This window comes from Hippopotamus amphibius, chromosome 11 (genome assembly GCF_030028045.1).
Source record: "Hippopotamus amphibius kiboko isolate mHipAmp2 chromosome 11, mHipAmp2.hap2, whole genome shotgun sequence".
Lineage (NCBI taxonomy): Eukaryota > Metazoa > Chordata > Mammalia > Artiodactyla > Hippopotamidae > Hippopotamus > Hippopotamus amphibius.
Window position 1 is genome coordinate 21,504,707 of NC_080196.1, and position 117,093 is coordinate 21,621,799.

General features: G+C 36.8%; 6 protein-coding genes and 1 pseudogene across 6 annotated transcripts; 5 read left to right on the forward strand and 2 right to left on the reverse strand.

Moving 5' to 3' along the window:
• Window positions 1-1,699: 1,699 nt before the first annotated feature.
• Window positions 1,700-2,644, forward strand: LOC130831682 (putative olfactory receptor 2B8). Its single transcript, XM_057700032.1, has one exon. The coding sequence runs from the start codon at window positions 1,700-1,702 to the stop codon at window positions 2,642-2,644; it is 945 nt and encodes a 314-aa protein (XP_057556015.1).
• A 15,118-nt stretch (window positions 2,645-17,762) lies between these two features.
• On the forward strand, window positions 17,763-18,707 carry LOC130831681 (putative olfactory receptor 2B8). The gene has a single exon (XM_057700031.1). The coding sequence runs from the start codon at window positions 17,763-17,765 to the stop codon at window positions 18,705-18,707; it is 945 nt and encodes a 314-aa protein (XP_057556014.1).
• A 19,485-nt stretch (window positions 18,708-38,192) lies between these two features.
• On the reverse strand, window positions 38,193-39,146 carry LOC130831678 (putative olfactory receptor 2B8). Its single transcript, XM_057700027.1, has one exon. It carries the CDS (start codon window positions 39,144-39,146, stop codon window positions 38,193-38,195), a length of 954 nt encoding a protein of 317 aa, XP_057556010.1.
• A 27,784-nt stretch (window positions 39,147-66,930) lies between these two features.
• Window positions 66,931-73,526, forward strand: LOC130831683 (putative olfactory receptor 2B8). Its single transcript, XM_057700033.1, has 2 exons — window positions 66,931-67,842; window positions 73,512-73,526. The coding sequence occupies exons 1-2, from the start codon at window positions 66,931-66,933 to the stop codon at window positions 73,524-73,526; spliced, it is 927 nt and encodes a 308-aa protein (XP_057556016.1).
• Window positions 68,607-69,001, forward strand: LOC130831503 (chromobox protein homolog 3-like; annotated as a pseudogene).
• Window positions 73,527-86,471: 12,945 nt separating the features above from the next.
• LOC130830820 (putative olfactory receptor 2B8) lies at window positions 86,472-87,446 on the reverse strand. The gene has a single exon (XM_057698144.1). The coding sequence runs from the start codon at window positions 87,444-87,446 to the stop codon at window positions 86,472-86,474; it is 975 nt and encodes a 324-aa protein (XP_057554127.1).
• A 24,514-nt stretch (window positions 87,447-111,960) lies between these two features.
• LOC130831688 (putative olfactory receptor 1F12P) lies at window positions 111,961-112,902 on the forward strand. Its single transcript, XM_057700038.1, has one exon. The coding sequence runs from the start codon at window positions 111,961-111,963 to the stop codon at window positions 112,900-112,902; it is 942 nt and encodes a 313-aa protein (XP_057556021.1).
• The last annotated feature ends 4,191 nt before the right edge of the window (window positions 112,903-117,093 follow it).

The following is a 117,093-nucleotide window of genomic DNA, read 5'->3' on the forward strand; positions in this document are numbered from 1 at the left end:
GAACACATTATCTCTTTTATTTCTTATTAAAAACTAATAACATTAGTTCTATTATTGGGAAGCAGAAAAGACCAGGAGGTATGGGTTGAGGGGGCAGCCTTTAAAATCTCAAAGTTTGTTAGTGGCAGATTGATACTTGGATTCCAAGTATCCTGACCCCACTTTATTGCATTTCAGAATTTTTATTCCAAAATAATTTAACGCTTTGGTACCACAGTAACAACAGCCACCAAGTCACAAAACAATTACTAAAAAATTAAGGATAAAAGGAATCAAGGTACCAAGAACCAAACAAAAAGGCATAATTGAGAGGTAGCAGAATATCCTCCTGCCTGGTCGTGGATTCAGCAAATAAAAAAGTGATGTTTACAACACATAGAGTACTACAAGTTCCCTTACAACCCAGCATAAAAAAAAATCTACAGTTAGAACAGTCAACACTGCTTCTTAACTGTTGTTCAAGATTTCATCTGTTTTCCTCTTGTACATTTACAAATTTCTGTAACTCCTAAATTCAATTTCTAAAGCCTCTTACATTTTTAGACTTCCTCCATAATTTCAATCATTCGACAAATTTCTGAATCTGCTCTATATAGCAGATTCTATCCCAGGCTATGATCCTATTATAAGATATGTGTCCTCTTTAGGGGGTGTGTGTGTGTGTGTGTGTCTGTCTGTCTGTATGTCTGTCTGTGTGTGTGTGTCTGTGTATGAGAGAGAGAGACTGATTTCTAAAATAAGACCAGATAATTTCAATACAAAACAGAATGATTAATGTGAGGTTTGTATTTATAAGAAATGCACACAAAGAAGTTGAAAAAGAATATTTGCTCTATCATAGTAAACAATTTTAAAGGACTTATAATTGTGAAAGAAAAAAAAAACTAATTGATGGTTTCCTAAGTATTTACTGAAAGTGGTAACAACAATGATTACTCAGGCTTAGTCCTTCTGCAACATGCAGCCTAGATACAGTGAATTCTTAAATCATTTCCAGTAAAAGTTTTCCAATCAACAGACATGATTACAGTCTCCATACCAAAGGTTCCATTGCTGTATGCATTAAAATGCATTGTTCCCATTTGAATAAAAATTTTAATACTAAATTTAATAATCTGTGCATCTTCAGAAAAAAAATTTTTTTTTTCTCTACACAAAGCAGAAGCAGGAGAGCCAGTCTGGAATATTTCAAACCTCGAGGGAATAAAAAGATAGAAGGACTGGGGCAGTACATATCTGCAACTTATTTAGGACATTTAGATTTAATTTTTGGAGAAACTTGAGTTATCTTTCTAGGTCATATAATCATAAAGACAGTACCCCTAGCAGTTAGGAACCCACATTAGAGTGTCTGTTTGAATCCTGCCTCTGAGGTTATTAGGTACACCACTCTGATAAAATTACCTCACCTTTTTAACTCTCAGTTCCCTCATGTATTTAACAGAAATCATGATAATGCCAAGCTCATAGAGTTGATGTGAAAAACTGCATACAAAGGGCTGAGGTCAGTGCCTGGAACACAGAAGATACTCATATACAGTAGCTATGCAGCACCCCCTTTCTTGCCAGCAGGAAAGTAACTCTGAAAATGCCTCACACTTCCAACCAAACTCTACTTACACACTCTAGGGGGAAAGAGGTGGATTAAACATGCAACATAACAGTATGGAGTGCTCTTAATTCCAAAAAGTGAAGTACAATGGAAAGAGCTAATGACAGCACCTTCTCTGGATTCATTCTCCTGGGCTTCTCCAACCGGCCTCAGCTGGAAACGGCTCTCTTCGGGGTCATCCTGATCATCTACTTTTTGAGCTTCTTAGGCAATGGCACCATTATACTTCTGTCAATTACGGATCCTCACCTCCACACCCCTATGTATTTCTTCCTCTCCAACCTCTCTTTTATGGATCTTTGTTTGACCACTTGCACCGTCCCTCAGACGCTGGCCAACTTTAAGGGGAAGGACAAGACCATCACCTATGGTGGCTGCGTGACCCAGCTCTTCACTGCCTTGGGACTTGGGGGAGTAGAGTGTGTCCTCCTGTCTGTCATGGCCTATGACCGCTATGTAGCTGTGTGCCGCCCACTGCACTACATGGTGATCATGCATCCCCAGCTTTGCTTGCAGCTGGTGGTAACTGCTTGGCTAACAGGGTTTGGCAATTCTGTAGTACACACAGCATTGACCATGACTCTTCCCCTCTGCGGTAAAAACCAAGTGGACCATTTCTTCTGTGAAGTTCCAGTGATGCTGAAACTGGCCTGCACCAACACCTCTGTCAACGAGGCTGAAGGTTTTGCTGTCAGTGTCTTCTTCTTGGTGGTGCCCCTGTCACTTGTCTTAGTATCCTACGGTCACATTACCCAAGCAGTCCTGAAGATTAAGTCAGCCCAGGGGAGGCAGAAGGGTTTTGGAACCTGCGGTTCTCACCTAATGGTTGTGATTATTTTCTTTGGGACACTCATCTCCATGTACCTTCAGCCTCCCTCCAGTTATTCACAAGATGTGAATAAAGGCATTGCTCTGTTCTATACTCTGGTGACTCCCCTGCTGAATCCCCTGATTTACACCTTGAGAAACAAGGAAGTCAAAGGGGCACTAAGGAGACTAGTCAGGAGAACCCTAGACTCAAGACAGAGTTAATGCAGGCTTGCCAGCGCAAGCACTTCTGCAATGGGAGACTTCTGAGTGACTAAAAGCTAGTTGTAACTTAATCCTTATAAAAGATTATAATCCTTATAAATCCTTATAACTACATCCTTATAAAGTACTGATTACATACAAGGCACTGTTCTAGGTACTTGAGATGTATCAGTGAAACAGAGACCCGAATCCCCACGGAGATAAACTTTCTATTTTGGGAGAATGTAAGTTAAATAAGCTAACCTAAAAACAAACTATGGTATATCATGTATATCATGTACTATGCAATAATGAGAATTATTCAAATAATAATACACACAACAACATAAATGATTCTTACAAACATGTTGTTGAGTGAAAAGGCTAGATACAAAATAATTCCTACTGTATGATTCCATTTATATAAATTTCAAAACCAGGCAAAATGAATCTCTGGCATTGCAAGTCAGAAGAGTGGTTCCCCTGGGGAGTAGTAGTTCTCCATTGGAACGATAAATGGGGGAGGGGCATTCTGGAGTTCTGGTCATGCTGTGATTCTTGATCTGGTTGCTGGTTATATAAGGTATTCAATTTGTCAAAATTCATCAAACCTGACCCTTAAGGTACTTGCACTTTCTGTATGTATGTTGTACTTCAAATCATTTACTTCTTGAAAGTTTGAAATAAACCAGAAAATGGCACAATACTTTGATACTAAATAATCACAATAAGTATTTTTGTTACTTTCACATAAAATTTGGGTTTATATTCTAAATGATCTAAGTTTCTTCCTTCCATTGACCTTAATTAATAGATATAAAGTGTTTTGCTATTAGTAATATTTAGCCAACTGGAATGAACCTTGTCTAACTTTCTTTGGAAGATCTCAATCAAAAATCATGTGAACAGTGACTCTCTGGTCTCTTCTTCATTCCATGTACATACTTAGTGGCCAGATCTTGAGGCAAAAATTATAGTGATAATTTTAAAATGAGAATTTTACTAGTGGGTGTTATATTGCCTTGAACTAACATTTTGACTAAAAAAGTTATTTATTGTGTGTTTGTGTATCTGTGTGTGTTTGTACAAGTATGGTACACAAAACTCCACAATTTAGTAAAAACCCAAAAATATTTTCATTCACCAGAGATTTTAAGACTTTCAATATCTGATAGCATATTGGTAAACAGGCAAATATTGAAGGGAATTTATAAAATAAAGTTAAAAAATAGAAATAATTGCCTGGTAAACTCAATGTGCAGTTTGTGTCAATATTTTCTTAAATATTTCTTGTTTAGTAATGGTAAGTTTGATGGTTCTTTCATGTATTATTTTGCTAATACAGGAGCAAAAATTCTTCCCTATTTAAGTGAAAATTGATTAGTGAATTGTTGAGTTCCATACTGTTCTTGTCTCTGCTTGTACTGAATAATTTTTGAGTGATTTCTGATTATGTCTTTGTATAATACAGAATATATGATTTTTTTCGTAACAACTCCTTGGATTCTTCTTTCAAACCATGACAGACAGCTTCGCTGATAACCACAGGATTTTTATGACACTAAAGTTCCGTACTTCATAATCATCTAGATTATAGATGATTATTTATTCTTTTCCTTCTCAGCAAATAAACGTTGCCTCCATTCCTAATTCAATTTATTGTTTCATTCAAGGTAGCCTTTGTGACTTTCACTTCCTAATAGGATGTGTTAGGTTACACCTGGCCAGAGTCCCCACTGCAAGTACAGTTGCCCCTCCTTAGTCACAGATTCAACCAAGCATGGATCCATTTGATCTGACATTTTCCATAAGGGATTTGAACATCCACGAATTTTGGTATGGGTGTGGCGGTTGGGGGGGATAGATCTGGAACTAATCCCTTGCTGAGACTGAGGGACCACTGTACTTGAAAAACTCAATTAATTTTAGCAATCATATTTTTAAGGCCATTAGAATATGGAAGAGATGACGGCAATGTAGGCAAGAATTACAGAGAGGACAGAATCCTTCTGCTGAAGAACAATTGCCTTTCTTTCCCATAGAGCATTCGACGAGCCTGAGTGTAAGCTGAGAATTGGGCCTGGCCCAGATAGAGACACTCCGTCAAGAAAAAAAGAAACAGCATAACAGTCATGTAAGGCTGGAGTGACAACGGAAAACTTAAAAGACTTTAAATACATGCCAAGATGTTTGTAGTGGAAATGTCCATTTACAGTGGACTCCCCGAAAAGCCAGAGAGCTAGACCAAAAGTTTCAAAAATATGGAATAAACTATCCTGCAAGTACATTGTGCTTAGGAAACAAAAACTCACTAGGGAAAGGGGTCCTGTCTCTACCACGTAGTTCTCTTCATTAAGGCAGTTGCCAAATTTTGAAACTGCACGGGAAACAGGACTAAACAGCTAAGCTAAACATCTTTGAGGAGCAGAACTTAAACTTAAACTCCCAGAGTCTTTTAGGGCTGAGAAAATAAGACTCCCCAGACTTTCTGTCACAATCCCAGGAGGAGATTGTATGTCTTGTATCTCTAGGAGAGAACAAGAAATAGGCTGAATGTAACAAGGACCTATGCTATATAGCACAGGGAACTATACTCAATATGTTGTAATAATCTATAAGGGAAAAGAATCTGGAAAAGAATGTGTGTGCATGTGTGTGTGTGTGTATCTGAATCACTGTGCTATATACCTGAAACTAACACAGGATTATAAATTATAAATCAACTGTACTTCAATTTAAAAAAAAGAGAGAGATCGGCTGAAAAGAAGTCTGCAAGGCAGTCTGATCACCTCATATGCAAGAACTCCCTCTGGAGGAACATAACGTCATCTGGATCCTCCATGGTTCTTTTATACACTATGTATAGCATATAACTAAAAATGAAAAGAAGCAAAATCATATGACTGTTAATTGAGAGGAGAAATGACAATAGATCAGAGGAACAAATCATCTGGATAATGGAATTCACAACCCAATACATTATAATACCTATGATTGTTGCCATAGAATCCGTCTAGGGAGTGGATTCATGATCTCCCAAGCAAAAGAATTTCTCCTCGGGATCAATAACAAACCACCACTCAGGATTAAGCCACAGAATAACAGTTTATTAAGAGGAGTGTACAGCAGCTTCTGGCACAGACACCCGAAGGAGGTGGAGAGACCCAAGAAGGGGTCTTACATGTGTAGGTTTTATAGCATCAACCTTTGCCTAAAGTTTACCGTTTCCTTAGGAATTTACAATCATTGATAATTATTAGAACAAAGACTTTCGTTACTCAGTGAACTGTGACGTCCCAGTTAACCACTACCCTAGTTTATAATCAAGATCACAAGGGAGAGTCATAATAATCAGTCTTAAAGAATGAGTGAAGTTAAGTCACGTTTTTCCAGTTCTTCCACCCCTCCCCCGGCCAAGTCAGCCCCTGGAACTCTCATGATTAAGACATTCAAGAAAAATAGAGGACAAGATAGGGGGAAAAAAAGATGAAAAGAAAGAGAACTTCAAACACTTTTGCAAACTGAGCTTAGTTTGTTCTTCCTTGTTTTAGTTCCTTGAGGTATAAGGTAACATTGTTTATTTGAGGTGACTTTTGTTAACGTAGCCTTTTATTGCAATAAACTTATCACTTAGAATGGCATTTAAGCAATGCATCTCATAGGTTTTGGTATGTTGTTTGCATTTTTGTTTACTTCACAATATTTTTTGATTTCTCTAGGATTTCTTCTTTGACCCATTGGATCTTTGGTGTGTGTTGCTTACTTTCTACATATTTCTGAATTTTCCAGCTTTCCGCCTGCTACTGATTTCTAGTTTCATATCATTGTGATCAAAAGAGGTACGTGGTATGATTTCAACCTTCTATGTTTTTCTAAGACTTGTTTTATAAATTATCATATGATCTTTCCTGAAGAATGTTCCTGGTGTGCTTGAGAAGAATGTGTACTTTGCTGCTGTTGGATAAAATGTTCAGTCTATGTCTGTTAGGTCTTTTAGTCTAAAGTATGGCTCAAATCCAATGTTATCCTATTGATTGTCTGTTTGAATGATTTATCCATTGTAGAAGTTATAGTACTGATGTCTCATACTACTAGTATATTGTTATCTAGTTCTCCCTTCAGATGTGTTAGTATTTGTTTAAAATGTATAGGTACTCTTATGTTGGGTCCAAAATATATACCATCATTATATCTTCTTGACAAATTGACCTGTTTATCATCATATAATGATGTTCTTTGTCTCCTGTTACTATTTTTGGCTTAAAGTATATTTTCTTTGATATAAGTATACCTACCCCTTCTCTTCCAAATATATAAAGAAATAGCAACTATCACAGAGAGGAGGGACATTCCCAAACAAATTTTTTAGACCAGTATTATCCTGATACCAAACTCAGATAAACAGTACAAAAAAGAAAACTATAGACCAATGACCCCGATGAATACAGATGCAAAATTTTTCAACAAAATGTTAGCAAACAAAATTCAACACCACATTAAATATTTATACACCATGATCAATTGGGATTTACACCAAGCATGCAGAATGGTTCAACATATACAAATCAATAAATGTGATACATCACGTTAATAGAATAAAAGTTAAAAATCATTTGATCATTTCAACAGATGCAGAAAATCATTTGACAAAACATGACAGCTTTTCATGGCAAATATAATCAACAAATTGGGTACAGAAGGAATGAACTTCAACATAATATGAACTCACATCATCCTTAATGACGAAAGCTTGAAAGCTTTTTCTCTATGATCAGGAATAAGCTGTGGCTGCCCTCTTTCATGACTATCTTTAATATCAAAAAGAATAAAATACTTAGGAATAAATGTAACTAAGGAGGTAAAAGAACATTACTTGCAAAACGATAAGACTAATAAAAAAACTGAGACAACACAAACATATGGAAAGTTATACCATAAAATAAACAAAAACTAAACTCATAGAAAGAGAGATCAGATTTGTGATTACCAGAGGTGGGAGGTGAGGGGAGCAGATTTGGATGAAGGAGGTCAAAACTTACAAACATACAGTTAAAGATAAATAAGTACTAGAGGTGTAAGTACAACATAATAAATACAATTAACACCCTTGCCACCAGGGAAAAAATTTATTTCTTTAATTTTCTATCTATACGAGAGGATAGATATTCACTAAACTTGTGATAATCATTTCATGATGGATGTAACACAAATCATTATTCTATACAACTTAAATGTATACAATACTGTATGGAAGACCTGTAATCATAAAACTTCTAGAAGAAAGCATTATATCTCAACAAAGCTGGAAGAAAATAAAAGAATGACTATCATCAAAAAGATAAAAGATAGCAAAAGTTGGTGAAGATGTGAAGTAAAGAGAACATCTCTGCACTGTTAATGGGAATGTAAGTTGGTAAACCACTACGGAAAATAATATGCAGATTCTCAAAATATTAAAAATACAAATTCCATATTATCCTCAATCCAAATTCTAGGTATATCAAAAAATAAAAAGTGAAAACACTATCTGCACTCCTATGTTCATGGCAGCATTTTTCACAATAGCCAAGATATGGAAACAACGTAAGTGTCCAAAGAGGTGAATGGATAAAGAAAAAGTGGTATACACATCCAAAGGAATATTATCCAACCATGAGAAAGAATGAAATACTGCCCTTTGTGATACCATGGATGGACCTGCAGAGCTTATGCTAAATGAAATAAGTCAGATGAGAAAGAAAAACACTGTATGATTTCATATATATGTGGAATCCAGAAAAGCTGAACTTGCAGAAACAGGGCGAAGAATGATGGTTACCAGGGTCAAAGAGATAGGAGAAATGGAGAGATATTGGGAAAAGGGTACAAACTTGCAGTTATTAAATGAACAAGTTCTGGGGATCTAACTTAGACTATTGTAATTATAGTTAAATATATTATATTACAAACTTTAAAGTTGCTAAGAGAGTAGATGTCTTAAATGTTCTCACCCCCCAAAAAAGTGGGGGGGGAGGTAAATATTTGACACAATAAAGGTCTTAACTATCACTATGTGGTAATCACTTTGCACTATATAGTATATTAAATCACACTTTGTGCTGTTTAAACTTGATCAATATTATATGTAATTTATATCTCAGTAAATATATCTCATATATTTATTACATATTACATAATTACATATAATATTGATCAATATTAATGAAAATAAATGAAACAAGAGTTATTATTCATTCCTTTCATCATATTATTCTTCCTCTACTAAAGCCAGATTTTCATTACTGTTAATACAAAAAATCTCTACATAGTTACTAAATAAAAGTACTCTAGCTTTATCCTAAGTACACACATGCCCACTCTTTGTGACCAAATTTCAATCCAGAGCCTGAAAGAATGGCGCATCTATATTTTAAAAATTATGTGCAGCCCTCAGGATGGGAGAAAATATTTGCCAACGAAGCAACTGACAAAAGATTAATCTCCAAAATATACAAGCAGCTCATGCAGCTTAATACCAAAAAAGCAAATAACCCAATCCACAAATAGGTGGAAGACGTAAATAGACGTCTCCAAAGAAGACATTCAGATTGCTAACAAACACATGAAAAGAGGTTCAACATCACTAATCACTAGAGAAATGCAAGTCAAAGCCACAATGAGGTATCATCTCACACCAGTCAAAATAGCCATCATCAAAAAATCTAAAGAGAAGGAAAAGACCTACAAAAACAAACCCAAAACAATTAAGAAACTAGTAATAAGAACACATATGTCAATAATCACCTTAAATGTAAATGGATTAAATGCTCCAACCAAAACACACAGACTGGCTGAATGCATACAAAAACAAGACCCTTCTACATGCTGCCTACAAGAAACCCACTTCAGACCAAGGGATACATACAGACTGAAAGTAAAGGGAAGGAAAAAAGATATTCCATGCAAGTGGAAGTCAAAAGAAAGCTGGAGTAGCAATACTCATATCAGACAAATTAGACTTTAAAATAAAAACTATTACAAGAGACAAGGAAGGACACTACATAATGATCAAGGGATCAATCCAAGAAGAACAGACAACAATTGTAAATATCTATTCACCCAACATAGGAGCACCTCAATACATAAGGTAAATGCTAACAGCCATAAAAGGGGAACTTGACAGCAACACAATAACAGGAGGAGACTGTAACACCCTACTTACATCAATGCACAGATGACTCCCAAACTCATTCTACGAGGCTACCATCATCAGACTGATACCAAAACCAGGCAAAGATGTCACAAAAAAAGGAAATTACAGGCCAATATCACTGATGAATATAGATGCAAAAATCCTCAACAAAATACTAGCTAACAGAATCCAACAGCACATTAAAAAAATCATATACCATGATCAAGTGGAGTTTATCCCTGGGATGCAAGGATTCTTCAATATATGCAAATCAATCAATGTGATACATCATATCAACAAATTGAAGGATAAAAACCATATGATCATCTCAATAGATGCAGAAAAAGCTTTTGACAAAGTTCAACATCCATTTATGATAAAAGCTCTCCAGAAAATGGGCATAGAAGGAAATTACCTCAACATAATAAAAGCCATATATGACAAACCAAAAGCCAACATCGTTCTCAATGGGGAAAAACTGGAAGAATTCCCTCTAAGAACAGGAACAAGACAAGGGTGTCCACTCTCACCATTATTATTCAACATAGTTTTGGAAGTTTTAGCCATAGCAATCAGAGAAGAAAATGAAACAAAAGGAATCCAAATTGGAAAAGAAGAAGTAAAATTGTCACTCTTTGCAGATGACATGATATTATATATAGAAAACCCTAAAGACTCTACCAGAAAACTGCTAGCACTAATTGATGAATTCAGTAAAGTAGCAGGATACAGAATTAATGCACAGAAATCTCTTGCATTCCTATACACTAACAATGAAAAAGCAGAAAGAGAAACTAAGCAAACTCTCCCATTTACCACTGCAATCAAAAGAATAAAATATCTAGGAATAAACTTGCCTAAGGAGGTAAAAGACCTCTATGCAGAAAACTTTAAGACATTGATGAAAGAAATCAAAGACGACACAAACAGATGGAGGGACATACCATGTTCCTGGATTGCAAGAATCAACATCGTGAAAATGGCCATACTACCCAAAGCAATTTACAGATTCAATGCAATCCTGATTAAATTACCAACAGCATTTTTCACAGAACTAGAACAAGAAATTTTATGATTTGTATGGAAACGCAAAAGACCCCAAATAGCCAAAGCAATCTTGAGGAGGAAAAATGGAGTAGGTGGAATTAGGCTTCCTGACTTAAAAGTATACTACAGGGCCACAGTGATCAAGACAGTATGGTACTGGCACAAAAACAGAAAGGAAGATCAATGGAACAGAATAGAGAACTCAGAGGTAAACCCAAGCACATATGGGCACCTTATCTTTGACAAAGGAGGCAAGAGTATACAAGGGAAAAAAGACTGCCTCTTCAATAAGCGGTGCTGGGAAAATTGGACAGCTACAGGTAAAAGAATGAAATTAGAACACTTCCTACCACCATACACAAAAATAAACTCAAAATGGATTAAAGACCTAAATGTAAGGCCAGACACTATAAAACTCCTAGAGGAAAACATAGGCAGAACACTCCATGACATACATCAAAGCAACATCCTTTTTGATCCACCTCCTAGAATCATGGAAATAAAATCAAGAATAAACAAATGGGACCTAAGGAAATTTAAAAGCTTTTGCACAGTGAAAGAAACCATAAACAAGACTAGAAGGCAACCCTCAGAATGGGAGAAAATACTTGCCAACGAAGCAATGGACAAAGGATTAATCTCCAAAATATACAAGCAGCTCATGCAGCTTAATACCAAAAAAGCAAATAACCCAATCCACAAATGGGCGGAAGACCTAAATAGACATTTCTCCAAAGAAGACATACAGATGGCCAACAAACACATGAAAAGATGCTCAACATCACTCATCATCAGAGAAATGCAAGTCAAAGCCACAATGAGGTATCACCTCACACCAGTCAGAATGGCCATCATCAAAAAATCTAGAAATAACAAATGTTGGAGAGGGTGTGGAGAAAAGGGAACCCTGCTGCACTGTTGGTGGGAATGTAAGTTGGTACAGCCACTATGGAAAACAATTTGGAGGTTCCTTACAAAACTAAAAATAGGACTACCACATGACCCAGTAATCCCACTACTGGGCATACACCCAGAGAAAACCATCATCCAAAAAGAAACATGTACCGTAATGTTTACTGCAGCACCACTTACAATAGCCAGGACATGGTAGCAACCGAAATGCCCATCAACAAACGAATGGATAAAGAAGATGTGGCATATATATACAATGGAATATTACTCAGCTATAAAAAGGAATGAGATGGAGCTATATGTAATAAGGTGGACAGACCTAGAGTCTGCCATACAGAGTGAAGTAAGCCAGAAAGAGAAAAACAAATATTGTATGCTAACTCACATATACGGAATCTAAAAAAAAAAAAAAAAAAAAAAAAAAGGTACTGATGAACCCAGTGACAGGACAAGAATAAGGATGCAGATGCAGAGAATAGACTGGAGGACACGGGGCTGAGGAGTCAGGGGCGAAGGGGAAGCTGGGATGAAGTGAGAGAGTAGCATTGACATATATACACTACCAAATGTAAAATAGATAGCTAGTGGGAAGTTGCTGCATAACACAGGGAGATAAACTCAATGATGGGTGATGACTTAGAGGGGTAGGATAGGGAGGGTGGGAGGGAGTCGCAGGAGGGAGTGGACATGGGGATATATGTATAAATACAGCTGATTCACTTTGGTGTACCTCAAAAGCTGGCACAGAGTGTAAAGCAATTATATTAAGTTAATAAAAGGGGAGACTTAGAAGAGTGTGGGACAGGAGGGAAGGGGGTTAATTTTCATTTTACTTTTCTGATAGGATAGACATGAGCAGTATTTTCAGCGGGAAGTGGAATATATAAAGCTAAATTTGTATGTATGTGTGGCGAAGAAAATTACTAGACTTATTGTAGTAATCATTTTGCAATATATACCAATATCAAATCATTATGTTGTACACCTGAAACTAACATATAATGTTAAATGTCAACTATATCTCAAATTTAAAAGGAATTTAAAGATTAGCAAAAAAATTTGTGATCAATATTACTAGATTTGGGATTTGGAAGTTAAGTAGAGATGATAGGTTCACTCCTAATCAATTTGGAACGAAAAGATGGACTATATTGATGTCACCTCTCCAGAGCCTCCCTCTTTGGTTGCTCCCTAGAGGCAGTCAAACTTTGGATACTTGAACTGAAGCTAATGAGTCACATGGGGCTGGATGCTCTTGGGGCCACTAAAAATAAACACACCTTCAAGTATCTAAGTCCCTAAAGCATGTACTTTGACTTTGGTGCTTACAAAAATATCCTTTGGATATAATATTAGCCCTTTTAGTCAGAGGCAGATTCCATAGATTTCGCAGATTCCTACATCTGTTTAGTTATAGAATTAATTGTCCACTCTAATTTCTGCTCCACCCGATGCACTGAAACATTCTATAAAATGATGCACGTTCTTCTTGGGAAAACTCTGGATTTGACACAAGTTATGCTAAAAGTAATTTTTAAAAGAACTGGTTCTGAGTGAGTAACAATTTTCACTTTCCTTACCTTAGAAAACTAACCACTTTCAAGGTTGGCATAGTTTAAAGCACATTTAAATGCATGGCTCTATATTTATACTAGGGATTCTGTTCTATGTACTTCACCCCAAACACCTTTCCCCGATTCCAAGATCACACCTCACTTGATAATCACTGAATTACCAGCTTTCTGGGTCACAAGCAGTCATGTGATTTCATCTGCCTGATACTGACATTCCCATCAATATGCCAAATTACTGGTTTCATACAACAATGGTGACCCTTCAATACCATCCTGTTTTTTCCAGAAGTAGTTGTAAATCTTTCATCTTGTTATTTCCTCTTTTTTTTAGCTCTTTTTTGCAATATAATTGCTTTACACTGTTGTGCCAGTTTTGCTGCACAACAAAGTGAATTAGCTATATTTATACATATATCCCCATATCCCCTCCCTCCTGCGACTCCCTTCCACCCTCCCTATCCCACCCCTCTAAGTCCTCACCCATCCTCGAGTTGATCTCCCTGTTTTATGCAGCAGCTTCCCACTAGCTATCTATTTTACATTTGATAGTGTATATATGTCAATGCTACTCTCTCACTTCATCCTAGCGTCCCCTTCACCCTCCTATTTTCTCTTGAAGAAGACAGCATATTCTTAGTCCAACAACCATTCAAGAGTCCCTGACATCAGAGTACATAGTCCCTTTGACCTAAAAAGGTGGTGGTGCTACCTGCAGATTTGGTGTCTATGCATGCATTTGCTATTTACTTATAGTAAGTTCAGGACTACAAATCTGAACTGCAGATTTGCAGCATACCACTTCACTAGAAAAATGAAAGGATGTAAGTATTTTCTCTACCAATTCAAACCAAATGCTAGGTCTTATTAGCATGCAATATCTATTGATATTTTAGATCTGTAAAGTGTAACAAAAGTGTGTATGGGAAAATAACCTTCACTGGACATTCATGCCAAGTAAGGGGAGTCAGTTTTTCCCTACTGCTGTAGACTTCTGCTATTGACACACCACTTGGAATAAGAGCAACACTATTGATTATAAACTCAGCAATTATCATGACCAAGATGTACCTCATTTATGAACTTGGAAAAAGATAGAACTAATACCTGCATCTTAGGCTTACCACTGCATACCGAGCAGTTATAGTAAAGAATTGTTATCATTTGACAGGCATGATTACATTATACTATTCCTATGGGTTGAATTGTGTCCCCTCCCCCCTCCAATGATAGGTTGAAATCCTAAACCCAGATTCCTGTTTATGTGAGTTTATTTGACAATAAGGTCTTTGCAGATGTAACGAAGTTAAGGTGAGATTCTACTCACTAGTGTGATCCCTAACCCAATACGACTGATTGGGATTGCCACATATACATTACTAACAAGAAAAAATATACCAAATTGTACACTTTAAATATATGCAGTTTATTGTATGTCAATTGTATCTCAATAAAAGTTCTTAAAGAAGAAAAAAGAAAGAAAGAAAATAAGGTCTTTGCAGACGTAATGAAGTTAAGATGAGGTTCTAGTCACTAGTGTCATCCCTAACCCAGTGTGACTGATATTCTTATAAGAAACACAGAATAGAGAGGCAGGGACGCTGCCATGTGACTGGCGAGGAAGTAACTGAAGGGCTGCTGCCGCCAGCCAAGGAACCCCTGAAATTGCCAGCAAACCACCAGAAGCTAGATGGTTGCGAAGTATTCTTCCCTACAGCTTTCAGAGGTCCTGGAGCACCTTAATTTTGCACTTCTAGCCTCCGGAATTATAAGATAATAAATTTCTGTTCTCTCAAATCTCTAGTTTGTGGTAATACAGACAACAGGTAGGAAAATAATACAACATATTGAAATTTGTATTAAATGCCCATGTCAATTTAATCCTGCTTTTGTAGCTACAAAGAGTTTTACATTTTCTTGTCAGAATGGATTCTTTCTTAGTTCAGATCACATTCTGTGCATCACTGAGAAAAACAAAAATCATTTAACATCGTGTTCCAGATGAAATTTTTAGAAATTTCAGTGATCTCTGAGAAACAGCCTATTCAAAAACACTGCCAGAGATATCACCTGGGCACCATGATGGACGGGAAATGTTCCCTCTCTGTAACTCCTACAGCACAAGGACAGAGGGAAGAACCAAAGGTAAGCACCAGCAACATTTGATAAAACAAATTATAGTGACTAATGCCAGGTTTATCATTCCGGGTATTTTGCAACAAAGGCCTGATAATCTGGACGATAAAGGAATTAAGAACCATGCAGTCACTAAAGAATGTACAAGGACTGAGAAGAGCTTACTCAAAATACCACAATAGATTTATTGGAACACAAACCTACAGGTTTCAGTAAAGAACTGAACACATTATCTCTTTTATTTCTTATTAAAAACTAATAACATTTTTTCTATTATTAGGAAGCAGAAAGGACCAGGAGTATGTGTTGGAGGGCAGCCTTTAAAATCTCAAAGCTTGTAAGTGGCAGATTGATACTTAAACTGCAGGTATCCTGATCCCATCTTATTGCATTTTACACCTTTGTATTCCAAATTAATTTAACACTTTGGTACCACAGTAACAACAGCCACCAAGCCACAAAACAATTACTAAAAAATTAAGGATAAAAGGAATTAGGTATCAAGAACCAACAGAAAAGGCATAATTGAGAGGTAGCAGAATATTCTCCTGCCTGGTCATGGATTTTGCTAATAAAAAAGTGCTGTTTAAAAACATAGAATCCTACAAGTTTCCATACAACCTAGTATTAAAAGAAATCTAAAGTCAGAACAGTCAAGACTGCTTCTTAACTGTTGTTCAAGAATTCATTTGTTTTCCTCTTGTACATTTACAAATTTCTATTACTCCTAACTTCACTTTCTAAAGTCTCTTACAATTTTTAAACTTCCTTCATATTTTCATTTATTTGACAAAATTATTTTGTGAATCTACCATATATACTAGACTCTTTTCCAGGCTATGGTCCTATTATGAGACATTTCTCTTCTTTGGTTATTATTTACTATTAAATTTGCCTCATGGTGTGTGTGTGTATATGCATATGTGTCTCTGTGTGTGTGTTATGTGTTTGTGTATGAGAGAGAGAGAGACAGAGACAGCGTGAGAGAGAGACTGATTTCTAAGACAAGACCAGATGATTTTAATAGAAAACAGAATGATTACTGTGAGGTTTGTATTTATAAGAAGTGAACAAAACGACATTGAAAAGAATATTTGCTCTATCATATTAAACAATTTTAAAAGACTTATAAAGTGAAAGAGAACAAAAAACTGATGGTTTCCTGAGTTTTCAATGACAGGGATTACTCAGTCTTAGTCCTTCTGGAATATGCAGTCTGGATACAGTGAATTCTCAAATCATTTCCATTAAAAGTTTTCCAACCAATAGATATGATTACAGACTCCATACTAAAGGTCCCATTGCTAGGACTTCCCTGGTGGCGCAGTGGTTAAGAATGAGCCTGCCAACGCAGGGGACACGGGTTCAAGCCGTGGTCCGGGAAGATCCTACAGGCCTTGGAGCAACTAAGCCCGTGCTCCACAACTATTGAGCCTGCTCTGTAGAGCCCTCCAGCCACCACTACTGAAGCCTGCATGCCTGCGTGCCTCGAGTTTGTGCTCTGCAACAAGAGAAGCCACTGCAATGAGAAGCCTGAGCACCACAACGAAGAGCAGTTCCCGCTCACCCGCAACTAGATAAGCCCATGCACAGCAATGAACAGCCAATAAATAAAGAAATAAACAAATAAATTTCTGAAAAAAAAAGGTTCCACTGCATGCATCAAAATGTATTGTTCCCATTTGAATAAAAATTTTAATACTAAATTTTATTATCTGTGCCTGTTCAGGAAAAATATTTTTTTTTTTCTCTACACAAAGCAGAAGCAGGAGAGCCAGTCTGGAATATTTCAATCCTCGAGGGAAAAGAAAAAGGCAGAAGGACTGGGGCAGTACATATCTGCAACTTATTTAGGACATTTAGATTTAATTTTTGGAGAAACTTGAGTTATCTTTCTAGGTCATACAATCATAAAGACGGTATCCCTAGCAGTTAGGAACCCATATTGGAGTGTCTGTTTGAATCCTGCCTCTGAGGTTTATTAGGTACACCACTCTGATAAAATTACCTCACCTTTTTAACTCTCAGTTCCCTCATGTATTTAACAGAAATCATGACAATACCAAGCTCATCAGTTGTTGTGACAAACTGCATACAAAGGGCTGAGGTCAGTGCCTGGAACACAGAAGATACTCATATACAGTAGCTATGCAGCACCCCCTTTCTTGCCAGCAGGAAAGTAACTCTGAAAATGCCTCACGCTTCCAACCAAACTCTACTTACACACTCTAGGGGGAAAGAGGTGGATTAAACATGCAACATAACAGTATGGAGTGCTCTTAATTCCAAAAAGTGAAGTACAATGGAAAGAGCTAATGACAGCACCTTCTCTGGATTCATTCTCTTGGGCTTCTCCAACCGGCCTCAGCTGGAAACGGCTCTCTTCGGGGTCATCCTGATCATCTACTTTTTGAGCTTCTTAGGCAATGGCACCATTATACTTCTGTCAATTATGGATCCTCACCTCCACACCCCTATGTATTTCTTCCTCTCCAACCTCTCTTTTATGGATCTTTGTTTGACCACTTGCACCGTCCCTCAGACGCTGGCCAACTTTAAGGGGAAGGACAAGACCATCACCTATGGTGGCTGCGTGACCCAGCTCTTCACTGTCTTGGGACTTGGGGGAGTAGAGTGTGTCCTCCTGTCTGTCATGGCCTATGACCGCTATGTAGCTGTGTGCCGCCCACTGCACTACATGGTGATCATGCATCCCCAGCTTTGCTTGCAGCTGGTGGTAACTGCTTGGCTAACAGGGTTTGGCAATTCTGTAGTACACACAGCATTGACCATGACTCTTCCCCTCTGCGGTAAAAACCAAGTGGACCATTTCTTCTGTGAAGTTCCAGTGATGCTGAAACTGGCCTGCACCAACACCTCTGTCAACGAGGCTGAAGGTTTTGCTGTCAGTGTCTTCTTCTTGGTGGTGCCCCTGTCACTTGTCTTAGTATCCTACGGTCACATTACCCAAGCAGTCCTGAAGATTAAGTCAGCCCAGGGGAGGCAGAAGGGTTTTGGAACCTGCGGTTCTCACCTAATGGTTGTGATTATTTTCTTTGGGACACTCATCTCCATGTACCTTCAGCCTCCCTCCAGTTATTCACAAGATGTGAATAAAGGCATTGCTCTGTTCTATACTCTGGTGACTCCCCTGCTGAATCCCCTGATTTACACCTTGAGAAACAAGGAAGTCAAAGGGGCACTAAGGAGACTAGTCAGGAGAACCCTAGACTCAAGACAGAGTTAATGCAGGCTTGCCAGCGCAAGCACTTCTGCAATGGGAGACTTCTGAGTGACTAAAAGCTAGTTGTAACTTAATCCAACACACCCTTATAAACTACTGACTACGTACAAGGCACTGTTCTAGGTACTTGAGATGTATCAGTGAAGACACTCGAGTCCCAACGGAGCTAAACCTTCAATTAGGGAGAGTATAAGTTAAGTAACATAATCTAAAAATAAACTATGGTATACCATGTATATCATGTTCTATGTAATAATGAGAATAAACAAATAATAATACATACAACAACATAAATGATTCTTACAAACATGTTATTGAGTGAAAAGGCTAGATACAAAACAATTCCTATGCTATGATTCTGTTTCTATAAAATTCAAAACCAGCCAATATGAATCTCTGGCATTGTAAGTCAGAAGAGTGGTTCCCCTGGGGAGTAGTAGTTCTCCATTGGAACGATAAATGGGGGAGCGGCATTCTGGAGTTCTGGTCATGCTGTGATTCTTGATCTGGTTGCTGGTTATATAAGGTATTCAATTTGTCAAAATTCATCAAACCTGACCCTTAAGGTACTTGCACTTTCTGTATGTATGTTGTACTTCAAATCACTTACTTCTTGAAAGTTTGAAATAAACCAGAAAATGGCACAATACTTTGATACTAAATAATCACAATAAGTATTTTTGTTACTTTCACATAAAATTTGGGTTTATATTCTAAATGATCTAAGTTTCTTCTTTCCATTGACCTTAATTAATAGATATAAAGTGTTTTGCTATTAGCAATATTTAGCCAACTGGAATGAAACTTGTCTAACTTTCTTTGGAAGATCTCAATCAAAGATCATGTGAACAGTGACTCTCTGGTCTCTTCTTCATTCCATGTACATACTTAGTGGCCAGATCTTGAGGCAAAAATTATAGTGATAATTTTAAAATGAGAATTTTACTAGTGGGTGTTATATTGCCTTGAACTAACTATATTTTGACTAAAAAAGATGTTTATTGTGTGTTTGTGTATCTGTGTGTGTTTGTACAAGTATGGTATACAAAACTCCACAATTTAGTAAAAACCCAAAAATATTTTCATTCACCAGAGATTTTAAGACTTTCAATATCTGATAGCATATTGGTAAACAGGCAAATATTGAAGGGAATTTATAAAATAAAGTAAAAAAAATAGAAATAATTGCCTGGTAAACTCAATGTGCAGTTTGTGTCAATATTTTCTTCTTAAATATTTCTTATTTAATAATGGTAAGTTTGATGGTTCTTTCATGTATTATTTTGTTAATACAAGAGCAAAAACTCTTCCCTATTTAAGTGAAAATTGATTAGTGAATTGTTGAGTTCCGTACTGTTCTTGTCTGCTTGTGTTGAATAATTTTTTCAGTGATTTCTGATTATATTCTTTGTGTAATACAGAACAGATTTTTTTTTCATAACAACTCCTTGGATTTTTCTTTCAAACCATTAGAGACAGCTTCACTGATAACCATATTTTTATGACACAAAAGTTCCATAGTCTATAATCATCTAGATTATAGATGATCATTTACTTTATTTCTTTTCACCAAATAAACATTGCTTCCATTCCTAATTCAATTTATTATTTCATTCAAGGTAGCCTTTTGTGACTTTCACTTCCTAATAGGATGTATTAGGTTAGAGCTGGCCAGAATCCCCACTGCAAGTAGAGTCGCCCCTCCTTAGCCACAGATTCAACCTAGCATGGATCCTCTTGGTCTGACATTTTCCAAAAGGGATTTGAACATCCACGAATTTTGGTATGGGGGTGGGGGTGAGAGGGAGTTCCTGGAACCAATCCCTTGCTGAGACTGAGGGACCACTGTACTTGAAAAAAATCAATTAATTTTAGCAATCATATTTTTAAAGCCATTAGAAAGTTGTGGAAGAGATGAAGTTAATGTAGACAAGAATTACAGAGAGGACAGAATCCTTCTGCTGAAGAGCAACTGCCTTTTTTTCCCCATAGATCATTCAAGGAGCCTAAGTGTGAGATGAGAATTAGGCCTGGCCCAGATAGAGGCATTTTGCCAAGAAAAAAAGAAACAGCATAAGAGTCATGTAAGGCTAGAGTGACAACTGAAAACTTAAAAGACTTTAAATACATGCCAAGATGTTTCTAGTGGAAATGTCCACTTTCAGTGGACTCCCCGAAAAGCCAGAGAGCTAGACCAAAAGTTTCAAAAATATGGAATAAACTATCCTGCAAGTACATTGTGCTTAGGAAACAAAAACTCACTAGGGAAAGGGGTCCTGTCTCTACCACGTAGTTCTCTTCATTAAGGCAGCTGCCAAATTTTGAAACTGCATGGAGCAGGGGGCTAAATAGCTATGCTGAACATCTCTGAGGAGCAGAACTTAAAAATCCCAGAGTCTTTTAGGGCTGAGAAAATAAGACTCCCCAGACTTTCTGTCAGAATCCCAGGAAAAGACTGTATCTCTTGTATCTCTAGGAGAGAACAAGAAATAGGCTGAATGTAACAAGGACCTATGCTACATAGCACAGGGAACTATACTCAATATGTTGTAATAACCTATAAGGGAAAAGAATCTGGAAAAGAATGTGTGTGTGTGTGTGTGTGTGTGTGTATCTGAATCACTGTGCTGTACACCTGAAACTAACACAAGATTGTAAATCAACTGTACTTCAATTATAAAAAAAAGAGAGAGAGAGATTGGCTGAATAGAAGTCCGCAAGGCAGCCTGACCACCTCATATGCAAGGAAATGTAGAACTCCCCCCGGAGGGAGATAAGGTCATTTGTATCTTCCATGGTTCTTTTAAACACTATGCATGGTATATAATTTAAAATGAAAAGAAGGAAGGTCATATGACTGTTGATTGAGGTCAGAAATGATAATAAATGAGAGGAACAGATCATCTGGATAATGGAATTCACAGCCCAAGATATTAAATTACCTATGATTAAGACATTCAAGAAAAATAGAGGACAAGATAGGGAGAAAAAAGATAAAATAAAGAGAACTTCAAAAACTTTTTGCAAACTTTGAGCTTACTTGGTTCTTTTTTTAGTTCCTTGAGGTGTAAAGTAACATTGTTTATTTGAGGTGACCTTTGTTAATGTAGCCTTTTATTACAATAAATTTACCACTTTGAATGGCTTTTGCATCATCCCATAGGTTTCAGGATGTTGTTTTCATTTTTGTTTATTTCACAATATTTTTTTTAATTTCTGTAGGATTTCTTTTGACCCACTGGATCTTTGGTGTGTGTTGCTTAATTTCCACATTTCTGAACTTCCCAGCTTTCCTCCTGTTCCTGATTTCTAATTTCATACCATTGTGATCAAAAGAGTTACCTGGTATGCTTTCAACCTTCTACAATTTTCTAAGACTTGTTTTATAAATTCTCACATGATCTCTCCTGAAGAATATTCCTGGTGTACTTGAGAAGAATGTGTACTTTCCTGCTGTTGCATAAAGTGTTCAGTCTATGTCCGTTAGGTCTTTTAGTCCTAAGTATGGCTCAAATCCAATGTTATCCTCTTGATTTTCTGTTCGAATGATTTATCCATTGTAGAGGTTAGAATACTGACGTATCGTGCTATACTATATTGTTATCTATTTCTCCCTTCAGATCTGTTAGTATTTGTTTAATATGTTTAGGTACTCCTATGTTGGGTCCAAAATATATACCATCGTTATAGCTTCTTGACAAATTGACCTGTTTATCATATAATGATGTTCTTTGTCTCCTGTTACTATTTTTGGCTTAAAGCATATTTTCTTTGTTATAAGTATACCTACACCTTCTCTTCCAAATATTTAAAGAGGAAATAACAACAATCCTATTTAAATTCTACAAAAAGTTGGAGAGGAGGGACACTCACAAACTCATTTTTTCAGGCCAGCATTACCCTGATACCAAACTCAGATAAACAGTACAAAAAAGATAACTATAAAACAACATCCCTGATGAATACAGATACAAAGTTTTTCAACAAAATATTCGCAAACCAAATTTAACACCACATAAAATTTTTATATACCACAATCAATTAGGATTTATACCAGGCATGCAAGATGGTCCAACATACACAAATCAATAAATGTGATACACCATGTTAATAGAATAAAAGATAAAAATCATATGATCATTTCGACAGATGCAGAAAATCATTTGACAAGACATGACAACTTTTCATGGCAAATACAATCAACAAATTGGGTATAGAAGGAATAAACTTCAACATAATATTAAAAGCCCAAGTAACATCAGCCTTAATGATGAAAGCTTGAAAGCTTTTCCTCTATGATCAGGAATAAGATGCAGCTGCCCTCTTTCATGACTATCTTTATATAGTACTGGAAGTTCTAGTCTGAGCAGTCAGGAAGAAAAACAATAAAAAGCACCAAACCAGAAAGGAAAAAGTAAAATCTTCTTTGTTTGGAAATGTTATAATCTTATATATAGAAAATCCTAGACTACCAAAATATATGCTGGAAATAATCAATAAATTCAGTAAAACTGCAAAAAAGAAAATCAACACATAGAAATGAGTTGCCTTTCTACACAATAACAACAAAATAACTGAAAAGAGAATTTTTTAAAAATCCCATTCACAATAGCATAAAAACAATAAAATATTTAAGAATAAATTTAACCAAGGAGGAGAAAGATCTATACCCTGAAAACTATAGGGTATTGATGAAAAAATAATTGAAAAAGAACTAAAAACTAATAGAAAGATATCCATTACTTTTGGAAGAACTAATATTACTAAAATGCTCATATAATCCAAAATCATGTATAGATCCAATACAATCATTATCAAAATTACAATAGCATTCTCACAGATACAGAAAAAACAATTTGAAAATTTTTATGGATCGAGAAAACCTTGATTGCCAAAGCAATTCTAAGAAAGAAGAACATGCTGGAAACATCACACTTCCTGATTCAAACTGTACCACAGAAATCAAAATAGTACTACACTGAAATAAAAACAGACATATAAGCTAAAAGAACAGAATCAAGAGCCCAGAGATAAACCTTCACATATACAGACAACTAATACTTGTCAAGGGAGACAGGCTAGTCAAAGGTAAAGATAGTCCTTTCAATAAATTGTGCTGAGAAAACTGGATAAGTACAGGCAAAGAAATAAAATTGAAGCCCTACTTTACAAACTTCACAAAAATAAAGTTGAAATGAATTGAAGACTTAAACATAAGATCTAAAACTGTAAAACCCCTGCAGGCAACATAGGGAAAATACTAGGTGATATTAGTCTTAGCAATAATTTTGGGATATGACACCAAAAGGTACAAACAACAAAATTAAAATTAAAAAGTGGAACTACATTAAATTAAAAAGCTTTTGCAAGAGAAAAAGATGGAGGTGAAGTAGAGGGACGTGGAATGCATCCCTCTCCACAGATGCACTGGGAATGCACCGAAGGATGCAATAATTCCCACAGAGAACCAGCTGAACACCAGCAGATGGCCTCGGACACCAGAAAGGACTGCAAGGAGCCCGACATAACCAGTAGGGAGGCACCTACGAAGGCTCAAAGAGGGTGAAGCGGCGGAGCTGTGGCAGACGGGAGGGAGTGAGAAACACACAGAGGGTCCGCACCTCAGCTCAGCATTCCCGGACGAAGACGTCAATCCACAGCTGAAGAGAGGGTCCGGGATCCGGAGCATGGGAACCGGAAAGATGGTTCAGGGTGAGAAACATTGTTGCCAGTAAGGTGACGGACCGAGAGGACAGGAGGGAAGAGGTCCACGGCGAGGAGTGCCTGCCCCTGAGAGCTGCCCGGCCATGATGGCGGCTGGATGCTGCAGGCTCACAGGCAGGGGGGGAAGAGCCGTGCGCATAGCCTCTCTCTCTCTTTCAGCGCCCCTGCAACAGGCAGTGGAGAGACGCCCTGTGGGCCACCTTAGGCGCTCAGGGATAACAAGTACCCTCAGGCACTCGGGTGGGGCTAGATTAAAACCCCTTGGAACGCTGGCAACAGGGAGGCTGCCAGAAAAAAAAAAACCCAAGAGAGGCCCAACTCTAAGACTTTCTGTTTACACCTGAGCCACCAGCTCAGGTCCCTCTGCAATAGGCACCTCCAAGCCCAACTGAAACAACAGTGCGCCACTGCTCACTCTCTCCCAGGGGAAGGAGCCACTATTGTACCCTCTCCCTCCCTACACACCGAGCTTACAGACGAACAATAAAGGAAGCTCTGCTGGTCACAGAATAATGCAAAAAAACCCAAGGCTAGTAGAAGGACACTTACAGCTGAGACTCTAAGGAAACAGAAATATTAGTATCAATCCTATTGAACTGGTCCATTCTGGGATGACTTCTGGATTTTTTTTTCTCTCTCTTTTTTTTTTTTTTCTCCTTTATTAATTACGATCTTAGTCCTAAGTTATCTACAAGTTTTACAACATAATTTTTTTAATGATATTTTTATTCTATTTTCATTTTTTTGCCTTTTTATATACTTCTATATCTAGCTAAGCTTTTGGTAGTATGGACAATATATCTCTCATACTTTCCTTTCATCCCTATCTTTTATACATTTCTATTCCTTTCTTTTTATTTGCATATTTCCAATCACACTACACTCTTCTGTTCCCCTTTCTTCCAGCCTTTTTAAGTTTATTTTATCTTAACATACTTATAAGCAACACTAACGATCTGCTCAGACTCCTTGCTCTATTCTCCAGATGATGCACCACCTTGGTATTTAATATTAGGCTTTTGTCTTTATCTTAGTTCTTAGTACAATTGTCTAATTTCATTCTGAGAATCTCCATTCTCTCTGGTGGTACTCTAGCTCTTTTCTATATTTGATCCTAGCTTACAAAATCTCCCTGGATTAGTGTGTGTATGTGTAAGGTGTTATTTGTTTGTTTGTTTGCTTTTGCTTTTGTCTCTGATTTGTTCTGTTTCAGTTGTCCATTTCTGTTGGGTTTCTCTTTGAATATCTGATAGCACACTGGGGTTCTGTCAGGTCTTTCCAGAGCCTTATGTCCTAATGGATTCAGTAATTGTGTGTCTTATATATGTATGTGTCTCCTAGACTTAGTATTTGTTTAATCCAATACTTAGACGTTAGTCTGAGGCTTGGACAGTCTTCTATAAACACCTCTATCGCCAGGACAAGCAACCCCAAAAGTCTGGACAACCATGAGGAAACAAAGAAACACCATGCAGGCAAAGGAGCAGGAAAAAAACCCACAAGACCAAATAAATGAGGAGGAAATAGGAAAAATGCCTGAAAAAGAATTCAGAGTAATGATAGTAAAAATGATACAAAATCTCGATAACAAAATAGAGAAAGTACAAGAAACAGTTCATAAGAACTCAGAAAAACAAACAGCAATGGATAACAAAATAACTGAAATTAAAAATACTCTAGATGCTATAACCAGCAGAATGACTGAGGCAGAAGAACGAATAAGTGAGTTGGAAGACAGAATGGGAGAAATAAACGCCACAGAGCAGGAAAAAGAAAAAAGAATAAAAAGAATAGAAGACAGTCTCAGAGACCTCAGTGATAACAGTAAGCGTACCAACATTTGAATTATAGGCATCCCAGAAGAAGAAGAAAAAAAGAAAGGGTCTGAGAAAATATTTGAAGAGGTTCTAGTGGAAAACTTCCCCAACATGGGAAAGGAAATAATTAAACAAGTCCAAGAAGCACAGAGAGTCCCACACAGAATAAACCCAAGGAGAAATACACCAAGGCACATATTAATCAAACTAATGACAATTAAACACAAAGAAAAAATATTAAAAGCAGCAAGAGAAAAGCAACAAATAACATATAAGGGAAAACCCATAAGAATAACAGCTGACCTTTCTACAGAAACTCTGCAGGTCAGAAGGGGATGGCAGGATATACTGAAAGTCCTGAAAGAGAGAAACCTACAGCCAAGAATACTCTACCCAGCAAGAATCTCATTCAGATTTGAGGGAGAAATCACATCTTTCCAGACAAGCAAAAGTTAAGAGAATTCAGCACCATCAAACCAGCCTTACAACAAGTGATAAAGGAACTTCTCTAAGTAGGAAACACAAGAAAAGGAAAACACCTACAAATACAAACCCAAAACAATTCAGAAAATGGTAATTGGAACACATATGTCAATAATCACCTTAAATGTAAATGGATTAAATGCTCCAACCAAAAGACACAGACTGGCTGAATGGATACAAAAACAAGACCCTTCTATATGCTGCCTACAAGAAACCCACTTCAGACCACGGGATACATATAGACTGAAAGTAAAGGGATGGAAAAAGATATTCCATGCAAATGGAAGCCAAAAGAAAGCTGGAGTAGCAATATTAATATCAGACAAATTAGACTTTAAAGTAAAGACTATTACAAGAGACAAGGAAGGACACTACATAATGATCAAGGGATCCATTCAAGAAGAACATATCACACTGGTAAATATCTATGCCCCCAATATAGGAGCACCTCAATACATAAGGCAAATGCTAAGAGCTATAAAAGGGGACATTGACAGTAACACAATAATAGTGGGAGACTTTAACACCCCACTTACATCAATGCACAGATGATCCAAACAGAAATTAAATAAACACAAGCTTTAAATGACACATTAGACCATCTCGACTTAATTGATATTTATAGGACATTCCATCCAAAAATGACAGACTACACCTTCTTCTCAAGTGCACACAGAACATTTTCCAGGATAGATCACATCTTGGGTCACAAATCAAACCGCAGCAAATTCAAGAAAATTGAAATCATATCAAGCATCTTCTCAGACCACAATACCATGAGACTAGATATCAATTACAGGGAAAAAACTGCAAAAAATACAAACACGTGGAGGCTAAACAATTCACTCTTAAACAACCAAGAAATCACTAAAGAAATCAAAGGGGAAATCAAAAAATATCTAGAAACAAATGACAATGCAAACACAACAACCCAAAACCTATGGGATGCAGCAAAAGCAGTTCTAAGAGGGAAGTTTATAGCAATACAGTCCTACCTCAAGAAACAAGAAAAAGCTCGAATAAACGATCTAATTTTAAATCTAAAACAATTAGAGAAAGAAGAACAAAAAAACACCAAAGCCAGCAGAAGGAAAGAAATCATAAAGATCAGAGCAGAAATAAATGAAAAAGAAAGGAAGGAAGCAATAGCAAAAATTAATAAAACTAAAAGCTGGTTCTTTGAGAAGATTAACAAAATTGATAAAACATTAGCCAGACTCATCAAGAAAAAAAGGGAGAATACACAAATCAACAGAATTAGAAATGAAAAAGGAGAAGTAACAACGGACAGCGCAGAAATACAAAAGATCATGAGAGACTACTACAAGCAACTATATGCCAATCAATTGGATAACCTGGAAGAAATGGATACATTCTTAGAAAAATACAATCCTCCAAGACTGAACTAGGAAGAAATAGAAAATATGAACAGACCAATCACAAATACGGAAATTGAGGCAGTGATTAAAAATCTCCCAACACACAAAAGCCCAGGACCAGATGGATTCATGGGCGAATTCTATCAAACATTTAGAGCTGAGTTAACACCTATCCTTCTCAAACTCTTCCAAAATATTGCAGAAGGCAGAACACTCCCAAACTCATTCTACGAGGCCACCATCACCCTGATACCAAAACCAGGCAAAGATGTCACAAAAAAAGAAAATTACAGACCAATATCACTGATGAATACATATGCAAAAATCCTCAACAAAATACTAGCTAACAGAATCCAACAGCACATTAAAAAAATCATACACCACGACCAAGTGGGGTTTATCCCTGGGATGCAAGGATTCTTCAATATACGCAAATCAATCAACGTGATACATCACATCAACAAATTGAAGGATAAAAACCATATGATCATCTCAATAGATGCAGAAAAAGCTTTTGACAAAGTTCAACACCCATTTATGATAAAAGCTCTCCAGAAAATGGGCATAGAAGGAAATTACCTCAACATAATAAAAGCCATATATGAAAAACCAAAAGCCAACATCGTTCTCAATGGGGAAAAACTGGAAGAATTCCCTCTAAGAACAGGAACAAGACAAGGGTGTCCACTCTCACCATTATTATTCAACATAGTTTTGGAAGTTTTAGCCACAGCAATCAGAGAAGAAAAAGAAATCAAAGGAATCCAAATTGGAAAAGAAGAAGTAAAATTGTCACTCTTTGCAGATGACATGATATTATATATAGAAAACCCTAAAGACTCTACCAGAAAACTGCTAGCACTAATTGATGAGTTTAGTAAAGTAGCAGGATACAGAATTAATGCACAGAAATCTCTTGCATTCCTATACACTAACAACGGAAGAGCAGAAAGAGAAATTAAGGAAACTCTCCCATTCACCATTGCAACAAAAAGAATCAAATACCTAGGAATAAACCTGCCTAAGGAGGCAAAAGATCTGTATGCAGAAAACTTTAAGACATTGATGAAAGAAATCAAAGACGACACAAACAGATGGAGGGACATACCATGTTCCTGGATTGCAAGAATCAAAATAGTGAAAATGACTGTACTACCCAAAGCAATTTACAGATTCAATGCAATCCCGATCAAATTACCAACAGCATTTTTCACGGAACTAGAGCAAGAAATCTTACAATTTGTATGGAAACGCAAAAGACCCCAAATAGCCAAAGCAATCTTGAGGAGGAAAAATGGAGTTGGTGGAATCAGACTTCCTGACTTCAAACTATACTACAAGGCCATAGTGATCAAGACAGTATGGTACTGGCACAAAAATAAAAAGGAAGATCAATGGAATCGAATAGAGAACTCAGAAGTAAGCCCAAACACATATGGGCACCTTATCTTTGACAAAGGAGGCACAAATATACAATGGAAAAAAGACAGCCTCTTCAATAAGTGGTGCTGGGAAAATTGGACAGCAACATGTAAAAGAATGAAATTAGAACACTTCCTACCACCATACACAAAAATCAACTCCAAATGGATTAAAGACCTAAATGTAAGGCCAGACACTATAAAACTCCTAGAGGAAAACATAGGCAGAACACTCCATGACATACATCAAAGCAACATCCTTTTTGACCCACCTCCTAGAATCAGGGAAATAAAATCAAGAACAAACAAATGGGACCTCATGAAACTTAAAAGCTTTTGCACAGTGAAAGAAACCATAAACAAGACTAGAAGGCAACCCTCAGAATGGGAAAAAATAGTTGCCTATGAAACAACGGACAAAGGATTAATCTCCAAAATATACAAGCAGCTCATGCAGCTTAATACCAAAAAAGCAAATAACCCAATCCACAAATGGGTGGAAGACCTAAATAGACATTTCTCCAAAGGAGACATACAGATGGCCAACAAACACATGAAAAGATGCTCAACATCACTCATCATCAGAGAAATGCAAGTCAAAGCCACAATGAGGTATCACCTCACACCAGTCAGAACGGCCATCATCACAAATCTGGAAACAACAAATGTTGGAGAGGGTGTGGAGAAAAGGGAACGCTCCTGAACTGTTGGTGGGAATGTAAGTTGGTACAGCCACTAGGGAAAACAATTTGGAGGTTCCTTAAAAACTACAAATAGAACTACCATATGATCCAGTCATCCCACTATTGGGCATATACCCAAAGAAAACCATAATCCCAAAAGAAACATGTACCGTAATGTTTACTGCAGCACTATTTACAATAGCCAGGACATGGGAGCAACCTAAATGCCCTTCAACAAATGAATGGATAAAGAAGATGTGGCATGTATATACAATGGAATATTACTCAGCTATAAAAAGGAACGAGATGGAGCTTTATGTAATGAGGTGGATAGAACTACAGTCTGTCATACAGAGTGAAGTAAGTCAGAAAGAGAAAGACAAATATTGTATGCTAACTCACATATACGGAATCTAAAAATGGTACTGATGAACTCAGTGACAAGAACAAGGAAGCAGATACAGAGAATGGACTGGAGAACTCGAGGTATGGGAGGGGGTGGGGGGTGAAGGGGAAACTGAGACGAAGCAAGAGAGTAGCACAGACATATATATACTACCAACTGTAAAATAGTCATTGGGAAGTTGTTGTATAACAAAGGGAGTCCAACTCGAGGATGGAAGATGCCTTAGAGGACTGGGGCAGGGAGGGTGGGGGGGACTCGAGGGGGGGGCGTCAAGGAAGGGAGGGAATATGGGGATATGTGTACAAAAACAGTTGATTGAACCTGGTGTACCCCCAAAAATAATAATAATAATAAAAAAAAAAGTATTTCTTTAATTTTCTATCTATATGAGATGACAGATATTCACTAAACTTATTGTGATAATCATTTCATAATGGATGTAACTCAAATCATTATTCTATACAATTTAAATGTATACAATACTGTGTGGAAGACCTGAAATCATAAAACTTCTAGAAGAAAACATTATATCTCAGTAAAGATGGAAGAAAATAAAAGAACGACTATCATCAAAAAGATAAAAGATAACAAGAGTTGGTGAAGATGTGAAGCAAAGGGAACATCTATGCATGGTTTGTGTATTTATTTATTTATTTATTTTTGGTTGCGTTGGGTCTTTGTTGCTGCGCACTGGCTTTCTCTATTTGTGGCGAGCAGGGGCTACTCTTCACTGCATGTGTGGGCTTCTCACTGTGGTGGCTTTTCTTGTGGAGCACGGGCTCTAGGCAAGTGGTCTTCAGTAGTTGTGGCTCATGGGCTCAGCAGTTGTGGCTCACAGGCTCTAGAGCGCAGGTTCAGTAGTTGTGGCACTTGGGCTTGGTTGCTCCGTGGCATGTGGGATCTTCCCGGACCAGGGAATGAACCCATGTGCCCTGCATTGGCAGCCGGACTCTTAACCACTCTGAGCAACCAGGGAAGTCCATATGCACGGTCGATGGGAATGTAAGTTGGTAAGCCACTATGGAAAATAATACGGAGATCCCCAAAAAATTAAAAATAGAACTTCTGTATTATCCAGCAATCCAAATCCTAGGTATACCAAAAAAAAATGAAATCGCTATCTGTACTCCCATGTTATGGCAGCATTTTTCACAATAGCCAAGATATGGAAACAGCATAAGTGTCCAAAGAGGTGAACGGATAAAGAAAAAGTGGTATGCACATCCAAAGGAATATTATCCAACCATGAGAAAGAATGAAATACTGCCCTTTGTGATACCATGGATGGACCTTGAGAGCTTATGCTAAGTGAAATAAGTCAGAAGAGAAAGACAAATACTGTATGATCTCACATATATGTAGAATCCAGAAAAGCTAAACTTGTAGAAACAGAGCGAAGAATGGTGGTTATTAGGGGCAATGAAGTAGGAGAAATGGAGAGATGTTGGGAAAAGGGAACAAACTTCCAGTTATAAAATGAGTAAGTTCTGGGGATCTAATTTAGAGTATGTTGATTACAGTTAAATATGCTATATTATATACTTGAAAGTTGCTAGGGGAGTAGATGTCTTAAATGTTCTCACCACAAAAAAAAAAAGGCGGGGAGGGTAAATATTTGATATGATGAAGGTCTTAGCTCTCACTATGTTCTAATCACTTTGCAATATATAGGTATATCAAATCACACTTCGTACCCTTTAAACTTGCTCAATATTATATGTCATATCTCAGTAAATATAGAGCAAAATCAGTGAAAACAAGAGTTGTTATTGATTTCTTTCATAATACTTATTCTTCCTCTCCTAAGGCCAGATTTTCATTACTGTTTAATACAAAAATCTCTACATATTAATAAATAAAAGTACTCTAGCTTTATCCCATGTACAGATATGCTCACTCTTTGTGATCCAAATTTCAATCCAGAGCCTGAAAGAATGGCACCTCTACACTTTAAAAATTATGTGGAGAAATGTTTATTTAGGTCTTCCATCCATTTTTGGATTGGTTTATTTGCTTTTCTGATATTGAGTTGCATGAGCTGCTTGTATATTTTGGAGATTAAACCTCTGTCAGTTGTTTCATTGGCAAATATTTTATCCCATTCTGAGGGCTGTCTTCGTGTTATGGTTTCTTTTGTTGTGCAAAAGCTTTTGTTTCATTAGGTCCAATTTGTTTCTTTTTTACTTTATTTCCATTATTCTAGAAGGTGGGTCAAAAAGGATCTTGCTTTCATGTATGTCATAGAATGTTCTTATACGTTTTCCTCTAAGAGTTTTATAGTGTCTGGCCTTACATTTAGTTCTTTAATCCATTTTGAGTTTATGGCTAACAAATACATGAAAAGATGCTCAACATCACTAATCACTAGAGAAATGCAAGTCAAAGCCACAATGAGGTATCACCTCACACTGGTCAGAATGGCCATCATCAAAAAATCTAGAAACAATAAATACTGGAGATAATGCAGAGAAAAGGGAACCCTCCTGCACTGCTGGTGGGAATGTAAATTGGTACAGCCACTATGGAAAACAGTTTGAAGGTTCTTTACAAAACTAAAAATAGAACTACCATATGACCCAGTAATCCCACTAGTGGGCATATACCCTGAGAAAACCATAATCCAAAAAGAAACATGTACCACAGTGTTCACTGCAGCACTGTTTACAATAGCCAGGACATGGAAGCAACTTAAATGCCCATCAACAGATGAATGGATAAAGAAGATGTGGCACATATATACAATGGAATACTAATCAGCTATAAAAAGGAATGAAATTGAGTTATTGAGGTGGATAGACCTAGAGTCTGCCATACAGAGCGAAGTAAGCCAGAAAGAGAAAAACAAATACCATATGCTAACACATATATATATGTAATCTAAAAAAAATGGTACTGATGAACCCAGTGACAAGGCAAGAATAAAGATGCAGATGTAGAGACTAGACTTGAGGACATGGTGGGGGGATACCAAAGGGGAAGCTGGGATGAAGTGAGAGAGTAGCATTGACATATATACACTACCAAATGTAAAACAGATAGCTAGTGGGAAGCTGCTTCATAACACAGGGAGATCAACTCAATGATGGGTGATGACTTAGAGGGGTGGGGTAGGGAGGGTGGGAAGGAGTCACAGGGGGGAGAGGATAGGGGGATATATGTATAAATACAGCTTATTCACTTTGTTGTACAGCAGAAACAATGTAAAGCAATTATACTCCAATAAAGAGTTTCAAAAAAAATGTCTATCATGACAGCAAAAGGAGTATAATTTCTTCCATAAAGCTCCTTAGTGCAGCAAATTCTATCAGTTTCCTTTTTAATGTGACTTGCAGGAATAAAAAGTTTCCACATTGACTTATGTGCATTTGTACTTATTTCAGAAAACATTGGAACTACATCATTTGTAAACCTGTAACTTCTTAGTGGTATGAACTAAAGGAAACATATTTTCTTCTCCTATTCATCCTCAGGAAAGAGTTAAGAGATTGACCTACAAGAGGCTGCACGTGGAGTGCATGCTTTGTGCATGTGTACCTCTGGGTGTGTGTAATAACATATTAACACATATGTTATTTGAAGCCAAATACAAACCAAAATATAACATGTTGTGAGGGAATATGAGGAGAAATACTCTTTGGGAAATATTGGAGGCTTTTTCCAAGATGGGGAGGAAATCCAGAGAGAGGTTGATAGCACCATAAAAATGACACATTGTTGGCCAAGGTGCTCTCTTTGCATACATTAAAACAAACAGATTTCTCACTTAGTGTATGAATTAACACAGGAACTTTCCAAAGAGAATCTTGTAAGACTATTTAACAATCCTCAAACACTTGAAATATGGACTGAAAAATACTTGATAAGCACTACTTGTGACCTGCCAACACAGAATCAGGGGTGGGCTCCAGAGAAAGACTTTGACAACTGACAGTAACATCACACTTCACAATGACTATGAGTATCCCCAATAACCTAATCACTGGAAATGCCCAGGATGCTTCATTGAGACTAAAGCCACAGGTACGACAACTGAACAGCTTCCCTCTCAAAAGAGGTTAAAACTGTCCCCAGAAATGGTTGCCTAATTAGAAGAACTTGCAGTTTTTAAAGACCTCGTAGATTTAATTCAGTAAGAATAGTTAAAATAAATCCACCAAACAATGTAAATCAATAGATTGTTTAAAAAGGAGCAAGAGTATGCAGTCCAGTCCCTACAGCTATCTCAGGGACACCATCCCCTGATTCCTCTAATTCAGGAACCATACAATTTATCATTTCTGCATTTACACAGAGTTCTACCTTCCCAGAAAGCCACATCCCCAAGACATTTCCATACACTGTGGTTCCCTGAGTCTGCCATATCAAGTTGGAAATATACTACAATACTAAAGAGATGAAAAAAACTCTCAACCATAATACAAACAGGCATCAGAAAAGATTGCACCTACAGAGGGAAAAGTTGATAAAGAACTATAATCCCTGGTTAAAGCAGAATCCTGACAAACAGTAACTGCTGAAATCTACTGACTAGGAGACAAATGAGGATATTACAGGGGTTGCTATTTACTGATTACTCTGCTAATAATGTTTTCAGCAGGATGGATAGGGTCCGTTTAGAGTGTAGTAAACCTACAGTATACGGACTATAGCTGTTCTAATATATAGAAGTCCTAAAGCCAGAACAGGACTACAAAGGTGAGGACACATATAAAGTGAAAAACTCCTAAGCCTTCCTGTCCTGACTTGTACCATAGAAGTTAGAGCCCTCGATTTTTTTAATGTATTCCATTGCAAAAAGATGAACTCAGAAAGCGGTGTCTGATTGGTTTGGGGGCTCACAGATACTGCACATGTTGTTGCTCCTATTTTATATTGTTTGCTAATTGTTAGTAACTCTTGTACTAGTTAAGAATTGTGTTTCATGTGAGTCTGACTGACATTTCGGTTTTCAGAGGTCACTCATCACCTGAGCTCACAGACTGCACAATGTCTTCCTCAGAGGGCAAAAACAGTGAAAGAATTTATGACTTGCTCTTGGGCATACTGACAGTCCTGAACTCCAGATGGGATCAAATAGTTTAGCCAAACCCTGGGTACAATCACTGCAGCCATCCCACAGGTGTTAAGAATTCAAAAGGAGGGAATTCCCTGGTAATTCAGTGGATAGGACTCCGTGCTTCCATGGCAGGGGGCAGGGGGCAGGGGGCACACATTCCACCTCTGGTCAGGGAACCCAGATCTCACAAGGAGGAAAAAAATTCAAAAGAAAACAGTCCAAGTAATTTGATGGTAATTGACATAATCTGTAAGTTTATTATAGAAAAAAGATGGACAGATGGGAAGGTAAATACCATTTTAAAAAATTTACAAAACAACACTGAACTTGTTGGGTACATGGTGTCTTTTAAGTGATTTTTTTTTTTTATTTTAGCCTAGAGATCTTTATTATCTGTAACTTATTCCAAGTAACATACACATGCAAATGACACTCAAGCATTTGCTTGAAAGAAATAAATCTGTTTTGTGGCAGTCCTTAAGAGCAGAGAAGCAGCTGTTCAGTCAGAAAAACAGGCTCTATGGCTTCATGAGACCTTGAAGGTTTCCGCACCAAAGAGAGTATATTTGAGGGATTTTAAAGTGACTATTTGGGCACACTATCAAGACATGATTGAATAGTAATGGAGAGTGGGAAATTTGTCACCATCAGGGGTACACAGCATTCCAAACTGCTCTAAATTGGGTATATATTAAGCATTACTATGGTGTCAAAATATTTGGTTTCACAAGTCTTGATTTCAAGTGTGAAAAGCGTGGTTCTGTTAGGAATAGAGATAGAATCTGGACCATGTATATACGTGGGTAAGTCAAAAATTATCCGCACTCTGGGTGTAGTGGGGATAATTTTTGACTCAGCCTCATAATTTACCCACACTGTCATTTCCAGCTTCCAAGATGACTTGTCATACAAATCAGCTGAGGGGGTTCAGGACCCAGGAGGATGGTTAGCGGCTAGGATATGGAACTGTGTGATCATTGTTATGTTTTTTGACTTCACTAAGAGACACAAATGATTTTACTTGCCTTGTGATACTTGTTGGGAAAATCTACCGAAAATCATAAACATTTCTGTGATGATGATACAGTCAAAGCTCTAACCTCCATGGAAAAATACACTGTTCATGACATTAAACTTACACAAAAAACAGGATTCATACCTAAAAACAAATTTATACTGTAAACTGACCTTGAGCAGGGATCTAAGGGCTAGAATGTCAGATTTAGTTTTTCTCGAACGTTTTTTGTTACTCATAATTCAGAACTCTATGACAGTTATTTCATAATTAGCTGTTAACAAAGCATAGGCATATATTTTTAAGTTAATATACACTTTATTTTTAAATTACCTTCTGATGAATCTCAGTAAGTTTCCACAAAACATGGGGTTTCCTGGAAATCGGGGGCCACTTCCATTATTTTTATATTTCACTGAATTCATATTTCATGGGACCTTTGCCAGAAGAGAGATTCAACTGATGCCTAAATCAAAGAGTTTATAAAATGGTATGAAGAGAGTCATCCAAGCATATATTACCCTTTGAAATTTTGCTGCATTACAGTAGGTAAATAGTAGAATATGTAATAGAACTTGGGTCATATGCTATTCAGATATAATGTCCTCAATAATGTCCTCATTTAAAAATCTCATTTTTTAAAAAGGAACTCGGTGGTTCACAAATTTAAAATAGCTAACCTCATACCTGACATCAGTGTTTCTCCTGCTATGTATAAAATTACATATAAGCGCTACCTGGTGTTATTACCAGTTAAGGGCCACCATTGTCACTGGCAGCAGTGCATCACACCCTTCACTCAGTAATTCCTATGCACAGCCTTCTCTGATGGCTGTAGAATTTATAGAAATTTTAATATAACTGGAGTGTGGATAATTTTTGACTCACTCTCGTACATAATATGACTTCTGCACTGATAAGATCACAACTGCACCAAATGTCTGAATGGCTTTATCAGGATTAATGTAACAAGATTTTCTTTGAGATTAAACTTTATTTTTTCCACAATTTCCACACCTACATCTGTGAAAAAGATCTGACACAGTCAAAGCATGGAATTTTAATAAAGCCATGATCAAAAACAAGAATGAATGGTATTTTCTAAGAATTCTTAGAAAATAATAAAATGTTAATGTTCCTTACAGTGCTTCACTGGTTTCATGATCTAATTTTGGCTCTGCCCTCATGTAATGTATTCACATGTCTTTTTGTAAGTAGAAATGGAATAATGTACCCAAGTGGGAGTGCACAGATGAAAATGCTTGGAGCTTTTAAAAATAATAACTACAAAGCAGATGCTGTAGGAACACTGAATCAGCATCTTTGCAAGTCGGAATGAATACATGAACCTAGATTTGAATACTCATTTTTCTAAGAGAATAAGTAAAGAAATTCCCTTCAGAGTTGTAGGATGAAATTTTAGATGAATCATGGGGGACACACACATACATCTAAAGAGCTCTGGCATTCGAAGTTCTTCCATTAAAATGTCTTCCTCGCTTCATTATCTGGAGTCAGAGTCCTTCCAAAACACCTTCTTCATTGCTCCCTTCACATCCTTGTTCCGCAGCGTATATATGAGGGGGTTGATCATGGGGATAACGATAGTGTAGAAGAGAGATATGAACTTGCCCTGATCCTTGGAGTCGCTGCTGCTGGGCAGAAGATACACATAAATGGCTGTGCCAAAGTACAGGGAGACCACGGTGAGGTGGGATCCACATGTTTCAAACGCTTTTCTCTGCCCTGCAGTGGACTTTATTCTTAAGACTGCCCTGACAATCCGACCATAGGAGAACACGATTAATGCAACAGGTATGAGAAGGACGATAACACTGCCAAAGAAGAGCTCATACTCATTCATAGTGGTGTCAACACAGGCAAGTTTGAGAAAAGGAGGGACCTCACAAAGGAAGTGGTCTAATTTATTTCTCCCACAAAGTGGTAAAAGGAAGATGAGTATGGTCTGCAATAAGGAGTTGGCAAAACCAATGATCAATGAAGCAGAAGCCATCAGGGCACACAGACGGGGGTGCATGATTACTGTGTAGTGAAGGGGCCTGCAGACAGCTGCATAGCGGTCAAATGCCATAAATACTAAGAGAAAGCATTCTGTAACTCCCAACCCCAGAGAGATATACATTTGAACTACACAACCACCAAAGGAGATAGATTTATCAGCTCCAGTGAGATTAACTAGGAGCTGGGGAACAATGCTGGTAGTGTAGCACAGGTCCACAAAGCTTAGGTTGGAGAGGAAAAAGTACATAGGGGTGTGAAGTTGTGGGTCCACGTGTGACAATGCAATGATGGTTGTGTTTCCCAGCAAAGTGAAGATGTAGAAGATCAAAAGCACCACAAAGAGGACTAGTTCCAGCTGAGGCCTATCAGAGAAACCTAGTAGGATAAATCCAGTGAAAGAACTTCCATTTTTCTGTTCCATCCTGTGTAGGCACATGGTTCCTGTCAAACCAAGCATTTAGAAATTTATAAAAGGTATCTTCAAAAATAAGAGCAGAGATGACAAGGAAAATCTATCATATTCAAAGACATGACCATGGGATTTTACATGCAACTATCTGAATAAAAGATGTACTCATTGAAACTGACATATCTTAAATCAATTAGTTCTATACTATGACAAAAAGTATTATATCGATATTTAATATAAGAAAGTAATAAATAATATTAACAAAATCAAATAATGGACCTTGGTTTGCATCAATCATAGATATAAAAGGTCTTTTTCAGATTGAGTTTAATAAGATTGAAGTAATATCATTATATACGCACATTTTAGAGACAGAATGAGGGGAAATCAAGGCAGAATGATTAGAAAGAGTAAGAAAGATGTAGACAGAGAGAGAAAGTTTATTTAAATATGTATCTCATAATTCTACATATGTGGATCACATGTAATTGAATATAATACAAAATAATTTCCAAAATGCATTCAGATATAGAAATTTATGAGCTAGAATGTACTTACACAAAGGATTATATTGCATTCAAAATATCACTAAGAGTACTGCACGTAAACATTGTGGCAGAATTGTTATGTCTCTACTCCTAATACTTTATGTTTGTGAATGCGACCCTGGTCTTTTTGAATAGCAGTAAAAAATAAAATAATCAGAACCTGAAAATACCACCATTCAATTATAGTGCTTAACTCTTGCCCTAGAGATACCTAAAATTACTATATCAATCTAACAAGAACTCCAAAAATTTAATCACTGTGCATAGTCAATTCATATCAGAAGTCCAAAAATCCAGTGACCAGCACTTACCTCTTCTTTCTGTTGATTTCATTTTCACATATTACCAACAACTAGACTGCTTGGAATTCCTAAACAAGGTAGGATTATTCACTACTAACATGCTAATCAAGATAAAAGTTTCCTAAAAGTATTCAAGTGTGTAATCTACACAGAAAGGATAATGCTTTATAACACTCCCTATGAGAAATAATTAAATAGATAAATACACAGAGACAAACACAGATACACTGTCAACTCAATGACAGGTCAAAGATAGAATGTAAAACTAAAACTAATACAAGGGAAGGCAGAAAAAAAAGCACATTTTGGTGTTATAAAAATCTAAGCACATCCATCTACATCAGGTTAATTTTACACACGCACCTTTCTGGGAGCTATCTTGAAGCGTTACTTGCACCTAACCAAACACATTGCCAGCTCTAAGGTTAACTGACTACCGTATTTATCCAACTATTTATTATTGCATAGACATGGTCATACATTGACCTAAGTGACATAAGGAAGTGTATAATTCAGTTCTATTACATTCAAGTGGTTAGGTATACAGTAAATTTTTAATTGTTCTAAGACTTTTTAAATCTGAATCAGGATTGAGTATAGACCCACTGATGTGTGAAAGAAACTGATGCAAAATTATCATATAATAAATGTTAATAAAAACTGAATAAGGGGAAAGCAAGGGTCCAATGAAAGAAGAGGTAGTGGTGGAGCAGCCCTGGGAAATATTCCTCCGTCACTCATATAAATGGCCTGCATGTCCCATACTTTAGTTGCAAGGAAAGAAAACAACCAAAAAATCATATGGTTTGAAATATAAAAAGCACACATAATAGAAATGTAATACATCATATATGAGAAGGATTAAACTAACATTCAATCATAAAACAGTATGGAAGAGCACTAGTTCACATACCTCCAAAAACTATTTAACAAAAACTCTCACACTTAAAGTTTGAAAAATGAAAGTAGCCAAAGGTTGAAGGATAAACTGATAAGCTACTTATAGTTAATAATGCTAATACTGCTGGTATTGTGGAGTGTTTGATATGTTCTAAAACATTCACATGCATAATCTCAACTGTTTCCAAAAAAGTTTTTGACATTTATTACTGTTTCCCTTTTACATTTGAAGAAATAGATTAAAGTGGTTACGTAGTTTAGCCAAGATCATTAAAATCCTACATTTTTTAACACAAATCAGGTCCCTTTGATACCAAATTTGTGCTTTAGGTAACACATTATTGTCAAACAAGTGAATATATTACAATTCAGAGGACCTCACTGAAAGTGACAGTAGAATCACTGCAGTAGAATTTCACAATATTTCATCCTTCCTTTGATTTCTTATAAGAATGTGATCTGGGGTATCCACAAATAAAATCTGTATATAAACAATTTTAATATAGAATTATAAAATTATGACTGATAGTCTAAATGTGCAATGACAGGATATATTCCCTGAAACACACCTGCTCAGAAGAGCAAATAAAAATTTAAGGTTCAGTCTCATGAACACATACACAAATACTGATACACTCATCCTAAATGAACTGCTGGAAAATTCTCTAAATGTATTTAATAAAGGAAGCAGTCACCAAAGTGAAGGAAAGCAAATATAAAACGCTAACTCATCAAAGGAAAACACCAATATAATAATGGACCAGTATAATAAAATAATGATGTATTTTAACACCATCATATCAATAAGGACCAGGAAGGCAGCTGATAAAAAATAAAACCCTGTCAAGATGAAACCGTTCAAACCATTTGCTGCTTTATAGAATAATATTCATATATTAGCAAAGGGCGCTGAATGGCTAGCTATCTGACAGGTAAAAAAATGAATGATTTTACAATCAGTTTGCAAGGCAGAAATGGAGATATAGTTGTACAAAACAAACATATGGACACCATAGTTGTAGAGAACAAACATATGGAAAGCAGGGGGGTTAAGGGGGGATGAATTGGGAGATCGGGATTGCCATATATACATTACTAATAAGAAAGAAATATTAAATTGTACACTTTAAATATATGCAGTCTATTGTATGTCAACTGTATCTCAATTAAAGTTCTTAAAGGGAAAAAAATGAATGATTTTAGGTTGAAAAATATAATATCAAGCAAAAGAAACACCAACTAAAACAGAAAAAAATGAATGTAATTGTCTCTATGTTACAATTGCTTCCAAACCAAGTGAAGGATACACTCAAAGCTAATTAGGATACCAATGTCATATTCTGTCTTCTTTAAATTTTTTTCTCTAAAGAAATTCAGGAAATTATCCCTTAGTAAACCAGACATGGGAAATTTCTAAGTGCAGGAGCTCTCACTGATCTCAAGAGCACATTCTGCTGGCCTGGGTCACACTGTTCCCTTCCTCCTTCCCTACTCAGCACCCATACTTCCTAAAGCTGTTTGCACCATCACAAAAGGCAATCTTCCAAAGGAAGGAATATTTTTTGGCTACGATTAAGTGAGAAATTTTTGTTTTCTTCCTACCACATTTAAAGAATTCTGTTATTTAATTGGGAATCATCATCTATGTTAAGATAAGCATCAATTGACCTAACGCAATAATACTGATCTGTCTGAGACAGACTACATAAATAATAATGACTAGAAATATTAAACACATTCATCCTAGCTAGAGGAACAATGAACACTGTCCTTGGTAACCATCATGCTATAACATGAAACAGGAAAGTTCTGCTATACAAGTTACATTTGAATTAATAATTGGATACAAAAAAACAAATAATTGAAAAAAATCAAAGTACATGTATGTATATATAAATATAGAAAAAATATTAAATAGGTAAAATTAAAATAAACAGATTCTACAATACGAAGACGATACCCTACGTAACAATTATTTTTTTAAAAGAATATAACAGAAAGTGACATCTCACAAGAGCACAATTCTATTATACTCATCAAGAGAAGAGGCATCAAATGAAAGAGGTTAAATGCTTAGTACAGACACCTATCAGTGGTAGAGGTATAGTTTAAAATTATAATAATTGTATATTACTGACATAACATAACTAAAATTTTAGTGGAACAATAAGTATTACAAGAAAACTAGATACTTGGTGTGCAAACCACACATTTTAAAGACAGAAGATCTCAAGATAATGTCTGTTTAAGATATTTCAAATTATACAACATTCACTGACAAGTTTAATGTACAAACTCTGTCCTACCCAGTTCCTCAAGGAATCCTGAAAAAGTACTGGCAAAATTTCTGCAGCCTCAGCGCCATGACTGAATCGCTACTGCTTAAATAATGCTTCTGTCTCATAGGTCTCAGCTGAACTCAAATATATTAGGTCTCGTCCTGAGGGCAATGAAGGATGTACAAATGAGGCGGCAATGCATCTATCACGGTATTGGAAATAATAGTTCTAATCAATATGGACAGTGTTTAGGCCAGGTTTTATGGAAGAAGACGCTGAAGTAGGAATTCCTTTGCATGTTGTTTATTGAGTGAATGTTCTCAGGATAAAGAGAATTGGGGAAGCAAAATAGAACAAATGAAGTTGTTAAGCTAGTATGTGATCTCAAATGGAAAAGCATGAGGCTGATCCCAAAGGAATCTGGAATAGGACTCTCCAATAGAACTATCTGCTATGATAAAAAAAATTCTGTCTTCACTAATACAACAGCTGCCCTCCACATGTTGCTACCTAAGCATTTCAAGTGTGGCAGCTAAGGAACTGAATTTTAAATTTAATTTTAATTCATATACATTTAAATAGCTACATGTGGCTAGTTACTACTGTACAGAATAACACAGCTGTGGAGCATGAATTGTATATCCCATCTTGACAAAAAGGCAGCCTTTTATAAATCCCATGAGTCTGTCACTGACTGAAAGCTGCCCAAACCATGTTCAGGAGACCTGTTGGCAATGTGGCTCCCATTCAGCTGATGGCTATTTTCTGAAGAAGGAGTGGGCTGTGAAGCTAGTAGCCAATGCTCATAATGAATAGGGTGTGGACGGGTGTACTAGCCAGTAGCAAAGATCTGAGATGGGCACCTAAAGCATTCATACAAAAAGTAGGGCCCGTTCATTGGTCTATGCAAGGATGGAAGGACTGACAGTAAGTGTACATTACCTATCACCTCAGCACAAACCCATAAAAAAATGCCATTTGCCTAATTCACCAATAAATTAAACATTCAGGCCACATTTTCTCTTCCCACCTTTCTCTTCTCAAGTTGGTATCTGTACTCAATTGAAGAATTATCATTTCTCATTAACAATACACTCAAAATAAAAATCCGTTGACACAATACTCACAAAACGGACCTTCCTTGTTATAACTGTCAACCTAGCATTTGGAAGATTACATATTCATTTCTTTAAGGAAAGGAACATTTTTAAAACTACAGATATTGACAATACATTTTAAGAAATATTCTGTAATTTCATAGAAAATAAGGAGCCAAAGGATAAAAAGGAAGCATATAGTCTATTACTTTCATATTCACATATACACTATTATATGTGTATATGTTTTACTACAGCCAAATATCCTGTATTTAAATTTTTTCCATATATACATACTGAGACATAGTAAACATACTACAATAAGATGAAATGTCTAGGAACAAAATGTTGGCTCTTATAAGGAACAGTTAAGTTTAGTTCTTATATCTGGTTGAGTTTCTACAGTAATTTTGGTTCCTTTTGCCTACTGACATATATATTAACCAGTTTAGCCTTGAGTTTAAAGAACAATTGCAACTGAAAACTAATTTACCAATTCCTAAAGCACCACAGAGATCAAGTTCCATTCCACTCACCTTTATTCACCTTAATCTGTGTGTCCTAAGCTTGCTCCCTACTTCATTTTCAGGTTCCTGCCTTTAACATAGTACTGGGCATTGGAACATGGATATGTAGAATCAGGAAGCAGGTTGTGTGGAGTAAGTGCAAAACTTTGACTAACCCAGCATTGGAATATCCTTAAGTTTTCCTTAAGCAAGAAGATGCTTTCTCATGATAACTTCAAATATCTTTACATAGTACTAAAGATCTGCATTCTGTCTAGGTGGCAGGAAGATTTAGCAAGGCAATTTCAAACTCTCAGCATTATTTCTGAATTTAATGTCTTGGTTATATGACAGAAGGCTCATTATGGGAACATGAGAAAGTGGTATGAAATTGCACTGTGCCTGGTCTGGTGAAACCTGTTTACCTGGTTGAAGTCTCTGGGGAATGTATGTCCTATACCGTTAATTAGCTCATGTCACCTAGCTGTCCAGAGATGAAAATCTTCAGGGAAAACAAATATCAAGGAGAATGACAGAGGATACCTAATCTGCTCTTTTATAATTTCTCATATTTGACAGAGGACAGATAATTCCCTAGACTTCCCAGTTATTTCAGCTGTCATTTTTCAATGACTTAGATATTTTACCAAACACTTAAGACTTTTAAACATAATTGCAAAAAACAAAATTCTACACATATAAATAAGAACTCATTCAGTTACTTAATTTTAAATGTAAATATGTAAATTAATTTTACTTAATATTCATAATCAACTTATAAGTGATCACAGAGTTAACAATTAGGCAGATTCTACTCTTAAAGGGCAACCCCCACATATACTACCAAACTTCTAATGTGGCTAAGGAAAAAAAGTCAAGTCCTCTATAGCACTGTTCAATTTATATTCAAAAGTTTTAATAATTTATTTAAATAAACAGAAAAATTACTGATTTTTTAAATGAAACTTCGAATTCAACTAGTCTTTGCATTTATGTTCCACATGATTGAGCTAATCAAGATAGTTACAATAGCTAAAGTAAACTGGAAGGAATTTGATGGCCATTGTGTCTGTTGAAATTTGAAGATCAATTAATTTCAAAACAACTTATCAACTGTACAAGCAAAAGGCAGGCATAATTAACATCTGTCTATGGAATCATTCGGCCCTAAACATCAAATGCAGCTTCAAACAAAATAAAATCTCCTTTTCCTGCTTCAACACGTTTTGTTTCAAGGAATAGACAGCTGCTAATTAGCAGTATAAACTAACTCAGAGAACACTATTTAGGTTTGAAGCATCTTGGTTTTTACATGTCATCAGTCAGATAAGCATAGAGAGCTTCTGCAATTAATTTACATTCTATAGGCAACTGTTTCCCAGATATCCATAAAATTCAGTTTTTTAATAATATTCTACCTACAGAGATAAACTATCTCCTCCTAAAAATATTCTCAGATTAGAATGTTCTCAATCATCTCTCTACTAGTTAAATTTCATCACAATATTTATAAGGAGCCCTAGTAAAGACTAAAATTGCATAGGGTGGCCAGAGATGGAGGGAATTATAGACCTGCTATTAACAACACTTCTCGGTTTGTTCTTGCTGCTACTAGTATCAATTGGTACAATAATGTTGGATAACAATTTCGCATTATCTAGGAATGCTTACCTGCAATTACATTCTTAGGTATAATATTCTCTAAAGTAGTTCTTGGTCATATGTCTCAGGAGACATGTATAAGAATGTTTATAGCAGCAGTGTTTATATTAACCAAAACCTGAAAACAATCCAAATGCCCATCAACACTTAAAAGGGTAAATTGTGGACTATTCTTAAAAAAAGAGTGCTATACAACAACCAATATGAATAAACTACAGCTAAATAAATCAGAACTAAGTCCTTCTCACAAAAATGCTGAGGAGAAGATGCAAGTCATAAAATAATCAATCCCTCTACATAAAGTTCAAAAAAAGGTAAAACTGTTCTTTATGAATGCAAACATGGGTGCTAAAATTATACCTATAGTCAAAAATATAGAAATACAGTTAAAATAATATTAAAATGCTGATTATAGCAAAGTCAAGATCAGTGGGGACAGAAAGGGACACAATTTGGTAGAAGCTGTCAAAGATACTGCCCAGGTTCCAGTTAACAAGAGTGAACATATCATGACTACTCCCTTTTCAGTTATTCTTTAAGCTGAACATACTTTTTACATAGAGAGAGAGAAGGAAGAACGAGAGAGAGAAAGAGACATAGGTCTCAGGTGTCATAAGGACCAACACATAGGACAATGTCATAACCAATATTATACCTGTGACAATGAGAAAGCAGAAAGCAAAGAGGCTATATTAAAATAATACAGGGAAATCAACTCGATGATTGGTGATGACCAGAGGGTTGGGATAGGGACAGTGGGAGGGAGGACCACGAGGGAGGGGATATTGGGATATATGTATAATTACAGCTGATTCACTTTGTTGTACAGCGGAAACTAGCACAACATTATAAAGCCATTATACTCCAATAAAGATTTGGAAAAAAAATTAAAAGTAAAAGTAATATAAATGTTTAGCAGTATTTTTGGAAAAGATCGATATGTCTGAAAAATTACATTTGGAAAAGCTAAGTTTAGGCCAAAAAGAAAAGTTATTATGAATTTATAAGGAATCAGGTAAGTGGACTGAAGGAATACAAGACAAGGAACAATTACCACCAATCTTAAAGAAAAGCAACATCAATGGGGAAAAAAAGAAAAAGAACTGGAATGCCTCTCCACCAGCTTCTAGGGCACCATCCTCTCTGCAGAGCTAGAATCATGAGGACAGCCTTTCATATGAAACACCTGTATTGGCACCGCCTTATTAAATTATTGCATCAGCTATTAGTGGCTTCTGAATCATTTCCAGCTCTCTGATTCTCTTCTCCATTACTTGTCTTCTATTTGAGATAAGTAGGAGAAAAAGTCCAAACTTCCTAAGTTAAATGCTACCACCTGTGTGCTGCTGCCTTGCTTTTGGATTTCTGTGGTTACCACTGACAATGGATAAAGAGCCAGAAAGGGCAAAGTGAAAAGGGGAAGGCTCAGGAAAAAAAGGAAAGATAGAGAAGACAAATCTAGAAGGACAAATAACAGGAGCTGAGAAAGACTTTAGATATATTCAGAGATTTAAGTTAGAGAGCAGAAATATACACTGCAAGTGAAAACACAAGGAAGATGATACAGAAAACAATAAAAACAATAGCTAAAACAATTCTCAAAAGCTGAAAAAACTCAGAATGCATTGAAGTAATTACAAGTGAGGGAAAATATAGTGCCAGACTACAAAGTGTGTTGTTTAATAATTCTATATTGAAAAATAATTCACTTCTTAAAGAGACTTCCACACATGTGGTCATCTTACACAAAAGGTGGGATATACTGAATATACACATTGATAGCTCCACCAAAGGTCAAGTAACAAAATCTGGTCACTTTCTCTTCCATACTGCATCCAGTCACTCACCCCTCTCCTGTACAAGATGTGACTCTGGAGGTTCTCAGGTAAGCAGAGTTTTCATAGACTGGAGATCGACACTCATTATACCATGAGGTTTTTGAAAGATCTTCCCAAACTGTTTCATCTTTGTGGAAATTTTCTGGAACCTAAATAAAAATTAAGTAGAACTAGTCTTGTTGGAAAATGGCTGTGAGCACTATAACTCCAAAACATGTGGAAACAGCCCATAGATCACGTTACATTTGTCACCCACTCACACCCACTCCCAAAACATGCACTTACATAAACATATGCACAAAACATTTGTATTTGAAAGCTTCCAAAATCTGGTTTACTATGTCTTATTTGGATTATTTGACCAACGAATGAATCAGGTTGCTGAATATAAAAGAAACTTTAAAATACCTGGAACCAGTTAGGAATCTGCCTGCCAATGCAGGGGACACGGTTTGAGCCCTGGTCCAGGAAGATCCCACATGCCACGGAACAACTAACCCATGTGCCACAACTACTGAAGCCTGCATGCCTAGAGCAAGAAGAGAAGCCACCGCACTGAGAAGCCAGTGTACCATAATGAAGAGTAGCGCCCACTCTCCATAATTAGAGAAAGCCTGCGTGCAGCAACGAAGACCCAATGCAGCCAATAAATTAATTAATTTTAAAAAATACTTGGAACCAATTTCTATTTTAACATATTAAAATTTTTAACCAATTTGGGTCCAACTCTATTATTCTTAATTAATTACATTATGGAAATTACTGACATCTTAAAATTGAAAATTATAAATGTGAACCTTACCATCACACTGAGGAAAACTTTCAATGCGCAGCAAGGTTACTAAACATTAAGAAAAGTTAATTGTCACCTTTCAGTAATCATTAGTCTCTAGTGAAAGAGAGTGAGAGCTTATTAAAAGGAATTTCTTTTTTAAAAAAATATTTCACAGTTCAATGTAAAGAGCCTAACTTTGGAGTCTGAATATTTAGGTTCACTCTTGAACCATCATTTAGGAGCTGTGCTGGTTCAAGTAAGAATTTAACCTCCTAGAAACAGAGTAGAAGTAGCTTTCAGGGGCTGGAAGGTAAGCAAAATGGGAAATTTGGTCAAAGAGTACAAACTTCTTGGAACTTCCCTGGTGGTCCAGTGGGTAAGATTCCATGCTCCCAATGCAGGGGGCCCTTGTTCTGGTTGGGGAACAAGATCCTGCATGTCACAACTAAGAAGTTGTAATGCCACAAATAAGAAGATCTGAAGAACCAGCGCAGCCATAAATAAATAAATATTTTTTTTAAAAAAAGAGTACAAATTTCTAATTATTAAGTGAATAAGTTCTGAGGATATAATATATAGGATGTTGACTATAGCTAATAATACTATACAAGATGCTTGAAAGTTTCTAAAGAGAGTAGATCATAAATATTCCTGGCACCAAAACAGAAAAAATGGTAATTATGTGAGATGTTGGAAGTATTAACTAACTCTATGTAATAATCATTTCACAATATGTACAAATAAATACACACACACACACACACACACACGAGGGTGAGTCAAAAATTCTCCACACTCCAGTTATATTAAAACTTCTATAAATTCAACAGCCAGAGTGTGGATAATTTTTGAGTCACCCTCTTATAATACACTTAAAAACATATCAAATCATGAGATATATATTAATGTCATATATCAACTACATGCCAATAAACCCGGGAAAATTTTAAAGCTAATATTGGACCCTGAATTGACATAAGTGGGGAGAAGAAAGCACTTCAAGAGTCTGGTTTCAAATTTTTTTCAAAAGGAATGGATTTTCAAAAACTATAAATAAAAAGCTCTGTCCAATCAATTTGAACTGTAAAATGCTTTTGCTACATTTTAGCTACTTTTTGGTGATATTTCTTACACCTGATCCAATATATTTTGTTAACAACCTACCTTCCATTGGAGTTTTTATTTTTTAAGCTCTTTATTGGAATATAATTGCTTTCACTATTCTGCCAGTTTTTGCTATACAGCAAAGTGAATCAGCTGTATTTATACATATATCCCCATATCCCTTCCCTCCCTCATCTCCTTCCCACCTTCCTTATCCCAGCCCTCTAAGTAATCACCCATCATCGAGTTGATCTCCCTGTATTATGAAGCAGCTTCCCACTAGCTATCTCTTTTACATTTGGTAGTGTATATATGTCAGTGCTACACTCTCACTTCGTCCCAGCTTCCCCTTCACCCCCCACCCCATGTCCTCAAGTCCATCCTCTACATCTGCACCTTTAATCTTGCCCTGTCACTTGGTTCATCAGGACCATTTTTTTAGATACCATATATATGAGTTAGTATACAATATTTGTTTTTCTCTTTCTGGCTTACTTCACTCTGTATAACAGATTCTATGTCCATCCACCTCACCATAAATAACTCAATTTCATTTCTTTTTATGGCTGAGTAATATTCCATTGTATACATGTGCCACATCTTTATCCATTCATCTGTTGATGGGCCTTTAGGCTGCTTCCATGTCCTGGCTATTGTAAGTAGTGTTGCAATGAATATTGTGGTACATGTTTCTTTTTGGATTATGGTTTTCTCTGGGTATATGCCCAGGAGTGGGATTGCTGGGTCATATGGTAGTTCTATTTTTAGTTTTCTAAGTAACCTCCATACAGTTTTCCATAGTGGCTGTACCAACTTACATTCCCACCAACAGCACAGGAGGGTTCCCTTTTCTTCACACCCTCTTGAACATTTATTGTTTTACATTTTTTGATGATGGCCATTCTGACTGGTGTGAGGGGATACCACATTGCGGCTTTGACTTGCATTTCTCTAGATTAGTGATGCTGAGCATCTTTTCATGTGTTTGTTGGCCATCTGCATGTCTTCTTTGAAGAAATGTCTATTTAGGTATTGTGCTCATTTTTGGATTGTGTTATTTGCTTTTTTGATATTGAGCTGCATGAGCTGCTTGTATATTGTGGAGATTAATCCTTTGTCAGTTGCTTCCTTGGCAAATAATTTTATCCCATTCTGAGGGTTGTCTTCTTGTCTTGTTTACGGTTTCTTTTGCTGTGGCAAAGCTTTTAAGTTTCCTTAGGTCCCATTTCTTTATTTTTGTTTTTATCTCAATTATTCTAGGAGGTGGATCAAATAGGATCTTGCTTTGATGTATGTCATAGAGTGTTCTGCCTATGATTTCCTAAAAGAGTTTTATGGTGTCTGGCCTAACATTTAGGTCTTTAATTCATTTTAGTTTATTATTGTGTATGATGTTAGAGAGTGTTCTAATTTCATTCTTTTACAGGTAGCTGTCCAGTTTTCCCAGCACCACTTATTGAAGAGGCTATCTTTTCTCCATTGTATACTCTTGCCTCCTTTGTTAAAGATAAGGTGACCATATATGTGTGGGTTTATCTCTGGGCTCTCTACCCTGTTTCATTGATCTATATTTCTCTTTTTGTGCCAGTAACATACTATCTTGATCACTGTAGCCTTGTAGTATAGTTTGAAGTTAGGAAGCCTGATTCCCCCAGCTCCATCTTTCCTTCTCAAGATTGCTTTGGCTATTCAGGGTCTTTTGTGGTTCCATACAAATGGTAAGATTTCTTGTTCTAGTTCTGTGAAAAATGCCACTGGTAATCTGGAAGGGATTGCGTTGACTCTGTAAATTGCTTTGGGTAGGATAGTCATTTTCACAATGTTGATTCCTCCAATCCAAGAACATGGTATGTCCCTCCATCTGTTTGTATCATCTTTGATTTCTTTTATCAGTGTCTTATAGTTTTCAGCATACAGGTCTTTTGCCTCCTTAGGCAGCTTTATTCCTATGTATTTTATTCTTTTTGTTGCAGTGGTAAATGGGAGTGTTTCCTTAATTTCTCTTTCTGATCTTTTGTTGTTAGTGTATAGGAATGCAAGAGATTTCTGTGCATTAATTCTGTATCCTGCTACTTTACTAAATTCACTGACTAGTGCTAGCAGTTTTTCTGGTAGCATCTGTAGGGTTTTCTATATATAATATCATGTCATCTGCAAAGAGTGACAATTTTACTTCTTTTCCAATTTGGATTCCTTTTGTTTCATTTTCTTCTCTGATTGCTGTGGCTAAAACTTCCAAAACTATGTTGAATAATAGTGGTGAGGGTGGGCACCTTTGTCTTGTTCCTGTTCTTAGAGGGAATGCTTTCAGTTTTTCACCCTTTAGAACGATGTTGGCTGTTGGTTTGTCATATATGGCTTTTATTATGTTGAGGTAATTTCCTTCTATGCCCATTTTCTGGAGAGCTTTTATCATAAACGGATGTTGAATTTTGTCAAAAGCTTTTTCTGCATCTATTGAGATGATCATACGGTTTTTATCCTTCAGTTTGTTAATATGGTGTATCACACTGATTGATTTGCATATATTGAAGAATCCTTGCATCCCAGGGATAAACTCCACTTGATCATCGTGTATGATCTTGTTAAAGTGCTGTTGGATTCTGTTTGTTAGTATTTTGTTGAGGATTTTTGCATCTGTATTCATCAGTGATATTGGCCTGTAATTTCCTTTTTTTGTGTGACATCTTTGTCTGGTTTTGGTATCAGGGTGATGTTGGCCTTGTAGAATGAGTTTGGGAGTGTTCCTCCTTCTGCTATATTTTGGAAGAGTTTGAGAAGGATAGGTGTTAGCTCATCTCTAAATGTTTGATGGAATTCACCTGTGAAGGCATCTGGCCCTGGGCTTTTGTTTGTTGGGAGATCTTTAATCACAGTTTCAATTTCAGTGCTTGTGATTGGTCTGTTCATATTTTCTATTTCTTCCTGGTTCAGTCTTGGAAGATTGTATTTTTCTAAGAATTGATCCATTTCTTCCAGGTTATCCAACTTGTTGGCATATAGTTGCTTGTAGTAGTCTCTCATGATCTTTTGTATTTCTGCAGTGTCAGCTGTTACTTCTTTTTCACTTCTAATTTGATTTGCATCTTCTCCCTTTTTTCCTGATGAGTCAGGCTAATAGTTTATCAATTTTGTTTATCTTCTCAAAGAACCAACTTTTAGTTCTATTGATCTTTGCTATTGTTTCCTTCATTTCTTTTTCATTTATTTCTGATCTGATCTTTATGATTTCTTTCCTTTTGCTCACTTTGGGGGTTTTTTGTTCTTCTTTCTCTAATTGTTTTAGGTGTAAGGTTAGGTTCTTTATTTGAGATTTTTCTTATTTCTTCAGGTAGGACTGTATTGCTATAAACTTCCCTCTTAGAACTGCTTTTGCTGCATCCCATAGGTTTTAGGTCATTGTGTTTTCATTGTCATTTGTTTCTAGATATTTTTTTGATTTCTTCAGTGATTTCTTGGTTGTTTAATAACATATTGTTTAGTCTCCATCTGTTTGTATTTTTTGCAGTTTTTTTCCTGTAATTGACATCTAGTCTCATGGAGTTGTGGTCAGAGAAGATGCTTGATATGATTTCAATTGTTTTGAATTTACTGAGGCTTGATTTGTGACCCAAGATGTGATCTATCCTGGAGAATGTTCCGTGTGCACTTGAGAAGAAAGTGTATTCTGTAGTTTTTGGATGGAATGTCCTATAAATATCAATTAAGTTGAGATGGTCTAATGTGTCATTTAAAGCTTGTGTGTCCTTATTTAGTTTCTGTTTGGATGATCTGTGCATTGATGTAAGTGGGGTGTTAAAGTCTCCTACTATTATTGAGTTATTGTTTATTTCCCCTTTTATGGCTATTAGCATTTGCCTTATGTATTGAGGTGCTCCTATGTTGGGTGCACAGATGTCTACAATTGTTATATTCTTCTTGGATGGATCCCTTGATCATTATGTAGTGTCCTTCCTTGTCTCTTGGAATAGTCCTTACTTTCAAGTCTAACTTGTCTGATATGAGTATTGCTACTCCAGCTTTCTTTTGACTTCCATTTGCATGGGATATCTTTTTCCATCCCCTTACTTTCAGTCTGTATGTGTCCCTAGGTCTGAAGTGGGTCTCTTGTAGGCAGCATATAGAAGGGTCTTGTTTTTGTATCCATTCAGCCAGTCTGTGTCTTTTGGTTGGAGCATTTAATCCATTTACATTTAAGGTAATTATTGACATATGTGTTCTTATTGCCATTTTCTTAATTGTTTTGGGTTTGTTTTTGTAGGTCTTTTCCTTCTCTTGTGTTTCCTACTTAGAAAAGTTCCTTTATCACTTGTTGTAAGGCTGGTTTGGTGGTGCTGAATTCTCTTAACTTCTGCTTCTCTGTAAAGCTTTTGGTTTCTCCGTCGAATCTGAATGAGATTCTTGCTGGGTAGAGTATTCTTGGCTGTAGGTTTTTCTCTTTCAAGACTTTACGTATATCCTGCCACTCCCTTCTGGCCTGCAGAGTTTCTGCAGAGAGATCAGCTGTTATCCTTATGGGTTTTCCCTTATATGTTATTTGTTGCTTTTCTCTTGCTGCTTTTAATTTTTTTTCTTTGTGTTTAATTTTCATTAGTTTGAGTAATATGTGCCTCAGTGTGTTTCTCCTTCTGTTTACTCTATGTGGGACTCTCTGTGCTTCTTGAACTTGATTAACTATTTCCTTTCCCATGCTGGGAAAGTTTTCCAGTATAACCTCTTCAAATATTTTCTCTGACCCTTTCTTTTTTTCTTCTTCTGGGATGCCTATGATTCCAATGTTGGTATGCTTAATGTTGTCCCCAAGGTCTCTGGGACTGTCTTGCATTCTTTTTATTCTTTTTTCTTTTTCCTGCTCTGTAGCAGGTATATCCACAGGTATATCCACCATTCAATCTTCCAACTCACTTACTCATTCTTCTGCCTCGGCTATTCTGCTGTTTATACCATCTAGAGTATTTTTAATTTCTGTTATTGTGTTGTTCATTACTGGTTGTCTGCTCTTTAGTTCTTCTAGGTCCTTATTAAACCTTGTTTCTTGTATTTTCTGTATTTTGTTATTGAGATTTTGTATCATCTTTGCTATCATTACTCTGAATTCTTTTTAGGCAATTTGCCTATTTCCTCTTCATTTATTTGGTCTTGTGGGGTTTTATCTTGCTCCTCTGCCTGCAAGGTGTTTCTTTGTTTTCTCATTTTGTCTAATTTATAGTATTTGCTGTCTCTTTTCCCTGTGCTGTCTCATAGTAATTCCTCTTGTTTCTGTTCTCTGGCCCCCGTGGTGGGGTTGGTCCAGTGTCTTGAGGAGGCTTCCTGATTGGAGGTTCTGGTGCCTACTTTCTGGTGTGTGGATCTGAGTCTTTTCCCTCTGATGAGCATCGCCATGTCAGGTGGTGTGTTTTAGGGTATATGTGAGCTTAGTATGGCTTTAGGTAGTCTGTGTGCTGATGGGTGGGTTTGTGTTCCTGTCTTGTGTGTAGTTTGGTGTGAGGTATTTAGCACTGGCAGTTGCAGGCAGTTGGGTGAAGCCAGGTCTTAAGACTCTGATACAGGCCTCTGTGAGAATTCTCTGTGGTTAATCTTCCCTGTGGCTGAGGACTCTCTAGTGGTCTAACATCCTGGACTCGGTACTGTCTCCCTAAAGCTTCAGACTTGGCTTCTGGTCGAGGAACCCAGACTCCAGAGGTCACTCATCCTGGCAATAAAGGGGATTAAAAAAGACTACCCAAGTCCCAGACTAATGGTACAAGGTTAAGTCAAACAAACTAATACTGAATCAAGGAAACATGTACATGTACAAGAAAAACAAAAACAGACCCCCATAGAATATAAAACACTAGAACAACCTGACAGAAGAACCCCAAAACACAATCAGATAATTAAAGAGAAAACCAACAAAAATTCAAAATCAAAAAACAAACAAAAAAACCCAAGAAGAGTGCCAACTAAAGACTGATGCCATATATACATTACTAATAAGAAAAAAATATCAATTTATACACTTTAAATACAGGCAGTTTATTGTATGTCAATTATATCTCAATTAAAGTTCTTTAAAAAAAAGAAGCAAAACAAACCGACAAAACAAAAACAAAAACAGAGGAACTGTGAAAATGAGGACTGAATATAACAGGCACCAAAAAGAAACAAGGAGCAAATATAACAAAGAGCAAGAGAACAACCAGATAGACTGAAGATTCCCAAAACGAAATCAAACAATTATAATTAGAACTAAGATAAAGACAAAACCTAATAACAAAAACCAAAGCAATGTGTCATGTGAAGAATAAAGCAAGGAAACAGAGCAGACCAATAATACTGATTAACAGTATAATAAGATAAAATAAAATAATAAAATAAAATAAAAAGGGATAAAACACAGAGCAACAGAAGAGCATAGTATGACTGGAAATATAAAAAGAAAAAGGAAAAAAATAAAATAGAAATGTATTAAATATAAAGAAGAAAAGAAGATAGGGTAGATAAACACAGCACTACAAAAAAGCTACCTAGAAATAGAAATATATAAAAAGGCTAAAGATAAAAATAAAAGTAAATAGAATAAAAATATGTTATAAAACGTGAAGATCCCTTAGGACTAAGATTGTAATTTAAAAAAAAAAAAGCCAGAACTGACAACAAAATGGATCGGAGCAATAGAATTAATAATAATAACTCTGTTTCCTTGGGGTCTCAGCTATAAGTGTCCTTGTACACATCTTGAGCCTCAGGCCACCTTCGCCTCCCCAAGAAGCCCTCCTCTGCCTCTGGGTTGGACTCTGGACCTGCTGTCAGTCCTACGGGGTCCACTTAGGCTCTGATCTGACCCAATTCCTGTGTGTACTTGCTCCCAAAGTCCACAGCTGCCAGAACTAGACCTTTTTCATTTGTGGGTACATTCATTGTCTACTCAGATATTCCAAGGACATAGGGTCTGCCTAGCTGATCACAGGGATTTAGTCTGCAGCTTGTATCACCTGATGGAAAGATTTTAGAACCTCTTCCTTAGTTCCCCTGTCCCTGGTGTTCAGCTTTGGTTTGGTCCCTGCTTCTGCGTGTGGTCTAACCACCAGCGTCTGGTCCTGAGGCTGCCTTGGAGCTCTTTGGGTCTGCCTCAGTGAGCTTTTCCTTAATTGTTCATCTGCAGATGCAGGTGTGTGAGGAGAGAGAGGGTACAATAGTTGCTCCTTCCCTTGCGTAGTGCCCTGCGTGGATTGCGGGAGCCCTGGCAGCAGCAGTGGTGCCAATTGCAGAGGGAAGCTGGTGGGCTCGGGTGTAAGCAGAATGTCTCCAGAGATGTCCTTCTCTGTGGACGTCTTCCAGCTCTCAGCAGCAGGCACACCCAGCCAGCCCCCCTAGGGGGCTTTTTCTATCCCTGTTGACTGCAACAGCTAGGCCAGAGGGGGCCTCCCTTTGTTCATCACAGGTGCTGAAAGAGAGGCTACAACAGTGGCCTCTCCCCCTGCTCATGACTCAGCAGTAGCACCCCACCACCATGGCAGCCCAGCTTTCCACAGTAGGCATTCCCCACTGTGGATTTCTTCCCTCCTGTCCCCTCAGTCCATCTCCCCACAGCCAACAATGTTTCTCACCCTGAACCAGATCTCTGGTTCCCATGTTTCAGCTCCCAGACACCCTGTACTGCTGTGAACCCACGTCTCAGGCTGGGACACACAGGGCCGTGGTAGGGACCCTCTGTGTGTTTCTCAGTCTTTCCCATCTGCCACAGATCAGCTGTTTCACCCTCTTTGGACAGTTCCAAATGCCTCCCTCTGACCCAATCAAATTCCCCATTGGGGAGGGGGTTTCCCCAACAGATAAGGAGGCGTTTCCCTGAATTCAGCAATCTCTCCTCTGTTTCAGCTCCCTCTGCCCCAAGGTGTAGGACCTGTCCCTCTCCTTTCTTCTCCTCCTCTTTCTCCTTTTTTTCCCCCTCCATCCTACAAAGTTATGTTGGGATCTTTGCAATCCTTTCTGGTGTCCAAGGTCTTCTACTAGTGTTCTGTCGGTTTTCTGTGGGAATTATTGCATCTTTTGATGTATTCCTGGTGCATCTGTGAAGAGAGATGCACTCCACAACCTTCTACTTTGCCACCAACTTTTCTCCCCCTTCCAATGGAGTTTGAGTTAGAGATCCCCCCTCAAAAATCTCTGCCATCAATTCCTCTAACTCCTCTTCTTTCTCACCCCTCACCGTGTTTTCTCCCATCTCCATTGAAAATGTTTGTTCTTTTGCACTTCACTCACCATGTCTCCCAGTGCTCCATAAAGAGAGTGATTCCCATAATCCTCCAAAGAATATATTTTGTAATTAAACGGCCAATATTTAGAAAATATTGTGCATGTATGTATGAATGAATGTGTATGTGTTTGTATGTATAACAAGACAATCTTTGACTATGAATATCATATAGTATTCTTTCTCCCCTAGCTACTTTACAATCCAACCTACAGAAAAATTAAGTACAAAGTGCAACTACATTTTTTAAATGTTGAATCATTTTAGACTTATTAAGTTGCTGAGGTTCTGAATAACACTTATTTTTCTAATATCAAAAATTAGTGCTTTCTTTTGAAGCCATTCTGAGTGCCAATATCTACTCTGAACATTTGTCCAGATGTTCTCATTTAACCACCAAAGATTACAAGAGTAATGAAATATCCTGTCCCTTTACGAGCTGAAGTGTAAGAGGATAAAACTCTGTTCTCTTACATGCATTAAAAGTATATTTTATCTATGAGAAAAATAGTAGCATTTATAATAAATACAACAATAAATTTATTAGCAAGCAAGAGTATGCATATGGCCATCTTATGTAATTCCTACATAGGTCAACTGATATTCACTTTTCCCACATATGTCAGGTGCTGTTTTGTTTATAGTATTATAACCAAGATCGCCTACTACACTATATTTTACAAAATGCAATCCTTTGAACATGCTAAAATTATTGATTTTGAACAATAATTTCATAATCCATAAGCTTGTTAAACAATTTTTTTGGAAAAATCATTTATACCTCTCGGTTTTAATCGTATAATCAAATTTGGTGCAAATAATAATATTTTATTTCTTCTTTTCCAAGAAGCTCTTATTTTTATAAGCTTTTGTGTTTTACTCCTGTTTAATTTTATTGGCTAACGCTACCAGAACAAGCTTAATAAATGCAGAGAAAAACAACAACATTTTCATGTTCCCAACATTTATGGATTTGTTGCTCATAAGATAGATATGTTTACTTTACAAATTGATTTTTTTAAGCAAGGGAATATTCCTATACATGTGAACAATACGTATGTGCTTGATTATAACATATGCACATCTTTTTCTATGTAAGCAGGGAATCACTTTAATTAAGCCAATAAACCCAGAATAAGTAGTAACTTTATAAGAAACAATAAATACTGACTGACAATCTCCAATAGGGAAACAAACAGAAAAGGGGTCCAACAGCTGATTAATCCAAGTAGTCACATCAAGTGGCTAAATTAAATTGGGTGTTAACATTCTAAAGTGGTAAAATTTTTTAAATTGTCCTAAATAAGAACATTAATTGCTCAGATTTGATTTCTTCTTTCTTGAAGAGGAGAATAATCTGTGTGTACCTACAAACGATGATGAAGCATGAATAAAGCACATGTAAGTTTTCCATAATTCTAACAGACTACAGTAGTATATAAAATGACAAGTCAGTTGGCTACATAATATTGACCAAGGAAGTGATATTGGAAAATAATTCACATAGACATTCTAGATTTTAAGGGCTAAAAATCTTAGTAAAAGGAACAAACTTAAAAGTCATGTAATTTAAGTCTAGACAGCACCATAGCATTGTTACTAGCTTGGCTTTAGGAGCCATACCAGATACATTTCCTAAACAAGAATTAGTCCCAATCTCTTTTTAACTAATTGATTCTGATATTTTTCTTTATTAACACTTTCTCTCTTACTTCTTTGAGTTCCTTTTAATTATGTGTTAAGGTGGGCACTTATACGAGTTCTTTTTAATTCCTTCTTGTTTAGTAATATGAATGCTTTGACTTTTTCTGGGGGCATAAAATAGGACATTTTCACCACACCAAGAAGAAGAAGACACATTTCAAAGAGTACAGAAATGCTTTAAATGAAGTATGAAGGTTGAAAGAAATAACTATATAATAATATTCTAAATGAAAGAAGCATCATAGGGAAAAGCTGAACTGTGAAACTAAACAATAAGGAAGCAGCAGGTCAAGAAGGACCTTAACTAAGATGCTTAAGAGTTTATACTTTTTACTGAAGAAAACAGTGCACAGTCAAATAACTTTAAACAGAAAAGGAAATTTTCATTTTCAATATTAAGAAGATTCCTCAAATCCACATTCACAATCTCACCTCTTAAATCAATATCCACTTGTGGAGGATGTACACAAACCTTCAACATATACAAACAAAGATAATTGTGTATTTTCTCTCAATCCACCACAATTAGAGTTTACATGGAAACTAAAATCATATTTGCAGAATTTCACTTCATTAATTTCATATTCATTAAGCATAAAATTTTGAGAACCTAGAATACATAGCACACAAAATTAAACAGTGTGGAAGAAAGATGAAAGAGAAATAGGTCACTTTCTGGAGGAGTTCACATTCTAATGTGGAATATAGGCAGCTGAGAAGTAATTACCATGACTACTGATTGGTAGTACTAATAATTACGTAGGAAGGTTTTCAGGGCCTCAAAAAAGACAGCAAGTAAGAATGTTATGGTCTTCAAAAAATATGATCCTCAAGAAAAGATTTGAATTAGAAATGTGATATGTTGTATAAGAATTAGGGTAGGATTGGACTTCCTAGGTGGCGCAGTGGTAAAGAGTCTGCCTGCCAATGCAGGGGACACAGGTTCGAGCCCTGCCCTGGGAAGATTCCACATGCCACAGAGCAACTAAGCCCGTGCGCCACAAAAAAAAAAAAAAAAAAAAAAAGAATTAGGGTAGGATAATATCTTTCAGCTGAAACAATATATTAGGGGAACAGAATGCAGAATACAATGCTGGCACAAACTGGAACGTGTACTCTGAATAGCGAGTTGTGGGTTTGTTCCCACAACTACCAGGGCAATAGAATAAATACAGTTTCACATATTAAAGATGGGCTTTTTATTTAATCTTGTAGATAGCAGAACTCAAAACTAGTTAAACAAGTACTGATGTGCTGGTGTAGTTTATGAAAAATAATTTGAATGACACTACAAAAGCTGACGGTTTGGTTGAAAGATCTCTTAGGAAATGAATTAAATGATTCATGCAAGGGTTAAATAATCCTATATTGATAACAAATGGAAAATGTATGCTGGTTAGTGAATGCATTCTAAAAACACACCAAAGAGAATCAACAAAGCTCAGGTTCAATGTTGGGACCAAAAGAAGGGAAGAATCAGGTATAATTCAGGCAGTTCTCACTGAGCTTACTGAGGGTTTGGTATGGAGATTCTGAAAATCTGACATGCAAAGACAAGAGCTGTTTTCAGAAGATGATAAGTTAAATTACAAAACCACCGACATTTTAGAGTTCACAAATAATCCCTGCCTATATATCTAAAATTCCATTTACTGCAGTATGGAACTGAAGAGGGAGCTAAACTGTAGATATGATTGAAGATTTATCCTATAGAGAGATGGTATTTTGAGCCAAGGAAAACAGCAGTGTACCTCAGGAATACCATTGAGACAGAACAGAGGAGAGCCAAGGATGGAGCTTTGGGAAATCTAAACATTGACGTTTGTGCCCAGTGAACTAGAACTGAGAATCAGGAGTCTAAGAAACAACAGAAAAACAAAGAGAAGCTTATGGATAGCATAATATCTTGAAGGAGGGAACCACATCAATGTCAAGCTGCATCAAGTAAGATGATGGTTAGCTCATCTACTTTGTATGAGGGGGAAAGTATCAAAGATTTCACAGAAAGCAGTCTCCAGAGTGGTTGGAGGAAGAAGACAAATAAGAGCATTCGGAGTGCTGATGAGGTGAGAAAAAACATGAATATTTTGCATCCAATCAAAACGATTAAGTTAATGAAAGGAAAGACCTAGAAGAGTGTGGGGCAGGAGGGAAGGGGGTTAATTTTCATTTTACTTTTCTGATAGGATAGACATGAGAAACATTTTTAGGCTTTGGATAAACAGATAATGGAATATAAGAAGCTAAATTTATACCTATGTGTGGTGATGAAAATTACTAGACTTATTGTAGTAATCATTTTGCAGTATATACAAATATCAAATCATTATGTTGTACACCAGAAACTAATATATAATGTTAAATGTCAACTATTTCTCAATTTTAAAAAGGAATTTAAAGACTAGCAAAAAAATTTGCAATCAATATTACTAGATTTGGGATTTGGAAGTTAAGTAGAGAGATGATAGGTTTACTCCTAATCAGTTTGGAAGGAAAAGATGGACTATGTTGATGTCACCTCTCCAGAGCCTCCCTCTTTGGTTGCTCCCTAGAGGCAGTCAAACTCTGGATACTTGAACTGAACCTAATGAGTTACATGGGGCAGGACACTCTTGGGGCCACTAAAAATAAACACACCCTCAAGTATCTCAGTCCCTAAAGCATGTACTTTGACTTTGGTGCTTATAAAAATATCCCTCGGATATAATATTAGCCCTTTTAGTCAGAGGCAGATTCCATAGATTTCATAGATTCCAACATCTGTTTAGTTATAGAATTAACTGTCCACCTTAATTTGCACTCCTTCTTATGCACTGAAACATTCTATAAAATGAGTACAGGTTCTTCCTGGGAAAACTCTGGATTTGACACAAGTTACGCTAAAAGTAATTTTTAAAAGAACTAGTTCTACCTTTGACAGAGCCTGTGCAACAATTTTCACTTTCCATACTTTTGATAACTTCCAAGGTTGGCATATTTTAAAGCATATTTAAGTGCATGGCTCTGTATTTATTCTAAGGATTTTGTTCTATGTACTTCACCCTGAACACTTTTCCCCAGTTCCAAGACCACAGCTCACTTGATAATCACTGAATTATTAGCTTTCATGGGGGACAAGCAGTCATGTGATTTCATCTGCCTGATATTAACATTCCCATCAATATGCCAAACTACTAGTTTCATACAACAATGTTGATACTTCAAGACCATCTTGTTTCTCCCAGAAGTAGCTGTAAATCTTTCATCTTGTTACATTCTCTTGAAGAAGATACCATATTCCTTAGTCCAACACCCATTCAAGGGTCCTTAAAGCCAGAGTACGTACGTAGTTCCTTTGACCGAAAAATCTGGTGGTGCTACCTGTAGATACAGTGTCTGTGCGTGAGTTTGCTATTTACTTAGAGTGAGTTGAAGACTAGAAGAGGAATTGGAACTCCAGATTTGCAGAATACCACTTCACTAGAAAAATGAAAGGATGTAAGTATTTTCTCTACCAATTCAAACCAAATGCTAGGTCTTATTAGCATGCAATCTCTCTTGATATTTTAGATCTGTAAAGTGTAACAAAAGGGTGTATGGGAAAATAACCTTCACTGGACATTCATGCCAAATGAGGGGAGCAAGTTTTTCCCTATAGACTGCTGTAGACTTCTGCTATCAACACACCATTTGGAATAAGAGAAATAGCAACACTACTGATTATAAACTCAGTAATTATCATGACCAAGATGTACCTCATTTATGAACTTGGAATAGGATAGAACTAATACCTGAATCTTAGGCTTACCACTTATAATGAAGCATTGTTATCATTTGACAGGCATGATTACATTTTACTATTTCTATGGGTTGAATTGTGTCCCCTCCCCCCTCTGATGATAGGTTGAAATCCTAAACCCAGAATCCTGTTTAAGTGACCTTATTTGAAAATAAGGTCTTTGCAGAAATAATGAAGTTAAAATGAGATTTCACTCACTAGTGTGATTCCTAAACCAATATGACTGATATTCTTATAAGAAACACAGAACAGAGAGACAGGGATGCTGCCATGTGACTGGCAAGGAAGTAACTGAAGGGCTGCTGCGCCAGCCAAGGAACCCCTGAAATTGCCAGCAAACCACCAGAAGCTAGACAGTTGCAAGGATGTATTCTCCTACAGGTTTCAGAGGTCCTGGAGCACCTTAATTTTGAACTTCTAGCCTACAGAACTGTACAATAATATATTTCTCTTGTCTTAAATCTCTAATTTGTGGTACTCCAGGAAGCAGATACGAAAATAATACAACATATTGAAATTTGTAGTAAATGCCCATGTCAATTTAAATCTGCTTTTGTGTTACAAAGAGTTTTACATATTCTTGTCAGAATGGATTCTTTCTTAGTTCAGATCACATTCTGTGCATCACTGAGAAAAACAAAAATCATTTAACATCGTGTTCCAGACTGAATTTTTAGAAATTTCAGTGATCTCTGAGAAACAGCCTATTCAAAAACATTGCCAGAGATATCACCTGGGCACCATGATGGACGGGAAATGTTCCCTCTCTGTGACTCATGCAGCACAAGGACAGAGGGAAGAACCAAAGGTAAGCACCAGCAACATTTGATAAAATAAATTATAGTGACTAATGCCAGGTTTATCATTCCGGGTATTTTGAAACAAAGGCCTGATAATCTGGAAGATAAAGGAATTAAGAATCATGCAGTCACTAAAGAATGTACAAGGACTGAGAAGAGCTTACTCAAAATACCACAATAGATTTATTGGAACACAAACCTACAGGTTTCAGTAAAGAACTGAACACATTATCTCTTTTATTGCTTATCAAAAACTAATAACATTTTTTCTATTATTAGGAAGCAGAAAGGGCCAGGAGTATGGGTTGGAGGGCAGCCTTTAAAATCTCAAAGCTTGTAAGTGGCAGATTGATACTTAAACTGCAGGTATCCTGATCCCATCTTATTGCATTTTACACCTTTGTATTCCAAATTAATTTAACACTTTGGTACCACAGTAACAACAGCCACCAAGCCACAAAACAATTACTAAAAAATTAAGGATAAAAGGAATTAGGTATCAAGAACCAACAGAAAAGGCATAATTGAGAGGTAGCAGAATATTCTCCTGCCTGGTCATGGATTTTGCTAATAAAAAAGTGCTGTTTAAAAACATAGAGTCCTACAAGTTTCCATACAACCTAGTATTAAAAGAAATCTAAAGTCAGAACAGTCAAGACTGCTTCTTAACTGTTGTTCAAGAATTCATTTGTTTTCCTCTTGTACATTTACAAATTTCTATTACTCCTAACTTCACTTTCTAAAGTCTCTTACAATTTTTAAACTTCCTTCATATTTTCATTTATTTGATAAAATTATTTTGTGAATCTACCATATATACTAGACTCTTTTCCAGGCTATGGTCCTATTATGAGATATTTCTCTTCTTTAGTTATTATTTACTATTAAATTTGCCTCATGGTGTGTGTGTCTGTGTGTTATGTGTTTGTGTATGAGAGAGAGAGACAGAGAGAGATAGAACCCGAGAGAGAGAGTGAGAGATTTCTAAGATAAGACCAGATGATTTTAACAGAAAACAGAATGATCAATGTGAGGTTTGTATTTATAGCAAGTGTACACAAAGAAGTTGAAAAGAATATTTGCTCTATCACATTAAACAATTTTAAAAGACATAATGTGAAAGAGAAGAAAAAAACTGGTTTCCTGAGTTTTCACTGAAAGTGATAACAATGATGATTACTCACGCTTAGTCCTTCTGGAACTCGCAGCTGGATACAATGAATTCTTAAATCATTTCCAGTAAAAGTTTTCCAATCAACAGACATGATTACAGACTCCATACCAAAGTTTCCATTGCTGCACGCATTAAAATGTATTGTTCCCATATGAATAAAATTTTAATAGTAAATTGTATTATCTGTACATCAGAAAAAAATTTTTTTTCTCTACACAAAAGAGAAGCAGGAGGGCCAGTCTGAAATATTTCAATACTCGAGGGAAAAAAAAAGATAGAAGGACTGGGGCAGTACATATTTGCAACTTACCTGGAACATTCAGATTTAATTTTTGGAGAAACTTGAGTTATCTTTCTAGGTCATACAATCATAAAGACAGTATCCCTAGCAGTCAGGAACCCATATTATAGTGTCTGTTTGAATCCTGCCTCTGAGGTTTATTAGGTACATCACTCCAATAAAATTACCTCACCTCGTTATTTGTAGTGAGGTGAATGGACCTAGAGACTGTCATATAGAGTGAAGTAAGCCAGAAAGAGAAAAACAAATACCGTATGCTAACTCATATATATGGAATCTAAAAAAAATGGTATGGAAAAACCCAGGGACAGGGCAAGAATAAAGATGCAGATGTAGAGAACTGACTTGAGGACACGGGGTTGGGGGGAAGGGGAAGCTGGGAAGAGTCGTGGGAGGGAGGGGATATGGGGATATATGTATAGATACAGCTGATTCACTTTGGTGTACAGCAAAAATTGGCACAACAGTGTAAAGCAATTATATTTCAATAAAGAGCTTTTTAAAAAAAATTACCTCATCTCTTTAACCCTCAGTTCCCTCATGTATTTAACAGAAATCATGATAATGCCAAGCTCATCAGTTGTTGTGACAAACTGCATACAAAGGGCTGAGGTCAGTGCCTGGAACACAGAAGATACTCATATACAGTAGCTATGCAGCACCCCCTTTCTTGCCAGCAAGAAAGTAACTCTGAAAATGCCTCACGCTTCCAACCAAACTCTACTTACACACTCTAGGGGGAAAGAGGTGGATTAAACATGCAACATAACAGTATGGAGTGCTCTTAATTCCAAAAAGTGAAGTACAATGGAAAGAGCTAATGACAGCACCTTCTCTGGATTCATTCTCCTGGGCTTCTCCAACCGGCCTCAGCTGGAAACGGCTCTCTTCGGGGTCATCCTGATCATCTACTTTTTGAGCTTCTTAGGCAATGGCACCATTATACTTCTGTCAATTACGGATCCTCACCTCCACACCCCTATGTATTTCTTCCTCTCCAACCTCTCTTTTATGGATCTTTGTTTGACCACTTGCACCGTCCCTCAGACGCTGGCCAACTTTAAGGGGAAGGACAAGACCATCACCTATGGTGGCTGTGTGACCCAGCTCTTCACTGCCTTGGGACTTGGGGGAGTAGAGTGTGTCCTCCTGTCTGTCATGGCCTATGACCGCTATGTAGCTGTGTGCCGCCCACTGCACTACATGGTGATCATGCATCCCCAGCTTTGCTTGCAGCTGGTGGTAACTGCTTGGCTAACAGGGTTTGGCAGTTCTATAACACAGACAGCATTGACCATGACTCTTCCCCTCTGCGGTAAAAACCAAGTGGACCATTTCTTCTGTGAAGTTCCAGTGATGCTGAAACTGGCCTGCACCAACACCTCTGTCAACGAGGCTGAACTTTTTGCTCTCAGTTTCTTCTTCTTGGTGGTGCCCCTGTCACTCATTTTAGTATCGTACGGTCACATTACCCATGCAGTCCTGAAGATTAAGTCAGTCCAGGGGAGGCAGAAAGTTTTTGGAACCTGTGGTTCTCACTTAATGGTAGTGATTATTTTCTTTGGGACACTCATCTCCATGTACCTTCAGCCTCCCTCCAGTTATTCACAGGATGTGAATAAAAGCATTGCTCTGTTCTATACTCTGGTGACTCCCCTGCTGAATCCCCTGATTTACACTTTGAGAAACAAGGAAGTCAAAGGGGCACTAAGGAGACTAGTCAGGAGAACCCTAGACTCCAGACAGAGTTAATGTAGGGCTTGCCAGCCCAAACACTTCTGCAATGGGAGACTTCTGAGTGACTAAAAGCTAGTGTAACTTAATCCAACACATCCTTATAAAGCACCGACTAGGTACTTGAGATGTATCAGTGAAACAGAGACCCAAGTCCCCAAGGAGCTAAACCTTCTATTGGGGAGAATATAAGTTAAATAAGATAATCTAAAAATAAACTATCGTATATCGTGTACTATGCAATAATGTGAATGAACAAATAATACATAGAACAACATGAATGATTCTTAGAAACATGGGGAGCAGTAGTTCTCTGTTGGTAGGATAAATGGGGGAGGGGAATTCTGGACTTCTGGTCATGTTGTGATTCTTGATCAGGTTGCTGGTTATATAAGGTATTCAATTTGTGAAAATTCATCAAAGCTGACCCTTAAGGTACTTGCACTTTCTGTATGTATGTCATACTTCAAATCATTCACTTCTTGAAAGTTTTAAATAAACCAGAAAACAGCAGAATACTTTAATACTAAATAATCACATTAGGTATTTTTGTTACTTCCACACGAAATTTAGGTTTATATTCTAAATGATCTAAGTTTCTTCTTTCCATTGACCTTAATTAATAAATTTAAAGTGTTTTGAGGGATGTGGCTGGAGCTTAAGGCGCACAGGGCCAGAGACGCCACAGACCCGGGACCCGGAGCAGCTTGGAAGCGGTGAATAATAGCTCTTCAAGTCTGCAATAAAAAATGACCTCCAATAAAACTACATTGCAAAAAAATGGGAAAGAAACAGAATGCAAAGAGTAAAAAAGTCGAAGAGGCAGAAGCTGAGGAATCTGTAGTAGAAAAAGTACTGGACTGACGTGTAGTGAATGGGAAGGTGGAGTATTTCCTGAAGTGGAAGGGATTTACAGATGCAGACAATACCTGGGAACCTAAAGAAAATTTAGATTGTCCAGAGTTAATGGAAGCATTTCTTGATTCTCAAAAAGCTGGTAAAGAAAAAGATGGAACAAAAAGAAAATCTTTATCTGACAGTGAATCTGATGACAGCAGATCAAAGAAGAAAAGAGATGCTGTTGATAAACCAAGAGGTTTTGCCAGAGATCTTGATCCAGAACAAATCATTGGTGGAGAATTAATGTTTCTCATGAAATGGAAGGACTCAGATGAAGTGGACTTGGTGCTGGCAAAAGAGGCAAATATGAAGTGTCCTCAAATTGTAATTGCTTTTTATAAAGAGAGACTAACTTAGCATTCTTGCTCAGAAGATGAAGCTCAATAATTGTTTGCACTGCTTTTTATATATATTTTTATATATGTATAAAATCTGTCTTGGTTTTTTGATTTATTAGTGTGAAGAAATAACTACATTCTAATGAAAATCAAGTTTGATATGTTCTTTTGAAGTAGTATTGGGGAAGTTGTTGGGGTTTTGTTTTGTTTTTTGCATTTGTAACACTGGTTACTTTTAACAAATAAAAGCTTTCTGTAGTTGCTTCCTTTAGCAGAAAAGAACATTTGATACCACAGTATGTTATTTCCTCTGCATTAAAGAACAGCTTTTCTAAATGTTTGGGGAAATCTCCACAGTCATTACTCAATCAGAATTTAGAATTTGCATTTAACTCATATATGCCTAAGGCCATTCTGGGTTTTTTGTATGTGTATACATAAAATATATATGTAAATGGTTTGGGGTTTTTTGTTGTTGTTTAAATACATTTACTAAAACAAAAACAGCCTTCCACAACCATGAATAAGCCCATGTTTCTAGGATTCCATCATTTTGAGCAGTATGAGAAATCACTTCAACTTAAAATGAAAATTTAAGTCTTAACCTTTCAAAGTAAGTAATTCTGTAATTAAGTAGACAAATTAATGTAAACAATTTAAATTGAATAATTTTTTAAAGCAGTCCTATCAGAATCTGCATCCATATCTACAGTCACATAAATGTACTTTTATATGTAAAACCCCTAACAGGAAAATTTTATCTCTATCAACAACCTCCCCACCAAAATGAAAAAACTAGAAAATTTCTGGTATGTTTTAATTAGCCAAGCAAAACTTAGTTAAACAGATGTTTAAAGGTTCCTTTTGGTGAACCATTCTTTCATAAGAAGTTGAAATCCCTGTACTATATTTACTGAAAGGCTGTGATACATGTAATATCTCAGACTTCTTCACGGAAACCTAATCAGATGGTTAGAGATGTTGGTAATATAGGATCTGCAGGAATAAATGAATAAACAAACTTTTCTAATCTAAACTTGATCTGCATGTTTTTTGCAAACTTTACCCCAGCCCATTTCTTACATGTACACTCAGCCTTCTCAGTATTTTAGGTTACTAGTTCAGCAGAAGCCAGGAAAAACAATAACTTTGTAGTAATCAGAATGTTATTCAACTGTATATTGTTTACTTTATTGTAAATACTGATGAACAGTGGTCAATAAATAGTTTTATATTCCTTTAAAAAATTAAAAAAAAAATAAAGTGTGTTGATATTCGTAATATTTAGCCAACTGGAATGAACCTTGGCTAACATTCTTTTGAAGATTTCAGTCAAAGATTGTGTGTACAGTGAGTCTCTGGTCTCTTCTTCATTCCCTGTAGATACTTACCAGCCAGATCTTGAGCCAAAAAATTATAGTGATAATTTTCAAATGAAAATTTTACTACTGGGTATTATATTGACTTGAAATGGCTATATTTTGACTGAAAAAAATGTTTATTGTAGGGGTTTGTGTATCAGTGTGTGTTTGTATATACGTAGTATACAAAAATCCACAATTTATTAAAAACCAAAAAAATATTTTCATTCGCCAGAGATTTTAAGATTTTTTTCAATATTTGATAGCATATTGGTTAAAAGGCAGATATTGAAGGGAATTTATAAAATAACGTGAAAAATAGAAATAATTCTCTGGTAAACTCAATGTGCAGTTTGTGTAAACATTTTCTTCTTAAATATTTCTCATTTAATAATGGTAAGTTTGACAGTTTGTGTATTATTATCCTAATGAAATAACAGAGGAGCAAGAATTTTTCTTTATTTAATTGAAAACTGATTAGTCAATTGTTGAGTTCCATATTGTTCTTGTCTCTGCTTGTATTGAATAGTTTTTGAGTGATTTCTGATTATATTCTTTGTGTAATACAGAAGAAATGTTTTTTTCATAACAACTCCTTGGATTTTCTTTCACACCATAACAGCTAGCTTCACTGATAACCATACCATTTTTATGACATAAAAGTTCCACACTCTATAATCATCTAGATTATAGATGATTATTTACTTTTTTCCTTTTCCCCAAATAAATGTTGCTTTGATTCCTAATTCAATTTATTATTTCATTTAAGGTAGCCTTTGTGACATTCACTTCCTAATAGGATGTATTAGGTTACAGTTGGCCACAGTTCCCACTGCAAGTAGAGTCACCCCTCCTTAGTCACAGATTCAACCAAGCATGGATCCATTTGATCTGACATTTTCCATAAGGGATTTGAACATCCACATATTTTGGTGCAGTGGGGGGTGGGGGGGGGGGAGGAGGTTCCTGGAACCAATCCCTTGCCGAGACTGAGGGACCACTGTACTTGAAAAATCAAATTAATTTTAGCAATCATATTTTTAAAGCCATTAGAAAGTGTGGAAGTAAACAAGAATTACAGAGAGGACAGAATCCTTCTGCTGAAGAGCAACTGCCTTTTTTTCCCCATGAAGCATTGGACAAGCCTGAGTGTGAGCTGAGAACTGGGCCTGGCCCAGAAAGAGGCACTTCGCCAAGAAAAAATGAAACAGCTTAAGTCATGTAAGGCTAGAGTGACAAGCTGAAAACTTAAAAGACTTTAAACACATGGCCAGAGTTTCCAGTGAACATTCCTATTTTCATTGGACTCCCTGGGAAGTCAGAGAGCAAGACCAAAAGTTTCAAAAATATGGAATAAACTATCCTGCAAGTACATTGTGCTTAGGAAACAAAAACTCACTAGGGAAAGGGGTCCTGTCTCTACCACATAGTTCTCTTCATTAAGGCAGTTGCCAAATTTTGAAGCTGCATGGAGCAGGGGGCTAAATAGCTAAGCTAAACGTCTTTGAGGAGCAGAACAATCCATTTTAAACTCTACAGAAAAGTTGAAGAGGAGGGACACTCCTAAACTCATTTTTCAAGACAAGCATATCCTGATACCAAACTCAGATAAACAGTACAAAAAAGAAACCTATAGACCAATATCCCCGATGAATATAGATGTAAAATTTTTCAACAAAATATTAGCAATCAAAATTCAACACCACATTAAATTTTTATACACCATGATCAATTGGGATTTACACCAAGCATGCAGAATGGTCCAACATACACAAATCAATAAATGTTACAGATCACATTAATACACTAAAAGATTAAAATCATATGATCACTTTGACAGATGCTGAAAATCATTTGACAAAATATGACAGCTTTTTATGGTAAATATGAAACAAATTGGGTATAGAAGGAATGAACATAATATGAAAAACCCAAGCTAACATCATCCTTAATGATGAAAGCTTGAAAGATTTTCCTCTATGATCAGGAATAAGATGTGGCTGCCCTCTTTCATGACTATCTTCTTTTTTTTTTTTTTTCCGATCTTTATTGGAGTATAATAGTTTTACACTGTTGTGCCAGTTTCCAAAGTGAGTCAGCTGTGTTTACACATATATCCCTATACCTCCTTGCTCTTGAGCCTCCCTCCCAAGCATCGTCCCACCCTCCCTATCCCACCCCTCTAGGTCATCAGCAATCATCGGGTTGATCTCCCTGTGTTAGGCAGTTGCTTCCCACTAGCGATCTATTTTACATTTGGCAGTATATAAATGCATGACTATCTTTAATATAGTATTGGAAGTTCTAGTCTGAGCAGTCAGGAAGAAAAGAAAAAGCACTCAAACCAGAAAGGAAAAAGTAAAATCATCTTTGTTTGGAAATGTTATGAGGTTATACATAGAAAAGCAGCCTAGACTCCACCAAAATACGTTAGAACTAATCAATAAATGCAGTAAAGCTGCAAAAAGAAAATCAACACATAGAAATCAGTTGCCTTTCTACACAATAACAACAAAATAACTGAAAAGAAATTTTTTTTAAAAATCCCATTCACACAAATAGAACAGTTGCCGGAGGCCGGCGGGGGACCTGAGGCCCAAGCAGACCACAAGAACCCTGGAGCAAATCGGTAGGACCTGGGGGAAGTCGGGGGGCGGGGAAGGGGAAGTGAACGGGACTGGCACCCCTGGGGGGGTGGCTGGGTGAGGGCGGAGGTTCCTACGTGGAGGGACCATTGGGGGCTGGGGAGATCGGGGAAACCACAACTGGGTTTCTCCCACCCAGGAGGCCAGGAGGCCTGCTGAGCTCCCAGCTTGGGGGACTGCTGGGCTCCCCAGTGGGGTCCTCCACCCTCCAGGGCCCCCTCCGGGCTGCCTGGGTCATGGGAGTGTGGGGAGGAGGGAGGAGGGGCAAGGAGGTGGAGGGGCAGACAGGAGGGGGTGGGGGCTTTGAGACTGGGGGACGGGGAGGTGAGAGGGTGTTTCGCCTGCCCTCTTGGCCAGGGAGGCCGACTAGGCTCCTGGGCCTGGTCCTTCACTCTCCGGGCCCCCTCCAGCTGCTTGGGACCTAGGAGAGTGGGGGTGGGGGAGAGGAAGAGAGGTAGACAGGGAGCCTACCACACTGGGAGATCTGGGGAAGTACCGCAGGCGTTACCCTAGCCCAGTTGGCCTGGGGAATCCTGTTGGGTGTCAGAGTCTGGTCTCCTGCCTTTCACTGACCCCTGCATCTGTGAGGGTCCTAGGGGTATAGGAGAGAGGGGGTGAGAAAGAAGAGAACCCAAGGAGGAGGGACCCTCTGAGACTGGAGGGCTAGGGGAGGTGCCTACCATTTCTCCCACCAAGTCGGGCCCAGGGAGCCCGCTGGGTATATTGACCTGGTCCTTTGCTCCCAGGACCAGAGGCATTCCTGGGCCCCTCTGCCTCATTGGGCCTAAGCCCCATTCCCCACCACCCCCAGGAGTGGTGGGGGAAGCATAGGCCCTGCCCATTACCTAACCTCCCCCTCCACCCCTGCCCTTGTCTAAGCTCTGTCCCCACAGCCAAGGCTGTTTCTGGCTTTCTTCTTTTTATTTTTTTCTTTTTTATTTTTTTTCCTTCCCATCTCCTCACTTAGGCTATTGTAGTTGTTTTACCTTCCAGTTGTTGCTCCATCTTTTTTTTTTTCAATTTTTTCTAACACATCTGTTACTTTCCTATTATATTTTTTATCTTGCTATTGTTCTGCTGTTTTCCTACTTTTTTTTTTTTAATTTTTTTTTGTTTTCCCTGCTCCACATGGCTTGTAGGATCTTGATTCACAAGCCCAGTGTCAGGCCTGAGCTCCGGAGGTGGGAGCTCTGAGTCCAAAACAATGGACTAACAGGGAAACCCAGTTCCCAGGGAATATTCTTCAGAGTGAGGTCTCCCAGAGGTTCTCAACTCAACACCAAGACCCAGCTATACTCAACAGCCTACAAACTCCAGTGCTTGAAACCTCAGACCAAACACCCAGTGGGACAGGAACACAATCCCGCCCATCCAAAGTGGGGGGAAAATGAGATGACAAAAAAATATGTCACAGATGAAGGAACAAGGTAAAAATACACAAAAACAAATAAATGAAGAGGAAATAGGAAAATTGCCTGAGAAAGAATTCAGAGTAATGATAGTAAAGATGATACAAAAATCTCGATAACAAAATACAGACAATACAAGAAACAGTTAAGAAGGACTCAGAAGAACTAAAGAGCAAACAAACAGTACTAGATAACAACCAAAATTAAAAATACTCTAGATGCTATAAACAGCAGAATAACTGAAGCAGAAGAATGAATAAGGGAGTTGGAAGATAGAATGGGGGAAATAACTGCCACAGAGCAGGAAAAAGAAAAAAGAATAAAAAGAATGCAAGACAGTCCCAGAGATCTTGGGGACAACACTAAGCACACCAACATTGGAATCATAGGCATCACAGAAGGAGAAGAAAAACAGAAAGGGTCTGAGAAAATATTTGAAGAGGTTATACTGGAAAACTTCCCCAACATGGAAAAGGAAATAATTAAGTCCAAGAAGCACAGAGTCCCATACAGAATAAACTGAAGGAGAAACACACTGAGGCACATATTAATCAAACTAATGAAAATTAAACACAAAGAAAAAATATTAAAAGCAGCAAGAGAAAAGCAACAAATAACATATAAGGGAACACCCATAAGGATAACAGCTGATCTCTCTGCAGAAACTCTGCAGGCCAGAAGGGAGTGGCAGGATACACGTAAAGTCTTGAAAGAGAAAAACCTACAGCCAAGAATACTCTACCCAGCAAGAATCTCATTCAGATTCGACGGAGAAACCAAAAGCTTTACAGAGAAGCAAAAGTTAAGAGAATTCAGCACCACCAAACCAGCCTTACAACAAGTGCTAAAGGAACTTCTCTAGGCAGGAAACACAAGAGAAGGAAAAGACCTACAAAAACAAACCCAAAACAATTAAGAAAATGGTAATCAGAACATACATGTCAATAATCACCTTAAATGTAAATGGATTAAATGCTCCAACCAAAACACACAGACTGGTTGAATGGATACAAAAACAAGACCCTTACATATGCTGTCTACAAGAAACCCACTTCAGACCTAGGGACACATACAGACTGAAAGTAAGGGGATGGAAAAAGATATTCCAAGCAAATGGAAGTCAAAATAAAGCTGGAGTAGCAATACTCATATCAGACAAGTTAGACTTGAAAGTAAAGACAATTCCAAGAGACAAGGAAGGACACTACATAATGATCAAGGGATCCATCCAAAAAGAGCATATAACAATTGTAAATATCTATGCACCCAACATAGGAGCACCTCAATACATAGGGCAAATGCTAACAGCCATAAAAGGGGAAATTGACAGCAACACAATAATAGGAGGAGACTTTAATACCCCACTTACATCAATGGACAGATCATCCAAACAGAAACTAAATAAGGACACACAAGCTTTAAATGACACATTAGACCATCTTGACTTAATTGATATTTACAGGACATTCATCCCAAAACAACAGAACACTTTCTTCTCAAGTGCACACGGAACATTCTCCAGGATAGATCACATCTTGGGTCACAAATCAAGCCTCAGTAAATTCAAAAAAACTGAAATCGTATCAAGCATTTTCTCTGACCACAATACCATAAGACTAGATATCAATTATAGGGAAAAAAACTGTAAAAAATACAAACACATGGGGACTAAACAATACGCTATTAAACAACAAAGAAATCACTGAGAAAATCAAAGAGGAAATTAAAAAATACCTAGAAACAAATGACAATGAAAACATAACAACCCAAAACCTATGGGATGCAGCAAAAGCAGTTCTAAGAGGGAAGTTCATAGCAATACAGTCCTACCTCAAGAAATAAGAAAAATATCAAATAAACAATCTAACCTTACACCTAAAACAATTAGAGAAAGAAGAACAAAAAACCCCCAAAGTTAGCAGAAGGAAATAAATCATAAAGATCAGAGCAGAAATAAATGAAAAAGAAATGAAGGAAACAATAGCAAAGATCAATAGAACTAAAAGCTGGTTCTTTGAGAAGATAAAGAAAATTGATAAACCATTAGCCAAACTTATCAGGAGGAAAAGGGAGAAGATGCAAATCAACAGAATTAGAAATGAAAAAGGAGAAGTAACAATCAACACTGCAGAAATACAAAAGATCATGAGAGACTACTACAAACAACTATATGCCAATAAATTGGATAACCTGGAAGAAATGGATAAATTTTTAGAAAAATACGATCCTCCAAGACTGAACTAGGAAGAAATAGAACATATGAACAGACCAATCACAACCACTGAAATTGAGACTGTGATTAAAAATCTCCCAACAAACAAAAAGCCCAGGGCCAGATGGCCTCACAGGCAAATTCTATCAAACATTTAGAGAAGAGCTAACACCTATCCTCCTCACACTCTTCCAAATTATAGCAGAAGGAAGAACATTCTCAAACTCATTCTACAAGGCCACCATCACCCTGATACCAAAACCAGGCAAAGATGTCACACAAAAAGGAAATTACAGGCCAATATCACTGATGAATATAGATGCAAAAATACTCAACAAAATACTAGCTAACAGAATCCAACAGCACATTCAAAAGATCATACACCATGATCAAGTGGGGTTTATCCCTGGAATGCAAGGATTCTTCAATATATGCAAATCAATCAATGTGATACACCATATTAACAAACTGAAGGATAAAAACCATATGATCATCTCAATAGATGCAGAAAAAGCTTTTGACAAAATTCAACATCCATTTATGATAAAACCTCTCCAGAAAATGGGCATAGAAGGAAGTTACCTCAACATGATAAAAGCCATATATGACAAACCAACAGCCAACATCATTCTAAAGGGTGAAAAACTGAAAGCATTCCCTCTAAGGACAGGAACAAGACAGAGGTGTCCACTCTCACCATTATTATTCAACATAGTTTTGGACATTTTAGCCACAGTAATCAGAGAAGAAAATGAAACAAAAGGAATCCAAATTGGAAAAGAAGTAAAACTGTCACTCTTTGCAGATGATATGATATTATACATAGAAAACCCGAAAGACTCTACCAGAAAACTGCTAGCACTAATTGATGAATTTAGTAAAGTAGCAGGAAACAAAATTAATGTGCAGAAATCTCTTGCATTCCTATACACTAACAATGAAAGAACAGAAAGAGAAATTAAGGAAACTCTCCTATTTACCCTTGCAACCAAAAGAATAAAATACCTAGGAATAAACCTGTCTAAGGAGGCAAAAGACCTGTATGCAGAAAACTATAAGACACTGATGAAAGAAATCAAAGACGATACAAACAGATGGAGAGACATACCATGTTCTTGGATTGGAAGAATCAACACTGTGAAAATAACAATCTTACCCAAAGCAATTTACAGATTCAACACAATCCTGATCAAATTACCAACAGCATTTTTCACAGAACTAGAACAAGAAATCTTACAATTTATATGGAAACACAAAAGACCCCAAATAGCCAAAGCAATCTTGAGAAGGAAAGACGGAGTTGGTGGAGTTAGGCTTCCTGACTTCAAACTATACTACAGGGCTACAGTGATCAAGATACTATGGTACTGGCACAAAAGTAGAAAGGAAGATCCATGAAACAGAATAGAGAACTCAGAGATAAACCCAAGCACATATGGGCACCTTATCTTTGACAAAGGAAGCACGATATACAATGGAAAAAAGACAGCTTCTTCAATAAGTGGTGCTGGGAAAATTGGGCAGCTACATGTAAAAGAATGAAATTAGAACTTCCTAACACCATACACAAAAATAAACTCCAAATGGGTTAAAGACCTAAATGTAAGGCCAGACACTATAAAACCCCTAGAGGAAAACATAGGCAGAACACTCTATGACATACATCAAAGCAAGATCCTTTTTGACCCACCTCCTAGAATCATGGAAATAAAATCAAGAATAAGCAAATGGGACCTCATGAAACTTAAAAGCTTTTGCACAGCGAAAGAAACCATAAACAAGACTAGAAGGCAACCCTCAGAATGGGAAAAAATAGTTGCCTACGAAACAACGGACAAAGGATTAACCTCCAAAATATACAAGCAGCTCATGCAGCTTAATACCAAAAAAACAAATAACCCAATCCACAAATGGGTGGAAGACCTAAATAGACATTTCTCCAAAGAAGACATACAGATGGACAACAAACACATGAAAAGATGCTCAACATCACTAACCATTAGAGAAATGCAAGTCACAGCCACAATGAGGTATCACCTCACACCGATCAGAATGGCCATCATCACAAAATCTAGAAACAACAAATGTTGGAGAGGGTGTGGAGAAAAGGGAACCCTGCTGCACTGTTGGTGGGAATGTAAGTTGGTACAGCCACTACTGAAAACAGTTTGGAGGTTCCTTAAAAAACTAAAATGGAACTACCATATGACTCAACAATCCCACTCCTGGGCATATACCCAGAGAAAACCATCAACCAAAAAGAAACATGTACCATAATGTTCATTGCAGCACTATTTACACTAGCCAGCACATGGAAGCAACCTAAATGCCCATCAACAGATGAATGGATAAAGAAGATGTGGCACATATATACAATGGACTATTACTCAGCCATAAAAAGAAATGAAATTGAACTCTATGTAATGAGGTGGATAGACCTAGAGACTGTCATACAGAGTGAAGTAAGCCAGAAAGAGAGAAACAAATACCATATGCTAACTCATATATATGCAATCTGAAGAAATGGTGCTGATGAACGCAGTGACAGGGCAAAAGTAGAGATGCAGATGTAGAGAATGGACTTTAGGACATGGGGCTGAGGTGGGGGTTGGGGGGTGAAGGGGAAGCTGGGATGAAGTGAGAGAGTAGCATAGACATAGATACACTACCAACTGTCAAATAGATAGCTAGTGAGAAGTTGCTGTATAACAAAAGGATATCAACTTGATGATGGGTGATGCCTTAGAGGGCCAGGACAGGGAGGAGGGTAGGGAGTCATGGGAAGGCGGGGATATGGGGATATATGTATAAATACAGCTGATTCACTTTGGTGTACCTCAAAAACTGGTACAAGAGTGTAAAGCAAATATATTCCAATAAAGAGCTTTAAAAAAATCCCATTCACAATAGCATAAAAACAATAAAATACTTAGGAATAAATTTAACCAAGGAGGCAAAAGATCTATACACTGAAAACTATAGGATTTTGATTTTTATAAAAATTGAAAAAGAACTAAAAACTAATAGAAAGATAACCATTACTTTTGGGAGAACTAATATTACTAAAATGCCCATATAATCCAAAATCATCTATAGATGCAATACAATCCCTATCAAAATTACAATAGCATTCTCACAGATATAGAAAAAACAATTCAAAAATTTGTATGGAACAAGAAAACCCCAAATGCCAAAGCAATTCTAAGAAAGAAGAACAAAGCTGGAAACATCACTTCCTGATTCAAACTATACTAATCAAAATAGTACTATACTGAAATAAAAATAGACACATAAACCAAAGGAACAGAACCAAGAGCCCAGAAATAAACCTTCACATATACAGACAACTAATACATGTCAAGGGAGACAGAACAGTCATGGGGAAAGATACTCCCTTCAATAAATTGTGCTGAGAAAACTAAATAACTACATGCTAAGAAATAAAATTGGAGCCCTACTTTACAAAATTCACAAAAATTAACTTGAAATTAATTAAAGGCTTAAACATAAGACCTGAAACTGTAACACCCCTAGAGACAACACAGAGAAAATACTATGTGATATTAGTATTAGCAATAATTGTGGGTTACGACATCAAAAGCACAAACAACAGAAGCAAAATTAAAAAGTGGAACTACATCAAATTAAAAATCTTTTGCAAGGCAATAATAACAATCAAAAAAATGAACAGTCAACATTTAAGAAAACAATTCCATTTACAGTCATAACAAAAAGAATAAAATACTTAGGAATAAATCTAATTAAGGAGGTAAGAGAACTGTACTTGGAAAACTATAAGACACTGGTGAAACAAACTGAGACAACACAAACATCTGGAAAGTTATACCATAAAATGAACAAAAACCAAACTCATAGAAAAAGAGATCAGATTTGTGATTACCAGAGGTGGGAGGTGGAGGGAGGGGAATTGGATGAAGGTGGTCAAAAGGTACAAACTTCCAGTTAAAGATAAATAAGTACTAGGGACGTAAGTACAACATAATAAATACAATTAACACTCTCACCACCAGGAAAAAAGGTATTACTTTAATTTTTGATCTATATGAGAGGATAGATATTCACTAAACTTACTGCGATAATCATTTCATGATGGATGTAACTCAAATCATCATTCTATAAACCTCAAACTTATACAATACTGTATGGAAGATCTGAAATCATAAAACTTCTGGAAGAAAGCATTATATTTCAATAAAGCTGGAGGAAAATAAAAAATGACTATCACCAAAAAGATAAAAAATAGCAAGAGCTCGTGAAGATGTTAAGTAAAGGGAACATCTGAGTGTTGCTGATGGGAAGAGAAGCTAGTAAGCCACTATGGAAAATAATATGGAGATTACCAAAAAATTTTAAATGGAACTTCCATATTGTCCAGCAATCCAAATTCTAGGTATACCAAAACAAAAAAAAAAATGAAATCACTATCTGCACTCTGATGTTCATGGAAAAATTTTTCATAATAGCCAAGATATGGTAACAACATAAGTGTCTAAAGAGGTAAATGGATAAAGAAAAAGTGGCATTCATACCCAAAAGAATATTATTCAACCATGAGAAAGAATGAAATATTGCCCTTTGTGATACCATGCATGGACCTTGAGAGCTGATGCTAAGTGAAATAAGTCAGAAGAGAAAGACAAATATTGTATGATCTCACATGTATGCGGAATCTAGAAAAGATAAACTTGTAGAAACAGAATGAAGAACGATGGTTACCAGGGGCAAAGAGATAGGAGAAGTGGGGAGTATTGGAAAAACAGTATAGACTTCCAGTTATGAAATGAGTAAGTTCTGGTGATCTAACTTAGAGTATGGTGATTACAGTTAAATATACTGTATTATACACTTGAAAGTTGCTAAGAGAGTAGATGTCTTAAATGTTCCTACTACACACACACACACAAAAAAGGCGGGGGTGGTAAATATTTGACATGATAAAGGTCTTAGCTAACACTATGTTTTAAACACTTTGCAATATATAGGTATATCAAATCACACTTTGTACTCTTTAAACTTACTCAATATTATATTTCATTTATATCTCAGTAAATATAGAGAAAAATAAATGAAAACAAGAGTTATTATTCATGTCTTCCATCATACTCATTCTTCTTTTCCTAAAAAAGTGACCACATTTACTTGTGTGTATTTGTACTTATTTTAGAAAACACTAGAATTACATCATTTGTAAACTTGTAACTTCTAAGTGGTATGAGGTAAAGGAAGCATTTTCTTCCACTGTTCATCCTCCGGAAAGAGTTAAAAGATTGACCTACAAGAGGTTGCACATGGAGTGCATGCTTTTGTGCATGTGGACATCTGGGTGTGTGTAATAACATAGTAACATGTTATTTCAAGCCAAATACAAACCAAAATATAACGTTATGGAGGAATACCAGGGGAAATATTCTTTGAGAAGTACAAGAGGCTTTTTCCAAGATGGGGAGGAAATCCAGAGAGAGGTTGATAGCACCATAAAAATGACACATTGTTGGCCAAGGTGCTCTCTTTGCATACATTAAAACAAACAGATTTCTCACTTAGTGTATGAATTAACACAGGAACTTTCCAAAGAGAATCTTGTAAGACTATTTAACAATCCTCAAACACTTGAAATATGGACTGAAAAATACTTGATAAGCACTACTTGTGACCTGCCAACACAGAATCAGGGGTGGGCTCCAGAGAAAGACTTTGACAACTGACAGTAACATCACACTTCACAATGACTATGAGTATCCCCAATAACCTAATCACTGGAAATGCCCAGGATGCTTCATTGAGACTAAAGCCACAGGTACGACAACTGAACAGCTTCCCTCTCAAAAGAGGTTAAAACTGTCCCCATAAAATGGTTGCCTAATTAGAAGAACTTGCAGTTTTTAAAGACCTCGTAGATTTAATTCAGTAAAAAAAGGCTAAAATAAATCCACCAAACAATGTAAATCAATAGAACAGATTGTTTTAAAAGGAGTAAGAGTATCCAGTCCAGTCCCTACAGCTATCTCAGGGACACCATCCCCTGATTCCTCTAATTCAGGAGTCATACAACTTCTCATTTCTGCATTTACACAGAGACCCCCTTCCCAGAAAGCCACATCCCCAAGATATTTCCATACACTGTGGTTCCCTGAGTCTGCCATATCAAGTTGGAAATATACTACAATACTAAAGAGATGAAAAAAACTCTCAACCATAATACAAACAGGCATCAGAAAAGACTGTACCTACAGAGGGAAAAGTTGATAAAGAACTATAATCCCTGGTTAGAGCAGAATCCTGACAAACAGTAACTGCTGAAATCTACAACTAGAAGACAAATGAGGATATTAAAGGCATTGCTATTTGCTAATTACTGATCTAATAACGTTTTTAGCAGGACGGTTAGGGTCTATTTAGAGTGTAGTAAACCTACAGTATAGAGACTACAGTTGTTCTAGTGAATAAAAGTCATAAAGCCAGAACAGGACTACAAAGGTGAGGACACATATAAAGTAAGAAACTCCTAAGCCTTCTTGTCCTGACTTGTACCATACAATTTAGAGCCCCCAGTTTTTTTTCAATGTACCCCATTGTAAAAAGATGACCTCAGGAAGCGGTGTCTGACTGGTTTGGGGCCTCATAGATACTGCACATGTTGTTGCTCCTATTTTATATTATTTTCCAATTGTTAGTAAATCTTGTGCTGGTTAAGAATTGTGTTTCACGTGAGTCTGATTGACATTTCGGGTTTCTGAGGTCACTCATTACCTGAGCTCACGGACTGCACACTGTCTTCCTCAGAAGGCAAAAACAGTGAAAGAATTTGTGAATTGCTCTTGGGCATACTGACAGTCCTGAACTCCAGATGGGATCAAATAGTTTAGCCAAACCCTGGGTACAATCACTGCAGCCATCCCACAGGTGTTAAGAATTCAAAAGGAGGGAATTCCCTGGTGATCCAGCGGATAAGACTCTGTGCTTGACACAACCTGGAAGTCTACTACAGACAAAACATGGAGAGCTTGAGAAGCTAGATACCATTAAAAATATTTACAAAACAACATTGAACTCATTGGGTACATGGTGTCTTTTAAGAGATTTTTTTATTTTAGCCTGGGGCCTAGAGATCTTTATTATCTGTAATTTACTCTAAAGAAATATACACATCCAAATGACAATCAAGCATTTGCTTAAAAGAAATAAATTTGTTTTGTGGCAGTCCTTAAGAGCAGAGAAGTAGTTGCTCAGTCAGAAAATAGGCTCTGTGGCTTCTTGAGACCTTGAGGGTTTCTGCAACAAAGAAAGTATATTTGAGGGATTTTAAAGCGACTCTTTGGGTGTAACTATCAAAAAATGATTGCGTGGCACATATATACAATGGAATACTACTCAGCCATAAAAAGGAATGAAATTGAGTTATTTGTAGTGAGGTGGATAGACGTAGAGTCTCTCATACAGAGCGAAGAAGCCAGAAAGATAAAAACAAATGCCATATGCTAACTCATACATATGGAATCTAAAAAAATGATACTGATGAACCCAGTGACAGGGCAAGAATAAAGATGCAGATGTACAGAATAGACTTGAGGACATGGGGCGGGGGGGCAAACGGGAAGCTGGGATGAAGTGCGAGAGTAGCATTGACATACATACACTACCAAATGTAAAATAGATAGCTAGTGGGAAGCTGCTGTATAACACAGGGAGATCAACGCAATGATGGGTGATGACTTAGAGAGCTGGGATAGGGAAAGTAGGAAGGAGTTGTGGGAGGGAGGGGATATGGGAATATATGTGTAGACACAGCTGATTCACTTTGGTGTACAGCAAAAACTGGCACAACAGTGTAAAGCAATTATATTCCAATAAAGGGCTTAAAAAAAAAAAAACATGATTGAATAGTAATGGAGAGTGGGAAATTTGTCACCACTGGGGGCACCCAGCATTCCAAACTGCTTTTAACCTGGTATATATTAAGCATTCCTGTGATGTTAAAATATTTGGTTTCACAAGTCTTGATTTCAAGTATGAATAGTGTGACACTATTAGGAATATGTGTAGAATCTTGATCATGTATACAATTTACCCACGCTGTCATTTCCAGCTTGCAAGATCACTTGTCATGCAAATCAGATGAGGGGTTCAGGACCCAGGAGGATGGTTAGCTGCTAGAATAGGGAACTGTGTGATAATTGTTATGCTTTTGTCTCCACTAAGAGACACAAATGTATTTACTTGCTTTGTGGTACATGTTGGAAAAATCTACCAAAAATCATGAACATTTCTGTGATGATGGTACAGTCAAAACTCTAAAATCTGTGGAAAAGTATACTACTCATAACATTAAACTTACACAAAAAAAAGGATCCATACCCAAAAACTATAAACTGGGCTTGAGCAGGGATCTAAGGGCTAGAATGTCAGATTAAGTTTTTTGGGACATTTAGATTGTTACTCATAACTCAGAACTCTATGACAGTTATTTCATAATTAGCTGTTAGTAGAGCTCAGGCATATATTTTTAACTTAATATGCACTTTATTTATTTTTTAAATTTCCTTCTGGTGAATCTGAGTAAGTTTGCACAAAACATGGGGTTTCCCGAGAAGCAGGGGCCATTTCCAATATATTTATATTTCACCAAATTCAAATTTCATGGGGCCTTTGCCAGAAGAGAGATTCAAAGGTCCTGACCAACTGACGCCTAAATCAAAGAGTTTATAAAATGGTATGAAGAGAGTCATCCAAGCATATATTACCCTTTGAAACTTTTGCTGCATTATAGTAGGTAAATAGTAGAATATGTAATAGAACTTGGGTCATATGCTATTCAGATATAATGTCCTCAAAAATGTCCTCATTTAAAATCTCATTTTTAAAAAGGAACTAGGTGGTTCACAAACTTAAGATAACCAGCTTCATACCTGACATCAGTGTTTCTCCTGCTGTGTACAAAATTACATATAAGCACTACCTGGTGTTCTTACCAGCTAAGGGCCACCATTGTCACTGGCAGCAGTGCATCACACCCTTCACTCAGTAATTCCTATGCACAGCCTTCTCTGAAATGATACTATGAGGGTGAGTCAAAAATTATCCGCACTCTAGCTGTAGAATTTATAGAAATTTTAATAACTGGTGTGCGGATAATTTTTGACTCACCCTCGTACATAACATGACTTCTGCACTGGTGAGGTCACAACTGCAACTAATGTCTGAATGGCTTTATCAGGATTAATGTAACCAGATTTTCTTTGAGATTAAACTTTATTTTTTCCACAATTTCCACACCTACGTCTGTGAAAAGCTCTGATACAGTCAAACCATGGAATTTTAATAGCACCATGATCAAAATAAAAGAATGAATGGTATCTTCTAGGAACTCTTAGAAAATGATAAAATGTTAATATTTCTTATAGTATTTCAGTGGTTTCATGATCCTATTTTGGCTATGCCTTCATGTAATATATTCATAAGTCTTTTTGTAAGTAGAAATGGAATAATGTACCCAAAATACATTAATCAAATGTATTTTTAAAAATGTAGTTTTAAAAATAATAACTACAAAGCAGATGCTATAGGAACACTGAATCAGCATCTCTGGAAGTTGGAATGAATACATGAACTTAAATTTTGAACACTCATTTTTGTAAGAAAATAACTAAAGAAATTCCCTTCATAGTTGTCAGAGGAAATTTTAGATGACTTATAGGGGACACACATATACATCTAAAGAGCTCTGGCATTCAAAGTCCTTCCATTAAACTGTCTTCCTTGCCCCATGATCTGGAGTCAGAGTCCTTCCAAAACACCTTCTTCATTGCTCCCTTCACATCCTTATTCCGCAGCGTATATATGAAGGAGTTGATCATGGGGATAATGATTGTGTAGAAGAGAGATATGAACTTGCCCTGATCCTTGGAGTCATTGCTACTGGGCTGAAGATACACATAGATGGCTGTGCCAAAGTACAGAGAAACCATGGTGAGGTGGGATCCACACGTCTCAAACGCTTTTCTCCGCCCTGCAGAAGACTTTATTCTTAAGACTGCCCTGACAATCCGACCATAGAAGAACGGGATTAACGCAACAGGTATGAGAAGAATAATGACACTGGCAAAGAAGAGCTCATACTCATTCATAGTGGTGTCAACACAGGCAAGTTTGAGAAAAGGCGGGATCTCACAAAGGAAGTGGTCTAATTTATTTCTCCCACAAAGTGGTAAAAGGAAGATGAGCATGGTCTGCAATACGGAGTTAACAAAACCAGTGATCCATGAAGCAGAAGCCATCAGGGCACACAGACGGGGGTGCATGATTACTGTGTAGTGAAGGGGCCTACAAACTGCTACATTGCAGTCAAATGCCATAACTCCTAAGAGAATACATTCTGTACATCCCAACCCCAGAGAGATGTACAGCTGACCTACACAACCACCAAAGGAGATAGATTTGTCAGCTCCACTGAGATTAACCAGGAGCTGGGGAACAATGCTGGTAGTGTAGCACAGGTCCACAAAGCTTAGGTTGGAGAGGAAAAAGTACATACGGGTGTGAAGATGTGGGTCCACACGGGACAGTGCAATGATGGTTGTGTTTCCCAGCAAAGTGAAGATGTAGAAGATCAAAAGCACCACAAAGAGGACTAGCTCCAGTTGAGTCCTGTCAGAGAAACCTAGTAGGATAAACCCAGTGCAAGAACTTCCATTTTTCTGTTCCATCCTTTGTTAGTACATGGTTCCTGTCAAACCAAGCATTTAGCAATTTATAAAAGTTATCTTCAAAAAAGCGGAAATGACAAGGAGAATCTATCATGTTCAAAGACATGCGATTTTATATACACTATTTAAATAAATGATGTACTCATTGAAACTGACATATCTTTAATCAATCTGTTCTACACTATTACAAAAAGTAATATATTGATATTTAATATAAGAAAACAATAAATAATAATAATAAAAACAAATAATGGACCTTGGTTTGCATCAATCATAGATATAAAAGGTCTTTTTCATATTGAATTTAATAAGATTGAAGTAATATCATTATATATGCACATTTTAGAGACAGTAAGAATGAGGGGAAATCAAGGGAGAGTGATTAGAAAGAGTAAGAAAGATGTAGACAGAGAGAGAGTTTTTTTTAAATATGTATCTCATAATTCTACATCTGTGGATTTGCACATACCTCACATACAGTAGAATATAACACAAAACAATCTCTAAAATACATTCAGATATAGAAATTTATGAGCAAGAATGTACTTATACAAAGGATTATATTGCATTCAAAATATGACTAAGAGTACTGCACGTAAACATATTGGCAGAATTGTTGTGTCTCTACTCCTAATACTTTATATTTGTGAATGCGACCCTGGTCTTTTTGAATAGCAGTAAAAAATAAAATAATCAGAGCCTGAAAATACCACCATTCAATTATAGTGCTTAACTCTTGCCCTAGAGATACCTAAAATTACTACACCAATTTAACAAGAACTCCAAAAATTTAATCACTGTGCATAGTCAATTCATATCAGAAGTCCAAAAATCCAGTGACCAGCACTTACCTCTTCTTTCTGTTGATTTCATTTTCACATATTACCAACAACTAGACTGCTTGGAATTCCTAAACAAGGTAGGATTATTCACTACTAACATGCTAATCAAGATAAAAGTTTCCTAAAAGTATCCAAGTGTGTAATCTACACAGAAAGGATAATGCCTTACAACACTCCCTATGAGAAATAATTAAATAGATAAATACACAGAGACAAACACAGATACAGAGACAAACACAGATACACCGTCAATGCAATGATAGGTCAAAGATAGAATGTAAAACTAAAACTAATACAAGGGAAGGCACAAAGAAAAGCACATTTTGGTGTTATAAAAATCTAAGCACATCCATCTACATCAGGTTAATTTTACACATGCACCTTTCCGGGAGCTATCTTGAAGCGTTACTTGCACCAAACCAAACACATTGCCAGCTCTAAGGTTAACTGACTACCGTATTTATCCAACTATTTATTATTGCATAGACATGGTCATACATTGACCTAAGTGACATAAGGAAGTGTATAATTCAGTTCTATTACATTCAAGTGGTTAGAAACACAGTAAATTTTTAATTGTTCTAACACTTTTTTTAAAATTTCATTTATTTATTTATTATTTTTGGGGGGGTACACCAAGTTCAATCATCTGTTTTTATACACATATCCCCGTATTCCCTCCCTCCCTCGACTCCCCCCCCCCCCACCCTCCCCATCCCAGTCCTCTAAGGCATCTTCCATCCTCGAGTTGGACTCCCTTTGTTATACAACAGCTTCCCACTGGTTATCTGTTTTACAGTTGGTAGTATGTATATGTCTGTGCTACTCTCTCACTTCGTCTCAGCTTGCCCTTCACCCCCCGCCCCCCAAAACCTCGAGTTCTCCAGTCCATTCTCTACATCTGCGTCCTTGTTCTTGTCACTGAGTTCATCAGTACCATTTTTAGATTCCGAATATGTGAGTTAGCATACAATATTTGTCTTTCTCTTTCTGACTTACTTCACTCTGTATGACAGACTCTAGGTCTATCCACCTCATTACATATAGCTCCATCTCATTCCTTTTGATAGCTGAGTAATATTCCATTGTATATATATGCCACATCTTCTTTATCCATTCATTTGTTGATGGGCATTTTGGTTGCTTCCATGTCTTGGCTATTGTAAATAGTGCTGCAATAAACATTATGGTACATGTTTCTTTGCGGATTATGGTTTTCTTTGGGTATATGCCCAGTAGTGGGATTACTGGATCATATGGTAGTTCTATTTGTAGCTTTTTAAGGAACCTCCAAATTGTTTTCCATAGTGGCTGTACCAACTTACAGTCCCACCAACAGTGCAGGAGAGTTCCCTTTTCTCCACACCCTCTCCAACATTTGTTGTTTCTAGATTTTGTGATGATGGCCATTCTGATTGGTGTGAGGTGATACCTCATTGTGGCTTTGACTTGCATTTCTCTGATGATGAGTGATGTTGAGCATCTTTTCATGTGTTTGTTGGCCATCTGTATGTCTTCTTTGGAGAAATGTCTATTTAGGTCTTCCACCCATTTGTGGATTGGGTTATTTGTTTTTTTGGTACTAAGCTGCATGAGCTGCTTGTATATTTTGGAGATTAATCCTTTGTCTGTTGTTTCATAGGCAACTATTTTTTCCCATTCTGAGGGTTGCCTTCTAGTTTTGTTTATGGTTTCTTTCGCTAACACTTTTTAAATCTGAATCAGGATTGGGTACAGACCCACTGATGTGTGAAAGAAACTGATACAGAATTATCATAAAATAAATGTTAATAAAAACTGAATAAGGGGAAAGTAAGGGTCCAATGAAAGAAGAGGTAGTGGTGGAGCGGCCCTGGGAAATATTCCTCCATCACTCACATAAATGTCCTCCATGTCCCATAATTTAGTTGCAAGGAAAGAAAACAACCAAAAAAATCATATGGTTTGAAATATAAAAAGCATGCATAATAGAAATGTAATACATCCATCATATATGAGAAGGATTAAACTAATAAAACTTAACACTCAATCATAAAACAGTATGGAAGAGCACTAGTTCACATACCTCCAAAAACAATATTTAATAAAAACTCTCACACTTAAAGTTTGAAAAATGAATGTAGCCAAAGGTTGAAGGATAAACTGATAAGCTACTTATAGTTAATAATGCTAATATTGCTGGTATTGTGGAGTGTTTGACATGTTCTAAAACATTCACATGCATAATCTCAACTATCTCCAAAAAGGTTTTTGGCATTTATTACTGTTTCCCTTTTACATTTGAAGAAACAGATTAAAGTGGTTAAGTAGCTTAGTCACAATCATTAAACTTCTAAATTTTTTAACACAAATCAGGTCCCTTTGACTTCAAGGTTTGTGCTTTTAGCCAATACATTACTATATCTTCAAATAAATGAATATATTACAATTCAGAGGACATCACTGCAGGTGACAGGGTGTAGAATTTCACAGTATTTTATCCTTCCTTTGACTTCTGATAAGAATAGGATCTGTGGTATCCACAAAAAAGGATCTATACACAAAAAATGTTAGAATTATAAAATTATGACTGATAGTCTAAATGTGCAATGACAGGATATATTCCCTGAATCACACCTGCTCAGAAGAGCAAATAAAAAACTATGGTTCAGTCTCATGAACACATACACAAATATTGATACACTCATCCTAAATGAATTGCTGGAAAATTTTCTAAATGTACCTAATAAAGGAAGCATTCACCGAAGTGAAGGAGAGCAAATATAAAATGCTAACTCCTCAAAGGAAAATATCAATATCATAATGGACCAGAATAATAAAATGATGTATATTAACATCATCATATCAATAAGGACCAAGAAGGCAGCTGATAAAAGATAAAATTTTGTCAGGATGAAGTTGTTCAAACCATTTGCTGCTTTACAGAATAATATTCATATATTAGCAAAGGACACTTAATGGCTAGCTATCTGACAGCTATAAAAATGAAAGATTTTAGGTTGAAAAATATAATGTCAGGAAAAGAAACACCAACTAAAACAGAAAAAAAGAATGTAATTGTCTCTGTATGTTACAATTGCTTCCAGTCCAAGTGAAGGATACATTGGAAGGTAATTAGGATACCAATATCATAGTCTGTCTTTGAATTTTTTTATCTAAAGAAATTCAGGAAATTATCCCTTACTAAACCAGACATGGGAAATTTCTAAGTGCAAGATGCATTCTCTCACTGATCTCAAGAGTACATTCTGCTAGACTGCGTCACACTGGTCCCTTCCTCCTTCCCTACTCAGCACCCATCCTTCCTAAAGCTGCTTGCTCCACCACAAAAGGCAATCTTCCAAGGGAAGGAATATTTTTCGGCTAAGGTTAAGTAAGAAATTTTTATTTCCTTCCTACCACATTTAAAGAACTCTGATATTTAATTGGGAATCATCATCTATGATAAGATAAACATCAATTGAACTGACACAATAAGAAATAGGGAGATAAACTCAATGATAGGTGATGACTTAGAGGGCTGAAATTGGGAGGGTGGGAGGGAGTTGCAGGAGGGAGGGGATATGGGGGTATATGTATAAATACAGCTGATTCACTTTGCTGTACAGCAAAAACTGGCACAACAGTGTAAAGCAATTATATTCCAATAAAGAACTTAAAAAGAAAAAGAAATACTGATCTTATGAGAAAAACTACCTAAATAATGACTAGAAATTTTAAAGACATTCATCCTAGCTACAGGAACAATGAACGTGGTCCTCAGTAACCATCATGTGACATGAAATAGGAAAGTTCTGCTATACAAGTTATATGTATGAATTAATACTGGGATAAAAAAAGAAATAATTGAAAAATCAAACTATATATATGTATATATAGAAAAAATATTAAATAGGTAAAATTAAAATAAATAGATACTACAAAATGAAGATGACGCTCTACATAACAATTAGTTTTTTAAAAGACTATAATAGAAAATGACACCTCACAAAAACACAATTCTATTATACTCACCAAGAGAACAGGCATCCAATGAAAGAGGTTAAATGCTCAGTACAGACACCTATCAGTGGTAAAGGGTTAGTTTACAATTATAATAATTGTATATTACTGATACATAATATAACTAAAATTTTAGTGGAACAATAAGTATTTCAAGAAAACTAGATAGTTGGTGTGCAAACCATACAAGATAGAAGATCTCAAGATAATGTCTGTTTAAGGTATTTCAAATTATATAACATTCACTGATAAGCTTAATGTACAAACTCTGTCCTATCTAGTTCCTCAAGGAATCCTGAAAAAGTGCTGGCAAAATTTCTGCAGCCTCAGCACCATGACTGAATCGCTACTGCTTTAATAATGCTTCTGTCTCATAGGTCTCAGCTGAACTCAGGTATACTAGGTCTGGTCCCTGATGGCAATGAGGGATGTACAAATGAGGAGGAAATGGATCTATCATGGTATAGGAAATAACGGCTCTAATCAACATGGACATTGTTTCGACCAGGTTTTACGGAAGAAGAGGCTGAAGTAGGATTTCCTTTGCATGTTGTTTATTGAGTGAATGTTCTCAGGATAAAGAGAATCAGGGAAGCAAAGCAGAGTAGACAAAGTTGCTAAGCAAGTATGGGATCTCAAATGGAATAGCATGAGCCTGATCCCATAGGAAGCTGGAACAGGACTCTTCAATAGAACTAGAAGGGTGAGTCAAAAATTATCCGCACTCTGGCTGTAGAATTAATAGACATTTTAATATAACCGGAGTGCAGATAATTTTTGACTCACCCTGGTTATCTGTTATGATAAAAATATTCTGTCTTCACTAATACAATAGCTGGTATCCACAAGTTGCTATCTGAGAATTTCAAGTGCGGCACCTAAGGAACCGAATTTTGAATTTAATTTTAATTCATATACATTTAAATAGCTACATGTGGCTAGTTACTACTGTACAGAATAACACAGCTGTGGAGCATGAATTGTGTCAGATTTATCCCACCTTGACAAAAAGGCAGCCTTTTATAAATCCCATGAGCCTGTCACTGACTGAAAGCTGCCCAAACCATGTTCAGGAGACCTGTTGGCAATGTGGCTCCCATTCAGCTGATGGCTATTTTCTGAAGAAGGAGTGGGCTGTGAAGCTAGCAGCCAATGTTCATAACAAATAGAGTGTGGATGCGTGTACCAGCCAGTAGAAAAGATCTGAGCTGGGGACCAAAAGGATTCATACAAAAAGTAGGGTCCATTCATAATTCTGTGCAAGGATGGAAAGATGGTCACTAGTGTACATTACCTAACACCTCAGCACAAGCCCATAAAAAATTGTCATTGGCCTAATTCACCAATAAATTAAACATTCAGGTCACCTTTTCTCTTCCCACCTTTCTCCTCTCAAATTGGTATTTGTACTCAATAGAAGAATTATCACTTCTCATTAACAGTACACTCAAAATAAAAATGCATGGACACAATATTGACAAAATGGAACTTCCTTATTGTAACTGTCAACTTAGCATTTGGAAGATGTTCATTTCTTTGAGAAAATGAACACTTTAAAACTACAGATATTGACAATACATTTTAAGAAATATTCTGTAATTTCACAGAAAATAAGGAGCCAAAGGAAAAAAGAAAGCTTGTAGTCTAATACTTTCATATTCACATATACAATATTATTCTATTACTGAAGGACATGTTTTATTACAGCCAAATATCCTGTATTTAAATTTTTTCCATAAATACACACTGAGACATAATAAACGTACTACAACAAGATGAAATGTCTAGAACAAAATGTTGGCTCTTATAAGGAACAGTTAAGTTTAGTTCTTATATTTGGTGAGTTTCTATAGGAATTTTGGTTCCTTTTGCCAACTGACATATACATTAACCAATTTAGCCTTGAGTTTAAAGAACAATTACAACTGAAAACTAACTTACCAATTCCTAAAACACCATAGAGATTGAGTTTCATTCCACTCACCTTTATTCGCCTTATCTGTGTGTCCTAAGCTTGTCCCCTACCTCATTTCCAGGTTCCTGCCTTTAACACAGTACTGGGCATTGGAACATGGATATGTAAAATCAGGAAGCAGGTTGTGTGGAGTGAGTGCAAAAGCTGACTATCCCAGCACTGGAATATCCTTAAGTTTTCCTTAAGCAAGAAGATGCTTTCTCATGATAACTTCAAATATCTTTACAGGTACTGAAGATCTGCATTCTGTCTAGGTGGTAGGAAGATTTAGCAAGGCAATTTCAAACTCTCAGCATTATTTCTAAATTTAATGTCCTGGCTATAAAGTGATGTTCTCATGTTCTCATAATGACAGAGAGCTCATTATGAGAACATGAGAGAGTGGTATGAAACTGCACTATGACTGGTCTCGTGAAACTTGTTTACCTGGCTGAAGTCTCTGGGGAATGTATGTCCTATACTGTTAATTAGCTCGTGTCACCGAGCTGTCCAGAGATGACAATCCTCAGGGAAAATAAATATCAAGGAGAATGCCAGAGGATACCTGATCTGCCTCTTTTATAATTTCTCATATTTGACAGAGGACAGATAATTCCCTAGACTTTCCAGTTATCTTAGCTCTCATCTTTCAATGATAGATATTTTACCAAACACCTAAGATATTTTCACACAACTGCAACAAAAAATTCTACATATATAAATAAGAACTCATTCAGTTACTTAATTTTAAATGTAAATATGTAAATTAATTTTACTTAATATTCATAACCAACTTATAAAGGATCATGGAGTTTACAATTAGGCAAATTCTAATCTTTAAGGTGAACATATTAAAGGGTAACTCCCACATTTACTACCAGACTACTCATATGGCTAAGAAAAACAATCAAGTCCTCTATAACACTGTTCAATTTATATTCAAAAGTTTCAATAATTTACTTAAACAGAAAAATTACTGATTTTTAAATGAAGCTTCCAATTCAACTAGTCTTTGCATTTATGTTCCACATGATTGAGTTAATCAATATAGTTATAATACCTAAAGTAAATTGGAAGGAATTTGATGGCCATTGTGTCTGTTGAAATTTGAATATCAATTAATTTCAAAACAACTTATGTACTTACCTATACTAGCAAAAGACAGGCATAATTAACATCTGTCTATGGAAAGGTTTGGCCCTAAACATCAAATGCAGCTTCAAAAAAAAATAAAATCTCTATTTCCTGCTTGAACACATTTTATTTCAGAGTAATAGACAACTGCTAATTAGCAGTGTAAACAAGCTCAGAGAAAGCTATTTAGGTTTGAAGCATCTTGGTTTTAATATGTCATTAGTCAGACAAGCATTGAGAGCTTCTGCAATTAATTTACATTCTATAGCTGTTTCCCAGAAATCCATAAATTCCAGTTTTTAAATAATATTCTGCCTAGAGAGATAAACTATCTCCTCCTAAAAGTATTCTCAGATTAGAATTCTCTCAGTCATCTCTCTACTACTTAAATTCCATCACAATATTTATAAGGAGACCTAGTAAAGACTAAAATTGCATAGGGTGGCCAGAGATGGAGGGAATTATAGACCTGCTATTAACACCTCTTCTTGGTTCACTCTCGCTGGTGCAATATTAACTGGTAAAATAATGTTGGATAATAACTTGGCATTATCTAGGAATGCGTACCTGCAATTACATTCTTAGGTATAACATTCTCTAAAGTAGTTCTTGGTCATGTGTCTCAAGAGACATGTATAAGAATATTTACAGCAGCATTGTTTATATTAACCAAAACCTGAAAACAATCCAAATGCCCATCAACACTAAAATGGGTAAACTGCAGACTATTCATAAGAAAGAGTGCTATACAACAACCAATGTGAATAAACTACAGCTAAATAAATCATAACAAAGTCCTTCTTACAAAAATGCTGAGGAGAAAATGCAAGTCATAAAATAATCAATCCCTCCACATAAAGTTCAAAAACCGGTAAAACTGTTCTTTATGAATGCAAACACGGGTGCTAAAACTATGGCTATAGTCAAAATATACAGTCAAAACTAAAAATAATGTCAGGGATTTCCTTGGTGATCCAGTGGTTAAGAATATGCCTTCCAATGCAGGGGACACAGGTTCCATCCCTGGTTGGGAAACTAAGATCCCATATGCAACTACTGAGCACGCAAGCCACAACTAGAGAAAAGCCCGCACACTGCAACAAAAGATCCCACATGCCACAACTAAGACCTGGCACAGCCAAAAATAAAATAAATAAATAAATAGTTAAAAAATAATAATAGTAATATCAAAATGCTGATTATAGCAAAGTCAAGATCAGTGGGGAGAGAAAGGGACACATTTTGGTAGAGGCTGTCAAAGATACTGTCCAAGTTCTAGTTAACAAAGGTGGACATATCATGACTACTCCCTTTTTAATTATTCTTTAAGCTGAGCATATTTTATACATAGAGAGAGAGAAGGAGAGAACAAGAGAGAGAGAGAGAGACAGCCAGAGGTCATAAGGAGCAACACATAAAACAGTGTCATACACAAGATTATTATACCTGAGACAATAAGAAAGCAGAAAGCAAAAAGGCTATATTAAAATAATATAAGTGATTAGGAGTATTCTTGAAAGGATCGACATGCCTGAAAAAAATTACATTTTGAAAAGCTAAGTTTAGGCAAAAAAGAAAAGTTATTATGAAATTATAAGGAATCAGGTAAGTGGACTGAAGGAATACAAGACAAGGAACAATTACCACCAATCTTAAGGGAAAGCAATATCAATGGAAAAATAAGAAAAAGAAGAACTGGAATGCCTCTCCACCAGGTTCCAGGACACCATCCTCTCTGCAGAGCTAGAATCATGAGGACAGCCTTTCATATGAAACACCTGTGTTGGCACCACCTTATTAAATTATTGCATCGGCTATTAGTGGCTTCTGAATCATTTCCAGCTCTTTGATTCTCTTCTCCATTACTTGTCTTCTATTTGAGATAAGTAGGAGAAAAAGTCCAAACTTCCTAAGTTAAATGCTACCACCTGTGTGCTGCTGCCTTGCTTTTGGATTTCTGTGGTTACCACTGACAATGGATAAAGAGCCAGAAAGGGCAAAGTGAAAAGGGGAAGGCTGAGGCAAAAAAACGAAAGATAGAGAAGACAAATCTAGGAGGACAAATAACAGGAGCTGAGAGAGACATTAGATATATACAGAGATTTGAGTTAGAGAGCAGAAATATACACTACAAGTGAAAACACAAGATGATAGAGAAAACAACAAAAATAATGGCTAAAACAATTCTCAAAAGCTGAAAAAACTCAGAATGCATTGAAGTAATTACAAGTGAGGGAAAATATAGTGCCAGACTACAAAGTAAGTGTGTTGTTTAATAATTCTATATTGAAAAACAATTCACTTCTTAAAGAGACTTCCACACACGTGGTCATCTTACACAAAAGGTGGGATATGTTGAATATACACACTGACAGCTCCACCAAAGGTCAAGTAACAAAATCTGGTCACTTTCTCTTCCATACTGTATCCAGTCACTCACCCCTCTCCTGTACAAGATGTGACTCTGGAGGTTCTCAGGTAAGCAGAGTTTCCATAGACTGGAGATCGACACTCATTATACCATGAGGTTCTTAAAAGATCCTCCCAAACTATTTCATCTTTGTGGAAATTTTCTGGAACCTAAATAAAAATTAGGTAGAATTAGTCTTGTGGGAAAATGGCTGTGAGCACTATAACTCCAAAACATGTGGAAAGAGCTCATAGATCACATGCTACATTTCTATCACTCATTCACACCCACTCCCAAAACATACACTTACATAAATATATGCACAAAATATTTGCATTAGAAAGTTTCCAAAATCTGGTTTACTATGTCTTATTTGATTATTTGACCAACAAATGAATCAGGTTGCTGAATATAAAAGAAACTTCAAAATACTTTGAACCAATTTCTATTTTAACATATTAAAATTTTTAACTTTAACAATTTTGGGTGCATTCTTAAGTAATTAATTATGGAAATTAATAACATCTTAAAATTGAAAATTATAAACATGAAGGTTACCATTACACTGAGGAAAACTTTGAATGTACAGCAAGCCAACTAAACATTAAGAAAAGTTGATTGCCACCTTTTGGTAATCATTAGTCTCTAGCAAACGAGAGTGAGAGCTTATTTAAAACAATTTAAAAAGTAATTTCATAGCTACATGGAAAGAGTATAACTTTGTCTTTTTTTGTTGTTTTTTTTGGTTTTTTCCTTCCAGTTTTATTGACATATAACTGACATACAGCACTGTATAAGTTTAAGTTGTACAACATAATGAATTGACTTACACACATCACGAAATGATTACCACAAGTTTAATGAACATCCATCATCTCATAGAGGTACAAAATTAAAGAAATAATTTTTTCCTTGCGATGAGAACTCTCAGAATTTACTCTTTCATATATAACACACAGCAGTGTTAATTATATTTATTCATGTTGTACTTTACATCCCTAGAACTTATTATCTTGTAACTTGAAGTTTGTGCCTTTTGACTGCCTTCATCCAATTTCCCTTCCGAGAAAAGCCCTCCTCTGGTAACTACAAACCTGATCTATTTTTCTATGAATTTGTTTGTTGTTAGTTATTTGTTTGTTTTTGAAGTATAATTGACCTACAACATGTTAGTTATGTTAGTTCATTATACAACATAGTGATTCAATGTTTCTACACATTTCAAAATGATCACTACTGGGGCTTCCTAGGTGGTGCAGTGGTTGAGAATCTGCCTGCCAATGCAGAGGTCACGGGTTCGATCCCAGCTCCGGGAAGATCCCACATGCCGCGGAGCAGCTAAGCCCGTGTGCCAAAAAAAAAAAAAAAAGCAAAATGATCACTACAATAACTCTAGTTATAATATGTTGCCATACAAAGATATTATATAGTTATTGATTATATTCACCACACTGTATATTTCATGCCCAACTCATTTATTTTGCAGCTGAAGTTTGTAGCTCTTAATCTCTCTCACCTATTTCTTTCCTCCCCCCACACCCCTCTCCTCTGGCCACCACTTGTTTGTTCTCTGTATCTATAACTCTGTTCCTGTTTTGTTATGTTTGTTCATTTGTTTTGTTTTTCAGATTCCAAATATAAGTGAAATCATATAGTATTTGCCTTTGACTTATTTCACCTAGCATAACATACTCTATTTCCATCCATGTTGTTACAAATGGCAAGACTTCAATTCATTTTTATGGCTGAGTAATATTCCAATGTAAATATATATATATATATACACATACATACATACATATATATATACATATATGCGCACCATCTTCTTTATTCATTCATGCATTGATGGGCACATAGGTTGTTTCCATATCTTGGCTATTGCCAATAATACTGCAATGAACATAGGGGTGCATATATCTTTTCCACTTGCTCCTCCTCCTCCTCCTCCCCCATCCCGTCCCCCACCCCCACCCCCTCCTTCTTCTTCTTCTAAATACCCAGGAGTAGAATTGCTGGATGCTTTGGTAATTCTATTTTTATTTTTTTGAGGAATCTCCATACTGTTTTCCATAGTGGCTGCACCAATTTATACTCCTACCAACAGTGCACAAATGTTCCTTTTTCTACACATCTCACCAACACTTGTTATCTCTTATCTCTTGATAACAGTCATAGCAACAGGTGTGAGGTGATATCTCATTGGGATTTTGATTTTCATTTTACTAATGATTAGTGATGTTGAGCATCTTCACATGTATCTTTTGGCCATTTTTATGTCTTCTTCGGAAAAATGTCTATTCAGTTCCTTTGCCCATTTTTTAATTGGATTGTTTTTGTTGCTGTTGTTAACTTGTATGAGTTCTTTATATAGTTTAGATATTAACTCCTCATCCAATATATAATTTGCAAATATTTTCTTGCATTGTGTAAGCTGATTTTTCATTTTTTTATTAATTTATTAATTTGTTTGGCTGTGCCAGGTCTTAGTTGCAGCACGCGGGATCTTTGCTGCCTTGTAGGATCTTTGTTGTGGCATGCAGGATCTTTAGTTGTGACATGCGGGATCTTCAGCTGCAGCATGTAGGATCTAGTTCCCTGACCAGGGATCGAATCTAGGCCCCCTGCATTGGGAGCACAGAGTCTTAACCACTGGGCAACCAGGGAAGTCCCCTGATTTTTTTCTGTGGGTTTTTTTTTTTTTTGATTGTTTCTTTTGCTCTGGGGATCACTGTCCTTTTTCATTTATGGGAACTTATGTAGCAAAGACGCCCACCAGCCTCAGGGCTGCCTTTCACCTCTTTAACCACATCTTGACCAGAGCTGGCCTTGCTAGTGCAAGAAGCCCAGTATTAGATAACCCAATAAGAGAGTCTTTTAGTTCCTGTTAGGGATCATCTTTAAAAGGGCAGAATATGTACTTTAAAAGTATAGCTAAAAAAAAAAAAGTATAGCTAAAAACCTTGGATATTGTATATAGAACAAACATAAAAGTGCTTTGAAATGTGGAGAGAAGTAGGCAGACAGGCTAGAGATGTCAGGACCCAAGGAACAACACTACAGTGAATTCCATGAGTTTTCTTTTTCCCTCTTATATGACAGGCCTGGTTGATAGCGGAGCAAACATCTAGAAAAGCCAATGGTCACGGACCAAAAAGACATCAAGAAAGACCTTCTCTGTCGAGCCAAAGGACCAGGAAAGGAATAGCACAGAAAAGCAGAAAGCTTTTAGACAGTAACCACTATCTTCCAGAAAAATCTGTGACCCCATTCCCAACCCTGCCAACTCCATGCTGAGGTAAACCATGGCGGCATAGTGAAGATTCACAAATTTCACCACCACCCAGCAGTACTGAGGCCACACCTTCCCTTCTGCCATCTGGGCAAGGCTATGTGGGAAGCAATAAGAAGGCATTAATGTACTCCCAGCTAATGTGGTTTTAGTAGAGGCCTAGTGGGGAGCCAGAACTCCCATTTCCATCCAGAAGTAATGAAGAGTCCCTCCCCACCTTCACCCCATCAATGGTGGTCAAATAGGAAATCTAGATTTCAACCCCTACCTGGCAGTAATAAGACAGACTCTTTCTTACCCATTCTGGAGTGGTATCCAAGGAAGACTGCTAAAATAGGAGATTTAAATAACATTCAGTCTCATAAAATAATACCCCAAAATAGCCAGGTTTTAATTAATAATCACTTATCATGCCAAAAAAGGAAAATCTCATCTTGAATTTGAAAAGACAATCAACAGACATCAGTGAGGAAATGGCACAAAAATAATCAAAGTTAGACAAAGATAATTAAACAAGATAATCATCTGATAAGAATTTAAAGCAACCCTCATAAAAATGTTTCAACGAGCAGTTACAAACATGCTTGAAACAAATGAAAACACAGGAAGTCTCAGCAAAGAAATAAAAGATATAAAGAGGAACTAAATGGAGATTTTAGAACCGAAAAACACAATAAGCAAAATTTTGAAAAGACAAAACTCAGTGAATGGGCTCAACAGCAGAATGGAGGGAAGAGGAAAGAATCTGTGAACTTGGAGATAGAAGAAAAGAAATTTCCCAATTTGAACAATAGGTGAAGAAAGGCCCACACACCCATGGTCAATTAATCTATGACAAAGGAGGCAAGGATATACAATGGAGAAAAGACAGCCTCTTCAATAAGTGCTGCTGGGAAAATTGGACAGCTACGTGTAAAAGAATGAAATTAGAACACTTTCCAACACCATACACAAAAATAAACTCAAAATGGGTTAAAGACCTAACTGTAAGACCAGACACTATAAAACTCTTAGAGGAAAACAAAGGCAAAACACTCTATGACATAAATCACAGCAAGATCCTTTTTGACCCACCTCCTAGAGTAATTGAAATAAAAACAAAAATAAACAAGCAGGACCCAATGAAACTTAAAAGCTTTTGCACAGCAAAGGAAACCATAAAGAACATGAAAAGACAACCCTCAGAATGGGAGAAAATATTTGCAAATGAAGCAACTGACAAAGGATTAATCTCCAAAATATACAAGCAGCTCATACAGCTCAATATCAAAAAAAAACAAACAACCCAATCAAAAAATGGGTGGAAGACCCAAATAGATATTTCTCCAAAGACGACATACAGATGGCCAAGAGGCACATGAAAAGATGCTCAACATCTCTAATCATTAGAGAAATGCAAATCAAAACCAAAACAAGGTACCATCTCACACCATTCAGAATGGCCATCATCAAAAAAATCTAGAAACAATAAATGCTGGAGAGGGTGTGCAGAAAAGAGAACCCTCCTGCACTGCTGGTGTGAATGTAAAGTGATACAGCCACTATGGAAAACAGTATGGAGATTCTATAAAAAACTGAAAATAGAACTACCATATGACCTAGCAATCCCACTACTGGGCATATGCCCTGAGAAAATCATAATCCAAAAAGATACATGTACCACAATATTCACTGCAGCACTATTTACAATAGCCAGGACATGGAAGCAACCTAAATGCTCATCAACAGATGAATGGATAAAGAAGATGTGGCACATATATGCAATGGAATACTACTCCGCCATAAAAAGGAACAAAACTGAGTTATTTGTAGTGAGGTGGATGGACCTAGAGTCTGTCATACAGAGGAAGTAAGTCAGAAAGAGAAAAACAAATACCGTATGCTAAGGTATATATATATGGAATCTAGAAAAATGGTACTAATGAATCTAGTAACAGGGCAGGAATAAAGACGCAGAAGTAGAGAACAGACTTGAGGACACAGGGTGGGAAGGGAGGCTGGGACATAGTGAGCGAGCAGCATTGACATATATACACTACCAACTGTAAAACAGATAGCTAGTGGGGAGCTGCTGCATAGCACAGGGAGATGAGCTTGATGCTTTGTGATGACCTAGAGGGGTGGGATAAGGAGGGTGGGAGGGAGGCTCAAGAGAGAGGGAATATGGGGATATATGTATAAATATAGCTGATTAACTTTGTTGTACAGCAGAAACTAACACAACATTGCAAAGCAATTATACTCCAATAAATATGTACAAAAAATTAGAGAACATTAATAATTTTTTTAAAAAAGAAAAGATACATGCACGCCAATGTTCATTGCAGTGCAATTTACAATAGTCAAAACATGGAAACAACCTAAATGCCCATCAACCGATGAATGGATAAAGAAGATGTGGCACATATATACAATGCAATATTACTCAGACATAAGAAGGAATGAAATTGAATTATTTGTAGTGAGATGGACGGACCTAGAGTCTGACATACAGAGCGAAGCAAGTCAGAAAGAGAAAAACAAATACCGTATGCTAACTCATATATATGAAATCTAAAAAAATGATACAGATGAACCCAGTGACAGGGCAAGAATAAAGATGCAGATGTAGAGAACGGACTTGAGGCCAATCTCATTTAGAATCTTATAATTCTCTACTACCGAATCATTAAATGTTAAGTGCCTCAAATCTTGGTCTTAGGTCCTCTTCTTTCTCTAAGATCTCTCCTCACATAATGTCCTTCATTCTTATGGTTACGTCAGGGGCAAAGCCCATTAATTCCCAGAAAACAAAAATAGAATCTGGGTAATAAAGACTAATCTTTTTTTTTCTTTTCCTGTGTGCTTAGCCTAGTTTCACTTGCTCATAGGGTACCGGGTGCAGAGGCCTTGCACCCCACACCTCAGCTCAGGGGACCGTGTGCAGAAGCAGCTCGAACTACAATCCAAGATGGCAGCAGTGGGCCATGTGTAGAGAAGCTGCGCCCGGCATTGCAATCTGAAGCGGTGAGTAGCACAGCTGTGCTCTAGAGCATGAGTTGGCACCTCTCCATTCTTTGATCAAAGAATAAAACTTTCCTTTGCATCTGAACTGAACTTGGTCTTGTTCTATTGGCTCGATGGACACAAGGCAGGAGGACCATTTTTAGGTCCCGACTTCAAAGGGTTGGTAACAGTTGCAAATATCTTTGATAGTCAAAAACTCCAAAATTTGTATTTATAATCAAGATTATTTTTATAGGCCCCCAGACTCTTTGTCATAGCCTAGGTTTTCCCAGGAAACAGAGCTTGAAACAAAGGCTTATGCATAAGCACTTAATGCTGAATGAGATACAGCATCAGGAGTGAAAGAAGGGGAACAGAACAGGGAAGAAAAGATGGCTTGTCAAGGATACACTATCAAGTTTGCCACTATTGTGGAGTAACTAGGTGCTCAGTCACGTGTTCCCCTGAAGCAAGTCTTAGGAGACATCCCAACAGATATCTATCCCAGGAGAAGAAAGGAAAAATAATCTACCCATCAGCTCTCATTCCCCATTAGTCAAATTTTCACTCTGAAACTGAGTGGTCCCATGTAGGGGCCTTCCTAGTGACAGACCCTTCTGTGTCCCCACTTATTGTTGATTGGCGAAAGAGGCTATGGAAATACACTGTGACCTCCTAGACCTTCCATGTGGAACAAAGAACAGGCCCTAACAGTTAATGTTTGAGGAGGTAAAGAATTCAGAAACAAAGATAGGACAGTCAGGCAGGAGAGTAGCTATAACTTAATAAATCAGTCACAAGGATTTGGAAATCTGCCTTCACCATATGAACAACCCGGGCCATCCTACTAGAGGATGAGAGACCACACTGAGGAGCCAGAAGCCATGCCACTTTATGGCCATCCTAGGTCAGTAAGCCCTAAATGGAGCCAGTAACTAACTGCAGGTATTTGAGTGAGTCCAGTCAAGATCAGAAGAACAATCCAGCTAAGCTTAACCCAAATTTCTGACTCACATAATTGTGAGATAAATGAACACATATGTTATAGCAGTGGGGACACACTACTGTATATTGGTCATTTTTCAACGCATATATAGCATCCTGCATATATAGCATATACAGCATCCCAAAACTTCTGGGTGTTACCCCCAAGCTCACACATTAGCTGAAGCTTTAAGAGGCCATTCCACTGTTTCATTAGACTGAGCGCTTTGCAGTAATGGACTATATGGTAAGACAAGTGAATCCTGACCATGTGCCATTGTGTCACCTCCTTTGCCACAAAATGGGTTCTTTTATCTCAGGCAACATTGATAGATCAAGCATTTATAAGCCCAGGGAAGATAAATTCTATATTTAGAGGATGTCAACCCATGCAAGAAAAGGTTATTTGTTATTGATGTAATGTTTGATATCTGTTCTTTTAGGGCCTCTTGGGAGAGAAATGTGTTATAACCCTTCCTAGAAGCCTATTAACAACTTCCAGATCTTTTAATTCCCTGAATATCCTGGAGAATTGTCTGCCAGGTACATTATCCCCAGGGTTGCAACTGGGAAACCCACAAGAGGAATGAAGTAACTATTACTGGAATTGAGGGAGCTTGTCAAGACTGCATTCCCAGAGGCTACAAAAAAGCTGCAAATTACAACGTAAGGAAGTTCAATGGTCACTCCAGTTCTCATTGCACCAGACATACCCTCCCCAAGAATCATCCCTCCCTCATCTTTGTACATCTTGGAGGAAAGGCAACATTCTCCCTTTTCTCCTTTTTTCACTTTTTCCATTACCCTTGAGGGAGACTTGGAAGCTAAAGTCTCTTCCCAGAAGGTTCCTGATGTAAGCATCTGATAAGTACAATGGGACGTGAATAGGTGTGAGTAAAAAGGAGAAAGTATCTTTACTTAGATAAGCAAAACAAGTTCAGCTGGATTCTACTCAAGGTCACCAGGCATTATCTAACATATAGTAGGTGCCTAATAACCATTCGTGGAATGGATTAATTAATCAGAGGCTGTCCTGTGAAGGTATGAAATCCTAGATGCAGTAGTGGCTTAGTGAAAAGTGAGCCAGATTTCAAATCAAGAAATCTTAATTCAGATTCTGGCTCTGCTAAAACTATGTCTATATAATGAGGATATGTGACCTATATTATGGAGTTATGAGAATTAACAAACTATGAAAAATTTCCCATGGTATAGAGCACTTGAGAGTGGTAAGTCTTGTCTTTACATTTTTTGTATCTTGGTGAAAATTTTATAATTTCTACACAGCTTTAGAATTTACTCAGCTGATATCATGTACAGCTTTAGAATTTACTTAGCTGATTTCATTGTTTTATTATGTTTCCAAGAGTGAAAACACTTTGTCTTATGGAAAATTGAGGGGGAAGGGTAATGTCTTTACTGTTATCACCAGTGTCACCACCCTCATGCAATGATGAAATCGATAAATGTTTATGATTACGCATCCAAAGTATTTCCACACACACATAACTTCTTCTTTATGTCTCCTATGGATTACTGAAAAGTTCATTCTGCGCCCTCCAGAGTATTTGTTTCCTGGAATATTTCCTTTGTTTCTCTGTAAATGAATATTTCAATATTCAGATTAGTTATTTAACAGAAGCATACAAAGAGCTTAGATAACAGGCTTGGGTGAAAATGAAAGAAAAAAAATGTACCTGCAATGAAATGCCAATGGGTATGAATTAGGCCAACGGGTATGAACTTGGTCCAAGCTATGAACAAAAATGAAGGAACCTGTGTCTTCAGAACAGAGTTTTAGGAAGGATGCAGAAGGTCAAAGTTGAAGGGAAAATAATAGGGGGAAATCCCTTTAGTTGGTCAAAGCCATTAAGAAATGAATCAGAGTTGAAGATCACTACGTGGCTCTCTACCTTTTTCTGCAAATCTATTTTATTCTTCCCTCTCTGCAGGCAGGTTTCCTCTATTATTCATCCATTCAGTCCACACAGCACGAAGTGGCAATAGCTTAAATTCTAAATTTTCTTATCTCCTCTGTCCAAGAATTAACCCTACTTCACCTGGCAATTCCCCACCATCCCCCAAAGATCCCTGAGTGAAAGGGCAGAGACTTTGGTGGAAGAAGAAAGATCACAGTGAATGTTTTCTCTTAGAGATTTATCTTTAAGCAGAAGTGAAGGACCTACATGCTAGAAGTAGCTACTGTCAAGGCAAAGAGGCACTCTACAATTTATGTGCAAAGTGGTGAAAGTCATTGGCACTTTGGATTCCAGAGAAACCAGAGCTGCATTAGCGTTAGTCACATTAGCAGCTCTGAGAGCATCAGTGCTCTGACATTGCATCATTTTTGTCAAAGCAGGCACTGGCAGAACAGTAGCCATGAGCAACTTAGATTAGAAGGGGAAGAAAATAGAGGATTCCAACCACCAGGGAGAGGGCACAGAGCTTATGTGAGAACTTCCTGGCGACTCCAAACAGAAACGATGGCAAATGATAAAAGCAGAGATTTCTGTTGTGCCAGTGCAAGATGTGAAGGTGGGGGAAAGTACAAGAAGAAGAAACCTCCCAGAAAGGACTTTTAATAATTTTCTTCCTTCTGCTTCTTGCAAAGCTCAGAGCCTGTCCTCTCCTCCATGTCCACTTGATATTCCATGCTGAAATCTTGTAGTCTCCATAGATGTTAAGAACACTTTTTCAGCTAACATTTTTGAATGTCCTCTATCTGGCAGGAGCTATGTCAAGTGATATGATACAACTCTAACTTGTGTTTCCTTGAGATGATACCAGCCTGTAGGCCCAAGAGTGGTAATAAATAGCAGGCTATTATTTTATCTACTATTACTATCCCTGTGGTCTGCGGAAAACTGCTTTAATTATTTCTGGCAATTCCCAGGAAATTCTCATATGAGCTCTGTGTTCTCTGGAATCCAAAGTGCCAATACCTCTCTCCACTTTGCCTATATGTGTGTAGAATACTTCTCTCTTCCATTCAGTTTTGTTATTCAATCATTGAAAAAATAGTCCAGGAAATTTCCTGGCTGTCCAGTGGTTAGGACTCCGTGCTCTCACTACTGAGGACCTGGGTTCATCACTGGCCCAGGAAGTAAGATCCCACATGCCTTGCGGCATGGCCAAAAATAAATAATTAAATAAATAATAAATTTTTTAAATTTTTTTTTAAAAAAAGAAAAAGTAGTCCAACAGAGTCCCTCCATTTTCTTTAGTTTCTGCCACCAGACTCTCCATCCCTTTGGCTAAGACACAAGACAATGGGGCTGGGTGAAGAACCTATAATAGAATCAGAGGTGGTGTTGTCTTGCATCCTCTGGCATGCAGCTCATTCCACCCCAAAAATCAGTCTGTTTTTATAGGCAAATATAAGTCTTTGTCTATAAAACTGGGTTTCCCTACACAGAGATGAATAAGATTCAGCCCATGTGCTCTCCAAAGTACCTTACAAGCAAGGAAGAGTCATGAAAACAAAACAACAAAAAATACATTAATATTTATATTTATATATACTATATTTACAGTGTATATTTTATATATTTATTATGTATTCTATATATAATCTCAACTGCTATATAGCCTAGAATAAAAGTCACTATAAAATATACATTGAGGACATTTCTATCTGATATAAGAAAAAACTTCCTAAGTCTTTAATAAGCATATTCATTTATTCATTTACTCAACAAATACATGTTGATTGCCTGCTGTATGTCAGGCACTATTCTACACATATAGTGATTTTTTTTAAAAAACAACAAATTTCTTGATCTTATAAATCTTCCATTTATTGATGCAGATTAGAAAATAAATAAGAAATTATTTTTTAAGAAACAAGAAAATTCTTGATAGTAATGAGTGATATGAAGACAAAACACAGGCCAATACAATAGAGAATATCTTGAGGGAAGTTTTAGTTGGGGTGGTCAGACAATTTCAAAATGAGAAAAGTCAGATAGGCATAAAGTTTCAGTGTACATTAGGAAATTCTAAGGATGGGAAGTTAAGCGTGGCAAGAGAGAATACTAGAGAGGTAAGAAAAGGATTATGAAGAATCTTGTATGCCATAATAAGGAATTTGGAATTTGAGTTGAAGGCAGTTGAAAACTACTGGAAGTTTTTAAGAAGGTAAGTGAGGAAAGTCTTGTTTTAGAAGGATAATTCTTTAGGAAATATGAAAGAAAGCTTGAAAGTAGGAAGACTATACAAAGGACAACCAATGTAAAATTTATTACAAGTATTCAGATGAGAGATGGTGAGAGTGTAACATAGGCAGTATAATTAGGAATGAAGAAAATGAGTACGGGTGTGAAAAAAGTCAGAAATCAGTGGGGCTTGGTCATGAACTGGATGAGTCAAGGATAATACTAAAGTTTCTGGCTTTGATTTAAAGCTCCTTAAGAGTGGAGACCATGTCTTTCTTGTTCATCACTATTTCTCAGTGCCTAAAACAGTACCTTAGTTGTGGTGGATGTTAAAAATACATTTATTTAATGATATTATTATTCCTCCCCAAAAGTAATAACAACAAGGCTTAATGATTCATTGGATGTACAGGTAAAGGAAAGGTAGAAGTTCTGGGCTGACTCCCAAGTTTTCTTTTCTTAAATAATTGAACAGATTGTGGTGCTGTTTATTGATAAATGGTACATGAAGGGAGTAACACTCTTCGAGCAGGGAGAATTTGATGGATTCAGTTTGGGAAGTATTAGATACAAGGTATCTAGGACATCCAAGTAGAGACATTCAAAGAGCACTGAGAATATGAGTCTGAATATGAAAAAGAGTTGCACTAGAGAAACAAATTTGGGAGAGATTGATATATAGATAGTATTAAAGCCATGGGAGTGAATAGACTCACCCAGGAATATGTGTAGGATGAAAAGAAAAGAAGGCATAAGACAAAAACCAGAGAAATGCCAACATTTAAAGGGCTGTCAAAGGAAATGAATTCTGCAAAAACAACTGGAAAGGAATAGCCAGACAGATTGGAGGAAATCTGAAAATAAATCTAAGGAGGAAAAGAATTTCTCAAGGAGAGAATTCTAGGAGGTTTAAAAAACATAAGGACTGGGAAGTGTCCATCGGGATTTTCCAAGAAGACTTGAAAGAGCAATTCATTGGAGTTGTTGGGGCAGCAGACAGATTGGCATGAGATGAGGAAGTCAATTCTGTGAGGGGTTGTGCAGGGGAAGAGAGAGTCAGGAAGTAGCCAGAGGTAGACATGGATCTGGAAAGAGATGTCAAAGGTGGAAGATACTTAAGCTGAAAGTATGGGTCCAATAGAGCAGGAGAACATTCAAGTTATAGAAAAGAGAAGGGAGTTTTGAGAGAAGTGGGAAAGGGTGGGATCATATACGAAGGTGTTAACCTTCTCAGTAAAGAAGGATATTGCTTTTCTTGTAACAGGAGTGAAGGAAGAAAGGAAGGATGAATGGAGGTGCAGATAAGTTTTCTGCATCATGGCAAGAAGTTGCTCACATCCATCTAATAGTGGCTTCTATTTTCTCTGTGAAACTACAGTAAGTGCAGTAAGTGATGTGAAGGGACATGCTGGAATAAAAAGTTTGAGAAGAGAAGAAAAGATTTAAAACAGCCATTGTGGAGAATAGAAAGAAACCTGCCTTACCCCTATTCTGGCTTTGTCCACCATAGTTTGCATTTATTCAGTAATCATTATTTGCTAAGAGTTTTGCATACACTAACTCATTTCATTTTCACAACATGTGTGCACTGGTGGTATGGTAGTGAGCACAGCTGCCTTCCAATTTCACAACAACCTTTTAGGTAGGTACTATTATCATATATGGGAAAACTAAGACTCAGAGAGGTTAAGTGTGTTGGGGTCTGGTTTCACTGAGGCTAACTTCAGAGTCCACACTCTCTATGATCTTTTCCATCTCTTAGAGAGTCCTCCATTATTCTGAAATTACCTCATCTGTGTATGTGGACATCTGTCCTGTTAATTATTTTCTATGGTAATATTTTTCTTCCAGAACCTGATTTCAAGTTTCTTGGATCACAAACTCTGTCTTCTATTACTTTGTGTTTTCTACAACTCCAAGAAATGTAGCACCCAAAGTAATAACAACATCTTATAAACATGAAGCCCTTCTTTGTAGTTATGGTTAAAATATTACAAAACCATTAAAAGGGAATCTTTAAACTCAACTGCCCCCCTGCATTTTAGCAAACTTTTTCTTTGTATTCTCCTTTAGTCTTATCTACAAGTATTATATAACTACGTGTGTTATATAACTTTTTTAAATTATTTGTAAATATTTTCCTATGTTGCTCACAGTCTTCATGTAAACTGTTTTGGGGAGGTTTAACTTTTTACATTTGTCAATCACATTACTATGTTTTTCTTTTGAATCTTAAAAAGATTAGTTTATCTACATCTTACAAATCTTAAATGGCACATGTCTGACTTACTTCCAAGAAGAATGGTTCATATGATATTGAACAAAAACTTGCAAAATTTTCCTCATTTAAATCTCAGTGTTTGGCATGGAGTCATTTAGTGTGTCAGAGTCGCAGATACGTTCTAACACACAGCTAACAGGCAGCCATGTAAAATGTAGAACGTGCAAGAGTTGGTATCAACATTGAAAGTAGGAAGAGAATCTTTGCCTATTGTAGGGAGATGTACAGAGATTCCTTGGAAATCTTGGATGAGGAGAGGTTCCAGTAAGTGAAGAGACAACTGATGAAATAGAAGGATATACCCAAGGTCTAGAGAGGCTTGGGAGAGAGCATCAGAGAAGAGGTAGGATGGCCTAAAGAGAAAACATTTCGTAAATGGGACTAGACTAGGTGAGTAGGTAAAAAATAAAAAGGGAAAATTTTTTTTCTGTCAAAAATATTTCACCCTTTGGTCTTCATGCAGGTATATTCAAGCAATGGAAAAGGAAAACCAAACCAGTGTCTCTGAATTTCTCCTCCTGGGTTTCTCAAGTTGGCCAGAGCAACAGACACTCCTTTTTGCACTTTTCCTGTGTCTCTACTTAACAGGGCTGTTTGGAAACTTACTCATCTTGCTGGCCATTTCCTCAGACCATCGCCTCCACACACCCATGTATTTCTTCCTTGCCAATCTGTCTGTGGTAGATCTCTGCCTTCCTTCATCTACAGTACCCAAGATGCTACTGAACATCCAAACACAGACTCAGTCCATCTCCTATTCTGGCTGTCTCGTTCAGATGTATTTCTGCATGATGTTTGCCAATATGGACAATTTCCTTCTCACAGTGATGGCATATGATCGTTACGTGGCCATCTGTCACCCTTTGCGTTACTCCACCATTATGACCCGGCACCTCTGCGTCTCTCTTGTGGGTGTACCTTGGATGATTGCCATTTTGAACCCCCTCTTGCACGCCCTTATGATGACACATCTGCATTTCTGTTCTAACAATGTCATCCACCATTTCTTCTGTGATATCAACTCTCTCCTCCCTCTATCCTGTTCTGACACCAGCCTTAATCAGTTCTTGGTTCTTGCTGTGGTGGGGCTAATCTTTGTGGTACCTTCACTGTGTATTCTGGCATCCTATAGCCTCATTATCTCTGCTGTGATGAAAATCCCTTCTGCCCAAGGAAAATTCAAGGCTTTCTCCACCTGTGGATCTCATCTTGCCTTAGTCATTCTTTTCTATGGAGCAATCACGGGGGTCTATATGAGCCCCTTATCCAACCATTCAACCGAAAAACACTCAGCAGCATCAATAATTTTCATGGTCGTAGCCCCTGTGGTGAATCCCTTCATTTATAGCCTAAGGAACAGAGAGCTGAAGGGGGCTTTAAAGAAGGCTCTAGGCCAGAGCAAGATCTTCTCCCAGTGATTCATACTGGCTGAAAGGAGTTCAACAAGCGACAGATCCTAATGAGATCATTATTTTCATTGTCATCATAACCAAAAAGCTGTTACTAAATACCTAATTAAACTTGGCACCTACCTAAATTTGCCACAAACTCTAGGAGTGACATAATCACAGGGCTTATCCATTTGAGTTCCCTAAGATAACAATGTGGGCAAATATTTACATATAAAGTCCCTGAAAACCATAATACAAATATACAATCAACATTTGAATGCATCATTAGGACATTACATATGCCTCAGATTAATGCAGGAACATACCATGGGGAGAATATAAAAGAGCATTTCCCCAGGACTGTCCTAGAGTGGACAGGAATAGGTAACCACATTGTCATGCATAAAAAAAACAGTAGAAAATACATGCTATGTAATACAAGGTTCAAACCATAATTACAATGTGAGGTAAGAAAAAAGAAGATATTGGTAAAGGCTTAAGGGGTCAAGTAAAGCTTCAAGGAAAAGACAGAAGTTTAACCTGAGTCTTGACCACAGATGAGTTTTACAAAGGAATGATGAAAATATTCAAAATATATAAAGAAGAATTGTAGGTAAGGAGGACCATTCTGTGTATGAGTAAATATATTTAATAAATTAATTTTAATGCAGTGAAGGGTCTATGTTAGGGATTGGTGAGAAGGAGGGATGGATTATTTCTCACCCCAATGTTTTATTTATATTTCATGGCTATATTGTATGCATTTCCTATAGTCTGTCTTTATTCCCTGGTGTAAAAAGCATTTATATTTGTTGTCTATGTATATATATCTATATATCTTCATGGTGCTCTACAAAAAATTACCTGGGAAGGTATTATCATTTAAAATTTTTAAAATCTGTGTGCTTATGTACTCTGGACACGCATAGAGTTGCCTATATGAGAAGTAGACCCCACCAGCAATAGAAAGCATATGCCCTTATGATTTTTGATTTGGAAATCATATCTGATTTAACACTGTTTTCTGTGTCCACAATGTCCCCCAGAGCCTTGCAAAGTGCATTTTTTCATATGCCATATGTCCCATATGTTGTCATACCATCCAAAATATCTCTTCAAAGCTGGTTTTTTTAAATTCTCAATCATTTTTATATGCTGTGATAACTGAGAGACAGAAATAAAGACAAAAAGATAGAGATGAGATATAAAGGTTTTTTAAAAGACATTCTGCTATAAATATGTATTTATTTATTTATAATGGGAAGACCTTCTGCAAATTACCTTTTTCTGACCTCTGATGAAACAGAGATCAGAAAAATTTGTTGGAGCATGTAAGGACCAATGTAAATAACATTAGGTGCAAAGACAGAAGCAACAGCAAAAATTAACCAATCAGTTTTCAAATCCCTACCTCTTGAAAGATCTTTGTATGCACCAGATATCTTAGTTACAAAGAAGAAATCAATTCTTCTAAAGCAGAAATAAAGTTTAATGAAGTAGTATTGCTGGAAGGGTTGGAGAAGCAGACTCAGAGGCTCATAACCAGACCAGAGCCAAAACAACATACATAATCACCCTATGAGCTGACCCAAGTCACTGTCTCTAAACACTGGATGTTACAGCTTGATCCACTCATGCTTTATGCCATGGACACCAGATGCCTATGCTAGCCTGCTGCCACTGCTGACCCAAGAACTGGCCATTTATGCCACTGATGCCACTATCAGAGACATTTTTCCACTGCTTCTAGCTTTTGTATCACCTATCTTTGATCCAAGTTGCAGGGAGGCTATATCCTATTGGTCAAACATAGACTACATGCCCTTGCCCTAAGTACAAAAAAGACTGAGAAAGAGAATATCTCCAATTCTCCCCTGTACTGAATGCCTCCCACATCCCGTTTCAAGACTAACAGGTTTATTCTCCCAGTTGTTGGGAGTGTTGCCAGCTGGTAGCCCTTTCTGACAGCTCTCAGTGTCAACCCTCTCCAGTAACTGTACTCAACTGAAAAAAAAAGTTTGGTCCAAGGTAATGAACCCTCCCTAAGGGCAAGCTGCATCCAATGGACTGGCCTCTTGAGGTTGTATAAAGACCTATCCCCTCGACCCAATTCAGGACAACTCTAAAAGACCATGTTTGGTCCATGGGAACAATAGAGGCTTTTGTTGTGACTGCATCACAGCCCAACTTCTTCTGCCCAACACTACTGCTTTCAATCTCACAGATTTTAATCCCCAAATCACTACCTATAAATTTCCTGCATGCTAATCTGTCTTTCACAGTATGCTTCTCTTGGAAGCCAACTTGTGACACCACCTATAATGAAATAGGTAAATAACCATTCTCTAAATATAGCTTTGATATAACTAAAAATTGTCATTGAAAAACAGAAAAACAGAATGGGAAAGCAAATTCCTTCATCTGAAATCTCTTTAATTCTCTCTTTGAATATTGGTTCAAAGAGACAATATAAACATTTGAGAATATCTAAAAAATTAGGATAATCAAAACATTATATCTGATAAAGTCTGGGAACAACCATAGCAGTGTGTAAGGGAAAATTTTTAGCCATAAACATACAAATGAAACATAGATAAGTATAATTTAAGAATCCAACTAAAAAGAGACAAGAAAATAAACCTTAAATTATTTCCAGAACCTAGAAAAATTTCTATGAGGTCAACATCCCCCTGATATCAAAACCAGACAAAGACACTACAAAAAAAATTTACAGGTCAATATCATTGATGAACACAGATGCAAAAATTTTCAACAAAATATTAGGAAATCTAATTCAACAACACATTAAAAGGATCATACACCATGATTAAGTGGGATTATATTCCAAGGTTGCAATGATTTTCCAGTATCCACAAGTCAATCAATGTGATAAACCGCATTAACAAACTGAAGAATAAAAACCATGTGATTATCTCAATAGATGAAGAAAAAGCTTTTGGCAAAATTCAATATTTATGATAAAAACTGTAGAAAAAATGAGTATAGAGGGAACATACGTAAACATAAAAAAGGCCATATATGACAAACACACAGCTAGTATCATACTCAATGGTGAAATGCTGAAATTATTTCCTCTAAGATCAGGAACAAGACAAGGATCCCCACTCTTGCCACTTCTATTCAACACAGTCTTGGAAGACCTAGCCACAGCAATCAGAGAAGAAAAATAAAAGGAATCAGAATTGGAAAGGAAGAAGTAGAACTGTCACTGTTTGCAGATGACATGATACTCTACATAGAAAAATTTAAAGACTCTACACAAAAATTATTAGAATAAATGAATTCAGCAAGGTAGCAGGACACAAGATTAATACACAGAAACCTGTTGCATTTCATTACATTGACAATGAAATATCAGAAGTAGAAAGTAATAAAAACAACCCTGTTTAATATCCTGTCACAGCCCTGCTCATCAGAGGGAAAAGACTCAGGTCCCCATACCAGAAAGCAGGCACCAGAAACTCCAATCAGGAAGCCTACTCAAGACATTGGACTAACACCACCACAGGGGCCAGAGAACAGAAACAAGAGGAATTACTACTAGGTAGCATAGGGAAAGGAGACAGCAAATCCTACAAATTAGACAAAATGAGAAAACAAAGAAACATCTTGCAGGCAAAGGAGCAAGATAAAACCCCACAAGATCAAATAAATGAGGAGGAAATAGGAAAACTGCCTAAAAGGAATTCAGAGTAATGACAGCAACGATAATCCAAAATCTCAAAAACAAAATAAAGAAAATACAAGAAACATTTAATTAGGACCTAGAAGAACTAAAGAGCAAACAGTAATGAACAACACAATAACTGAAATTAAAAATACTCTAGATGGTATAAACAGCAAAATAACTGAGGCAGAAGAATGAGTAAGTGAGTTGGAAGATAGAATGGGGGAAATAAACGCCACAGAGCAGGAAAAAGAAAAAAGAATAAAAAGAATGCAAGACAGTCCCAGAGATCTTGGGGACAACACTAAGCACACCAACATTCGAATTATAGGCATCACAGAAGGAGAAGAAAAACAGAAAGGGTCTGAGAAAATATTTGAAGAGGTTATACTGGAAAACTTCCCCAACATGGAAAAGGAAATAATTAAGTCCAAGAAGCACAGAGTCCCATACAGAATAAACTGAAGGAGAAACACACTGAGGCACATATTAATCAAACTAATGAAAATTAAACACAAAGAAAAAATATT

Excerpts from the sequence above, each read along its gene's own strand:
- LOC130831682 (XM_057700032.1), top strand. The coding sequence starts at position 1,700 with ATGGAAAGAGCTAATGACAGCACCTTCTCTGGATTCATTCTCCTGGGC.
- LOC130831681 (XM_057700031.1), top strand. The coding sequence starts at position 17,763 with ATGGAAAGAGCTAATGACAGCACCTTCTCTGGATTCATTCTCTTGGGC.
- LOC130831678 (XM_057700027.1), bottom strand. The coding sequence starts at position 39,146 with ATGTGCCTACACAGGATGGAACAGAAAAATGGAAGTTCTTTCACTGGA.
- LOC130831683 (XM_057700033.1), top strand. The coding sequence starts at position 66,931 with ATGGAAAGAGCTAATGACAGCACCTTCTCTGGATTCATTCTCCTGGGC.
- LOC130830820 (XM_057698144.1), bottom strand. The coding sequence starts at position 87,446 with ATGGAACAGAAAAATGGAAGTTCTTGCACTGGGTTTATCCTACTAGGT.
- LOC130831688 (XM_057700038.1), top strand. The coding sequence starts at position 111,961 with ATGGAAAAGGAAAACCAAACCAGTGTCTCTGAATTTCTCCTCCTGGGT.